Source organism: Physella acuta, unplaced genomic scaffold (genome assembly GCF_028476545.2).
Source record: "Physella acuta isolate Inbredline_101_S28 unplaced genomic scaffold, ASM2847654v3 ptg000484l, whole genome shotgun sequence".
Lineage (NCBI taxonomy): Eukaryota > Metazoa > Mollusca > Gastropoda > Physidae > Physella > Physella acuta.
In genome coordinates, this window is record NW_026732003.1 from 209,108 (window position 1) to 340,000 (window position 130,893).

The window sequence follows — 130,893 nt, forward strand, 5'->3', positions numbered from 1 at the left end:
TTGACAGAATGCAGAAAATTTGATCTCGAGACTTTCGGGTTAGCAGTCGACCACGCATTCACTAAATATAATTAATTAAAATAACATTTCTTTTTATTACAAGCTTTTATTTAACTCACTTCCTCTGTCGTCAGTCGTCAGTCGACAGTCTGTCGTCAGTCTAGACGGAAACGCAGGAGTGAAAATTCGGACAGTTCTACTTGACCGACACGATTCACAGTTGGCACGTGGGTCAAGACATGAAGACAATGCAATCTGAAACTAAATTTGACTTAATTGGATGCCTAATTGATTTTTTATGAATTAATTAAAATTTGGACCGAATTAGTAGGCATGTCTAGCCAACCACACCACACGCGTCATCAATAGCTGCGCCATCACGACCACGTAATGGCTGCGTTCAAAAACCATTGCGCGCCTACTGAACGTGATATTCAGTAGGCGCGCAATGGTTTTTAGTCATGTAACTCTATTGTAGATAAAACATGTAAAGTACTGAAAAAAAAATTCATAAAAAACGTTTTAATAACAAGCTTTTATGTAATGATGCACTAAAAAGTAGAAAATAAATTATAGACTACTATTTAAATAACTATAAAGAAAAGCGTGGGTGTCTTCCTTAACATTAGTAAAGGTATCCAATAGATACTAAAGTGACCCACGCTTTTCTTTATAGTTATTTAAATAGTAGTCTATAATTTATTTTCTACTTTTTAGTGCATCATTACATAAAAGCTTGTTATTAAAACGTTTTTTATGAATTTTTTACAAGCTTTTATTTAACTCACTTCCTCTGTCTGTCGTCAGTCTAGATGGAAACGCAGGAGTGAAAATTCGGACAGTTCTACTTGACCGATACGATTCACAGTTGGCACGTGGGTCAAGACATGAAGACAATGCAATATGAACTAAATTTGACTTAATTGGATGCCTAATTAATTTTTTATTAATTAATTAAAATTTGGACCGAATTAGTAGGCATGTCTAGCCAACCACACCACACGCGTCATCACCTTCAATAGCTGCGCCATCACGTAATGGCTGCGTTCAAAAACCATTGCGCGCCTACTGAACGTGATGTTCAGTAGGCGCGCAATGGTTTTTAGTCATGTAACTCTATTGTAAATAAAACATGTAAAGTACTGAAAAAAAAATTCATAAAAAAAAATTCATAAAAAACGTTTTAATAACAAGCTTTTATGTACTTATGCACTAAAAAGTAGAAAATAAATTATACACTACTATTTAAATTACTATAAAGAAAAGCGTGGGTCACTTTAGTACTTTACTACCTATTGGATACCTTTACTAATATTTGAGAAGAGACCCACGCTTTTCTTTATAGTAATTTAAATAGTAGTGTATAATTTATTTTCTACTTTTTAGTGCATAAGTACATAACAGCTTGTTATTAAAACGTTTTTTATGAATTTTTTTTCAGTACTTTACATGTTTTATTCACAATAGAGTTACATGACTAAAAACCATTGCGCCTATTGAACGTGATGGCGCGCCTACTGAACTTGATGGCGCAGCTATGGAACGTGATGACGCGTGTGGTGCGGTCGGCATAGACATGCCTATTGATTCGGTCCAAATTTTAATTAATTAATAAAAAATTAATTAGGCATCCAATTAAGTCAAATTTAGTTTCAGATTGCATTGTCTTCATGTCTTGACCCACGTGCCAACTGTGAATCGTATCGGTCAAGTAGAACTGTCCGAATTTTCACTCCTGCGTTTCCATCTAGACAGACAGACTGTCGACAGACTGTCGACAGAGGAAGTGAGTTAAATAAAAGCTTGTAAAAAACGTTTTAATAACAAGCTTTTATGTAATGATGCACTAAAAAGTAAAAAATAAATTATAGACTACTATTTAAATAACTATAAAGAAAAGCGTGGGTGTCTTCCTTAACATTAGTAAAGGTATCCAATAGATACTAAAGTGACCCACGCTTTTCTTTATAGTTATTTAAATAGTAGTCTATAATTTATTTTCTACTTTTTAGTGCAGTGGTTCCCAACCTTTTTCGAGTGGCGACCCCCTTTTATAAAAAGTAAGTGACCCGCGACCCCCATAGAATTAAAAAGCCGAAATTAGTATGGAAATTAACAAGCACTAAATTAAGATTTTCTAGTAGACTTTCAATGTTAACTACCCTTGATAACTGTTTTAATACCATGTGTAAAATTGCGTGTTATTTACTAAACATTCGCGGTTAAGTTTTTGTTAACGCCAACCTATTTCATTATCAACATTCAATTTATTCCTTAATTTTGTTTTTATTCGGAGAATAGTGTTGAAAAATCTATTCTCGAAAAGTCAATCAATATTACGTTTGGGTATGAATGGTGAATACTACACCAAAATTTGTGTGCAGTTTTTCATGTTGCGCGGAATCATTCTGCAAATCAAAGAATTCATCTTGTAATTCATCGAGAATGCTGGCAACATCAAGGGAAGAAGAGAATGGGTAATGCGTCAATGCAGATTCTTCTTTTTTCAGCGCAGAGAAATAGCGCTGCAGTTCGTTTTCAAGAGATTCAAAATGCCCAGAAATCGCTTCTTTCAAAATGTTAATTATCTCACAAACAGATTCATCTACTACATTGCAGAGTTCTCAAACATGGCAATATTTCCAAGATTTATTTTCTTCGCCGATTTTGCAGCTTGATAAAAAATGCCCCAAGGTTATCATGGAAAGTGATAATATGCGTTCATTTTCCCTGAAGCTTCAGGTTAAGCTTATGTTGATGTTCGAATACATCTGCTAGGTATGATACTCTCTCCAACCACTCTATGTCATTTTAAGTATACCAAAAGGGTCTTGTTTCATTTGTACTTCGAAGGACAACTTGATTTCAGCTTTCAATTTCACAACACGATTTACATTTCCTTTTGACAGCCAGCGTGATGTAGTGTAGAAAAGCAGAACCTCGTGATCTTTATTAATGTATTTGCACAGTTCTTTGAAAGCTCTAGATATAATATAAGTTACGACTTTTACTAGCAATGGAGTCTTGATGGCGAGGGCAGTGGTTAGGGAGCTAAATCTTTTCTGTTTTCTGAAAGCCCGATTTTGACCAAAACATAGATGGCGCACCATTTGTTCAAACAGCCGTTTTAACCCATTTTAATCATCCAGTTTTGAAAAAACGTATTTATTTTTTCCATGCTATCTTCAAAAAATAGCAACTCTTCTTTTATATCATCTGAATAAATATAGACAAAGACCAACAACTGCGATCACGAACTCAAGTCTGGTGATTTATCAACTTGAAAAGCAAACAATGGTGAAAGCTTGATTTCAATAAAAATGTGTTATTTAACATCTACGGACATGTCTGCTATAAGCCGCTGAATATTATTATTAGAGAGATATTTGTTGCATCTTTACTGCACTGGAATCCCCAAGAATTAACTTCACCATCTTCAACATGCAGCGTTTGATGAGATTTTCTCCTATTGTGTTTTTTATGCTTGACATTTTCTATCGTGACTTCATGTGATGCTTGCACTAATGCTGTGTTTCCTTGGTGAAAACTTCCAGTTCGATCAAGTCTCTGACACTTGCAACTAGCTTCATGTCGACGATAGAACTCTATATCTTTTTTGGTGTGTTCCAAATGACTCGTCTCAAATGACGTTTTAGTTTTGAAGAGTTCATAAACTCGTGACTGAGAACAACTTTGTACAGTATTGAGTAATAATTGATTCTTCTCTATTCCATTTCCAGTGATGTTAGTAAAGCCGAATTTCAGATATTCTTCTAAATATTTATTTTTTGTTTCTCATTACTAAGGTTTAATATACCAGTTGGCGACCCCCCAGAAAGCCCTTCGCGACCCCCAGGGGGGTCGCGACCCCCAGGTTGGGAACCCGTGTTTTAGTGCATCATTACATAAAAGCTTGATATTAAAACGTTTTTTATGAATGTTTTTTTTTCATGAATTATAGACCTACAATTCTAAAATACCGCTTATTTTAATAATGTGCCTTAAGTAAATTTTAATCTCAAGGCGACAAGTGCAGATATCAAATCTTGAGTTATAAAGTAATGGAAGTAAGTATATAATTATATTTCGTTGAATGTGACGGTAGACATGTTTTGGAGTGTGTGTGTGTGGGGGGGGGGGGGGGGGGGCAGGGGGGCAGGGGGGCTTCGCCCCCCTCCTCCCAAGTAGAGTTGCCTGAAAGAAACTATTAATGCGACTTTTGTCATGAATGAGATTAGGTGCATGTTTTAGGGATATGTCTATGACTATATTTTGAATAAATTAAAGTACCGAGAAAATAGACAGCACTATCAACCTAGCGCCCGTTGTATCCTTCCTCAACGGGCCATTTTTCTTGTTATAACTAATAGAGTAGAGTTTGTTTATATAACGACATAAGTTATTTTATAGTTGCCACTGTTTTTACTCTTTTACATAACGTAAAGAAAATATTAAATACACGCACATCGCTAAAACATATTAAAAAGATCAATGTCAAATATCATTTTCGTTTATATTCAACTAGTTCTTATATAACAGTGGGGGATGGCGATTTTTTTTAGTTTTTTAATACTTGCTTTTCTTGAACATAACTGAGTCACGTAGAAAAAAAAAGATTTTGCATTAAATAAACACAAACAGTGTGAGTTTAACAAAACGGAAAAGTTTTACTTTATAAAGAAAACATATTTTGCCTTTTGTTTGAGAAATAAATAAAAAACCCATTAAAAATACTACTTCCATTCACCGTGAACAAATCAAAACTTGGCAAATTACAATAAAAGATCATATTCCTATGTATGACATTTAATTTAGCAAAATCAAACAGCACTCAAGCTATTCTCAAACGTTTTAAGCTATCGTTTTGTTGATGATAAAAGACAAACCAGATTCTAAATCATAATTTTAATGTGCTTGTACTTTTTGTTTCGCTCTCATTAAGGTCAACATTTTCGTGTCTCGAGCAGAGGACAAACACAAACATACACATAATCGTGAATTAGTGAGCGATCTTTCTCATGCACACATTGTAACTCACATACCGGGTATTTTGGTTTTTACTACAACATACATTACATAGTCTATATTTTTTTTTACTGAAAATCTATGTGGAGCTATTCTTTATCGAATACATTTTGTTTTTGGTTATAAGTTTTCATGGAAATACTTTAATAAAAAATAACCTAGATAATAGACTCTTCATGTATAATTAGAATCACCCCTAATACTACATCACGGGCAAGTGTCCATTCGGGCATTTTTCGCATTCGGGCAAGTGACCATTCGGGCATTTGTCTCATTCGGGCAAGTTTCCTTTCGGGAAATCGGCCTTCGGGTAAACGGCATTCGGGCAAATGTTTTTCGGGAAAACGTCCGGCTCCCACCAAAAAGATATCCAACTTATAATAAATGATAAAAATGTAGAACCAATCATTCTTTGAAAAGAAAACCCTAATCACTGTCTATAGACCTACTAACATTACAAAGAAAAAAGAACATAAACGAAAAACAATACAAAACAGTCAATTTAGTAAAAAATTCTTTGCGCCTCCAAATGGCTACTATACAAGTTTTTCTATCACTTGTCTAACGTGAAAATGAATCACATCTCTTTGCACCTGAACCCAGTTTATTTATTTTCACTGTACACTTCAAAATACAGTACAGATAAACCGAGGCTAATCTCCTTTTAACTTTCACAAATATTCTCAAAAAACACTACGGTGGATGGCAAATCGGGATATAGGCAATATTTAAAATCCATTTTTAATAGTCCTTGCATATGACGTCATGTCAGTTCGTGAATGTAAACATCCGCCATTGCGGTGTACAGATCTACATTCAAAATGGTGATCAGTGCTGTGAAAGGTTGTGATACTCGAAATGGCAGATCTAAAGGGATTCCTTTATTTCGACTGTCAAGGGTTATATTAAACCAAGATGCTAGAGATCGACAGTTAACAGATCGTTGATGCCGTCAATTTTTAGCCAATATTTATCGCAGCGGTGTGAGTGAAGCAGCGGAAAATGACATGCGAATCTGTTCTCGACACTTTGTTTCAGGTAAGGACAGTAAAATAATAAACTTCATTTAAATTATAAAAGATAACTGCTAATAAAACAAATATGCTCGATTTCCATAAATACTAATAGTAATACTAGACAAAGCCTATAGTGATAATAAGAATAATAAGATTTAATTGTAATAATAGTGATTCAATATTTAGATCTAGAATCTAGCTCTAAACATGGCGTAAACAAAATTCGGACCACATATCTATATTCTAGATTTAGGGTGACTGGCTCCGCTGGGTAGACATAGAATCTGGAATCTACTTATTAAATTAAATTTAATTACACAATTTAGATCTATATTCGATTCAAAATACACCCATAATAAATCAAAAGTAATCATAATAATAAAGCATTTAATTGTCTCTGAGATCTAAAATCTAGCATTTTAATCTTATAATTTTTTTAGCTAACGAAATTATCTGAAATTGAAATAGATTGTATGACTAGACTTAAATCTAGAATCTGCTACTTAAATTAATTTTTTTAAAAGTTTTTACAAGCATGTAGTTGATGTTATTGTAGTAGAAGGCTTTAATAAATTACTAAGGCCTACCTACTATGTGTCTTTTTACAGTAATATGTATTACGTATCTGATACTGGACTGAGTTTAATTAAATTCAAAAGCATATCTAGTAATTAGTCTACTAAGTTTATGTAGCTTAGCAGTAGAATCTAGATCATACCAGCCAAAACAACAAATAACCACTTTATTATTAGGTTAATGATTAGGCTATTTTTTTTAAAAATCACACTGTTTAAAAAGAAACAAATCAAGCTAGAAATATTATAAGTGAAATGGTATAGAATAGTAACTAGGATTAGTGCTTTTCCCTGATAAGCCTTGTGTGCTGTAAATGACATAACATGACATAGAGGTGAGAAATGTTATGGGAAGAGCAGTGGGACGATTTCCCCTTTGTTCTCCCTGCTGGGCCCTGAGGGTCGTAAATTATATAAGAGATACTATTTCTGGTTGAATGAGATCTAAGAACAGTAATCCCTGTGGGGGCTGGGTATCATTGAGGTGAGAAATTTTCAGGGGAGGGCAGTGGTACTGACTCCTCTTTGGTCTCAACCCATACTATCTCCGTTGGGCTAGGTTCTAAGAACGGTAATCCAAGTTACCTACAAAGAGATGAAGTTTTATGGTTGGCTAGAAAGAGGCGCGGGCTGGCCATCATGGAGGTTACGAAATTTTGAGGGTTGAACTTCAGTATTAATGCGTCTGATCTCTTCCCTGCTGGATTATGAGGGTCTTAAATCATATAACATGCCACCCAGATTGGCTGAGTTCTAAGAACAGCAGTGTTTATTACCCATGAATTATATTAGCCGTTTTAGTGTGGGTTTTGTAGGAGATGTGGTCTCACGTTTGTTAAAGTAGTGTGGTTCTACTAGATCTATTGCTACTAAATCTTTTACTAGAGAATCTAGAATCTACACTAACCATATCTAGATAACCTATAATATATAACTGCATTTGATCAGATTCGTCTACTTAAACTCAAAACGCAAACAATATTACTAACAGTATTTTTTATTTTGTATTTTCGGCCACATATTTATATCATCCACAAAATTGTCAATAACAATATAAGGATCTTCAATTCCTAAAAGTTCAAGTTTTTTAACGTATTGTTCCTTTTCCGCGGGTGCGGTTATTTACATACAGTGAACGCGTCCAGCGCTGGCGAGCAGCTGATTGTGTTTACGTCTGGTGTACACCACCGTGGCGGCGGTATCACGTTATTTAGGTCACGTGTTTGCAAGGACTCCATTACCTCAACTTTTTAAAATAGAATAGAATCTCGTAGAAAAAAATAATTGCACACCATTTCAATGCCGAATAAAATTTGCATAATAGTGCGGAATATTATTTTTCATTAAAAATTTACATTTTGAGAAATCAGAAATAGCGTAATTACTACTTCCGGTCAACGGAAACATTTGATAGAAGGCAGAGAATTAGATATTTTACTTACTTGTAAAATTTCGTTTAACTATCTGAAATTAAACACAGGTTATAAGCTTTTGAAAAATTGAAAGTAGAAAAAGTTCCACTTCCCGTTATCGGAAATAGCTCAAAAGTTAATAAAGATCTACAAATTCGATATAATACTTATACATAAAATTTCTTCAATCTAGCTGTAACGGTACTCAAGTTATGGTGTTTAGACACACACACACACAGACAGACGGACATATGGACAATATTGCAAAATTATGTTTTTCCGACTTAGTGAGGTAAAAAAGGTCGAAATTTGCAAAAGTTTCGATTTCTTTTGGCACGATAATAAGGCTTTCTCTATGCGTGTCATTAAATAGCTTCGACGCACAATGCGTTGCATTTTTATCGATATGTTATTTCCCCCACAAACTGTTAAATTCGCTAACAAGTTGACTCGTATATCAAATTTTGCTCGATTGTCAAAGCAGGTTTTAGCTTCGAGGTATTTCGAGGTACCAATGTATGCATAATTTGGTTCTTTAGATTATTGTTTACATTAATTCAAAGTAGTCCTTGCCCTGACCTCTAAGCTAACTTAAACGTCATAGACGTTTTAATTTACCCAAGCGTATCCAAAAATTATATAACAAGTCACGTTTTCAACCCGTGATTTTTTTTTACCACCTGCTATGGCGTCTCTTGAAATAAATTATGGACAACTCGTGATGTAGTTAAAAATTGTACTGCTTTCTTTATTATGAAACGGAGACTACATTAAATTGTATTATAAAACATTTAAAGAAAATTATTTATATTCCCAAAATTTAATACATTATAACAAAAAAGCATGTTCTTAAAACATTTTTCTTCAGTACTTTGAAATTATTAATACAATAGAGGTGCACGACAAAAAAACTATTGCACACCAAATGTACATGATAACGCGCGTATAACAGTACGATATAACCTACCTACTAATTTCAGAGAATTGTATTAATTCATAAAAAAAATAGTCATCAAATTAAGTCAAAATTAATGTGAGAATGCATTGTATTTATGTCATGACCCAATGCCACCATTTAAGCGAGTGTGTCAGTTAGAAGTGTCTGAGATTTCGCTCGAGCGTTTCGATTTCTGACGACAGACAGACAGACTGACGACAGACTAGAGCAAGGAAGCAAGTTAAAAAACAGCTTGTAAAAAAATTCATAAAAAACATTTTAATAACAAGCTTTTTATGTTATAATGTTCTATAAAGTAGAAAACAAATGATTTTCTTTAAATGCATAATAAAACACTACTATTTAAATAACTATAAAGAAAAAGTTTGTTATTAAAACGTTTTTTATGAATTTTTTTTCAGTACCTTTAATTTCTTAAATGTACAATACTTTTGCATATCTAAAATCCTTTGAGCACCTAATGAACATTCTAACGCTCGTATAATAGTGTGGAATACTACCTACTAATTTCAGAATATATATATTAATTTATACAAGGTTAAATGGTCATCTAATTAGGAAAAAAAATATCATATTGCATTGTCCTCGGCTCTTGACCCACGTGTTGAAATTCAAAGAAATTGATAGGCAAGAAGTGCCCGAAATTTTGCTCTCCTTTTTCGATCTAGGATTAAGATAGACAGAGGAAGCAACGTCAATGAAAACTAGTGGAGCCCTGTTTTTTTTTCAGTACTTTACATTTTTTATTTTTTATAGACTTGCATGACTAAAACCATTGCGCGCATAATGAAAATCATAACGCGCGTAAAATAATGCGAAATCGATGTCTAAGACAGCCTACTAATTTAGACACAATTTTAATTAATTACAAAAATAGTAATTAGGCATCCAATTAAGTCAAATTTAATGTCAGATTGCATTGTCTTCAGTGCATGAACACTTGACAACTTTGAATCTGTCTGTCAGAAGTGCTCGAAATTTCGCTATAGAGTTTCGATCTATGAAGACAGACAGAATTTCGACAGACATACAGGTGAAGTAAGTTACATAAATGATTGTAAATAGAAAGGGTTGAGGTTTGTATGCATATATGTAAATGTAAATAATATGTATGAATGTGTGTATGTTTTGGTGTATGTATGTGAGAAGTATCAGTACATCAGAAAATTAAAATATAACCGTTAATTTTTTTATCTCATTCTAAGTAGACCTTGGCCTTAACTCTAAGATAACTGAAACGTCATAGATGCTGGGCTTTTAAATTACCCATGATGTTTCTTAAAATACATAATGATATGGTTAGAAAAATATATTGCTTTCTTTATTAGAAAAGAAGGCGAAATTAATTAGCATTTTTAAAATGTGATAATGCAGATTTTGATAGAGCTGCATACACTTAAACGCTGTAAGTTTGAAAACATGCGAAAATATATACACTTCATGAGCAAAAGAGTGGCACCTAAAGTACTCAATGATATAGTCCCTGAGATATTTGGTCTAGATAAAAAAAACTGTTGCGCAAAATAATTCATAAAAGAGAATACGATTTATAATGGTGGAGTAAAATACTCAAGTATAAGTATAGATAACGTGTTATGTACTATATCGTTTTTTTATTGGACCGAAAACTTAATTTTATTTAAGTAATTGTGAGGTTTTTGTAATGTGAGTATTTTTAAACGTGGAGTCCAATGACAGTATAATTATGAAATGCTCAGTGCACTAATGAGACAGTAATCTGACTTTGGTGATGACAAACCTGTAACAGAACTCCTATATATTACTATATAAGAAAAGGTACTTTATTTGAATATTAAGAACATCTTGAAGGTCGATTCGGTCGGTTTACAATAAACCGGTAGTACCGTAGACAAGGGCAAATAAGTAAATTAATGCATAGTAATACGAAAAACAAAACGTGACGTCACATAGGACATATAGTAGGAAATAGTGTAAAGCCGGAAAAGTACACACAATAATATGACGTCATTGATTCTCGAGTAAACAATGAATTAAAAAGCCAATATTGTCTAAATTTAAAAGTGGTTTACGTGCAGTTTCTTTAATGCATCTCTTCGGGTGGGGGCAAATCTCTTCTCTCACCCTTCTCGGTAGAACACTATCTCCATGAGTGAGGTTTAGCGGTATAAAGTAGGAAACGGATCTACATATAGAAGTAGGCTCTACCTTTAGTCTGTATGGTCTACAAATGCAACCAGTGTTTATTTCAGATTTTTTCGCCCCTGGAGGCGGGGTACTTGAAATTTTCTGGGGAGGAGTCGGACACTGGAAAAATTATAATTTCTATATAAATTCTATTTCGTTGAAGGGGATGGTAGTATCGGGGTGGGTGGTGTGGGCAGAGCCCACTTCCCAAAAACCCCTACTCTCACCAGTGTTAATGTGATCCACCCAAGGAAATTTTCTAATCTTAAAAGTGTTTTTTTGTGTGCAGAGTTTCTTTCATGCATTTCTCGGGTACAGGTGAGCCCCCCCCCCCCGCCCCATCCCCTCCTTTGTAGAATTTTATTCGCCTCTGCAAAAATTCAAGTGCCCCACCCCAGAAAAAAATCTGAAACCTTTTTAGTTAAGCAAATTTATTAATTTCTTGAATATTTTAAAATATTTTAAGTTAGAATAATGTGTTTAAATTGTATAGAAGATGAGATAGTGTGTAACTTGTGCTAATGATATAATTCTATACCGTATTAAAGTTAATTAGTTTAATTTTGGAATTGTAACGGTAGAAGAATCACACTTTCCTACCAGGAATAGGTTTGATAAAAAGCTAAATATACTAAAAAAATAATTTAAGTGTGTATATGCATACATGAAAATATACATAAAATGTATGAATGTGTGTATGTGCAGAGGCGTAGCGACCCCTCCCGGCGCCCGGGGACAAACTTTCGAATTGCAGCTCCCCCCCCCCCTCGAACTTTTCATTTGCACCCCTCCTCAAACTTTCGATTTGCACCCCCCCCCTCGAACTTTTCATTTGCACCCCCCTCAAACTTTCAATTTGGCGCCCCCCTAAGGTCGGCGCCAGGGGATATATGTCCCCCCCCCGCCCCCCTCCCATCGCTACGCCTCTGTGTATGTGTTTAAAAGATGCATCAAAAGTCCCTTTTAATAACTTCAGCCTGATTACAATCGTAAAATACGGGCCACAAAACAATGCATATCGTTACAGTGATTCGAAATTTAATTGATATATTCTTTGTAAACTTACCACTTGCTTTCTATATATAATGTGTATGGTAATGTGGCTAATTTTAATAAACATCTTAATTTCCAGCTTAATTGTGTCTAATTTACATCAACACACATATAAATCACTACCATATCCAAACTTCCAAATGGCACATTCTTTCCACTTACAGTTATTTGTTATATTTGCAGGAAAATCGCCGTTTTATTAGAAATCTGTATCATACACTTAAATAAAGGAAAGTATATAAACTATTCTACCACGACAACAGTCAATGGTTTTTATCGTCCTGCATCTTTACATAAACATAAGGTATAATCTCTACAATTTGTCATTTGAAATGCGGAACATAAGAAAAAGTCAAGTATTTATTTGTAAACCTGATAAACAGAAAAAAACAATCCCAAGTTTCTGATTGTAATTAAATTTAATTCGCTTTCATTTGCAAATGGTGTTGGTCGCCAAATAGGGATCCGTACGTTTTCCCGAAAGACACTTGCCGAATGTCGTTTGCCTGAAGACCGATTTCCCGAATTGACATTTGCCCGAATGATGAAACTGCCCTAACGGACACTTGCCCGAATGCAGTTTGCCCGAAAAAAAATGCTAAAATTAAATGATAAATTAAAATACCAAATAGACATTCTCAATCAATTCAAGTTTGAAGTTTTGATAATAAACACAATTATAAGAATAAAAATAAAGTTGTTTCTATTTTTACAAGCTTTAATTTAACTCACTTCTCCGTCAGTCGTCAGTCTGTCGTCAGTCTGTCGTTAGTCTGTCGTCATTCTGTCGTCAGTCCTTCGTCAATCTGTCTAGATCGAAACGCCCTAGCGAAGTATTTTATCAAAATCGTAGATCCGTATCAACTTATGAGCGATTTCCGATAACAGGAAGTGGTACTTTTTCTACTTTGAATTTTTCAAAAGCCTATAACTTGAGTACTATTTCAGATAGATAAATGAAATTTCACATGTAAGTAAAAGATCTAATTCTCTACCTTCTGTTAAATTTTGAATAATTTCCATTTACCGGAAGTAGTTATTTACGCTACTTTCGGTTTCTCCAAAAAACTAATGTAAATTTTTAAAGTACTAATAATATTGCGTACTATTATGCACTTTTTTATTTGGCGTTCAATTGGTGTGCAATTCTTTTGTCTACGAGATTTTATTCTATTTTTAAAACTTTAAGTATTTAAAATGGATCAAAATCATGTCTATAGCCCCTGTTGTTTATATAAGAATATTCGAGAAAGTTTAGTGGAGATCACTCCCGGTTTATTTGATCATTTTGTTCAGCCAACATGTTGCGGTGGTTATTTAGCGTTTATGACACGGTGTAGGCAAGCGGCGTCTCGCAACAATGAACAGAGGCGCGTTTGTATGATTAACCTTGTTACGCTTAACTTTTGTGGTGATTTCGCAAAAGAATGAGGTGCGGTCTAGGCGGCGTATTCAAAAACTTAAGGTAGTAAATTATATCAATTTTGAACTCCAATTAATGCACCTTGTTTAAACAAGTTGTCGAAGCGATTACTTAATAAGGAAAGTAAGATTTATTTTAAATACGCGAGATAAACGAAAACTGTATTTTTGTCGTGTTTCATAGATAGAAAGAAAATATGATTGCAAACTTTTTATATAGCAAATGCACATTAATTCATAATTTCTGCTTGGCAATATATATTATTATATTTTCCCGTTCAATTTGGTTAGATATTAATTGATTATCAAAATTTCAAAATTAAATTGATTAAGAATGACTATTTGGTAATCTATAATGTTAACATTTTTCAGGTCTAACGGCCTTTAGGCAAGAGGCTTTCGGGCATTCGGACAAATTTCGCATTCGGGCAAACGGCTTTCGGCCAAATGTCTTTCGGGAATTTGTCGTAGACCCCGCTAAAACGTTGAGTCACCAGTAGAGAAAAATTTCCTCGTAAAATAGGGGAGAAAAAAAAATTTCTCTAACTATTGGTAGCGTATATAGCTTGTAAAAACAAAGTGTTTATTATAGAATTTAGGCATATCGTTACTAAACAAAGTGTGGCACGTTCAAGGCTCTAGCTACAACTAGAAAAATAATATTACTGTAGTGTGGAAACTGTTCTTTTTAAACTGAACATGCTTTAAATAATTATGTCTCCACAAACAAAAACTTGACAGTGAACTCCTTGGACATCCCGTAGATGTATGTCACCGTTGAGGAAAAATTCCAAAATATCTATTTAAACAATGCCTCGCCGCGACAAATCATTTGATCGATTACATTTGCTTTTCTATAATTTTCTATTGAACGTGATGACGCGTGTGGTGTGGTTTGATAGACATGCCTACTAATTCGGTCCAAATTTTAATTAATTCATAAAAAATTAATTAGGCATACAATTAAGTCAAATTTAGTTTCAGATTGCATTGTCTTCATGTCTTGACCCACGTGTCAAATGTGAATAGTATCGGTCAAGTAGAAGTTTCCGAATTTTCACTCCTACGTTTCGGTCTAGACTGACGACAGACTGTCGACAGAGGTCGTGAGTTAAATAAAAGCTTGTAATAAAGCCACAAAGCGTTGTCGAACACAATAACCAAAAAATCACCCGTGGCAAACCACAAAACGGGAACAGAATGACAACGATATAAAAGCCCGCAAGTAGATGGAGATCGAGCATACCCTGAGAAAATTAAAGTTGGTCGACAAAAGCAATATTTGAGAATGGTCGTGAAAGGAGAAGCAAGGTCTTCTGTGCTTACGTGGGCTCAACTAAAGAGAGTTGGCCAAAATACCCGGGCGCGAGATTGAACTTTATATCCCAACTAGTAGTTGATCATAGTTATAATATAATATTTAATTTCAACGAAGTATAATTTTGTGGGAGATTAGGAGGGACCACGACCTGATTTAATTCGTGATTTAAGAAAAAAATTTTTTCCGTTGATATTTTGTGCTATATATAGTAAAAGTTTATATTTAGCACAGGAATTTAGAATTCAATGAAGCATAAATTTATATTAACATAGGTGCTTAAGGAAAAATGCAAACAATTAAAATATTTTTTTATTTTTGTTTGCGACGCAAAATAAGACACTTATTAAATCTCAAATGTGTTTTGAAAATATATAATATGTAATGCTAATTATAATTTAATTAAAGTCACAGCGTCGTGCAGATCACTTAATATTTGAAAATATAAAACATATTTTTAGTCTTATCTATTCCTTTTTTTTGAGCACATAATCCACTGTACTAGCTGTAGCGGCCATACAAATAGCACCTCCAATTGCACCCCCAATAGCACCAATGGGACCACCTAAAACTAAACCGAAAATAGCTCCCTCTACAGCTCCTCCAATTATAGCACAAGTTCCAATTTTCCCGAATACATCTGCTAAATACGATACAAAATCTGATAAACCTAAAAAATAATTTCCAGTTGCTTTCGTTTTTATTTCTCGATACGTCCTTTCTTGATTTTCTAGCTGACGATTAAGTTTGTCCATTTGTTCTTCTCGACGTTGTTTAGCATCGGCCCTTTCTTTTTCAATTTTATCTATGAAATATTCAAACTCTGCGCTCCTCTCATTTTCCAATTTTTCCTCAGTTGTTTTAATTGTTTCCCTCTCTCGAATCACATCCTCACAGGACTCGATAAGATCTTTAACAGTTGTTCTACACATCTGCACATTTTCCAATAAAAATATTAAAGCACCCGTTCCTTTATCCTTAGTTTCTATTTCTTGAATTAAGTTTTCAATGTGAGACAAAAGCTGCTTAAACAGGTCAATTTTCTTTTGTTCACCAGGTTCACTTTGAATAAGATTTATTCTGTAAAGGATTATTTTATGTTGCACTAGTGTTTCTTTTTCAATCATAGGGGCACTGGCCGTTACATACAATCGATTGCGTTCATTTTTAGCTGCTTTAAAATGTTCATTTGTGTATCTTTTACCTTTAGATGGAAGTTGATCCACCATTGTAACTAAATCTTTCACTTGTTGGTATTTTACAGCTTTATCTCTTGTTGTATTATTGAACAAGACAATTCTACCTTCGCATTCTATCAATAGATTTTTAAAAAATCCATCTTGTTGGGAGCAATAATCTTCAAATGTTAAATTTTCGTTTTCATTATCAAAATCAAATGTGTCTCCCCCGCACATAACTATTATTCCAAATTTTTAAAGAAATGATTGTCCTAATATTCCTTTTAAAATATTAATTGCTGTTTGCTCCTCTGCAGTGTGACGAACGCCGTATTTAACAACAAGCAAAAATGCATGAAATCCTTCGGGATTTAAGACTAAAGCTTTAACAATTGCATTTACAACCAATTCTATTGCCTTCATTTCTTTAGTATCTGTTTCATTAGTTCCTGGAGCATCAACGACATCTATTATTCTATCTTCAAATTGGCAAACTTCAAACTGGGCGTCCTTAGTTACTGAAGTCATGGAACCAGTTGATTTGAATACTTTACTTCCAATTATAGAGTTACCAGTTGAGCTTTTACCGTTTCCAGTTTTTCCAATTAAAACTAGGTCTGTTTTCTTTGATGTGTCCATTTTAACCTTAAAATAAAATAAAAAACAACAATTAGTGATTTACCCATTATTGTTCCATAAAACAACTCTAGAAGTAATTTTGTTTATGATGTCCACTATAATATAAATACATTTTTCTACTCCCAGTCACTCACAAACAGTATCGAATAATTCTTTATATACTACTTTAATTAAATTTGGTACTAATCCAGCGTTTTGATTGCAAACAACCGCACGGGCTATATAGTAACTTAGATTATCTGGATAAAAAAATGTGTTAAAATAATTCATAGATATATATATATATATATATATATATATATATATATATATATATATATATATATATATATATATATATATATATATATATATATATATATATATATATATACATATATACATAAATATGTGTGTGTGTGAGTGTGTGTATATCCTTATATTCTATAGCCCATCATATTCATTGAACATTATTACTAAAGTATAAATGGAAAAGCTCTATGCCTTGTACGCGCTTAATTACGCTTTATATACGTCATTTACATTCCTGTCTTCTAAATGTTTAAAATATAGCAGTTCAGAAACATATTCAAATGAAATGTTTCAAGCTTTACCATCGTCTAAGGAGGAATACGCATTTGTTTGACCGAAAATTATACAACAAATAATTTCATTACAGTAGGTGGGACTGAGAAAGATGACTGTTTTCTAGCAGATCTACAAGAATTAGTGCCAGGCATGTGAAAAAAATAACAAAATAAGACAACATCAAGAAATGGATTGGTATAAAACTGAGAGGCACCAACGTGGTAACCCAACGGTAAGCCTAGATAACGTGATAGAAGAAGAAGAAATGTCCCTGTTACAAGTTAAAAATTACTTCTAGTTTTGATTAATTAAGATTTCTTTTTGCGTTCCTCGTAATCCAAGCAAAACACATCAAATGCATTGTCTCCCGTTTCCCATAAGTTTAATATTTCAAATTAAAAATAGTTTAAATTTTGGCAATTTTTACCCTAATGACAGTTTTAAGGGTAAAACTATTTTTTAAATTGAAGAAAAAATTATTGCATTTGTATTAAAGCCATATGTTTCAATTTCTTTTTAAAAAGTAATTTAACTCTAACAATATGTAAAGTAGTGCTTACCTTTCCGCTATTTCAAAACTAAACGACGACCTTGGATTGTTTAGATACCAAGGAACTACTTTTCTAATATTTGAATGCAAATTCACAGAAAGTTATATTTTCCATGAAGCAGTCTGTTTCTTCGAAATAAAGTAATGAAAAAGTGATCTAAATATAACACAGGGTTTTACTGAGGTAGTGAGCATAACTTAAATGTAACAGATTGTGTCGCAGCTGTTGAACGCTCTTATAATGGTGATTACCTCTACATTCATACTTCGATTCTCTCCCTTTTCTCTCTCTCTCTCTCTCTCACTCTCTCTCTCTCTCCAGCCGATCAAACACTATTTTCTATGAAAGACTCAATGAAATTATCAATGACAGAGTCAATGATAACTACCGCTCTCCTGTATTTTTCTCTCGAGAAACTCAATGATAAAGCGTTTGTAGTTATAAAGAGAGAGAGTTTATCAAAACGGAAATAATTCAACTCGTTTAATTAATAAAGCGTTAAACGTAATTATTAATTTTAATTTCTCAGCGAATGATACAATTGTTTAGGGACAGTTAAACTATTAAAAGATCATGGATCTTCATTTATAATTTATTAATTAAAATAAGATTTTTAAAAAATAATTAAAACAGGTCTTTGTACTATATAATTAAAAAAAACCAACTAATGAATATAATAAATAATTTTGACTATTTCTCATTCTAAACCTATCGAATATCTTTTTTTTAAATGCAAGGTAATCTTTAATAGAACCTACAAGATTAACTTTTCTTCTAATAATAAAAAAAACTCTAAATAAAAACTAATATTCCTACAAATATTAGAGTAGTCTCCCTTCTCAGTTTCTATTCGAATGTATTTTGTGTTAATTTTCGTTATGAAATACAGTTGACTTTTTAAATTAATTATATAAGAAAACAATCTATCTCTGTGTATATTTATTTTAAAAAATATTATTACAATAATTAGAATAGATGTTTCTTGTAATAGATTGAAATAATTGTGAGGTCAAGGGAACTCACTCTTCTGTATTAGTTATATTTATAATATTGTTATCTTGAGTGATGTCCCTTGTGCACTTCCTTCGGTCCTCTCTGTGTGTTATCATCGTGGTAGTTAGACCCATTAAATGTGTTATATACAACCACAGGCTTCTGTCGTCAATCTATTATAACTGGCGACGAAGGATAAACATCTACTAGAAAGAGCACCTACTTACGCAAAAAAGAGGTTTGCTAGAGCTTATTAGCTAATTATTTCTAGAATTATGGCGCTGTATGGCCAAATAAAAGAATTTGATGCGAATGATGAAATCATTCAAGATTACCTAGAGAGGTTAAGCTTTTACCTAGAAGCTAACGACGTGACGATAGAAGCCAAAAAGAGAGCTGTTTTTGTTAACAGTCATAGGGCCTCAACAATTTAGGCTACTAAAAGACTTATCCGCGCCAGCTAGTCTAACTACCAAGAGCTTTAACGAGCTGAGCAAATTGCTAACAGACCACCATGCGCCTACCCCATCAAAGTTTCTATGTCGAGCTAGATTTGACAGTAGGACTCGTCAACCAAACGAGTCAATATCAGAATATGTTGCTGCTTTACGTCATTTAAGTAGATTTTGTGAATTCGGAGACACGCTGTCTGACAGATTATGTGAAAAGTTTGTGACAGGTGTAAACAGCCCTGATATTCAAAGAAAGTTGCTGCTCGAGTCAGATCTAAAATTGGAAAAAGCAATACAACTCGCAACTTCAATCCAGCAGTCATCAGATGCGGCGAGATCTTTAGCACCTTCAGAGATCCATGCAGTAAACAGCAGGTTAGTCAATAAACATCAACCCCAACAGAGCATTCCAACTTATGCTAAACAGCCTGCTCATTCAAATCCTAGATCTAAATCTAGTAATAATTATCAAAAATGTCATCGATGCAAAGGTCCCCATGCATCTCATCGGTGCAAGTTCAAGTCTGCAACTTGTTATAAGTGCAGTAAGCAAGGTCACATTGCCAAGGCCTGCTTCGCAAAGTCTTCGTCTGTTGCTAAATCTAGCCAGTCAAGACAGTACAGCAACCAAAAGCAGCACTATGTTAACTCTCACCAAGACTACCTAACCCAACCAATGAACCACTCTACCTGTGAAAATGCTTAAACTGATTCGCAGCCGGATTTCAACCTGTTCTCTGTGAAATCAATAAGTCATGCTCCCATCAATGTACAAGTTAATATCAACGGTAAGAGCATCAGCTTCCAACTTGACACTGGAGCATCACTAACAGTCATCACAAAGAAAGATTTTGTCGCTGTCACAGGAGGATCAGTGTCTCTACAGCCGTGTCACAAGTGTCTAACAACATACACTGGTGACAATGTTCCGGTAATAGGAGAGTGTATGGTTCATGTAAGTTATAATGGTCAAAGTGTTAAACTTCCTCTTCTTGTGGTTGAAGGAAATGGACCGCCATTACTAGGTAGGAACTGGTTAAGTGATCTTAAGTTAAATTGGGAGAGTATTTGTTCATTGAAGAATGTAAAAGAATCTAGTCTTACTTCACTAGATAAAGTTATATCTGAAAATAAATGTGTTTTTGGTAATTCAGGTTTACTAAATGATAGAACAGTGAAGTTAAGCATTAAAGATACAAATCCAAGATACTGCAAAGCTAGAGTTCCACCTTATGCAATGAGGAATAAAATTGAAAATGAGCTAAGTAGATTGGAATCTAATGGCATTATAAAGAAGGTAGACTATTCCGATTGGGCGACACCCATTGTGCCAGTGTTAAAGAAGGATGGTTCTATAAGAATTTGTGGAGATTATAAAACTACACTGAATAAGCAAATAGAGCTAAATAGGTACCCTATACCTAACATTGAGGAAATTTCTTTGAATTTGGCAGGAGGAGACAAATTCACTGAATTAGACTTTAGTCATGCTTACACTCAACTAGAACTGCATCCAGATTCAAAAGTCTATACGACAATAAACACACATAAAGGACTCTACCAATATGAAAGACTATGTTTTGGCATATCATCTAGCCCTGGAATTTTCCAAGCTGTCATGGACAGTATTTTTAAGGATATTCCAAATGTTTGTGTGTACTTTGACAATGTGTACATAACTGGTAAGAATGACACTGAACATCTTAAAACACTTGATAAAGTCTTGAAAATTGTTGGTGAAAAAGGTTTAAAGATAAACAAAGATAAATGTCAATTCATGCTGACAGAAATTAGTTTTCTTGGTTATATATTGAGCAAACAAGGCATCAGACCTCAACCTGAGAAAACAAAAGCCATTAAAGAAGCACCCAAACCTGAAAATACCCAACAACTAAGAGCTTTTTTGGGCTTGATAAATTACTATGCAAAGTTCATAGGGAATCTGTCTGGTAAACTATCACCACTGTACAAGCTGCTACAGAAAAATGCAACTTGGCACTGGGGTAAACAACAAGAAGCTGCTTTTAATACAGCAAAAGAGGCTTTGTCTGCTGACACCTTACTAACTCACTATGACCCAGGGAAAAGACTTATATTAACATGTGATGCTTCACCAGATGGTGTAGGAGCAGTCTTGTCCCACATGGATGAGAAGGGTGACAGACCCATTGCTTTTGCCAGTAGATCTTTGAACCAGGCTGAGAAAAATTATTCTCAGTTAGATAGGGAAGGCTTAGGCATCATTTTTGGTGTTAAGAAATTTCATAAGTTTCTGTTTGGTAGGAAGTTCACCATCTTTACAGATCATAAACCATTGCTAGGTTTATTTGGAGAAAACAAAACCCTACCTGAGCATGCCTCACCAAGAATTCAAAGATGGGCTATCACACTAACTGCATACAATTATGAATTGAAATACAAACCTGGATCTGAGAATAGTGCAGATAGTCTTAGTAGATTACCTTTAAAAAACCAAAGCCTGAGCTATGTACCAGAAGATGTATTTGTTCTCTTCACTATCATGGATAATTCTAATATAAATGTGAATGATATTAAAAGAGAAACACAAAAAGATGAGTGCTTAATAAAAGTATATGAGTACTGTGAGAATGGTTGGCCTGAAGAGTCTGTGAATGATGACTTAAAGCCATATTAAATAAGAAATAAAAACCTTTGTGAAGATAATATAAAAGATGGAGAAGATGCAGTCCATTATCAGTCAGAGTTGCCTAAACAAGGTATTTGTAACTTAATACATGATTGTGGTGATATGGCAATTTCAAATGTTTTAAAGAGAATACATTAGTAAGAAGGAATGTGATCATCAAACAACTTTGCTAACATCATTAGCACTTACAGAAACTAAAAGGGTAACATCAAAAGAAAAGAAAAAAAGATTTTTGCCATTTAATACACCCATTTCAAATACTGGATCACAGTTGCAAAGTGATATTGTCCAGGATATTACTTTTAAACAGTATTTTTGGTTACCAGGAAAGCACTATCAGATTACCTGAGAAAATTGATCAATCAAAGAAATCTATGTCAGTTAAGGATCTGAATAATAGCATAATACTTTCAGATGCCAATTCAAAAATAGTTCATTAAATCATGACAAACATTCATTGAAGAGAATTTGGTGTTAATAAGAATGTGTATCTAAGAAATTATGGGAAAAAGGAAAAATGGATACCAGGTCAAATTGTTCAATGTACAGGACCTGTGCCTTATAAAGTTAAAAATAACTTGTGCAGATAATAAGTGTGAATCTATCAATCCCACCAAATCTGAACAGTTCACACCAACTCAGTTTGTTCCACAACCAAGTTCTGTTGATATGAGTGAACCAAGTTGTCTGGAGTCAGAAAATGTAAATTCTGGAGTTAATGATTTAAATCCTAGACCTCCTGAGATAGAGAATCCAAATGGTCAGAATATTGAGTCACCAAATCAAAAGCTACTGAGAAGGTCAAGCAGGACAATCAAAGTCCAAAATAAGTTAGACCTATGATTTTAAAGGTCAAGAGGACTTTGACATTATTGTTTTGTATCTTGATTATGTTGTGGCATATTGTGCATTGTTTGTAAGGATGTAATCTACCATAGTGTTTATGTTACAATATAATTGGTGATTTTAGGATACTATCAATTGTTCTATTGAGAGATGTGTTATTGTGTTCTAAGGGTAAAGGGATGTAATAGATTGAAATAATTGTGAGGTCAAGGGAACTCACTCTTCTGTATTAGTTATATTTATAATATTGTTATCTTGAGTGATGTCCCTTGTGCACTTCCTTCGGTCCTCTCTGTGTGTTATCATCGTGGTAGTTAGACCCATTAAATGTGTTATATACAACCACAGGCTTCTGTCGTCAATCTATTATATTTCTGGTTAAATAGCAATTATTCTCATTCTAAATCTTTGGCTATCGAGTTTCATGGGTTTTTAAATTTAAGATTATGAACACATTGGCTTAACGAAAATGATTATATACACTTAAATATATACTAAAATTTACTTTTGTTAATGAACCTACACTATTTTATGCACACATACAAAAAAAGATTATTTTAGCGGCAGTTACAACGTCATAAAAAAAAAAAAACAACAACAAGGAAACTCCTTTATACTGAATAGTTCTACGTAACAACAAAAATGTAAAAATACATAGTCCTAGAGCACACTAACACATACATATATACATACGAAGATATGTGTGTGTAAGTAGGATGTGAGGTGAGCAGACAGGCGGGTGGAAGCAAAGCAGTTTGGCAGGAATAACGGTAGGTAGGAAAGTAGATAGGCAGGCATCAGCGCAGGCAGGTTAGTAGATAGGTAGGTACGTAGGCAGGGAGTTAGGTATGTAGGTAGGTGGGCCTAGGTAGGAAGGCGCCTCACTCGGTATAGTGAGCGATTATAGTAGCCCATCATATTCATAGCGTTTCGCAATTATTAAAACGAACAAAGGTACCATAGTACTCACGGGAAACCCCGGGGAGCTAAATGGAACCCTGCCAGGGCGCCACCAAATCGATTTTTTTTTCGCAGAAACCACTACAGGGGTATTAGCATTAGCTTCTCAAATTTGAATGACAAACGAATGAAATCTTTGGTAATGCTTAAACAAACAAACCCACATATTTGTTTTTGGGGCGCGGGTTTGTCCACACTGCCACCTAGACGCACCGAGGCTCACTGTATGAAAGCCTTGAGTGTACGTTAATCAACCTCTGTAATAGTGAGGTAGAACACACATTGGCGACCGCCCATGTGTTAGAGACGCGTCCCTTGGCGCTCCAGGGAGCCACTGGTTATACTTCCGCAGGGGCGTCCCTAATTCGGTTTAATTATAAAATGTCGTGTGCCACCGTGTCCCTATTGTAGGGTGCTCTTTAAAGAGGCATTCTCGGTAGAGCCCGGGGCGCTCGCTGTCGCCAACTGCCAGGGCGCCGGCGGGCGCTCATTATTCTACTTAGTGAACATTTATAGTAGCCCATCTAAACCGTAGTGTCGCCCGAGGCGGGTCTTGGCCGCTCTGGGCCACTCAACCGCCGGGGAGCTGGCGGATGAACCTGGTGTAGTTTTATCACTGAATCTCAGAGGCGTAGCACCATTCCTGGCGCCTGGGGACAGAATTTCAATTTGGCGCCCCCCCCCCCTCCCGCCGGAGACAAACTTTCAATTTGGCTTCCCCCCCCCCCCCCCGACCCCGTATTTTTAAATATTTATAATGCAAAACTGTAGCTAAAATAAGCTTTTAAATTTTTCCCACCCATTTTGGCGCCCCTATGGTTGGCGCCCGGGGACATATGTACCCCCCGCCCCCCTCGCTACGCCTCTGCTGAATCTAGTATTACCTATGACCGCATTTGATGAGATAGCCCCTCTGGATTCCCCTCTGGATTCTGGGCTCATAATCGTATAATGAGAAAAATCGAACGCTCCCAGGGCGCCACACTTAAGAATTTTTTTCTTTCTCAAAACCCTTTTCACCAACTCCCCAAAATTTATGACCCTCGTACGAACAGTGTCAATTTGCATCTGGCTTTTATTTTTATGGAGAAAAATTGCATTGCTTCCTGTCAGAGACCCCAGATCGAATGGGGCGCCAAAAGGGGTAGACAATTTTTAAAAAAATCCTCATTCTTCAGTAAAATTCAAGAAAACAAATTTATACATGACTGATATCCTCAGTTATTGTATATAGGGGAGTGTATGTAGGGATGGGCGCCTTTTTGTCAGCGTTTGAATAGGGTTGGCACAACATTGATAGTTCGCCCCGGGCGCCGAAATAGGTTGCTACGCCTCTGCTTCCTGCTAGGGCGCCGCCCTGGCGAAATCTTTCCGGGGGGGGGGGGGGCGTGCGGACACTTTTTCTATATAAATTCCGTTTCGTTCGGGGGTGGGGAAGGGGGTCTGCTTCTCCTCCCCCCCCCCCCCCCCCCCCCCGAATAGATTCCTGGAAAAAACTCTGTTCATCTGTTCACAAAGTTTTATGGCGATCCGATGAAAAAGATGTAATTCATATAGGACAAACAGATAAACATACTTTCATTTCTATAAATATAAATAGATATATACTTTAACTAGTGTCCGCATACCCGCACCCGGAAACTTAGTCACAATTTTCTTTGTTACATTTGAACCCTTTAGGTTAATCAATATTAACAAAATTGAACAAGATGCAACAAATACAGTTAACCAAGAAATTGAACAAGTCAAATTCACGTTATCTTTTTATTGTTTTTAGATATAGAGTAGTAACAGACTACCTAAAGGCCCTAACTCGCGACGAGGTACACATTTGTATTAAAACACAGATCTAAGACATTTTCCATTTAGGTGAGTTTTGCAGTACAGTGGTTTCTTAAGTCGTGGACAAGTGATTGCGCTTATCTCTGTTGAGTAGCTATGTATTCTGTCCTATATTAGACACATTTGTAAATATCTGTCACAATATGGGCATAGAGATGATATAACGATAGCTTATCTTTGCGGACGACGCTAAACTTTGGCATCGACACCACGGCCTAAAAGTTCAAATTCGGTCCTTCAGAAATGTTTGAAGTCTCTAGATTAAAACTACTTTTCTCTTTTATGTGCCTACTTACCACATCACATGTATTTGTTCTGAAAGTCTAAAAACAGAGGCACAAATATATCGTCTAGACTTGTGAGGTCTACAGATTAGGTATTTTGGCAGTTATCTAAGCCCTTGCCTGTTCTGACTCAAAGCCTTATTCTTTCTCTATCGACGCCTTGTGTAAAATGAGATTGGGGTTTTAAGGCGGCAAAAAGATTTATGTTGTTCCTTTTTGAGTATACTGGAAACATGTTGACATTATGTGGCTGTGTTCTGGGAACATGTTGACATTATGTGGCTGTGTTCTGGGAACATGTTTGTTTCATTTTTAAATATTATAATAAAACATTTTTAGAAATTCTATATTAGGAATTGTGTATATATATAAATTTATATATTTAATAAGACAATTTGATGAATTATAATAAAGAGCAAAAATGATTCAAATAAGTTTAGAAGTATTTGGCTTGATGTCCCAACAGTGAACTGTATTCCGAGCTTGTTTCCCTAGTGATAACCCATCTTTTTTGTGCCACCCTTCCAATCAAATATCCAGCTTTTTCTTGGCCTGTATCATAATGCTGGTCATAGACTTGCTTGATTTGTGTATCACAATATGATTTTGAATGTTCTTCTGTAAATGAAATAAAGACAAAATATTTTGATATATTCTTTTGTGGAACTAGCAAGAGAAATGCATTACAAATTTATATTACTATCTCTACTATTTCTTTACTATAAATAATTACTTTGAAAAGATAAAGCACTGAACATGATGAATAACAAGAAACAAACATTATCAGCAAAGATTATAGATTTAAAATTGTGTTCATTCATATTGAAGATTAATGAAGTAGACTATCAATATTTACCCTCTTGATGGCTGATACTTTGATTTGATGTCTTTACTTTAAGCTTACACATCAGTCTCTGTGTGGTAAAATATGAAATAATATGCTTCAATAAAACTGTTTCAGTATATTAATTACATTAGATAAGTACATAGTTTTGAGCTCTATAACAATATGTGTTTCAATTATCATTCAAATATAATACCCTCTATGTTGTACAACTCACTGATTTATTAGAATTTAAGAAAAGACAATAATTAATAAAATATGTTGGATTAAAATCCATTATATTTATTATAACATATAATGCTATCTCTTGCTATAATAATTAATTTAAAAAATGGGTTATGCCTATAGTACAGTTACCTGAGGATGAAACTATGCACAGTGTATAGTCCACCGAGACTGATTAATATTCCTTGTAATTGAACATCAGTTGTAGTTATGAAATCTGGATGGCCAAACACACACTCATAGGCCTGAAAAGCAATTTACACATAGATTAGCAAGAATATCTCACAAATTATTAAATTAAAGCTAACCCCTATTTAGTGCAATCCATCAAAGTAGTAGCATTTTTGTTAAGTTGTAGACATAATATAAAGTAATGTTTGTTCTGTGATTTACATACTTTTATAAAATAGCAATCAAATTATTTATATATATATATATATATATATATATATATATGTATATATATATATATATATATATATATATATATATATATATATATATATATATATATATATATATATATATATATATATATATATATATATATATATATATATATATATATATATATATATATATATATTCATTGTAAATTTTAGTTATGTCTTGCTATTAAATTTATTTACTCGACTGATCTAAACTCACTTTATTTAAACATAATATAGTGGATAAGTATAGTGATTTTATTATTTAGCAATAAATAGCAGGCCTAAAAAAATTTAAATAGTAACGTTTGCGAACGAACACATTAAATTCTATGTATTTCCATTTCTATGTCTTTCCCAACTTGATGCATATTACTAACCAAACATTAAACTATAATCCTAAACCTGACTCTAATTACCATTTATTGGACAACCTGAACCTTTGCGATACCATGTTATAATATATTATTTTTAAAAAGAGCTTACCACTAATTACTAAAATCAATTGTTTTTAGTATTAACTGAGCCGCATACTATCTGCTGCTATTGTCATCACCAGAAATCCAGTATGTTGGCAAAGATTAGTCTCTAAGTTCCCTACAACCTCTTTCCTCTCGAGTGCGGAAAACACTGAAATCATTAATCATTATTTCATTATGCCTAATAGTTTAAAGGTAGTATTAAAGTAGTACTAAATAGTACGAGTCTTAGTTACTATAGGTCTAGTGATAATTATTATTGTGTAAGCTTACATGCTTTAAGTTTTATGCACAATATTGGTATATAATATATAGTCTATAGTATATAGGCCTATAAGCCTAAATATAACAGCAGCTTGAATAATGCTAATTAGCATGCATTCACTATAAACTATAAAGATAAACAAATATTTCAATTTAATTTAATTATAACTAATAATAGTAAATAGGCTTTTTTCTTGTGGTAACAAATTTAAAGTATAGGGCAGTACAGTTATAGTATAGATAGGCCTACTAGATTCTATATTTAAGTATGTGGGCTTTTTATTCCAATGCACCACAATAGATACCACACATGATCAAGCTGGACCTCTGATCTAAAGATTTAATAATTGGGCTTTAATAACAAACAGTGAAACTACAATAAAAATCATGTAAATTACTAATTTAACCTTACCTCCGCTTCTCTAGATTCCTATTCTATTTCCTTCAAACTTTCTTTTTATGCAGCCGTATGATTAGATTCTAGACTATATTCTAATAAACATGAAATAACTACTAACCAGAACACTAGATCTAAATTTCTATATTCTATAGAATATGTATTAAACCTATAGGCCTAATATTTATTTTAAATTCCTATGCGATGTGTCGTGAACTGTAGGTTTCATGTTATTTTTTAATGGCGGAAATCAGTTTAAAATTTCGTTTCCTCCCTTTTGTTATTCTATTTATAGATTCAAAATGGTTAGAGTCGGAGCAATTATCATTGAGTTAGTCGGCTGATCCACACAGGAAGTGCTGGTATATCTATTACTTACTCAGTGATCAGATCATTGACAGAAACAGAGATAGCCATTCGCATGGGGTGCTCTCTCTCTCTCTCTCTCTCTCTCTCTCTCTCTCTCTCTCTCTCTCTCTCTCTCTCTCTCTCTCTCTCTCTATATATATATATATATATATATATATATATATATATATATATATATATATCCAAATACATATATACACACTCGAAGAAAAAAAAGAAATATAAAGTACTTATTGTCCCAAAAAGGCTATGCACTGCCTGTTTTAAAAAACATATCTATAAATGATTTTGACTTGTGTGTTCATTTAAGCATATGCTGTCAATATACTATGAAGTCCAACACCTTGACATAACTCATTTTATTAATGGGTCAATTTAAACCAAGTAGACTTTACTTATTTGTAATACTAACAAAATTACATAATTATATGGATCATACTGTTTTTTGTATTTGAAATATTTTGTCCAACGTGCACTGATAAATATTAAAATGTGTTGTCAAGCGCATTTGATTCTTTCGATTGGGAAATGTTGTAATTGGTTCACAAATAGTTAAACTTTAAAAAAACTATTTGTTTAAAAACATTAATTTACTTGCAACAATGTAAATAGCATACTTTTAGCAAGTTTAACCAAGTAATAGTATATTTTAAACTTTATAAGAAATGGCGTATTTATTTTAGTTCATGGTGCAGTGTTGTGAATAGATTCTTATAAAAAAGATTTGGTTGGTGGATTACGCAAAAGTTTTTTTTAAATGGTAGGGGACTATTTCTTTTAAGAAATGTCTTCAGAGAAAAGTCATTATTTTTATCAGATACATTTAGAGCAGTTGATTTTCCAAAAATAGACTCAACATCTGAATCATGTTTTAAATATGTGGCCGTGTAACATGTGTTTGTGAGTCATGATCATGCGACTGTTAAACATAGAAAGCGTGGGTTGTGTATAGATCGATTTTGTGAGTCGTGTCGGTCTACATCTCTAGCAAACTGTATAGAACAATTAAGGATTTGTTTATTTGCACAAGGCTGAGCTGATCAACTAAGGTCATATTCAACAGTGACAACATTTTTCTCCGATGAGGGGGGGGGGGGGCTGAAAATGGGAAAATAATATATTTTCTATAGAAATTGTATTTCGTAAAGGGGGGGGGGATGAACGACTTCAGTTGCCCTTCAGATGTGTTATGTTGTATTGCTACACATACTGGCAGTGAGACTTGTGGAAAAAAAACACATTTTCTCTATGCTATTCTTTTGTTGATTTAAATTCTTTAAAAAATCTAGATGAAGTAGAGTTCGCCCGTTTCTGTGACCTCGGCACTTAAAGGTGTCAGGTGGTAGTTCTAGAGTTATTTGTGATTATAATTTCATACTCATTACATTTAAATGTTTAAACACTACTCATATTATGTAAGCCATATGCATGCATATTATTCAAAACTACAAATATAGATGGCGCACGACTAACCAGACATTATATTTAATAATTTTTTTTAATTAGTGCCACAAATATGGCGAGCACCTACATTTATATGCACTTCGAATATATATATATATATATATATATATATATATATATATATATATATATATATATATATATATATATATATATATATATATATATATATATAGCAACGCCATTGTTACTAAGCATAATGAAGCGCATTCATTCAAGCATAGTTTTAACTGACATGGACACAGTGTTTCTTCCAGACTTTTCTTCTCCGGGGTGGGGGTGTTGGGGTGCACTCCGGGGGGACTAAAATTTCCGGTATAATTTTGTTTTCAGCATAACAAGAAATTAAAAAAAATTGTTATACATCACGTGTAACACGGAAGGGGCCTTAATGAGGTCTGACAGGACTAAACACAAAGAAGATGATAATCCTAGCCACCAGTTTTTATACCTTCACCAAAGTGGCATGGCATAGCAACTGATATTTAGCCATTTTTCAACATGGTTTCTATATTATGAGCTTCGGTGAGAATATATATCTCTTAATGTTCTTTGATAAGTTACCAATACAATAAAAAATATATTTTACTTGGAATTCAACATCTTTTTTCAACAAACGTTAAAAGCAAAATGCAAATAATGTAAATACTATGTTGAAGTACACATGTTTCTTTAATCCATTCAAATTAAACTGGATTAAAACAAGTGACAAAATCGTAGTCTTTTGGTTTTGTGTTATTTTGTTTGCGTCACAGAAAAAAGACTATTGTTTTGTATTTGAAATATATAATTTTCAATATACAATCATTAATGTTGATGATGTTTTAACTAAAAGTCACGCAAACTAAAATTTACACAATATTTGAGAAGATAAAAATTAGGTTTAGGCTTACCTACGATTGTTTAGGCTTATTGAAAAGGGTACTATAAAAAGCCCCTCCAACAGACCCTCCAACAGCCCCTACAGGAGCACCAAAGGGACCAGCAACCGCTACACTAGCTAATACTCCCACTGTAGCTCCAATTAAAGCATTACTTGCAGTTTCGCGTGATAGTATTTTTAAATCCGATGTAAATCCTCCGACCGCGGAAAAATAGTTGTTTGTTGCTTTCTTTTTTATTTCTTGATAAGTCGTTTCTTGAATTTCTAGCTGACAATTAAGTTTTTTCATTTGTTCTTCTCGACATTTTTTAGCAGCAGCGCTTTCCTTTTCAAGTTTGTCTATGAACCTTTCTAGCTCTGCGCTTCTCTCTTAGTTAAATTTTTCCTCAGTTGTTTTAATCTGTTCCCTCTCTCGAATCACATCTTGACACGAAACAATCAGATCATTAACGGCTGTTTTACTGTTTTGCACATTTTCCCATATAAATTTTAAAGCACCCGTTCCTTTATCCTTAGTTTCTATTTCTTGAATTAAGTTTTCAATGTGAGACAAAAGCTGCTTAAACGAGTCAATTTTCTTTTGTTCACCAGGTTCACTTTGAATAAGATTTATTCTGTAAAGGATTATTTTATGTTGCACTAGTGTTTCTTTTTCAATCATTGGGACACTGGCAGTTACATACAATAGATTACGTTCTTTTTCAGCTTTTTTAAAATGTTCATTTGTGTATCTTTCACCTTTAGATGGAAGTTGATCCACCATTGTAACCAAATCTTTCACTTGTTGGTATTTTACAGCTTCATCTGTTGCTCTATTATTGAATAAAATTATTCTACCATTGCATTCTTCCAAAAGCGTTTTAAATGATCCTACTTGTCCTGAGCAATAATCTTTACATGAAACTTTTTTATCGCAATGATCATGTAGAAAATCATCTCCACCGCACATTATAACGATGCCATATGTTTTAAGAAATGATTGCCCTAATATTCCTTTTAAAATATTAATCGCTTTCTCCTCCTCATTTGTGTGACGGAGGCCATACCTAAGAACAAGCAAAAATGCATGAAATCCCTCAGGATTTATTTCTAAAGCTTTAACTATTGCATTTACAACTAAATCTATTGCTTTCGTTTCCTCAACACCCGTTTCATTAGTTCCTGGAGCATCAACGACCTCTATTATTCTATCTTCAAATTGGCAAACTTCAAACTGGGCGTCTTTAGTTATTGAAGTCATGGAACCAGTTGATTCGAACATTTTACTTCTAAGTATAGAGTTTCCAGTTAAGCTTTTACTATTTCCAGTTTTACCAATTAAAACTAGGTCTGTTTTCTTTGATGTGTCCATTTTGACCTGAAATATAAAACAAAAATCGGTTATTGATTCACACATAAGTAATTTTTACAAACTCTATTTCAAATGATGATGTTAATTTAATTAATCTAAATTTGTAACTGAGGCAGCATTCGGATTGCGAACAGCCACATGGGCCATAGAGACATAAAGATAATCTTGATTACAATTATGTGTTGCAATTATTTCAAATAAATATATTCTAATATTATATAGTCCATCATCGTCGTCCAACACAATTACTTAAGTGTAAATGGAAAACCCTTATGCCGTATACACGCTTATTTATGATTAATATACACCATTCATAGTCCTGTCCTCTTAAAGTTCAAAGTTTGTCAGTTTCAAATTTAATGTTTATTGTACAGAATCTCACAACCGGCTTAGTAAGCCTATATTTTACCCAAAATTACAACAACAAAAAAATGTTTCATGATAGTAGGCGCAGCTGGAAAAGATGGTTATTGTCAAGCAGGACTACGAGAAACAGTGTCAGCCAAGCACGAATAAGGAGGACTAAATATTACTAAATAAGAAAAGTGATAGACAACATGAAGACATTGATGGGTTTAACACTGGGAGCTGCACTGAGGAGTGAGGAAGACAGAGCAGAATAGAAGAATACTACCACAAGACAAATAAACCGGGATTGATCCCCCCTAAACTTTCTCGAATATTCTTATATAACACTACGTGGGATTGCAACTCGGAATATAGACATGATTTTTAATTACTTAAACTTTTAAAAATAGAATAGAATCTCGTAGAAAAAAGAATTGCGCACCAAGCGAACGCCAAAACAAAATATGCAAAATAGTGCGGAATATATGTTTAGTGCTTTATAAATTTATATGCGTTTTTTTGAGAAATCGGAAATAGCGTAAATTACTACTTTCGGTAAACGGAATTTACTCAAAATTTGATCGAAAGTAGAGGATTAGATCTTTTACTTACGTGTGAAATTTCATTTATCTATCTGAAATAGTACTCAAGTTATAGGCTTTTAAAAAATTCAAAGTAGAAAAAGTTGATACAGATCTACGATTTTGATAAAATACTATATATGAAATTTCATCAACCTAGCTATAACGGTACTCAGGTTATCGTGTTTACAGACACAGACACACACATATACACACATATACACACACAGACATACGAACAAGATTGCAAAATTATGTTTTACCGACTCATGGAAGTGTAAAACGTCGAGATTTGTAAAAATCTCGATTTTTTTTTGCACGATTACAATACTTTCTCTATACTTCGTATATACGAGACAGTAAAAAGATGGTCCAAAACTCAACCTAGAAGAAAAGATACGATACATTTCAGTGGTACGTAAACTCCCATTTTTTGTTTTCTTTCGTTAATAAGTTTTAAGACTGTCTTAAGATGTGTAAAAATAAATAATCAATGTCGAAACCCATTAGCTCAGGATTTCCTAATATGCCAAACACATTCTAAGGTTTTCATAAATAGATACAAAATTACAAGAGGCTTTGATTAAATCAGAATTTCTTGCATTCTAACTAAGCCAAGTAGCCCTAATCAAATGCATTGCATTACCGTTGTCATTACGTTGAATAATTTAAAAACAAAAATAGATCAAATCTAGGTAATGTTCCCCAAATGACAGTAGCTGGTGTAGATCTATTTTTGGAATTAAAAATAAAAGTATTGCATATGTATTGATTCTGTAACTTTGTATTAATTGCATATATTACTGATTTTTTTTTTGAAACTAACTATAACAATACCTGCCCGCGTTTCAGTGGAAAATGATGGACTTCGACGGTTTGGATATCAAGGTAAAACTTTTATAATATCTCATGACACATTCTGTGAAAGTTTCATTTTCGTTGAAACAGTCGTTTTCTTCGAATTTAAACATTGAAAAATCGATCTTAAAACATACAGGACTGTGTAGATGTGTTCAGCACAACTCAAGTGTAACAGATGTGTCTCATTATTCATACAGTGGATAACATAGCAGACATCTATCTCTTGCTCTCTGTCTCTGTCTGTCTCTCGCTCGCTTTATATATATATATATATATATATATATATATATATATATATATATATATATATATATATTAGTTGGAAAAGTAAATTGACGGGGGGGGGGGGGGGGGGTGCAAATCGAAAGTTTGAGGGGGGGGGGGTGCAAATCGAAAAGTTTGTCCCCGGGCGCCGGGAAGGGTCGCTACGCCTCTGGATTATGCAGAAAACTAAATGGAAAGGGACTATTTATTTTGAAAAATATCTTAAAAGAAAAGTCATTTTTATCAGGGTTGGAACTATAATGCCGCCAGTCCCCCTAATGAGGAGGGGGGATGGGGGTGGGGGGCAGGTCGTTTAAGGAGCCTGCAATCCGAACAAAAAGCAATTTCTTTGTATTCCAAAATTACGTAATCGAGCACCTTGATAGGTTTTGTAAAAAACAAACACATCTACAACAGTAGTGATGCTCTACAGTAGCTAACAAAAATTGTCGTGTAGAAGAGAAAAATTATACATGCGCTGTAGTGTAAAGGATAGGCAAACGTTTAAACCACTTATTTCCCTTTTTTTTAATAGTGAAATAGTATTGACCATAAGCTTCTTTTAATAGTTTTGTAGTAAGCAAATTAAAAAGGAATTACTTTACTTAATTATTATTTAAAAATATATACCAAAGAATGACATAGCTGCAAAAAGGAATTTAAATAATAATAATAATATAAATAAGAAAAAAAACATACAAATATACACAAGAGAAACCATTACACATAAAAAGTTTTCATGTTACATATACCTGAGACCGATTGTTTTCAGGAAGCATTACAGCAGACTTAAATTGAGAGGCAAAGATATTAAATTAAATTTAGTTGGCGTAGTTCACTTGATTCACGCCTGTCCACCCCTACCCATACTCAACTATCACACACCATATGTACGTTGTAATGAAACGAATCACTGAACCTGAACCCACACATACCCACCTCCACTTCAATGATTTTGCCCAATGGCTCCTCCTCTCGCTCGACTTTGAAGTTTTTCATTAGCTCGTACTTACTATTTAATACCCCCCGTATACACATTGTATAGGCTATATATGTTGTTAAAATAGTCTAAACAGCATATTTGTTTTTTTTTGAATGCATATAGGCCTACTTGTAATAACCTTTTTAGATTATTTATTAGGAGTCGGCGTGTTCGAGTCGGTAAAGCTGATGGTTGGTAAACCGAAAAGTCTCGAGTTCGAACCCTCGGGCAGATGAGGCTCGTTAGCTGGGGACAGCCACTCTTCTAGGAGAGACAACTCTAAAATCAAACAACTGCTACCTTATAGTTTGTTCTTGGATGGACAAAGGCTATGGAAGCAAATCCAAAAAGAAAAGCAGGCTGAAATCGCAGTCAATGGCCTCAATGGCGCATAACTAGTTGACATGTATGCTTAATTGTGTTGGAGGTGTGGCCCTATTTTCTAGTTCCGCCACATATTTTTATCTGTTACATTTAACAGGAACGTTGGTTTTCCTAAAAATCGTCTCAAACTCTGAATCATGTTTTAAAATAGATGGCTTTGCAGCATGTGTTGGCGAGTCATGATCGCGCGACTTTTAAACATAGAAGGTGTGGCTTGTGTATAGATTGGTTTTGTGAGTGGTGACGATCTACTTCTGTAGCAAACTGTATTATTAGAATTATTCTCTTTGCACACAGCTAGAATAGTTGATCTACTAAGTTCATATTAAAAAGTATTAATAAGTTTTCTTCTCCGAGTCTACTTTTACTGGGCCTAATTTGCACAAGACAGAGTTGATCAACTAAGGTCATAGTCAACAGTGACAACATTTCTCTCCAAGTCTATTTTTTATAAAGCATTTTGATTCTTTAGTTGCCCTTCAGATGTGTTATGTTGTATTACTTTATTATTTTCAGTCACAGTATTGGTAGTGTTGAATTCACAAATTATGAATTACTGAAAAATAGAAAATAAAACAACCAAATATCGGCGTATGTAACAACACGGGTCAGCTCGTATCTGTGTAATTTATAAAGCTGATTGTAAATTTTGGGTATTTCAGAGATGATGGAAAATACGATTATCAAATACATGAGAAATCCAGCTTTCCAATGATGCCATATACAATATGATGACTGATATAAAACTTGTCGTAGAAAGCTTGTAAGATGGGTAGAAATTGATTATTTTTTCTATTAATAGGGTCATAAAAATGGTATTTTAAACACATCATTTTTTCATTAAAGTTATTATTTTTTAATACAAATTTGGACAAAGTATCCAAAAGTGCAAGAAACACATTATGACGGAAAATCAGGATTTTCGTGGTTTTTTTTAATGAGCTTTTCCCCTTCAAAGTCTAATAAGATATAATAAAGTTATACATTTAATTGAATCAAAAGTTTACTAAATCCTATTTTAAAGGGGAGATAACAAGATTAAATACACGGATGATTGGATTCACGCCCGAGAGCCGAACAAATACTTAGAAGGGTCAGATAGTTGTCTTTAAGAAATCGCTGATCATGCATTAAAGGTTGATGTCGTGTTCTAATTTAACTCCTCCGTTTTTTAATGAAGAAAAGTTAAAAACAAATTTTGCTCACTTTAGTTTGATACTAATTTCAGTTATGAAAGAAAATCGTAAGTTTATGAAATGCTTGTTTTTTTTTATTAAATATTTAATAATAAAATGCTTACGATATAAAAAAGTGTTCTTTGCTACAATACAAGTCTAATTAGAGTACATCGAGCTAAGACCTTTTTTATACATTGTTTTTAAAAAAACATATGTGTTTAATTATTTTGTTTTTAATTCCGACTGGCGGTTTAAATAAATGTATAAGAAGGGGAAGTAACTCAACTCAATTATAAATAATGACAATTTAAAATACTTCTTTCCCTTTCTATATGTCTTAGTAATTTTAGTAATTTGATTTCTGAACTAAACAAACCAGTATTATTTCTATTTTATGATTTAAAAAAATAATTATATTAACAAGATAAAAAAATCGGTGTCGGTCTTATATACCGGGTGTCGTTTATAGGTCTCGTTTATCCTGTATTCTTTAGCTTAATTAACCGGAAAGAATAGGGGTAGTCTTATACGACCAGTTTTGCCTTACACTTGAGAATGTTTACTTAAAAATGCAGGCCTACACTATTAATTCCGTTTAAAAAACTATCTTTCGTTTGAATAACTGCCTAACTCCACCTACTTGGTCTACCAGCTGTACCGGTACTTTTAAAAAATTAACATATTAAAATTGTAATCAACATGATTATATAAGATGGGATGGAGTGGCCGAAGAGTAGAGCTTTTCATTACTAGCCCATAAGTTCTAAGTTGTGACTGAAGGACGTTCCAGAGGCGACTGGGCAGAGTTCTGACCACACTATACCTTCATATGCCGAAGACAAGAAACATATGAACTCTGCTTCATCTGCCCAATGGATCGCAGATGTAAAGAGGAACATTACTTTTAAGTATATATCAATATTACCTACGAGTCGACCCGTGGCATATCATACGCCTCTATTTAGTTGTTGTTTTTTCTACTTTTCAGTTATTCATAATTTGTGAATTCGACACTACCAACGCTGCCACTGAAACTATTTCTTTAAAACACTATAAGTAGCTCGTTAAGGACGATAACCCCCCTCCTTCCACCCCACCTCCTCCCCCCCCCCCCCTCCGTTAAAATAAACTCCACTTAGTTACCCCCCCTACGTTTAAAATCGTTTCAAACTAAATTATCTGCCCCTAATAGCCGTCACTAAACCCGGCTCTGTTTGTAAACATTTAGAGTGAACCACAGCAGCTCACCAGACCATGTGGGGGTGGTAGGGAGCGCGTTTACAGCTTGTTTTCTAGCGTCTACCAGAAGAGAATTATATATATAGATAACATAATACGTCATAAGGAGACATAAAGTAGTGTGTTCTCAAGGGCGTCCTTTGTCACGCCTCGGCGGAATCGCAGGATTTTTACAACCACCCGCCGTTGTTGATTGTTATTTGACGTCATTTGACACAGCCCAGCGCGAATCTCATTTTGTGATCTATGTATCAGGCCTCTATGAGAATGTATAATCATCATGTTGCAACTCGTCAGAGTTTCTTCAAAGTGAGCCAGCTGTGTATATTGTATTACAGTCTTTTGTGAAGTTTTAATTAAAGACGCTCTTGGTTTAATGGTCTGATAATTATAATACGTGTTCAAGCATACCATACCTGTGGTTAGTTTTGAAATATATTGTAAATGAACCATACGCCTTGTCAAATTATTCTTTATATATAAGACTTAATCGACATTAATTGTTAAAGAATGTCAATATCCAGGATATACACAGGGTAGAAAAGATTTAAGAATCACTGATCTAGGTTAGTATATTTTCCTGAGAAATATTATGAATAGGTTTTGTAACCGCTGCTCTATACATGTCATAGCGTGCGTATCGGGTGAACGTTCTAAACGTGTTGTGGCGGTTCCGTTCAAGTTGAAGCCGGAAAAGTTTGTTTGGCAAAAATATATTCAGCAATAAGAATTTCATTCACATTATATTTAAACGTATAAAATACTATCATTATGTAAAACATATAGGCACTGCATGCAAATGACTCAACAATACATAGATAAACGGCGCAACAATTAACCAGATATGATTGTTATTGAATTGTTTGTATTAGTGTTCCTAATATAGTGAGCTAGTACATTTGTCTGTATTTCAAAAAATATATATGGGTATTTCCGTACATTCATGTAAAATGATTACTGCGAATTACATACAAAAATTATGTATTTATATTAGTTGTCGCTAAAAATATTAGATTGGACTTAAACATTTTTTTTCGAAAAACTAGCTTTCTAGTCAAGTTTAAATTTACTCGGTAAAAGTAAAATTTTGAAGCGACGTGTCTCAACCAGTGTTCTTTAAAAGGTTTCTCGAGCAAAGAAGTACATTTTTAACGTGTAAATGCGTCCCAACTTATTTATCGTCGTAATACATGTCAACGTCTTACTGTTATGTCCACATTACTTGTGGTAACACGAAAGTTCCTGACATAAAATCGCGTTTAAATAAAATCACAAATTCAAACCTAAATAATAAAGACATTAACATTTGGCTCTTTCACCACAGCATATGTATTTCTTTTACACAAAAGGGCCCAAGTTCACACATCTAATGTCAACTGATGATATTTGTAAAAAAGAAATGACTGTAGAAAATGGAAATAAATCGGGCACGCCATGAGAAGGTACGAGGTCAAACGTTGTAATGAAACTCCAGGGAATAAGAAAGGCTGGCCGACCTAAGCAATCCTGGAGAAGATGTGACTGCAACCGTCGGTAGCTTCAATGTTACAAAGTTTTGTAATTGTAGGTAAACCCCTAATACCACAACATGGTAGTTGATTATATATTATTATTGTATCCATCAACAAAGTTTTCCGAGTACAGTACTTTTTATTTAATATTTAGTTTGGACTAAGTAGATTTTAAAAAATCACAGTTGAATCCTTTTCAGCACAAATAAAAACCCTTAAGAAATTGACAGCGTTGCGTGTAACATGTAACAAACCTTTTTAAAAATAGATCTAGCAGGACAAAACGCAAAGGAGAACAATATTCCTGACCAGCAGTTTTTATACTCACACCAAAGATTGAAGCCATAGGGAAATTTAGCTAACTGAGATTTAGCCATTTTTACATATTTTTTGTGTGTAACCGAACAAGACTATTATTACATCTCAAATATATTAATTGACAATATACAATGTTTAATGCGTATATTATTTTAATGGATGTCACGCTGACCTGCAAGAAACAAAACACTTGCGAATTTTTAAAAATATTTAGAACTAATATTTATGAAAGTTTAAAGCTAATAATCAAGTGCTTTATCTAAAATGGCACTACAAACAGCCCCTGCAACAGTTCCACCAACAGCGCCTAGAATAGGACCAAAGAGACCACCAATTACTCAACCCGCTACAGCTCACAGCCTCCCTCCTTCAACTCGCAATGTTTTAGTATAGTCCTTTTTTCAAGTTCTTTTATGAGTCAATTTTCTGTATTTCACATTGTTCACTTTAGCTTGATTCTCTCAATGATTTATTTGTGCCTCACAAGTTTTTCTGTTCCAATGACGAGGAAACTAGGTATTACATCTAATCGATTGCGTTCAGTTTCAGCTTTGTTAAATTGTTCATTTGTGTCTCTTTGACCATTTAATAGAAGTTTATCCACAATAGTTACCTATGTCTTTTACTCACTGGTACATCACATCTGCATCTTTAATTGTATTGTATTATTCAAGACAATTATTTAACCATTGCATTTCTCTGCAATTTTCTACTGCTCTAGGTGCAAAACTCTTAAAAGTTAAGTTGTGTTTCCTCATGATCATACATTATATCTATACAAATTTTTATAGACGTGATTGTCTTAACATTACTTTTGAAATAGTAATTGTCTTTGTTTTATAAATAAAACAAGATTGGTTTTCTTCGATGTAACCACTCTCTCGCAATGTCAACTCGAAATCTACTTTACTATTTTAACCACTAACTCTCAACCATCCCATTTCCTGCTTTGTAAAAACAATCTTACATTTTTAAATGCACCTTGTCACTAATTACGTCAATGTCCCCAATGAATACAATGTTGAAGCAATATGGTAATTGGTATAAAAACGAAAAACGCACATTAAAATAAAAATTCAAATTTATTATGTTACTAGTTTTACCAGCCAGGTCCTGAACATTTGAGGTAAAACGTTATTGTAAAGGGCCTTGACTTATGGGTTCATTTAAAAATCATACATTCTGAGCTCCCCGGTGTTTGAGAAATTATTTTTAAAAATTTGAATTAAAGGTACATATGTAAATATGGATGTTTGTAAAAATATAAGCACAAACGCAAACACACAAAAAAACGCTCACGTAAATACAAACGTAAATACAAACATAATTCCAAACGCAATCATAAACGCAAACGTAACGCAAACATAAACAAAAATTGCATACATAAACACTAACGTGAACACATACTCAAACATAATCCATAAGACCTTTATATATTTGAAGCCACACAGCCAAATCAACATACAGGAAATTTTTCTAAATGTAAAAAAAAAAAGAAAAAAGAAAACAACACTCATTTTCGACTGTTCCGTCTTGGGAAAGACTATTTATTATATTACTAAGTAGTAGAGGTGTTTTTTAAATGTAAACAATTAAAAACAAAATAGTATGCTTCCTTTTTGAAAATGTAAGGAATATAATGGAAAATGAAGTAATTTAACTAACACAATTAAAAACAAAATGTAAAAATAGATTTAAAATAAACAAGCAAGAATATGCAAGGTATGATAATTTTTTTTTTTACTTTTTTTTGCATACATCAACAAAATAATGTAGAGAAAATATTAAATACACGCACATTGCTAAGACATATTAAACGGATCCATGGCAAATAATATTTTCGCTCAGATCCCTAGAAAAAAAAATGGATTCATTTTAAAAACAGTAGTGTAAAATAAAACTTATCAATTAAAATGTTTAATAATTATGCCTGGGGAGGTAATTTTTTAAGATGAAAGTCAAATCACTCTAAATATTCTATTTAAGTAATTCTTTTTTTAAAATTCTAACTGCATTTATTACGTAAGGACTCATATTTATAATAGATTAATGTTAAAATTGTTTATATTATTTTTTGATTAGTCGGTACGGAGTTTTTGTAGTGTTTTTTATTTCTCTGTGACCTATTTTAAACATTATATTTTTAATGCTGTTTTTGTTATGGGATGGTTAAATTAGAGAATGTGGGAAAGGCTCTCTCTAGGTACTGACATCAAGGAAAGCGTAATTGCAAAAGGTGTTTGCGTTTGTCTTTGAATTTGAGTTTGTGTTTGTTTGCATGTGTGTTGTTTTTTATATGTGTGTTTGCGTTTGTGTGTTGCGTTTGTGTTAGGGTTTACGTCTGTGTTTATGTTTGTGTTTGAGTTTTTATGTTTTCTTTTGTGTTTTTGTTCGTGATTGAGTTTGCGTTGTGTTTGCATTTATATTTGAGTTTGCATTTGTTGGTTGCGTTTGTGTTTTCTTTTTTGTTTGTGTTTATTATTGCGTTTGTATTTGCATGTTGCATTTGTGTTTTGTTTGTGCTTGCGTTTGTGTTAGTTTTTGTGTTCGTGTTCGTATTCGTGTTTGCGTTTGCGTTTGCGTTGGCTGTTATGTTTGTGGTTTTTGTGTGTTTGCGACTGCGTTGTGTTTGCGTTTTTCTTTGAGTTTGCGTTTGTTCTTGTTAGTGTTTTCTTTTGTGTTTGTAGTTGTGTTTGTGTTTGCTTTTGTGTTTGCGAGTTGTGTTTGCGTTGTGTTTGTGTTTGGTTTGGTTTTGTTCACAAGTTGGAACATTTAAAACAGATTCACCGTGTCGAAGCACGAGTATGCAGCTAGTATATATATGTGTGTATAGGACTATATATATATATATATATATATATATATATATATATATGAGTGTGTGTGTGTGTTTTGTTTAACATTTTTACATTATTTCTAATTTAACACAAAGATTTTAAATATAAAAATAAAACTTTAATAATTAAAAGAATTTAATAATTAAAAGAAAATGATTTTCTTCCTTTCACTAACAATGATTACTAAATTACTAAATGTCGGTGGGATATCGTGGTCGGAAATCGGAGCTGTTTGATTGGGGACGAGGGAGGAAGCAAGATTACTATCCCGAAAGTCTTCAGTTTAGATCCCGGATCCAAGTGTATTGGACGTCCAATATCCCACCCAGCTCCGATGGTTGCATAAGTTAAGGAAAGCAAAGATGGGCATAGAGGTTGTAGTGCTTTTTACACTATACCCACAAATGACTAAGTCACTGAAAGAAATAAAATCTACTTCACCTGCTCTATAGACTGCAAGGTCTAAAGCAATAACAATATACACTAAAAACGCGTGAAATAATATGTTTATATGTAGATACCAAGTAAGGCAGGATATTTTCGCTAATAGTTCGTAAAAAGCTATACTAAAACACGGATCTTGTAATAGCTGTTTACTTTATTCTCTAATCCAACAGTCTAAATGACTTTTATATTTAAGACATTCTGAAAATTTGCTTACTTGTAAAAGGATTAACATTTTTTGTACAAATATATTTACATACATATCACACTGTTTTGAAATTTCAATATTTTAACGTAAAAAAATCAACTCTTAAATTATGTATAATGTTAACATTCCATAATTAGATGGGCGGTCGAAAAATGTGTGCTAAAAAAAGCCAACAAATCTTTCCCAATAGTACTTGCATTTTAAAAGGAAAGTTACGTCGAGTTCATCTTTGATTTCCCTAAAAATTTTTTCAATTTGTTCTCTTTCTGCTGTCATTATGGTGCAAGGGTTACTTAACTGAGCTTCAATAAGCTGACGTGTTTCCATAATATTTTTATGCAACGAATCACTATTACTTGTCCTCATCCGCGCTTGCAACACATTAACTAGCTTTAAAACCTGACGAAGCGATTCTGTTTTCTTTTCGACGGATGTTATATTTTGAGCTTTTCTTACTTTTTCTAAAATCCAGCTCTGTGCATTTATAAACTCTTTTCCAATGACTGTTGTCTCAGCTCCTATCATTTTTCTGTAAGCATCATTGGCTTTTTCAAAATGTTTGTTTGTATATCGCCTTCTGTCATTGTTAAGTTCAAAAATAATTCTCAGTAATTCATCACGCTGCTTTATTTGTGTAGCTTCGTCTTTTGTGATGTTATCGAAAACAACGATTCTGTTTTGGCAATCTGTTAGTAAGTTTTTGAACCCACCTGTTTGGCTTCTACAGAAGCTGTACAGATTGAAATCCCGATCATTTAAACATTCATTTTCAAAATCCCCTCCATTTGTCAGTATTACTATACCAAATCTATTCAAAAATTCATCACCTAAAATCCCTTTTAGAATGCCGATTGAGTTTGATTCTTCAGCTGTGAAACGTGATCCAAACTTACAAACCAAAAGAAAGGCACTATAGCCCTGTGTGTTGTGCATTATTGCTTTTTGTAACTCATTGTAAACCAGTTTAATTTGATCAGCGGGATTTGTATATTCTGTGTCCATGGTTCCAGGGCAGTCAACTACTTGTATATTAAAACCCTTATATTCGCACACATCATAAGCAAACTTTCTTGTTACTGAGTTATGGCTGTAGCTAACTGTAAAATTACCCTTTTTCCCTAGAATTGAATTACCAGTTGCACTCTTTCCGTTTCCAGTTTTACCAATCAACAAAACATCTAAATCTGTCGAAAATTCCTGAAATGATGATCAATATGAAATAAAATACTTAAAAAAAACTTTAAAAAAAACACGTTTTTCTTGTAGACTAAAAAGTAGAAAATAAATTTTTCTTTTCTACTTCCTCGAGCTGTGCAGATTCTTGTGATGACTGACAAAAAACGTGGGTACGTTCACCATCAAATTTCCCGACCCATCTGCCCGACCCACGTTTTTTGTCAGTCATCACAAGAATCTGCACAGCTCGAGGAAGTAGAAAAGAAAAATTTATTTTCTACTTTTTAGTCTACAAGAAAAACGTGTTTTTTTAAAAGTTTTTTTTAAGTATTTTATTTTCTCCTTTTTAGTCCGTTGCTACACATGAAAAACGTGTTTTTTAAAAAAGTTTTTTATATAGTTTATTTTCTACTTTATCTAATGACTTGATTAAGTATGAATTGACTAAGTGTTTATAAATACACGGACTAAAAAAATCTTGAGCGACCAGGATTCGAACCTGGGTTGTCGCGAAGTACTAACCACTATACGATCACGGCCAGCGCGCTCACATCGATTGGGGCCGAAGTAACTGTGTCAACAAGCCTCCAGTCTTGTCGGTAACTTTAGAAATCATGTCCTCAATTTTATGGTCCTTTGGGCGTAATTAAATTAAGCTAATTACGGTCTCTAATTGCTAGTTTTTATGATTGCATCTGAAATTGTTAGGCGAAAGTAACCTGCATGCCAAATTTCAGATCTATAGAGCAATCAGAAGTGGGCTAATTTTCGATGTCAATTTTAACAACAAACACATCCACGCGAAGCTGAGTTAATAAAAACGTGTTAAAATACACAAGACTATTAAGATGAAAGATAATTTTTAAAAAAATATAAATGAACAGTATATTTGAGATCAAACTTTTCAGCCTTTTATTATAAAGTTCATAAAACTTATCCCATATTTGTAGATTTCATAGGAACTTGTAGATATTAAGTGTTAATTTAAGGTTCAGAGTTGGTTTAAATAATTTCACATTGATGTGTTTCAATAAACAATTTCAAATCTATATTATTTTAGCTTGCGTGCCGGCGCGTGTTGCTGTAATCTAGTAAAAAAAAAACACGCAACTTTATATAAGGGTTTCATCAATGGTGTTTATCAGTTTATAACTAGACGTGTTAGAACTAAGTAATTGAAATGTAAATGAGTTGGCAATGTATATATTGGGTCCTTAATAATGAAGTAGGATAGCCCTAGCGAACGCTTGGGAAGTCGCGTGGCGCTCTCGCGAGTCACCGGTTACTCTACTGCAGGGGCGCCTACTGCGACCTCTGGTTCCCTAGTAAATGGTGCTATTTTTTAACGACTGTATATGCCATACTTATCATGGGGAGGGGGCGGAAGAGACTGGATGCAGTTTGACAGTTGAGTCATGTAGTAACACAGACCTCCGGCGTAGGACGCCATATTAGCAGCCTCAGGTGCTAAGATAGCCACACACTACCGACGAGGCGTCTCTTTTTCAAATATTTAAATTTTGATTTTGGCAAAAATATTCTTTGGTGTGTACTTCATAACATGCTCGCACGCACACACACACACAAAGGCACATACACAGACATACTTTCGTATTTATATATGTAGATAATTTTGTTCTAAAGTTACTTACCTAATACCTCTCCTTTTCAGACTATAGATAAGTATTGATATAATGGGGACAAATTTGACGTTTGAAAACAGAAACTTACTTTATTAAGTAAGTATACTTACTTTATTAAGTATATCAATGGACTCTATTACCTGAAATACAAAAATGATCACATTTTAATTTTACGAGTTCTATCTTTGGTCGCAATGTTTATCTATATAACAATTTGCAGTAGGTTAGTTTTTGTAGCCTGCAACATAAATTTTGACCCACTGCTAATAGTTGTGTGGAGCCATATTTATAGTGGAACAATAACGTTAGTAAACAGATCGCGATTACGGCCATCACTTTAGTTAGTGTACTATTTGAAAGAATAAAGAAACATAAAAATCATTTATTTTGCAAGCCATTTGTGTCAAATTGTAGGTCATCCATAAATGACGTCACGCTTTTTGACGATTTTTACCTCCCCTCCTCCCCTCCGTCACACGTCGTACACGTCGTCACAAAAAGCCAGAGCCCCCACCTAAAATGACGTCACATCTCAGCCTACGACCCCCCTCAAAATTGCTGTTGAATTTTTCTTAAAACAGCGATTTGTTTCCAAAATCTTGTCAGAACTCTGTCAACATAGAGTATTTTGATCAATTCCTATTACGATTCATTAAAACCGTTTTCTAAAACGCGAAATAACGGCTAAAATTCGTTTTCTAACATTGCTTTTTATAGTGCAAAAAAGTGACGTCACACCATCTGACCCCCCTCCCCCTCATCACACACCGTCACAATATAACGGACCCCCCCTCCCCCCTACGTGTGTGACGTCATTTACAAATAAGAATTCAGAAGCAGGGGAGTACTTTTCTAATTCTATTTAAAAAAATAACACGATGTAGAATAGCTTATTATTCAATAGATTCCATAGGCAATGTATGTAATCAAATGATTTATTTGCTCACAGGCATAAACATAGACATGCACATCGATATAGGCATAGGCATTGGTATAATCGTAAACGTAGGTGTAATAGCAAACGTAAACGTGAATAAACACTTGAACGTATACGCAAACATGAACTTGACCGTACACGTAATATAAATTAGTGTACAATAAAAATGTTTATTTAAACTTACTCGTCTTTCTTGTGGCGTTGTTTCTATTTCACCTCTGCTAACCACCTAAGAGATATAATTTGAAAATGTGATGTTATTATCTCTACGTTCTTTTATGTTCAATATGAACATGAGTGATTTAGATAACAACCAATCCAAAACGCATTACTATAATAAAAATAGCTAGAATCTATTTGATTTATTGTAAAAAAAAATCTTTACGTCCAGGCACCACATTTAAAACCTTTTTTATGTTTAAGGGCATTCAATTAATCATATGAAGACCATAGGGGATAAACCACAGTTTTCTACTTTTGAGAAAACTAGATTTTTGTGCTTGACCTCCTTTGCTGTTTCATTGTGGCATCATTTTAAAATCCTAAATATTGAGGGGATCAAGGTGGTTATACGCTTTCATAGTATTATTCGTGATAGATATACACTACTATAACATGAATATGGCACTTACTCCAAAAAAGTAAAAAATGGACATGTGTGGTTTATTCCGTGTAGTCTTTATATGTTAATGGTCTTTAATTTATAGAAAAAATAGTTCAAATTTGAAACTAGTAGTTCTGATTTCCATTTTCCAACCTCAAGTTTGTTCACTCTAAAGGTAAATATCAAATAAGATAAGTTATTTAAATTTAAAGCCGTTTATTCTTTCATCCATTAATTCGTATGTTTTATTTGTACATTTGTTTATTTATTTGTTTCTATATCTAGTCACCTGCTCCGTGGATCCTTGTGCACCCATGCTGTACTTTCTTCGTAGGCCGTAAACTTGATGGTTTTGATACACTTAAAATGCTGGTTAAATTTAAAAAAATGCATGCACTAAAATATTGAATAATATAAAAAATTAGTTGCTTTATAACCACTTTAAAACAGTATTATGTGAGTTAAGTTTCCCTGTGATTTTGATATTTTTTTTTCACCCGATCAGATAACGGATGATGTGAGAGATATAAAAGACGAGTACAAATGCTGTTAGGAGATTTGTAAATCTCGTCCACTTACTGGCCTGTGACTTTTTAGATGGCATGTTGTTAAAAGTTTGCCAAAAAACAGCTGATTTGTCCGTGACAGTCAGCTTTGCATGTTATACAGGGATTGAATTTTTTTCAACACTAATGCTAGGAAATAAAATGAGTTTAGATTCGTATTTTTATTTCTTATTTTAGACACAGCAAAATTGTAGAAATGGTATTCCCTTTAATATTCTTTTGTTCTCGATTAGCCTATTAAATTCTTCGTTTAACGTTATAGAGGCCTATAACAATTGCTTCGAAATACAAATAGACAAATACCACATCCTGTTCTCATTGTTGGAATTTGAAAGTAAGAAATTAGTAAACTTACTCTTTTTGAAAGACGTAGGAGGGGGGGGGGGGTCGAAGATACAATGCAATCGGACAGTGACTGCCTTTGAGTTTGTTATTTGCTGCTTATAACACCTGCTCAACATAGAGGGAGTTATTACATACAGTAGTAACGACTGTTTAGCGATAATTGGAAACTAACATGTGTGTGGATTTTTTTATTTCTTTAAAAGGTCTGACTGCTTTATTGTCGGTTGGCCCTTTACAAACTAACATACAAATACATACACACACACATAAACACTCCTCTTTCTCTCTCTCTCTCTCTCTCTCTCTCTCTCTCTCTCTCTCTTTGACACATGTAACATAAGTATATTTAAGGAGGGGAAGTGTTAACTGACAGAGGGGTAATATCAAAGACTCTTTTTATCATGAAAACTTTTTAAAATATAAACCTAGAAATCAACTTTTAATAACGAAACCGCATGCAGAATAATTAAAACACCATCATCCCGTAAAATAACATGGCACATTGGCCTGGAAATACCGGCTTGTTCGAGCTTTGGCCGGCCAATGTAACAAACTGCTGTACTGTTACACGTGTTGATGTAACACGTCTAAGCAAAATTTCTAGTACATAGCGATCAACCGTATATAATTAAGTATGTCTATGCTACATATTTAAAAGCTTTAATTCAGAAACTAAAACACAATTTTGAATGTTACACTTTTTTGTTATGAAAATCATTTATAAAACAAAAGCATTGGGTGTGCTTAATTCAATTAAATGGAAAAGTAGTGAAATTCAAAATAAATTTAGAAAGTTTTTGATTACTCACAGCGTTATGGGTGATATTGTTATCTTTCAGATTGAAGAGTGACGCTAAATAGCATAAACATTGTTAACTGTATTCTGATAACACTAGTTGACAAACTCATTTTATAGCTGTTTCTTTATAATGCAGTTGCACTTAGTTACGTAAATAAACATTTACGTTCTGGTCCGTACAAACATTTATAGATCAGTGGTTGTGTAAGTAATGTATAAAACGGAAGTGAAATTATACCATAATGAGGAGTATATTGATTATATCGATCGCTTGTTTGGAGTAGAGACAAGTCATGATTGGTTTAGCAAGCCGTTGCCAATGGTGTACTTTGCGAATTCATTAGGAACAGTGGGCTTGCCTAGTCTTGTTCAAGCTCTTTTTGAGGGTGGGAAAATTTCAATATGTTTGATTTTCTAGAAAAGTAAAGAATGATATAATTGAAAACTAGATCAGGCGGTGGGTAAAATAAAAACATACACCGGGCTTCAAAAGCCGTAGTGAAAAAAATAATCATTCATGTGTAACATTTAAGATCGGCCTGTCTTAACACATACTGACAGCATTTTTCCTGCTATGTTTTTTGGCAACTAGATTTGAAATAAAATATGATTTGTGTTGATTATAGCAACTATAAGGCCACACCATTCCACGCAATTGTTTAGATTCATGCTCATGCTTGAACTATAAACTGTTCTTATGAACAAAGTTATTGCTAACCAAGCACTACATGTATTAAATAACAGCAATAAAAATATTGAAATATTTAATTAAAGAACAAGCTAAAACGCAACATATTCTGTGGACATAACCCATACGTTCCCTCTATGAATGTATGACAACATTTCTTTGTGATGAACGAAACAGCGCCAGTTATGCAATTCAAAATCTAAAGCGATATGTTTTAACCTGTATAAATTGCTTAACTGTAATGCAGTTAGATGTCTAGAATATTTGAAAACGATTTTTTTTAGTTTTCTACAAGACCCAACCAGTTTTTCTAACAATCTATGATTTAGGGATCTCGTATAAGCTTTTTCAGTAGCATTTGCATGATAATATGTACCACGTAAGAAATAGTGCACATTAATAAAAATTATGTTTGAAAGATACTTTTCATTATCGTCTTTCAATGTTTTCGAAAGGGTATGTTCAAAACATATTTTTTTTTGGATCTAAGTAATACAAGTTTTAAAAGTGAATAGCAATGTCAATGTGTGTGTGTATGTGTGTGTGTGTATGTGTGTGTGTGTGTGTGTCACAAACATGTATGTAATTATATTCAAAATGTTTATTTATTTTGTCCGAAGAAAAAAATGCAGGCATTAGCATTAGGTAATGATAAATCAATATAGTCTATTATTTAGTCTTGCAACACACGCTAAAGATGTTAGGCAGAAATAGACGCTGCAAAAAAAAAAAATAACCCTCGGGCGCTTAAGAATCTTCTTTAGACTTAGTGATCCATTGGGCTGATGAAGTAGAATTCATATCTTTCTTGATGTCGGCATATGAAAGGATGGTGTGGCCAGCACTATTTTCAGTCGCCTTTGTTTTCCCCAACTTAAGTCAGGTACCCATCAGAGCTGGGTTGACTCAGAGACGAATTACAGTCACAAGTTCGACCTGAGTCAAGAAATTGAGACCTTCGGCCTCAGAGGCGTAGCGACCCTTCCCGGCGCCCGGGGGCAAACGTTCAATTAGTCGCCCATCTCGGGCGCCCCCCCCCCCCCCAAACTTTCGATTTGCACCCCACCCCCTTAAACTATTTATAATGCAAAAATGCAGCTAAAATGACATTTTAATTTGTTTTCACAACCCATTTTGGTTAAGGTCGGCGCCCGGGGACATATGTACTTCCCTGCCCCCCATCGCTACGCCTCTGTTCGGCCTAGCAGCGAAACACTCTACCATTAGATCTACTCTACCATTACCGTACTCAACGTTATTAGTTATAAGTTGTATTTACAAATGCTTACATTGCAGGCTAATTGTTTATATCTAAATTAGATGCCGTCGGAAGGAATAAGTGAAACAAGAAATTTTTAAACTCAAGTTTCAACATGCTAGTCGCATACAAGTTTAAAAACTGCACAGAACAAGTTAAAATTCGAAGAGACGTGTCTGAACCACATTTGCAAAGTCTGAAGCATTAGTGCAGTTCTTTAAATGTAAAAAAAAAGTCCGAGTGCATACGTGATGGCAACGCTTGGCAACGTATAAACGTTATGCCAACAACACTCAGTTTTGTTGGAACATGTTATTATAACAGTTTGTTACGCCTGGGAATGTTGGGTTTAATAATTGAACAGAATTGGTACAGCACAGTGATATTTTTTGCATCTCTCAAGACACTCTTTGTAAAAAAAAAAAAAGGCGAGAACTAGCAGTAGAGCTCTAGAGTGCTAAACTGAAAGTCTCGTTTTCGAATCCGGGTTCTAGTCAGTAGAACGCCTTCAATTCTACTCAGTGGCGTAGCGAGGTCGGGTGTCACCCGGTGCGGCACTTAATGGTGTCACCCCCCCCCCCCCCCCAGAGGCTTAGCGACTCTTCCGGATGGAGCGGCTTTAAATTTAAATCTCTAATCTTATTTGATATTTACTTTTAAAGTGAACAAAGCTATTGAGGATGAAAAATGGAAATCAGAACTACTAGTTTCAAATTTGAACTTTTTTTTTTCTATAAATTAAAGACTATTATGTATTAACTTACATTTTTAATATATAATTTTACAATGTATATTTTGAAATACAAACATTTAAAAAAATAAAAGACTAAAAGTGCTGAGCTTGTTACAACAAATAATATAATAATAATAAATATATAATAGCCGTGCGCATTTGTCTTAGCATGTCAACACTTTCGCGGTTCATAACAAAATACTAGAGCGATGTTCATTGAACCCGACACTCCAGTTCTATGGGTGATTAAAATTGCAGTCTAAGCGTTTTTAAATTGCTGACAACGAACAAGCACAAAACTTTGACCTTGTTACAGATGAATGCTTTTTTTCCCACCGCGTCCTCTCCAAGAGTGTGAACGCAATTATTTATGCGATCGCTCGAACTTGTTTTATAAAAATTATTTTTCTGGAAAAATTATTCAAATTTTCCCCCTCGTTAGCTACCAAATTAAGACACGACAAACAAAAGACTCTACAAGTATACGAGGAGTATGGCCACATGTTTGAAAACATACTAAAACTAGACTGTACTTGACTGTATGACATTGAGATTAGATTAGATTTTTTTTATGTCTATATTAGTTCATCAAAAGCATAACTTTATTTTTTTTTTCATTCATTACTTTTATTCGTAGCTTAAAACATAACACACACACACACAAATTGCGGGAGCGAACGCACGAACACACACACACACATACTCAACATAAGAAAAGATAAACAGTTAAATAATAGAAGTAATAATGTTAAGTTGACAGTAACTGTTGTATTATTGTAAATGAATCTTTAGATCTTTTCTAATGCAATTTATTAACAACTGTTAATTTAGCACACACGACGTGCTGTAGTTGAAAAAAGTTCAAAGGAAAATTTTGGGTCGTTTTACCAATGTCACCCTGATCAAAACTTCGGTCTACTTTTTTTCTACAAACTCCATGCCCTGTCAATGGTATTTAGAACATGAATATCGGTAATATAATAGTAATAAGCTCCAGCTTGGGCTTGAGCCAAACTATTTATTTACGTTACTAATAGCAACTCTCCAGTGTAAAAGAAATGAAAATAAAACGAGTTCCAGAATTGTGAGAAGGTGTTTTTATGGTGGCTCTTTGCATTAGATTCCTTTGGTACAACATTTAAAGCTGTGAGTAACCCAAATAGTTTTTCTATTGTTATTTAGCTGGATGTGTGTGTGTTTGCGTGTGGGTGCGTTTGTGTTAAGATATAGCCGTTGATTTATTTTTAATTTGCAAATTTCTATTGTTTGTCTCAGCTTTGAGTTTTGGTTTTAACTTCTGTTTGTAATATTTACATTCAATAAAGTTTTAACTTATGTTTAGGTTCCACTTATTATTACACATTGAGATTGATAAATTACTCAGGGAATTTTAATAATATATTCGTAATTTATACATAGTCTTAAGATTCAGCAGCTTTTTTCACAACTTTATGCTTTTAATTCTGTAAATGTGCGTCTAACGCTGCTTTATAAATATGTTAAAATCAATTGCTTACAAAGTTCCAGAATCAAAACAGAATAATTCTGAAGAGTAGCATGAATGATGACAAATAATTTCTAAAACATGTCAATCTTGTAATACTGCGTCAAAACAAAAGTCAATGTGTAAAATGACCACTTTTTAAATTATATATAACGATGCGATAAAACATATTTAATAATTCCTGGATAGTAGAAAAAAATGTACGAAACGTATAATTGTGGCATAGCGCCGATTGTATTTCATTTTCTTAAAGATTGAATATAAACATTCATTGACAGTGTAAAATATGGCACTATCACAAGAGAATAGCGTAGCGTTACGCTTCGGACACCTGGGCTGTCGCCGAGTCATTTTCTACCTCACTATTACGGCGGGTGATTAACGTTCACTCAAGGCTTTTATACAGCAGAAAAATAGTGCTGATATTTTTTACATATAAATAACTCAATTTTAGAAATCAAGGTAACGCGTTGATGAAAATCTTATACAAATTTGAGTCAAAAATTTGGCGTGAAGGATTAGATTTGAGTCCGTGCACCTCACATCGACAACTGAAAGTGGTCAGTTCAGGCTTTGGAATGACTCTTCATTTATTTATGTATCAGACAAAAAAAATATTGTATTTAATTAAATTAAATTAACAAGTACACTTAAGTTAAAAGGCACTTTGCGATGTATTCCATAATAAATTTAATAATGAATTTGAATAAAAATGACTCAAATTTTTTTTTGGATATCATAACGAGTATCCTTCAATCTCCTCCTTTCGTTGATTGCATTGCAGTAACACTTGAAGGGAAAACTAGTGATAATTTTTGTTGAGGAGGGCTTGTATGAATGTAAATAAACAAAAACTATTTGGTGTTTTTATTTTCAGCGGCAAAATGCTTCACTGTCTTCACCAAGATCAAGATCAAATCCTAGATGTGATTTTAATCGGTAAAACAGGAAGTGGGAAAAGTTCCACCGGAAATTCGATTTTAAGAGAGGGTAAAACATTTAAAACAAGCTACAATACTATTTCAGCAACAAAAATACCTCAGTACGAATGGAGCCAATTTGAGGGGAGAAAACTCCAAGTAGTTGACTCCCCAGGTGTTATTGATACATGCCAGGGCGAAATAGGGGGGATAACCTTGGTCAAAACTGCTTTACAAAACGCTATGTTGGCTAATCCAAAAGGCTACCACGCGTTTTTGGTTGTTTTAAAGTTTGCCACCCGCTTTACAGGAGAGGAGCAGAAAACTGTTGAAATATTGAAAGGAATTTTAGGGAAAGATTTTCTGAAGGAGTATGGTATTATTGTCATGACGAACGGAGACACGTTCGAACACCACTGTCAGATCGATAAGAAGTTAAACCTTCAAACATTTTGTGCCGACGAGAAAGGTCCCTTTAAACAGATATTAGAAGAATGTAACAACAGAATTGTTGTCTTTGATAATTTAACCAAGGACGAAGCTGTAAAGCAAAAGCAGGTGAAACAGCTAGTTGATATGATCGACAAGCTCGGAAACGGCGGTAAAAGATACACCAACGAGAACTTCAAAAGAGCTGATGAATTCTATCAGCTTTTTCTAGCTGAATCTAGCACACCTATGGTTAGCAAATACGTTTTGGAACAACATAGTCTAATTATGAGTGACATAAAGAACGCTGATTTATTGAAAAACGATCAAGAAAAAATCAACGTACTAACAAATTTATTGCCAAAAATTAGTAATATAATTGAAGTAATTATCAATAAAGACAAAGGTACAGGAATGTTAAAAGATTTTATCGAAAATGTTCAAAATACACAGCAGCTGATTATTGACAGAATACAATTCCTTTCGATTATACTAAAGCAACGAGAGGAAATAAAACAAAAGAACGAAGAATTTAAACTCGAAATACAAAAACTAAAAGAGAAAAAGGAATCAAATATCATAAGTGAAGAGGAATTTAAAAAGAGCAACAGTAATCTTGAAACTAAAAAGCAAAAATTTGAGTTAGGAGAAAAGGAAAAAGAACAAAAATATTCTGAAAAAGCCAAAATATTGGCAGAGTCAATGCGAAAAATTGAAGATAAACGAAGAAAACTGAAGGAAGATGCAAATGATGACTTTTTCTTAAAAATGAAAAATGTAATTAAAAAGTGGGGGACATTTATAATAGACAAAGCAATAGATGGAGTGAAATATGTAGGGGATATGCTAAAGCAAAAAATAAATGAACTGCTTGCATAATATAGCTGAATACGCAGATGAAAATGAATGGCATCCCTCCCTCCCCCAACAATAACTGTGTTATACATGTTAATACTATTGTTGCATGCTTAAAGCAAAACTATAATTAACATTAATTCAATTTTATAAGCTGTTGAGCTTAGAAATTATAGGAACGAAATTTTTAACAGCTCTTACGTGATAAAATCTTAGTCTTAGAATAGTTCCAGAATTTGCCATGGATTTTTAATTAGTTAAAGCAATGATCTTAATTTTGCCAGTTAGAAATCAGGTGAACAGAATTCACTATCCAATTTATATTATGATGTATTTTTTTATAATAACCCATGCATGGAAAAAAATTAAAATGTAATAAATATGAATTTAGCGTTTATATTTGCGTTCAAGTTTGTGTTGACGTTTGCGTTTATGTTTGCATTTATGTTTCGATTTTCAAAACGTCCATATTTACATATAGAATTTTAATTAAACATTATTATTTTATTAAACATCCTATTGTACAAGACCCGGACATCACAGTGTATATCCTTCTTACTTAGTAAACAAGTCACGGCCCTATAAAAATTTAGTTTATCCAAAAGTTCAATGCAGGGCCATGGCCGGTACGGCTAGTCTGTAAAGTTAAAATGGACTTAGTTAATCTGTAGCAGAATTATTTATAGCAGAATAGTGTGAATGTTTGTGCAAAATTCTTATGGTTTTTCATTTTTGTACTTAAACTGAATTGATGCCCCAACATCTATGATCGAAAAAAATATAGCGCCGGCTTTGTTAATATTTGAATGACTCCGTTTTAGAAAACTCTTCTAGTACAGCTAAAAAGTACCAAAAGGTATAAAGATAATTTATTCTGCACTGTTTTGATTTGCATATAGACATTGGTTCTTGTGTAAGCCTGCTTGTGACAAAATGTGTCGTTCTACAGACACAGTTGTCGAGTTAACCCTTCCAACCCGCGATACTACTGTGTCGACAGTCCATACTTAAATGCGGAAATAAAAATAAATGTGTAATACTATTTACTCGTGTTAAGTTAATGCAATGGCTCCACCAAAAACCACATTTTTTCCTTGTGTTTGTCAATTGCCTGATTGTTGTTTTTTCCCCGGCAAACTGAAAAGGTTTAACTATCAGATACTGTTTTTTTTTATTATGACCACAAACACAATCATTTATACGACTAGGGGTCATCCATAAATGACGTCACGCTTTTTTGGACGATTTTTACCCCCCATCTCCCCTCCGTCACACGTCGTCACAAAAAGCCAGACCCCCCCCCCTAAAATGACGTCACACCTCAACCTACAACCCCCCTCAAAATTGCAGTTGAATTTTTTTAAACATCGATATTTTTCTAAAATCTTGTCTAAACTATTACAATTTATTAAAACAGTTATCTAAAAATTGAAATAACGTCTAAAATTCGTTTTCTAACATTGCTTTTTTATAATGCAAAAGTGTGGCGTCGCAACATCTGAACCCTCCCCCCTCCCCCTCATCACACATCGTCACAAAATTACGGACCTCCCCTCCCCCCTACGAGTGTGACGTCATTTATGGATGACCCCTAGAGTGCTTTTTTAGAACTTGAAATTTAAAATCTTCCAAACAAAACGTTTGTATTAACGAAGTAGTGTGATTTTGTCAGCATTATAGAACGTTTAAAACAAGATTTGCGTATAAAGCCTAACATTACATCGAACAGTGACATAAAACAGAAACTGATATTTCACTTTTATGTTCCGATCAATTCCTCTATTTTATTGTCATCAAAAAAATTTTCATTACCTAGAATGATTTCGACGCGATTTTCTATCGATCAGTTTAAGCAATATAATAGTGGTAAGAATTGCAAACCTTAAATGAAAAGTAACTGTGCACTTTTAATGCAAGTTGACTCAGGGCATAGGTAAAGAAGTCAAAAGTTACCACAGTCCATACAAGTGATACAATTTTAAATAACTGAAAAGTATTAGTATTAATGCCGTGTTTTATATTAGCAATAGCTAAAGCCATCTTTTACTTGTATAATGAAACGAAAAGCAACGTTCCTAATGATGACAAAAAAAAATTCTTTGGTACTACAGATACATTTAAACACAATGCAAAATTAACTACAACATTAAAAATAATCTGAGAAAGATCTCCCCTAAACTTTCTCGAATATTCTTATATAACACTGCGGGGGATGGCAACTCGGGATATAGACATGATTTTTATCCATCTTTAATTACTTAAACTTTTTAAAATAGAATGGAATCTCGTAGAAAAAAAAATTGCCAAACAAAGATGTATAAATTAGTGCGGAATAATATTAGTACTTTATACATTCACATTAGTTTTTCGAGAAATCGAAAATAGCGTAAATTACTATTTCCGGTCAACGGAAATTACTCAAGATTTGATAGAGGGCAGAGAATTAGATTTTTTACTTCTATATGAAATGTCATTTATCTATAAGAAATACTACTCAAGCTAAAGGCTTTTGAAAAATTAAAAGTAGAATAAGTTCCACTGCCGGTTATCGGAAATCGCTCAAAAATGGATACATATCTACGATTTTGATAAAATACTTATATTTGAAATTGTATCAACCTAGCTTTAACGGTTACTCAAGTTATCGTGTTTAAAGGCACACATACACCGATACACACACAGACAACGGAAAAAACTGCAAAACTATTTTTTTTTTACTCAGGAGGTGTAAAACGTCGAGATTTGTAAAAATCTCAACTTTTTTGCACGATTACGATACTTTCTATATAGATCTACTTCGTATACGAGAAAGTAATAACGCGGGAGGAAATAAGTAGTAAAGTACCCCTTCCAACCTGACGTCTATGGGGCAAACGAAGTAGAGTTCACTTGTTTCTATCAACTCGGCATATGAAGGGATATGAACCTAACGTGAGTTAGGTTCCCATCAGAGCTGGTTGGACAGCAAGTGAACAGCAAACAAAGTGTGTATAATAGAGCGGAACATTAATAATAAAAATGCATATTCTTTATTTAAGAAATCTGAAATAGCATAAAGTCAACGGAAATAAATCAAAATTTGACAAAAAAATATATAATTAGATCTTTTATTTATATGTGAAATTTCACCTATCTAACAGAAATAGTACTCAAGTATAGGCTTTTAAAAACCAAAAGCAGAATAAATTCCACTTCCGGTTATCGAAAATCGCTGAAATGTTTTTAAAGTACAAAAAATGTGATGTAATACTTACATATGCACTTTATCAAGCTAACTGTATAGGTATTTAGGTTATCGTGTTCAAACACACACACACAGACACACACAAACAAACACAAACATACCCGAAAGAACAAACGAACGAACGAACGAACAAACGAACGAACAAACGAACGAACGAACGAACGAACGAACGAACGAACGAACGAACGAACGAACGAACGAACGAACGAACGAACGAACGAACGAACGAACGAACGAACGAACGAACGAACGAACGAACGAACGAACGAACGAACGAACGAACGAACGAACGAACGAACGAACGAACGAACGAACGAACGAACGAACGAACGAACGAACGAACGAACGAACGAACGAACGAACAAACGAACTAACGAACGAACGAACGAACGAACGAACGCACGCACGCACGCACGCACGCACGAACGGACGGACAGACGGGACGGACGGACAGACGAAAGAAAGGTCAAATTACATTTACCATCTGGGCGCTGGCGGTTTTACTATTTTATGGGTGACTATAGAAGTAACGCTGACTTGCTCTGCGGTGCGCCCAATTAATTGATACCAAATGCTAAGATAGTCGTTCCGGAAATATGGGCGTAAAACCGTATATTGAGAAAATTCGTACCCAACTGGGGTGCAGACCTTAAGAATACAAAAAATTTCAGAGAATTTCATAGCAGGGACGCCGCTGGTTCCATTTCGACAACTATTATTGTTGCCTGTCGTGTCACTAGTGTGTAGACTTTTTTAAACGAACGTAGGCGCCATAATGCTCGCAGTGGAGCTCTTGGCGCTTCGGGTCGCGCAATCGGGTTGGCGCTGGTTGTTGTGTTTCATGAAGTTTTAACGCTGAATATAGTAGTACCCCTTAGCCGCTATGCATGACGCCTGATTAACGGATGCTAAGTGCTAACATAGCCGCTCTGGAATTCTGGGCGCCCAATCATGTATCGACGAACATCGCATCCTGCTGGGCGCCGTCCATAATAAATTTTAATTGTTTTGTTCACAGAAATCTTTCATGGCACTCGGATGAACGGTGTCGAACTGCATCCGACTTTTATTTTTCTGTATGCCGTACATAGAGAAAAATCGCACCTTCCCTTGCGAAATTAGAAAAAAGTTTTTTTTTTTGCAGAACCCTTCCCTCTAGTGTTCTAATCAACTCCCCAAAGCTTAATGAAGATCGGATGCACGGTGTAAACCGCAATCGACTTTTTAATATACCCTATATAGAGAAGAATCTAATCGCACATTGTCGGGGCGCCACATCTGCGAAATATAAAACCCAAAGATTCATGGCGATGTAACGAGAGGTGTAATAATGCATAAACGACAAACAAAAAGACAGAGAGACAGACAGACATTGCTTTATATAAATATCATGTATTTTGATCAGTGTCGACTTGAAAAGAACTTTGGTACAATTTTTTTTATATTACACGGCGGGTTTGTTGCATTCAATAATCTATAATTCACTTAATCTAGAATCGCAAGTTTGCGCATGAACAACCATGTTTATTTTCGTAACTAATAACAACTGCCCTGCGCAAAAAATATATTATAAAATCTTGAGTTCACTATGCGTTTTCAACACTCAGCAAACAGTTTGTAAGCTGCCTGTCTTAACTCTTCTGACTGAGATCTTTCCATCAAATACTTCAAAGCTGTGAGTACATGGTTCTGGGTTGTTTTTTTTAATTACGGCATTTTTTCTTAAATGTTTTTCTTTCTCTCTTTCTCTCTTTCTTTTTTTAATCCTCCTTTATTCCACTCTCTGCGTCTCTCACATACAAATAAAAGATGATTTCGATTTCATATACGTAATTTTCATTATGTTAAATAGTTTATTGTAAATATATCATTACTTTTATTTTAAATTAAAACTGTCAAGTATCAAATATTTTTATTTTCTTGTTCTTAAGAAATAAAATGTAATCGTATTTCTCATTGAAGAAAAATGAACATCATTTTTAATTTTCCTCAAAACCGAATGTGTTTTTTTCCAAATATATATATATATATATATATATATATATATATATATATATATATATATATATATATATATATATATATATATATATATATATATTTCAAAATGTATACGTTTCATAATTTAAGTTTTTAAAACATTACAGCATTATTTCCGAGCTTCTACATTGGAAAACAGTTCGGTTAATTACACTGTTTATCATCTACTCTATACATAATGGGTGCAAACTCAAGCACTGACCAGGTAAGATATATACATTACTAGGCTTAATACGACTCCAAACGCAATGATTATCTAATAGATTGATACAGAATATTCAATAATTAGTTCTGTTATGCTGCGTTGAGCAAAATATATTTTGTCTCCTTTTATACTTTCTCGTATATACGAAGTATAGAGAAAATCTTGTAATCGTGCAAAAAAAAATCGAGATTTTTGCAAATCTCGACGTTTTAGGGCTCCCTGATTCGGAAAAACATAGTTTTGCAATCTTGTCCGTATGTCTCTGTGTATGTGTGTCTGTGTGTCTGTGTGTGTGTGTGTGTAAACACGATAACTTGAGTACCTTTACAGCTAGGTTGATGAAATTTCATATATAAGTATTATATCAAAATCGTAGATACGTATCAACTTTTAAGCGATTTCCGATAACCGGAAGTGATAGTTTTCCTACTTTGAATTGCTCAAAAGGCATATAGCTTGAGTACTATTTCACATAGATAAATGAAATTTCACATGCAATTACAAGATCTAATTCTCTACATTCTTTTAAATTTTGAGTAATTTCCGTTGACCGAAAGTAGTAATTTACGCTATTTCCGATTTAAAAAAAAACTAATGTAAATTTATAAAGTACTAATAATATTGCACACTAGTATGCACATTTTATTTGGCGTTCACTTGGTGTGCAATTATTATTTTTTACAAGATTTTATTCTATTTTAAAGAGTTTAAGTATTTAAAATGTATTAAAAATCATGTTTATATCCCGAGTTCCCATCCCCTGTTGGTTTATATAAGAATATTCGAGAAACATATATTATCAGAGTAAGTAAACACTATATAACGGTATCTTTAAAAAGGTAGTATAACGCAGTGAGAGGGGGTACAATTTTTTAAATTTTAATACTTAATGGAAGAGAAATTATTAAAATAAAGGGAAACTTAAAACGAGAAATTTGATTTTAAATTTTCAGTAAACTTTTAGAATTGTAGTTAAATATTCATTTTGAAGACTATTATTTAAATTAACTTTTATCCATTTGAAGTAAAGCTCACTTTAACACATATACAAATGAGTGTGTATTGTGGTTAGGTTAATTGTAATGTCAACTAATGTCTACAAGCCGATGTACACTCGCGGTCAGCTTTCCGCCCTCGGCTAAATAGTTTAGCCCTAACATTAATTGTCTATTGAGTTGAGCTCGTAGTTTATGGCTCTGCAGATAATCCGCTACTGATTTAACTTGAAGAACACTTTGCCAGCATATATATCTAACTCAGTTTTACTGGAGAATTAAATTATATTCTTTTTAAAGAGCTATCTACGCTAGCGACGCGGTGGACCATTACATTAATTAACGACTAAACTGAACCAGGGGTCCCGACTTGATCCTCTGGGGTACTGTAACTGGTGGCTCAAGAGAGCGCATCGCCCCTGAGCGGTCGGCGAGGTGTGTTCTTCCTTACTATTTAAGTGGGTGATTAATGCAAATTCAAGGCTTTCAGACAGAAATCCCATGGGCTTCCGGGTGGTAGCTTGGAAAAACCCGGGCCCCAAACAACTACGATCAAAATAATATATCTTCCGCTTTGTTTACATTTAAAAACTCAGTTTTAAAAAAAAAAGTTCTTTTATCTAAAGTGTTCACGAAACCTTAAAAAATATTTCGCCTTTCTGGTGTTTCATTTGATAGCAGAAACGTGTAACGCCATTTGTTAGTTATTAATATTATTATACAGTATGGTAAACTTAAAATCCTAGCTCTTTAATTTATTGAATTATATGTAATCGATGATCCATACATTTTTCCCTGTTCTCTGATCCGATATATAGTGACTATTACAAAATTGTCTTATTACTTTGTTTCAGGGATCATCAAATAGACTTGATATTTTATTAATAGGAAAAACTGGAAATGGAAAAAGTACTACTGGTAACAGTATACTAGATAAACATCCTGGACCTTTTAAACAAAGTTATAATAGTAATTCAGAAACTCAAAAAACAGCTTATGACTCTTGCTCATTTATGAATTACGAAATACAAGTGGTTGACTGCCCCGGTGTTATGGATACTGAAAAGACCACAACAGGTGGAATAAACTTAGTACACGAAGCATTAAAGAAAGCAATGATAACCAACCCTATTGGTTATCATGCCTTTATTGTTGTAGTGAAATTTGCAACCCGTTTTACAGCCGAAGATAGCTGCGCGATCGGTATGTTGAAAGGGATTTTAGGATATGATTTCCTAAAAAATTATGGTATAATTGTAATGACGAATGGCGATACCTTTGAGCACGCATGTGAGGAAGATGATACATTAAATCTTAGCACCTTTTGTAAGAGCCAAAATGGTAATTTTCAAGAACTTCTTCAAGAATGCAACAGTAGAATTGTTGTGTTCAATAACCAAACAAAAAACGAAGATACAAAGAACGAACAGAGAAAACAATTGCTTGAACTAATTTTAAGTTTGAATAATAATGGAAAAAGATACACAAATAGCCAATTTGAAAGCGCACAAAAGGAATACGCCAAGCTAATGGGCAGTGAAACTTCAGTTGTTGACAAAGAAGGTATAATTGAGCAGCGTTGTATTTTAGACAATATTAGGAAAAGCGTAAATATACTAGATCAAATGGCAAAAAATAAAATTCTTCAAGACACATTAAAAAGGGTTGATCTCTTGCAAAACAGAATAGCCAGGGGTGACAAAGGAGGAACATTGGAACCTTTGCAAAAACATTTAACCAAAACACGTAATCTTGTTTGTACGCTAATTAGTAGCTCTGGATTAAATGAGGAAGACACCAAAGATCTAGAGGTCATTGAGACAGAATTTAAAGAACTTAAAAAGAAGTTGGACACAAGTTTTTTCAAATCTATCTCATATTATATCCAGAAATGGTTTCCTTTTAAACTTAAGTAGATTATATTGATGCCCAGATTCGGTCTCACAGTGGGACAAGTTTATTCAAATAAACACTTTAACTATATTCTATAAATCAACTTTATGGCTGCTATTATTATTAGCTGATATCGGCTGTCAATTAACTTGATATATCCATAGAAAGTATTTGGTTGGGACTTTTTTATTAAAGAAAATGTGTTATTTTCATTCCTTTTAAATAGTGTTTTCCATTACTTGCTAACACTTTCTATAAGTAAAAGTTATTGTAGAAGTAGTGATTTAAAAGAATTGTGGTGCCTGTATCAGCTATCAAAATATTAAAGCTTATGTTAAGTCTAAAACACTTACATTGTGTTTGATACTTAAGATTTTTGCAAAAGTACAGTGCTACAGTTACGTTACGTCACGAGGTATGTATACAAGAATATCGATTTTAAAAAATATTATGTTATGTTTGTATGCTGTTCTATTGTGATGATTCAAGTTATTCAAAATTTTAAGATCGACTGGTGAAGCAAACTGTCCATCTTCTAATGATACACACAACATTTTACATTTCTCCGGGTGTTTATTAAATCTACATGTTACTATTTTTAAAACTATAAATAAAAATGGATTTAAAAACCATTCATGCAGTTCGAAAAAAGTATAATCGATTTATATTTTAATATTTTTAAATGACTTATATTTATGAATTCAATTTGTTTTCTTTTTCTTTTTGATAGCTAGTATGCTTATACAATAGAGGGACAGTGTGGACAAGTGTAGAGTGTTCAACTGCTAACGCAATTTTTTTTATTTCGGATAAGGGGGCTCTAGTTAGTACGACTTCTCCGTCTGCACCCAACACTGCTAGATATCTGCCTCAAATCGGGGAAAGTTTAGGGCAGGTGGGTATAGTGCTTACGACACTATCCTCTCGTATATTGAGCAGTGTTTCTTCCAGACTTTTTTCTCAGGGGGGGGAGGACGGGACTATTAAAAGCATATGTTTTCTATATAAATTCCATCACGTTCGGGGGAGGGGGGAGGCTCAATATATATATATATATATATATATATATATATATATATATATATATATATATATATATATATATATATATATATATATATATATATATATATATATATATATATATATATTGATTGTTTAAATTTCAAATTCTACTGTTGTTTTATAATTTTGTTACAAGAAAAATTATTAGATGTATTTTGCTTATACAGCAATCACTTAAATGATTTTAATTTTTTTTTAACATTGTTTTAATTGTAGAAGTGCGTTTTATATTATACTTTTAAAATACTTTTAAATTTAATAAATACAATCTTTTATTTCATATTCAACGCACACATAAAAGCACATAAAACCCACTCACGCACGCGCATACATACAAAATTATTGCGCGCTGTTATATAGCTGAATGGCAAGGTGGGGGGGGGGGAGGGTTAGACCACTCCTCATACAGTCATCCCCCATAACAAAAGTTGTCTCCTGTTTTTATAGCTATTGGCAACAGCTCGCTCGTGTCTAAATTTGCTCTGATCTTGTTTTGATTGCTTGAACTAAATGCATAACATTTTTTATTTCCGTACACTCATTTGTTAATGATAATCAAAAGTGAATCAGCAGACAAACAGACAGACAGAGAGGCAGGCAGGCAGATACGCACACATACATATTCATACATACTTCACAACCACACTACATAAGTTTTGTATTAACTGTATAATTTAGCAAATAAAATTCATTTTATATAAAAAAATTTTAGTATAGTTACTTCATTGAATTTGAATGTGAGAATTTATATTTTTGATGTTCTGAGGTCTACATAATATATGACATCGTTCTCTTCTCGATATATTTGAGTGCATCAATTGTATTTTTTTATTTTTGAAAATGAATCAATAAAATTCTTAATAACTAACGAACACGTTTATTTCAATTTCCTTCAATCACGGTTTCATTTACTTGAATTTGTAACGTTTATCTCTTTCCCGAAAATTAACATCTTTAATTTTAACATTTCTACAATTAAAAGATAATAAATTTTAAAACAAAATCCAACTCTATTGTGAATGTGAATGTGAATGTGAATGTGAATGTGAATGTGAATGTGAATGTGAATGTGAATGTGAATGTGAATGTGAATGTGAATGTGAATGTGAATGTGAATGTGAATGTGAATGTGAATGTGAATGTGAATGTGAATGTGAATGTGAATGTGAATGTGAATGTGAATGTGAATGTGAATGTGAATGTGAATGTGAATGTGAATGTGAATGTGAATGTGAATGTGAATGTGAATGTGAATGTGAATGTGAATGTGAATGTGAATGTGAATGTGAATGTGAATGTGAATGTGAATGTGAATGTGAATGTGTATGGGAATGGGAATGGGAAAGTGAATGGGAATGGTAATGGGAATGGGAATGGGAATGGGAACGGGAACGGGAACGTGAATATGAACGTGAACGTGAACGTGAACGTGAAAGGGAACATATTTTAAATGAATATAGAAGCTAGTAGCGCGTATTATCAGTAGCATAGAGAAATTAGAAAAAAGTCTGACAGGAATCCTGGCAGGCACACAGACAGACAGAGAGACAGAGAGACAGACAGAGAGACAGAGAGACCGAGAGACAGAGAGACAGAGAGACAGAGAGACAGAGAGACAGAGAGACAGAGAGACAGAGAGACAGAGAGACAGAGAGACAGAGAGACAGAGAGACAGAGAGACAGAGAGACAGAGAGACAGAGAGACAGAGAGACAGAGAGACAGAGAGACAGAGAGACAGAGAGAATGAGAGAGAGAGAGACAGAGAGACAGAGAGACAGAGAGACAGACAGACAGACAGACAGACAGACAGACAGACAGACAGACAGACAGACAGACAGACAGACAGACAGACAGACAGACAGACAGACAGACAGACAGACAGACAGACAGACAGACAGACAGACAGACAGACAGACAGACAGAGAGACAGAGAGACAGAGAGACAGAGAGACAGAGAGACAGAGAGACAGACAGACAGACAGAGAGACAGAGAGACAGAGAGACAGAGAGACAGAGAGACAGAGAGACAGAGAGACAGAGAGACAGAGAGACAGAGAGACAGACAGACAGACAGACAGACAGACAGACAGACAGACAGACAGACAGACAGACAGACAGACAGACAGACAGACAGACAGACAGACAGACAGACAGACAGACAGACAGACAGACAGACAGACAGACAGACAGACAGACAGACAGACAGACAGACAGACAGACAGACAGACAGACAGACAGACAGACAGACAGACAGACAGACAGACAGACAGACAGACAGACAGACAGACAGACAGACAGACAGACAGACAGACAGACAGACAGACAGACAGACAGACAGACAGACAGACAGACAGACAGACAGACAGACAGACAGACAGACAGACAGACAGACAGACAGACAGACAGACAGACAGACAGACAGACAGACAGACAGACAGACAGACAGACAGACAGACAGACAGACAGACAGACAGACAGACAGACAGACAGACAGACAGACAGACAGACAGACAGACAGACAGACAGACAGACAGACAGACAGACAGACAGACAGACAGACAGACAGACAGACAGACAGACAGACAGACAGACAGACAGACAGACAGACAGACAGACAGACAGACAGACAGACAGACAGACAGACAGACAGACGGGAGTAAGTGGTTAGCACGTTGCTTTTATTTTCCCTAACTTAAGTACCCACCAAAGCTGGGTGAACGCAGGGGCGTTCTACTAACGTAGACCCGGATTCGAACTCGAGTCTTTTGGGTCAGGTAGTTAATATTCTAATTTTTAAAAGACGTGTCGTCTACACAATCAAGAATATTAACATAAGATAAAACAAAACAAGACATAATATACAGTTCGTTACGTCATTGAACTTGCAATACTAGAATTATAAGATTGCCATAGTAATTATTTAAACAGGACAAGAGCAATGTATCGAAAATGAGTTTTAGATTCAGATTGTTTTTTTACACGACATGCAAGTGTGATCTTGTACCAACGAACGAATGAACTAGTTGTTAATCTATTTCATGTCAAGAATTTATTTTTGAGTCATGATGCTGCATGATTAGTGAAAGAAGCCAACTCATTTTTTTTACTTCTTTTTACGAATAAATGCACGTTGATTATACTATAAAATGGGACACCATAGTATATGTGCAACCGCTTGATCTAATACGATTTTCAGGGCAGTGAATACTTTGTCGGAAATCAATCCAACTTAAAATTTACAGCAAACTTTTCTCAGTCACTTTTTTAAACAATTTACAGACAATGGTATATACTACAACTAGCGTGCCCGTCCCCTTCTTATCCATATTCTATCAAGCTCTCTAAAACGAATGTATGCGCTACTGGTATGATCGGGACGCTAACACGTCTGATTCAATTTAGTGAAAGCCCCATCTTATTCATAGCCTTTCGCACTGTTTAAAATGTACGTAGGCACCATAGCGCCCATGGGATAGCTCGGGGCGCCAAATTGCACCCTGCACTACTTTCATTTTTATATACCGTATATATAAAAATCGTACCCTCCCGGGGCGCCGTCCTTAAGAAATTGAAAAAGATTTTTTTACAGATACCTTCCCTGGAGTGTCTTAACCAACTCCGCAAAGTTTGATGGCGATCGGATAAACGGAGTCAAACAGCAATCGACTTTTATTTTTATATACCGTATATAGAGAATCAAAAATAATCGCGCCGTATCGGGTCGCCACCCCTGCAAATTTTAAGATTTATTATTCGCTGAAACCTCCCCAGGAGTATTCTCAACAACTTTCCAAAGTTTCATGACAATCGGATGAAAGGAGTATTAATGCATAAAAGACAGACAAACAAACAAACAAATATATATATATATATATATATATATATATATATATATATATATATATATATATATATATATATATATATATATATATATATCCTAATATATAATTCCCCATGTGCGCACTTCTCTCTCTCTGTCCGCAAAATATTTTCGCCGGACATCACGTCAGAATCGGCAGCGATATATCGAGAACTTTTTACGGACTTTTGTTGAAAATAATATGTTAGATGTTTTAAATGTATAACCACAATTTTATTTAAAGAAAAAAAAAATAAAGGCGTATTCTAATATAGAGAAACAGTATTATTTATGCAACCGGAAAATGTATAAACTTGGGACAAGAACGCATTTAACAATGACGTCGCTTATTGTTTACACTAAAACACTAAAACAAGAGCACGAAACTGATGACGTCATCTTCCGAGTTTAGAATTTTAAAAATTGAACTATTTCATTCAAATATGATTTAGAGTTATGTACGCTATGAAATGTAGACTACACAATACGATATTCTCGGCCTAAACTTAAGAAAAATATTTTATCTATTTGGATTCTAGATCTAGAGATTCTAGATCTAGACTAGATCTAAATCTACGCAAAAACTACACTTAAACGCTACGTCGCTAAGATCTATTCTAGATCTAGATTTAGACTCTATCTACTGTAGAATCTATTCCAAAAATAAATTTCTATAATAAACTTTTTCAGGACTTAAATATTTTATAGAAATCTGTGTTTGTTTAGCAATGAAACTGGCTAATTTTGGGTAAAAAAAATAATTTGAAAAAATAGGCATATTCGTGTAAGTTATTTTTTTAAACACTTCTTTTACTCTCCATATTTTAAAAGGTACCTAATTAGCTGAGATGATAGTGTACTTGATACCAGACAGGTGGTGCTGGATCGAGACACACCAAGTCAACCCTAATTTTTTTTTTATATGTGAATCTTCCTATTTTAGACTATAAAGAAAGTAACTACTTTGGAAATCTTTGTTTATCTATGCAATTTGCAGGCGCTTCACATTTGGCAGGAATTTTGCCTTGGGGCGACAGAACACGGGGGACGGTGCCGGTTGGCCTAAAGGTCTACGATGAGGGGGTCAAAACAGACCTCGATTGACCGGCGACTTATATGAGCTATAAATCGAAAAAAAACTTGTCCACGTAGGAACCTCTTCATAACTCCTGAGGTCGTAGACCGACCCTCGGGCGAATTAATTAAGCATTTAAATTCTCAATGTTTTTGAAAGCCTAAGCGAAGCTGGGCAGCATGCCTAGTATATATATATATATATATATGACTCAACAAATCTACATTTTCTATCTCTCCATAAAAGAATATTATTTGAAATATAACTTTGGTCAACACTCGACAGTTAAAGTGGCAAAATATGGCACAAACAGAACATTGAAAAGACGGAAAATTTCAATAATTTTCAGGCAGCTATGTCGTATTGAAAATGCAATTTATTAAAATAAAATACATTGACATTACCAGTAAATTAATAATTGTTGTACACAATTTAACACAAGCAATTTATGTAGCTATATATATAATTTGTTTAAAATATAAAATATAATAACTTTATTTTTAATGAAATTTACTATATACAAAATGTATAAATCATAACTTAATGTCGATCACATTTAGAAGAAATTTTAATGTAATAATTTGTTCAAATCCTTATTAACTACTATATTTCAGAAGGCCTATATTTCATTTTAAAAATTGAAATTGTGAAAAACGCAAGTCTTACTTTCTGGTATATAAGAAGTATATAGAAAGTCTAGTAATCGCGCAAAAAAAATCGAGATTTTTCCAAATCTCGTCGTTTTAGGGCTCATTGAGTCGGAAAAACATAGTTTTGCAATCTTGTCCGTATTTCTGTGTGTGTGTATGTGTGTCTGTGTGTGTGTGTTTGTGTGTGTAAACACGATAACTTAAGTACTGTTACAGCTAAGTTGCTGAAATTTCATTTATAAGTATTATATCAAAATCGTAGATCAACTTTTGAGCAATTTCCGCTAACCGGAAGTAGAACTTTTTCGACTTTGAATGTTTCAAAAGCCTATAACTTGAGTACTATTTCAGATAAATAAATGAAATTTCACACGTAAGTAAAAGATTCTTAGCTCTGTCTTTTATCAAATTTTGAGTAATTTCCGTTGACCGGAAGTATTAATTTACGCTATTTCCGATTTCTAAAATAACGCATGTGAATTTATAAAGTACTAATAATATCCCGCACCATTATGCACATTTTATTTGGCGTTTACTTGGTGTGCAATTTTTTTACGATATTGTATTCTATAATAAAAAGTTTAAGTAATTAAAAATGGATTAAAAATAGTGTTTTATTAGAATATTCAAGAAAGTTTAAGGGAGATCACTCCCGGTTTATTTTTTTATCTATGCATTAGATTAAGAGTTTTAAGATTATGGAAGTAGTATCTAGTGAATTAAGAACGCTAGATAAATTACCCTTTTATCTATTATATAGCTAGTTTCATACAACATGGTAATAGTTAACCCTAAGTGCATTGGGGCGAGGGGGGGGAAGTGGAAAGGAATTCGCAGGACATGACAAAACAAGTCTCGGACTACTTTTAATAAAAGGCTAGCATTTTTTATTAAATTGCGTTCCTAATTGTATGGTAGTAATTCATACCAAGTACGAGGCTAATTTTTGTTCGTTTCATTTCTTTTCTTTTAATATCACATACAGCCATTTTCTAAGAAAAATCATTCAATAGGAATGAAAATTAATTCAAACACAAGCTCAAACAGGTTCAATGTACCTTTTCAGGTTACAAAAGTATTCAGTACGTGCCCTAGCACTATTTTTTTTCTACCGTATTTCGACAACTACTTTTAAAAGTATACAATACATTTTAATATAAGATATGTTTCTTTAAATGCACAATCATAGGACTGTACTTTTTTGCACAAATAAGCTTTGTTAATTTTTACACAATGTGGTACTTCAAAGCTTTTTTTTTTAAATGTGGCTGTGCATAGTCCTGACCACACTTTCCATTCTCATGCCGTAGTCACTAAAAGAAGCAGGTTCTACTTCACCCGAATAGCAGGATGATTCTTCTAGATCAAACTTGTCGAGTGTAATTCACTTTCCCTATAGTTTTAAAACTGATGTAGTTGTTCAGCCTCTAAACAAATTTTACTACACTGATAAAACAAGACGATATAATCGTGCAGTTACCACACCGAGTGACACACGACCTAGTAATGACCTTGAGAACATGACTGAGCGTTAGATTCTGTAATAAGTTAATTCCGATTCAGTGTATCAATATTACCCCCCTAGACGTCTTTATGTCTCTGCACAAAAAGGTTAAAAATCAAGTTAGGAACTGACTTGTCATAACATACAGCGGGTTCAAAATGTCCCGCACTGTAGAGTCCGAATTTTACCATAATATACAAGTTTGGGCACCTGCCCTTCGCCCGGGAAGGGTTGGGTGATTGTAACCAGTTTCTTAATTAATTCAACGGGCGACATCGTACGCTCTGTTTAAAATTTAAAATTATATCAGCCCAGAAACAAATCTAAATAAAATATACGGCTATAAAACCATTTGTATTTTGTATTTAAGTAATGTCTGTCTGTCTCTTTTGTCAATGAATAAATGATAAATAACAAAACGTTAAAACCTTCATAAGAACAAGATTTTAAATACACTGAAAATACGAAAAGAAAACAAACTTGCTTTTTTTAATAAAAGATTTGGTAGTTTTGGTAATGAAGTTCACATTACATAGACTACAACACAAATATCTCCGTTTATCAACGGAAAAATGGGATCTCTTAAAAGACAGTTATTTGCACCTAATTGGTGTGTGGTCGAAGTTCAGGTGAGAAAACAGCCAACAGTGACACTAGCACACCATTGACAGTTAGCTGAGCGAGTGATCGCCATGTATAAATCTTAAGCGCCATTAGTTTCGAAATCGTTTGATTAATTTTTAATAATTAATTTAACACATAATTATTTTTTTTAAATCGCTGCAATAGAAATCGGTGAAACATTAGTGACAACATCTGACACAGACCAATATAAGGACGTTGTAAAGAAAGTAAAAGCTTGTAATTCATTTCTTTTAAACTATACCCATATTTTTCTTACAGAAGCTGGAGAAATGCAGATATAAAAAGCTCAATATTCATCTATATTTTAAAAAATCAATCCATCAACCCACCCAACTCCTACACACACCCATTAGATCCCTGACGCTAAAAACTGTAAACAATGTAAAATTAAAACCTATGAGTATTATATTATTATATATTTAATAATAATAATATAATATTATAAAAAATCGGCTGTGAGATATCAATCTGCCTAAACAAACTATTTGAATATTTTTTACTTATTCGTATATTTAAAAAAATAATTTCAATTTTTTTTTACTTTCTCGTATATACAAAGTATAAAGTCTTGTAAGCGTGCAAAAACAAAAATCGAGATTTTTCCAAATCTCGACGTTTTACACCTTCCTGAGTCGGAAAAACATAGTTTTGCAAGCTTGTCCGTATGTCTGTGTGTCTGTCTATGTGTCTGAGTGTCTGTGTGTGTGTGTAAACACGATAACTTGAGTACCGTTACAGCAAGGTTTAAAAAATTTCATATATAAGTATTTTATCAAAATCGTAGATCAGTATCAACTTTTGAGCGATTTCCGATAACCGGAAGTGGTAATATTTCTACTTTGAATTTTTCAAAAGCCTGTGACTTGAGTACTATTTCAGATAGATAAATGAAATTTCACATGTAAGTAAAAGATCTAATTCTCTGCCTTCGGTCAAATTTTGAGTAATTTCCGTTGACCGGAAGTAGTAATTTATTTTCGATTTCTGAAAAAACTAGTGTAAATTTATAAAGTACTAATAATATTGCGCACTATTATACACATTTTATTTGGCGTTCACTTGGTGTGCAATTCTTTTTCCACGAGATTTTATTCTATTTTAAAAAGTTTAAGTATTTAAAATGGATTAAAAATCATGTCTATATCCCGAGTTCCCATCCCCTGTTGTTTTATATAAGAATATTCGAGAAAGTTTAGGGGAGATCACTCCCGGTTTATTACATGAAAGAACAAGAAATGTTATTTGTGTTGTATTATTTTCCTGTAAAACGACTGTCAAACGTTTTTTCGAACATCTCTTAATGTTAAAGCATAAATGAAATCAGAGGAAAAAAAAACTTGACTGCCTTTCGATCAATGTCAACTTGATTAGAACTTTGGTACACATTTTTTTTATGTCACGGCGAGTCTGTTGCATTCAATGAATCTAAAAACGCAAGTTCGTGCATGAACACCCATGTTTATTGACGTAACTAATAACGACTGCCCTGCATAAAATGAAATAAAGCTATAAAAACTTAGGTTTCACCTTCTGTTTTCACCACACAGCAAACAGTTTGTAAGCTGCCTGTCTTAATTATTCTCACTGAGATCTTTTCGTCAAATCCTTCAAAACTGTGAGTCCATTTTTCTGTTGTTGTTTTTTAAATTATATTACTTTTTTCTTAAATGTTTCTCTCTCTTTGTTCTTGTCTCTTTCTCACTATGTGTCTGTCTGTCTTTCACATACACATAAAAGAGGCTTTTGATGTCATGTACATAATTTACATTACGTTCAATAAAACAGGAGTGATCTCCTCGTACGTTCTCATTTATTCTTATATATAATAGTTATGGTGTTGACAGTTCCAGTACTATCGGGCTAAATAAATATTCGTCATTAATTTTTAAATGTTTAAATTCTTGTAAAATTGAATCGAATCGCGTTAAAATAATGTTTGCAAGCCCAATGAACAGTAGAACTGTGTGTATAATATAGCGGAAAATAAGTACCTGCTCAAACATTCGTTGAATATTTTTTAATAATTTTATTAAACAACTAATTGAGTCAAGTTTTATGCCATCAAGTCACGACCTACGTGAAATGATTGAAAAAAGTCGGACTTGAAGGTGGTAGAAATTTTGTTCACAATTTATCACCAATGACGGGCGATGGACAGAGGAATCAAGTTAAATTAAAAAGATGTGTTTAAAACCTTTTTGATAGCAAGCTTGTATGTAGTAATGCACTAAAACGGAGAAAGTAAATAATTTACTTTAAAGGTATATTAATGAACTCCTATTTAATTAAATAAAAATAAAAGCGTGTGGCATTTTAATTCTAGTAATCGTTCAAAAGCTTCCACAAATATGTGCATAGGATGAAACAAATTTATATTAAATTTCATCACCCTTGCTCAAGTTATCGTTTTTACAAACAGACAGACTGAACAAACATAGACTGAAACAGGCAGACTAAAAAACTCATTGATGTGTAAAATGTCGATACAATGAAGAAAAGATGTAAACATTTTACATATTTTATTTCAAATTAAACTAGTGAAGTATCAAAAACAGCTTACTATCTTCATCTTAGATTCATTCTGAATTTATAATTTACGTTGTTTATTTGAACTAAACATACACACACACACATCACGTTAGTTTTGAAATTAATAAGAACTTCCTGAATATTTATATTTATATAAATATATTTGTTATTTATTTTATCATATTAGATCCAGTTTTGAAAAAAAAAATATATTATAAACATTGACTTATAACATACGATAAATATTAAATACATATTAAATAAATATAAGATAAATATAAGGTATATGTAAGATAATTATGAGATAACTATAAAGTAGAGATAAGATGAAATGGATATGGACATTGACATTGACATTGACATTGACACGGACACGGACACGGACACGGACACGGACATTGACAATAACAATAACAATAACAATAACAATGACAATGACAATGACAATAACAATGACAATGACAATGACAATGACAATGACAATGACAATGACAACGACAACGGCAACGACAATGACAATGACAATGACAATGACAATGGCAATGACAATGACAATGACAATGACAATGACAATGACAATGACAATGACAATGACAATGGCAATGACAATGACAATGACAATGACAATGACAATGACAATGACAATGACAATGACAATGACCTTCATTTTGACATTGACATTGACATTGACATTGACTTTGACGTTGACGTTGACATTGACATTGACATTGACATTGACATTGACATTGACATTGACATTGACATTGACATTGACATTGACATTGACATTGACATTGACATTGACATTGACATTGAGACGGATTAGAGAAATAGGTACGATAGTCATAACAGTCTATACAATACAGATGTTGCCAGTCGGATTAGAGTTCTAAAAGATTCAAATAATTTTTTAAATATTCATTTCAGCTCAAAATGGATTGCACTCCAGACTTGGATCTTATCTTAATTGGTAAAACCGGTAACGGAAAAAGCGCAACAGGAAATTCTATTCTTAAACGTCGCGGCGTATTTAAAAGCAACTATAATACAACATCCATTACAAAATTTCCGCAATACGAAGTGACCAAATTTAATGGCAGGGTCATCCAAGTTGTTGATTGTCCCGGAGTTCTTGACACAGATATCGACCAGACCGGAGGGATCGACTTAGTTAAGCGGGCTTTACAAAACGCTGTCATAGCCAATCCGCAAGGCTATCACGCTTTTCTAATCGTGGTGAAGTTTGCACAACGGTTTACGAAAGAAGAGCAGGACTCAATTAGAATTCTGAAAGAAATCTTGGGAAAAGACGTCCTTAAAACACATGGCATTATCGTCATGTGTAACGGTGACACGTTTGAAAACAATTGCACAGAGAACGGTATCACTCTTGAGCAATTTTGCAAAGAGCAGACTGGTGCATTTAAAGAGCTTCTCAAGGAATGCAATTACAGAATAGTTGTTTTCAGTAATATCACAACGGATGAAACTGTAAAAAATAAACAGTTGAATGAGCTTATTAAACACATCGATCAACTTGGTAATAATGATCTAAGATACACAAATGAGCACTTCTTGCGTGCAAGTAAAAAATACAAGCAGTTGGCAGGACAATCTGATACGCCATTTATAGAGAAAAATATGTTAATTGCTCAAAGCTTAATCCTACTTGAATTGAAAGGGTACACCACTTTTAAAACGACGGAAGAAAAAATTAAATGTTTAACCATGCTTCATGCAAGCAGCACCAAGTTATATCAAGACATTAAAGAAAAAGACAAAGGCACGGGTATCTTACAGAAGTTAATTGATCATGTAAAACTTACACAAACAACTATTAGCAAAAAATTAAATGCTTTAAATGCATTTGATGTCAAAGCTGCCGAACCATTGAGACAAAACTACCCACCTAAATCAACATTGGAAAACAAAGCTGATACGCTTCACCAGTTTAATGAAGACGAAAAAACATGGAATGAAAAAAAGACACACTTTAGCCAAACAAACGCATCAGGAAATCCCGCAAGACAAAGCAAATCAATTGATAATGGTTGTGAAGGGGGAATCACAGAGCTAGATCCGGAAATAGAAGAATTATGTAAGCAGTTTGAAGAAATAAAAAGAGAAGCTGATACAAGCATGTTTGGTATGCTGCTTAACTTCATTAAAAAGAAAGCTGCTACAATTTTTGATATTGTCAAAAAAGGTTTTCAGACCAGTGGCGGAACTGCAGTGCCGCAAACTCCAATCAGGCGGGGGTCCCAGGGAGTTCATGTGAAATGAATTTGAAAATAAAATTCAGTATAATGTTTTTTATCGTGCGCCTTGATAGTATTTTTTCTCAAACATATTGTACAGTTTGATAGTTATTCTAATTTTACACGAATTGTGGGTGAGAAAGAGGCAAACATTAAATGTACTTGAACGACATATTGCTCTTTATTAAATACTTTAATATATGAGTTCTAAACACTAGTTTAAATTGTCATATAGCGGCCCATAACGATCCTTTAAAAAGCTGGATGGGTTGCATTACACTCTATCAAATAATTGTAATTTTTTAATTGAATAATTGAATTTTAAAAATTATAAACATGTTATTATTTATAGTAATTTCGCTAAAACAATATTGTAAACATACTTTCATTTGTGTTTTGTTTTCCTTTGTTTTAGTGTGTGCATTGTAAATAAATGTAGTATTATTTTAATAAACATCTTATTATCTACTAAACATATTTGAATTTTAGTATACTTTCATTATGATAATTCAGGGTTGCAGTTCGTTAATCTGTTTTACAAATTGTTTGTTGTTTATTTTAAATTAAATCTGAATAGGCAAATTTACACTTCCGTTAATGTACATTTAATAGAAAACATTCTTTGATGTTTTATATTTTTCAAGTAGCATGATAATCATTTATACACTTTTAAAATATAAACACTCATTTCATTTTTGTACCGTTTGCCTTTTATTATATTTTTTCAAACTTTTTAAATTTTGTAAGCTTTATTACCAACTCAGAATGAAAAATAATCTTTCTATGAGCAATACTTTTTGTGTCTACTTTGATTAATTAATAAAAATAAACTCAAAAAAGTTATAATAAAAATTGTTTGCTTTTGTATAATCCATTCAAGGGAACTGTATAATTAGTTCAAAATCTAAACGACTGAACTTTATTTTAAACCGACTTGGTGTTTAAAAATTGGTCTATACATTTTGAATCTTTGTTGACATGATTGTGACAATAAGGGACATAACGTAAAGAAACACAACATGTAAGTTATAAGTTATGCATATTTATAATGCTAGATTTCTATCGAGTGTTTGAAACCACTGTATAAAAAAAAATACGCCTTTGGGCTTAAAATAAATTTTGCTCAAGCTATTTATTTTGTGATGTTAATGCATATATTCTATAAAATTATACTGTTTATACTTTAAAGATTAAATAGAATTTTATAAAACATTTGGAAATCTTCTTTTCTTTTGGAAAAAAAATAGATAAAGATCATTTAAACATTTATATATTTATACATATGCTTTAGTATTCGCGTTTAAACATTTTGCGGTTTCAAAATTAAATTAAGTTAATCAAGACTCTCGCAATGCAGTATCGTTTGAAAGATAAACATTTTACCTATAATAACTAATTAAATTTTAATAAATATTAAAACCAACAAATAAAATAATAAAGTTGATGATCTAGTTCTTTTTTCTGTTTAGTATCAGCATTGCATCACATTTAGTTTACACATTGTTTTTCAGAAAGTTGTACCGGTTTCCACTCTAAAACCGTGTTAAAGGGTAGTGAGTAGAAAAAGTTTTAGGCCCTACAATGCCCATAATGTTTGGGCTTTTGTGAGCTAATATGTGGGTCCCAAAAAAACATCGCTGTCGAGAAAACGTGCTTGTACATGGTTATTTTGTGTAATCGTGTGAATGCGTACGTGCATGTGTGTGTGCGGGTGGTCGTGTGTAAGTATATGTGTGACCATGTGTGACCCTGTGTGTGGCTTTCCGTGTATGTATCTGTGCTCGTAGCTGAGTCTGTGCCTGCAATGGTGTGTGCATGTGTGTGTATCCGCGTGTTCATGAGACCTGTGTACGTGTAAGCGTGTGTGTGTGTGTGTGTGTTCGTGTATCGGTGCGTCCGCGGCCGTGTGTGTGTGTGTGTTTATCAGTCTTTGCGTGCGATATTTGTTGTTTGTGTGGTCGTATGTATATGAAGACGTTGCTTTGGGCGAATGTGTCTATGCGTATGTGTGTGCGTGACGTGAGCGTGAGCGTGTTTCTGTGTGTGCATGTTTGACCCTACCCAACTTAACCCCAGCAACATAACCTTGAACATTTATGCTACTTCTACATTTACATTGTCACTTTTTTTTAAACTGCCAAATGAAAAAAATAATAATTAAACACTGCAAAAAGCCTAATCTTACAAACACAAACAAAGAACTTGGTTCTTAATATATATACACGTGTCTCTGTCTTTCTCTCTGAAAAGAACTATCTGACGTCATATGAAACAATACAAAATCAAATTTATTTAAACTAGTATGTTAGTTCGACGGTTATAGTAAATGACTGTCAATTCCACTATATGTTAAATTCGAATCACAGGTTTGGATTCTACAGGACGCCCCCCAGTGTTTCTTCCAGACTTTTTTCTCGGAGGGGGGGGGGTGGATTCTATGGCTATGGCTATGGCTATGGCTATGGCTATGGCTATGGCTATGGCTATGGCTATGGCTATGGCTATGGCTATGGCTATGGCTATGGCTATGGCTATGGCTATGGCTATGGCTATGGCTATGGCTATGGCTATGGCTATGGCTATGGCTATGGCTATGGCTATGGCTATGGCTATGGCTATGGCTATGGCTATGGCTATGGCTATGGCTATGGCTATGGCTATGGCTATGGCTATGGCTATGGCTATGGCTATGGCTATGGCTATGGCTATGGCTATGGCTATGGCTATGGCTATGGCTATGGCTATGGCTATGGCTATGGCTATGGCTATGGCTATGGCTATGGCTATGGCTATGGCTATGGCTATGGCTATGGCTATGGCTATGGCTATGGCTATGGCTATGGCTATGGCTATGGCTATGGCTATGGCTATGGCTATGGCTATGGCTATGGCTATGGCTATGGCTATGGCTATGGCTATGGCTATGGCTATGGCTATGGCTATGGCTATGGCTATGGCTATGGCTATGGCTATGGCTATGGCTATGGCTATGGCTATGGCTATGGCTATGGCTATGGCTATGGCTATGGCTATGGCTATGGCTATGGCTATGGCTATGGCTATGGCTATGGCTATGGCTATGGCTATGGCTATGGCTATGGCTATGGCTATGGCTATGGCTATGGCTATGGCTATGGCTATGGCTATGGCTATGGCTATGGCTATGGCTATGGCTATGGCTATGGCTATGGCTATGGCTATGGATGTGGCTGTGGTTGTGGCTGTGGCTGTGGCTGTGGCTGTGGCTACATCTACATCTACATCTACATCTACATCTACATCTACATCTACATCTACATCTACATCTACATCTACATCTACATCTACATCTACATCTACATCTACATCTACATCTACATCTACATCTACATCTACATCTACATCTACATCTACATCTACATCTACATCTACATCTACATCTACATCTACATCTACATCTACATCTACATCTACATCTACATCTACATCTACATCTACATCTACATCTACATCTGCATATGCATCTGCATCTGCATCTGCATCTGCATCTGCATCTGCATCTGCATCTGCATCTGCATCTACATCTACATCTACATCTACATCTACATCTACATCTACATCTACATCTACATCTACATCTACATCTACATCTACATCTGCATCTGCATCTGCATCTGCATCTACATCTTCATCTGCATCTGCATCTGCATCTGCATCTGCATCTGCATCTGCATCTACATCTGCATCTACATCTACATCTGCATCTACATCTACATCTACATCTACATCTACATCTACATCTACATCTACATCTACATCTACATCTACATCTACATCTACATCTACAACTTCATCTACATCTACATCTACATCTACATCTACATCTACATCTACATCTACATCTACATCTACATCTACATCTACATCTACATCTACATCTACATCTACATCTACATCTACATCTACATCTACATCTACATCTACATCTACATCTACATCTACATCTACATCTACATCTACATCTACATCTACATCTACATCTACATCTACATCTACATCTACATCTACATCTACATCTACATCTACATCTACATCTACATCTACATCTACATCTACATCTACATCTACATCTACATCTACATCTACATCTACATCTACATCTACATCTACATCTACATCTACATCTACATCTACATCTACATCTACATCTACATCTACATCTACATCTACATCTACATCTACATCTACATCTACATCTACATCTACATCTACATCTACATCTACATCTACATCTACATCTACATCTACATCTACATCTACATCTACATCTACATCTACATCTACATCTACATTTACATCTACATCTGCATCTGCATCTGCATCTGCATCTGCATCTACATCTACATTTACATCTACATGACGTTATTGATTTTAGAGTAAATAAAAATTAATGTTCTAGAAAATAGTGTCTACCTTTAGTTTAACAGTGCGGAAGAGCTGGGTTAGACAGCCTACTAGTTTGGACATAATTTTAAGTAATTTGTAAAATAAATAATTAGATATCTGTCAGTTAGCAGTGCCCAAACATTTGCCCAGGCGTTTCGATCTAGACGGACAGACTGACGACAGACAAAAGAAGCAAGTTAAATTAAAGTTTGTAAAACAAATTCATAAGAAATATTCTAATATCAAGCATTTATGTAATAATGCACTAAAAAAAAATTAATTTCTTTAAAGATAATACTTTACTATTTAAAAAACTACAAAGAAAAACATGGGTCACTTTATTATCTATTTGATACTTTTTCTAATTTCTAAATTTAGTAAGTGACCCACGCTGTTATTTATAGTTATCTATATAGTAGAGTATAATAATACATTTAAATAAAATCATTTATTTTCTACTTTTTAGTGCATTATTACATAAAATCTTGTTATCAAAACATTTTACTCTTTCGTATAGAGGAAGTTTTGTAATCTTGCACAAAAATCACATGAAATTTTGACAGTTTTAACCGTTTACACATCAGTACTTCATCATATACTAAGTATAGGGGACTTATTTTAATCGAGCAAAAATAATAAATCCAGATTTATCAAAATTTCGGCGTTGTATGCGCAATCAAGTCGGAGAAACTGGGTTTTGCAATTCTGTCCTTATGTCTGTGTGTATGTGTGTCTGTAAACACGATAACTTGAGTACCGTTACAGCTAGTTGATGAAATTTCATATATAAGTATTATATCAAATTTGTTGTTCTATGTCAACTTTTCAGCGATTTCAGATAAACTGAAGTGGAAATTATTCTACTTTCAAAAAGCCTATAACTCGAGTACTGTTTCAGATAGATAAACGAATGTTCACATATAAAGGATGTAATTCTCTGCCTTCTATCAAATTTACGGAAGTAGCAATTTACGCTTTTTCCGTTTTCTCAAAAAGGGTGCCATGATTACAATACCGCATAGGCGTAGCGTACGGCCCCTGGTTCCTTAAAACTAACAGGCGCCATCGTGCTCATAGGATAACCCAGAGTGCCAATCCTGTTAACAATGATGCAGATTTCGTCATTCGCTAAAGTGACACAAATGAATAGGATTTTTTTTTCTTTATCACGTAAAAAATTATTTGACGTGTTTTAAACATCAGTGTGACTTATGCAATATGCTAGCGTTACTAATAGTCTATTCTTAGATGCTCGATCTCAATTTATGATTGGATTATCTAAAAATAGATGCTTATTGCATTATTCGCAAAGTGACGAAACTGTTTGGATTTTTTTTTTACGGACTAAAAGAAACATCCCAGTTAATAATCTAACCTTGATTAATTTATCTGATTATTAAAATAAAACATATTACATGGCCCTCAGCGGCCCATGTGAGCCTTTGGGGGCCGAAACAGACATTATTATTTGCAGCCTAATCGCACCCTACCAGGGCGCCAGAGGACACGCCTGATTCAATTTAGTAAACTTTTGTAACGCTGCATCCTATTTATTGTCTATCACACTGTTTAGACTGAACATAGTCACCATAGCGCTCACGAGAAAGAACAGGGCGCCAAATCGCATCCTGCCGGGGGGCCGCCCATGCAAAATTAAATCCCCCCTTCCCCACCACCCACCCACCCCTATTCCCCCCTCCCACCCAGAAACTTTCTCGGGAGTATTCGTCCCTAAAGTTTTATGGCACCGGGATAAACTGTGTCGAGCCGCAATAGTTTTTATTTTTATATACCTAATATATAGAAGAATCCCACCAGATATTTTTTTTACGGAAACCTTTCCTGGAGTGTTCTAATCAACTCCCAAAAGTTTGATGGCGATCGGAATAACGCCGTGAAACCGCAATCGACCTTTTTTTTATACTGTATGTCGAGAAAATCGTACCCTCCTGTGGTGCCGCCCTTGCGAGAATAAAAATGATTTTGTTACAGAACCCTTCCCTATAGTGTTCTTATCAAGTCCCTGAAGTTTGATGGCTATCGAATGAACGTTGTAAGACCGCAATCGACTTTAATTTGTATATACCATAAAGAGAGAGAAAACAAATCGCGCCCTGCCGGGGCGCCACCCCTGCTAATTTGAAAAAATTTTAGCGCAAAAACCTCTCCAGGAATATTCTCAACATCTTCCAAAGTTTCATGGCGATCGTGTGAACGGTATCTTGTTAATTCACTTTTATTATTTTTATATACAGTATATTGAGAAAAATTGCACTCTCCTGTGGCACGGCCCTTGCGAAATTAAATATTTTTTTTACAGAATCCTTCCCCAGAGTGTCCTAATCAACTCCCCAAAAATCTCATGGCTATCGGATGAACGGTGTCAAACCAAAATCGACTTTTTAATATATACCGTATATGGAGAAAAATCGCATCCTCTCGTGGCGCCGCCCTTGCGAAATTAAAAACGATTTTTTTTACAAAACCCTTCCCTACAGTTTTATAATGAACTCCCTCAAGTTTCATGCCTATCGTATGAACGGTGTCACTGCAATTCACTTTTATTATTTTTATATACCGTAAATAGAGAAAAAGGCGCCCTCCTTTGGCGCCGCCCTTGTGAAAATAAAATATTTTTTTTTTACAGAACTCTTCCCTGGAGTGTTATAATGAACTCCCCATAGTCTCATGGCTGCCGGATGAACGATGACAAACTAAAATTGACTTTAATTTGTGTATGCCGCATATAGAGAAAAAACAAATTGCGCCCTACCGGGGAGCTAACTCTGCGAATTTGAATTTTTTTTGCCACAGAAACCTCCCCAGAAATATTCACAGCAACTTCCCAAAGTTTCACGACGATGTGATGAGAGGTGTAGTAATGCATAAAAGACAAACACACACACACACACAGACACACTGACATATATATATACATATATATATATATATATATATATATATATATATATATATATATATATATATATATATACATGTATATGTATATGTCAGTGACCCCCAAAAATTCTCAACCCAAGGCCCTGCTCAACTTTAATCCGAACCTTCGACTGACTGCAAGGTAAATAAATTAAACGATTTTTTACAAATAGATCAGGCCTTTTTTTCAAAGTGTCGTGGTAGAATTATCAGATAGGCCTATAAAATATATTGTATAATATATCATTGTGTTATCGGCTCCACGGCTCTAACGTTAAAGCGAAGATCTTGAAAATCCTTCACAAAAACCTGTTTTTTAAAAAGATTGGGTCCAATTGAAATATTTAAAGAACACCCATCCTCCCCCCCCCCCCCTATCCGGCTAAAGGTCTCTTTTCCTACTATTAGGTGTAGATGTAGATGTAGATGTAGGTGTAGGTGTAGGTGTAGGTGTAGGTGTAGGTGTAGGTGTAGGTGTAGGTGTAGGTGTAGGTGTAGGTGTAGGTGTAGCGGTAGGTGTAGGTGTAGGTGTAGGTGTAGCGGTAGGTGTAGGTGTAGGTGTAGGTGTAGCGGTAGGTGTAGGTGTAGGTGTAGGTGTAGGTGTAGGTGTAGGTGTAGGTGTAGGTGTAGGTGTAGGTGTAGGTGTAGGTGTAGGTGTAGGTGTAGGTGTAGGTGTAGGTGTAGGTGTAGGTGTAGGTGTAGGTGTAGGTGTAGGTGTAGGTGTAGGTGTAGGTGTAGGTGTAGGTGTAGGTGTAGGTGTAGGTGTAGGTGTAGGTGTAGGTGTAGGTGTAGGTGTAGGTGTAGGTGTAGGTGTAGGTGTAGGTGTAGGTGTAGGTGTAGGTGTAGGTGTAGGTGTCGGTGTAGGTGTAGGTGTAGGTGTAGGTGTAGGTGTAGGTGTAGGTGTAGGTGTAGGTGTAGGTGTAGGTGTAGGTGTAGGTGTAGGTGTAGGTGTAGGTGTAGGTGTAGGTGTAGGTGTAGGTGTAGGTGAAGGTGTAGGTTTAGGTGTAGGTGTAGGTGTAGGTGTAGGTGTAGGTGTAGGTGTAGGTGTAGGTGTAGGTGTAGGTGTAGGTGTAGGTGTAGGTGTAGGTGTAGGTGTAGGTGTAGGTGTAGGTGTAGGTGTAGGTGTAGGTGTAGGTGTAGGTGTAGGTGTAGGTGTAGCGGTAGGTGTAGGTGTAGCGGTAGGTGTGGGTGTGGGTGTGGGTGTAGGTGTAGGTGTAGGTGTAGGTGTAGGTGTAGGTGTAGCTGTAGCTGTAGCTGTAGCTGTAGCTGTAGCTGTAGCTGTAGCTGTAGCTCTAGCGGTAGGTGTGGGTGAAGGTGTAGGTTTAGGTGTAGGTGTAGGTGTAGGTGTAGGTGTGGGTGTAGGTGTAGGTGTAGGTGTAGGTGTAGGTGTAGGTGTAGGTGTAGGTGTAGGTGTAGGTGTAGGTGTAGGTGTAGGTGTAGGTGTAGGTGTAGGTGTAGGTGTAGGTGTAGGTGTAGGTGTAGGTGTAGGTGTAGGTGTAGGTGTAGGTGTAGGTGTAGGTGTAGGTGTAGGTGTAGGTGTAGGTGTAGGTGTAGGTGTAGGTGTAGGTGTAGGTGTAGGTGTAGGTATAGGTGTAGGTGTAGGTGTAGGTGTAGGTGTAGGTGTAGGTGTAGGTGTAGGTGTAGGTGTAGGTGTAGGTGTAGGTGTAGGTGTAGGTGTAGGTGTAGGTGTAGGTGTAGGTGTAGGTGTAGGTGTAGGTGTAGGTGTAGGTGTAGGTGTAGGTGTAGGTGTAGGTGTAGGTTCCCTATCGGGTACCCGATCACTTTGATAAATATATATAGATTTTTTCATCTATAAGGTGTTGTCTTTCAGTTGTTATTGGTTTTTGTACGATTCCTTAAAGTTGTAAGGACATATGAACAGGGTCGCCTAAATCAAGTGTTTTTGACTAATTTCAGCCAGTTTAGTCCATGTTAGTTTTTTGTAGAGTTTATGTGTTACGGTAGATGCGTTGTAAACTACTGCTTTTGTATCGATGTTATAGAGTAGAGTTCTACAGAATAGTTAGAATAATTTTTTTTTAGTTTTTGTGAAGGTTATTTAAATAATTAAATTGTGTAATTGTTTACTTATATCGAGTATTTGTTTTTCCCAAGTCATGTCTGCGTTACCAGTTTGAAGTTGTGATTATACATCATGTTAGTCACTTGACTGCACATAATCTGATTCAGCAAGTTCAAATAAAAATGTCAAGTTTATTACTTCTTTAATGCGTTTACATAACAGCATCAATTTACATAAAAATGTAACAAAAATTAATTATTATGAGTATGTAAAACGAATGATGAAATTGTTTTTTACTATCTGGCGTTTTTCAATGGAAAACAACTCAAACTAATCAAGCTCCAATTAAGTTAGGTATAAAACAAGAGTAAATGAACTGGCGAAAAAAGTTAAAAATGAAAAACATGCACGTGTGATCATGTGGCCTGTTTTTAACACTACACTTTAGTACATTTTTGAGCAAACACAACTACATTGTTCTACATTATCCATATATATATATATATATATATATATATATATATATATATATATATATCTGCAATCCGTAGCTAATACAATTATACGTAAATGGACAAAAATCATGCACATTGATTTTTAGGGCTCTTTTGCTAAAACTTTTATAAAAAAATTTACATCGAAACATCAACATTGCATCATGTTTTAACTTGTCTAAAATTGATTTAAAATTCATATTTGAACTCCTATTTTGTATTACATTTTTTAAAAATTCTTTTTTAATTAACAGTACTTTTTGGACGGTATTGATGATTTGTACAAAAAAAATTAAAACAAAAAAAACTTCTCTATTCTTGAAATAAACGAAAACATTGGCATAGATATGACCAAAAAATACCCCAACAGCCCTTTCGTCTTTCCCTAATCTCAGGTCTTTCATACGCCGAATCTTTGTATGGACGTTTGACCGACGGCAACTTTTTAATCAATTTGAAGAGCTGATTGACTGATTGACTGTCGTTCTCAAAAGTGTCAATTTGTTGATAACTCATTATTTTTTTGTTATTAAAAAGCACACACCTGTAATTCACCTCTTCACACAAACTCTGAAAGCATCCTGTTTGCATTCGGCACCATTTCTCAAATGTTAAGCCCTCAGATTTATAGTCATTAGCAAAATCATCCCCACAAGTCATCAGAACTATGCCAAATTCTTTCAGAACTCTCTCACCAAAGACCATCTTTACCATTTTTACAGCTTGTAATTCTTGTCTTGTAAATCTTACGCCATACTTTAATACAAAAACAAATGCTGTGATTTCCTTACATATTTCTAAAACGTCATCACGAATTGTTTTCAAAGTATTAACTGGTACTTTCAAATCTTCTTCCGCATCGCCAACATTTTCGCACTCTATCAAAATGACCTTTTTATCATTTCTAGAGACACGATAAACCAAAACACCGTTCTTGTTTATCTGGGGTTTTATATCTTGAGCTCCAATGAGTGATTTGATTGTTGAAGTTTTCCCATTTCCTGTTCTTCCTACAAAAACGATGTTTTCCATTTTCCTGAATTATAGTAAAGTAAAGCTTTAAATTATAAACTCAAAATCACACACACACACACACACACACACACATATATATATATATATATATATATATATATATATATATATATATATATATATATATATATATATATTCGTATGTGCTAATGAAAACATATTACCTTAAATTCAGATATCAAAATAGGTCATCGACTTGAAAAACGTTCCCAGCGTAGACACAGCGTTTGAATAGACTCTGTGTAGGTAATGCTACAAAAAAAGATACTCTAAAAATATATTTGGTAATTTATTTTTCTAATACACACGCTTATTAGGTAAAAACAAATAAAATATTTTGACTTTAAACACAATAAATACTAAGTACATTCACATAACACGTACAGATACAACACCTTAAGTGGAGCGTGGTAGGTCTGTAGGGAAAGGAAATGATTATGAAGAATGCGACAGCCGGCAATTTTATAGTCCGCCAGCGCGTGTTACCTATTGGCGCTTGGTTTTTCATACGTGTGTACATGTATTAATCAATCTTGAATGGAGCCACAGACACAATTTTTCCCGCCTCCTGAATCGTTGACAGGTATGGACAAGCTCAAACCAATTAGAAACACAAGGATTAAATCGACTTTTGTAACGCTTTAAAACATGCGTAGCGACGGTGGTGGGGTGGGGAGGGGGTCGAGTAGGTACATTTGTCCCCGGGCGCCGACCCTAGGGGCGCCAACATGATTTGGAAAAAGACAATTTTTAAAAATCATTTTAGCTGCTAATTTTGAACTATAAGTATAAAAAATGTAGGGGGGGGGGGGGGGGCAACGCCAAATCTAAAGTTTGTCCCCGGGCACCGGGAGGGTCGCTAAGCCTGTCATTTAAAATATTCTTTAAATTAACAATTTTGTTACAATCCTCACCATCTACCCTTTCTCTTTATACCCTGGTCAGCTCTAGGGCTCATCGCCATGACCTCTGACCCGCTGTTAGACTGCCCAGCCGGGTTAGCGAAATGTTTGCGACCGATTCCTGAGTCTGAAAAACTTATGGGACGGCACCTCGCGTAGATAAGTTCTTGTCTAGGTATTATACACAGTGCCAAACAGGGTTAATGATGTGATTGAAAACAATTTAGATACGGCCCATATTTTTATTAAATGTAATAATTTTAAAATTATTTTTAATGTCTATTCTAATAAATAAATAGACTGAAAATAATTATGTTTTGCGCTATTATCAAAAATGAACATATACGGAACGTTTCATAGAAATAGCAACACTAGAAATTTGTCTAGAATGAATTACAAGATTTTAACAAAAACAATCATAAAGACAAAAAAATGGTGAACGAAATCTTTCTTTTACATTTATCACAGATTCAAATAACTTAGACAATGAAATTTAAATTTTATAAAGAATTGTTTTTTTTTCTATTTTCAAATTGGCATAGGCCAACACCATGAAGAAGTAAGAAATTTCATAAACCTTCTGGTGTGTGATATGAACAAGTTATGTCAATCTATTTCATGTCCAGATTTCCTGTAAAATCTTGTTTGGACATATTTTTCAGTCATATTTCTTTTTTAAATTGCTACAACGGAATAAAAGAATCGAAATCGTTTTCGCGGACTTATTTTCACGAAAAACCGGCACGTTGATTCTAGTATAAACTCGCTTTCTTAAGGTTTATACGTGCGAATCATAATCAAAGGGGAAGCTATGGATACGTTCGTATGTTAAGAGCAGCTTGTACTAGTGCTATTAATAAGAGATGTTTAGAAATAAGATGTTTGACACACGCAGATACAATTTATTTTTGTTTACATCATCACGAAACAATCAAACGATTAGAATAATAATAAATTTTAAGCTAAAGCAAAACGCTAAGTAAACATGTTAAATTTAGTTAAAAACAAGAAAAAATTAGAAGATCCCACTAATATTAGTATAGATTTAAAAAAAATTAAATCCTTTATGTGAAACAGATTGGAACGTTAATACGTGAATATCTTATCGTTGAACCGGCAATTATTTAATTTGCCGTGTTTAGTCATGAACATAAGCTCTGTTTTATACTTCTCAAAATATCACACCTATTATATAGCTCGATCATATGATTTATGAATTATTTGGTTTCCTAATTTATTTTATTTATAAAAGATAACAGACTGAAAGAATAACACTTGTTATCTATAGCCTTAATAGCGTGTTATTTTGTTTTTTTTTTCTAAATAAGAAACGTGTATTTACTTAACAAGAAAATAAGTTATTATTGTGATTCCACACAAATATGGTCCTATATGTAATTTTAAGTATTAAGACTGTTTTAATATTGATAACTATTTCAAAACGCTTTGTTTTTTTTTGTTTTTTTAAATTTTAATTTGTTTAAGCAAATAGATAGTGGTTTTTGGACTTTGGCATCGAATATATTAAACAACCCAGTCTTAATGAGCCCCCATGTGTTTCGGTTAGGGGTGGGGTGGAGAGATTAAAATAAAAGGGAGTGTAAAGTACATGTGAAAACGTGTTTACGATCTACAATGATGCATGGATATCGATTTAAATGAACCTTATCCGTTACTAGTTGTATAGGATTACTTCAAACCAAGCAAGTGACCTATCCGTCATCTGACCTTTTTGCTTTATATATATATATATATATATATATATATATATATATACATAACACATAATTCTTGTGGGGGAGGAAACTCTTTTTTTAGATTCTCGGTGTAGCCAGACATGGGAATAAATTTAAGAAAATATAACAATATGAATTATTAAAAATATTATCCGAAATACTCTGGTAATACTTATCAAGATTGAACAAATACTTGTGACACATTGGCGCCAAGCGCTTCTGCTTGTTGCAGCTCGTGCTGGTTCCTTCGATTTGTATTTATTGGATTTCTTTTGTAGGAACATTTTTTTGCAATAATCTTGATTGCACTTGCGTGTTAAATATTGTTTATGTAAAACCAACGGTTACCACACCACAGTATATATATAAATATGTATATATATAAGAGGAACGTGATGTGTGAAGTTAGATTTTGAAAAAAAAAGTTACATTGAATTACATTTCTGAACTGTGAGTATATTACGTGCTAATGTGTAATTAATGAAAACAAAATTTTTGTAAGACTAACACTTATACGAATACCTTTGCAAAGATAGGTGATGTAATTGTTTATTATTTATTGTTAGAAAGTCTTAATGGGTTTAGCGAAGCGATTCTTCTTTGAAGCGAAAATTCGAAATTACTGTGCCAGGGAGAATCGTTAGACTGTTTAAAAAATGATTCCTCTTTAGACCTAACGATCCATTGGGCAGATGACGTGGAGTTCATAATAATATGTTTCTTGATCTGGGCATATAAAGGATAGTGTGGTCAGTATTACGACCAGCCGCCTTTACTTTCCCTAACACAAGTTAGGTACCCATTAGAGTTGGGTGGACTCAGGGACGTACCACTAACTTGAACCCTGATTCGAACTCGAAAATATCGGGTTAGCTGTCTGGCGCTTCACCGCAAGGTCCACAGCGTCCCATGTTAGACTGTTTAAGAATATGTATATCGGATAATTAAAAACAAAAACAAATTAGCTTCCAAATGTAATTTTGATGCATTATTCACATAGATACTCGAATTATCTTTTCTCTACAGCTACTAGCTCCAAGCTGTAGCATAAATATATAATGACAAACTGACTTCGGAAATAAAAGCTCCGGAAAATTTAACAGCATAATATGGGTGTAACATAATTTAACTCGAAATTCAGACAAATGCATAAGAGCTTAAAACAAGGGAATAAAAGCGAAAACACATGTGTGGAAAGGTTAAATAGTGGTGGAGCTTAAATTTCAGATGTAGGAGAAATTTCAGCGGTATTTAATACTTGCAGGGAACTTATTGAACAGTCAGTGCATGATGTTCCATGAGCGTTTAATGGGTAGCACTTAGTAAATGGTAACAGCTTAGTATATTTCATTGGTGTATTTTGAACAGAGGCCTTAGTCGAGTGCCATTATGACCAGGCTTTTATCACGGGGTTTAATCAGAGGACATGATATCGAGAATCATATTGGTGATAACCATTTGTCTGAGGTCCTATGTCGCCAGAGAGAGCTTTAACGATGCAGTCATTTTGTTGAATAAACCCTCTGAGTAGGTCAATTTCATGCGGTTTATTGGACAGTACCGTTTTATCACGGATTGTTCTGACGTAGCACTAATATTTACTTACATTACTCTTTTCCCGAGGCTTCTTTCAGCAAATAATAGATAATTAAACCATAAAAAAATCAGTGGGTAATAAAATAACGATAACAATGTAGATAATTTCAAACGTTTTGAAAACATTGCGTGAGGAAGCGCATTTTTACTTGGCTCGCCAATAGTGATGATGTCTGAATTTATTAGTTCAAGCATACATTTTATAAATTTTCAATCTTTTTCTGACTGATTAATCTCTTTTTTAAATAAATATGACATATCTTTCTCATTGCGTAGGGCATAATGGATTCATCTTCTCAGATTGATCTAGTTTTGATTGGCAAAGTCGGACAAGGGAAAAGCGCTACAGGCAATTCAATTTTAAGAGAAAACAAATTTTCCAGCAAAAGCCATATGGAACGGGTTACAACAGAAGCCCAGTATGAACATTGCAGATTTAATGGAAGAGTAATACAGGTGGTTGACGCACCAGGTGTTATAGACAATAGCGATGACGACTATAAAACGGCATCTACTGCCGTAGCCAAAAGCCAAAAATTAGTGCATGCAGCTTTGGAGCATGCTATGAAAACAAACCCCAAAGGTTATCATGCGTTTTTAGTTGTTACTAAATTTGGAGAACGCTACACTAGTGAAGACAGAGAAGCAATACTGAATTTAAAAAAAATATTGGGAAACGATTTTCTGAAATCGTTTGGAATTATTGTTATGACATGTGGGGACAAGTTTTCTTCAGAAGCTAAAAAAAGTTTCCAAGAATATATCAAGGAACTGAGGGGAGAGTTCAGAACACTTTTGTCAGAATGCGAAAATAGAATTCTACTATTTGACAACAAAACAACCGATTACAATGTAAAAAACAACCAAATAAAAAATCTTGTTGAAATGGTGGATCGGCTGCCCAACAGAGGAATAAGATACACCAACAGGCATTTTAAAGAAGCCGGAAAAATGGTTAAATACATCCCGGAAAAAGAAGCTTTGAAAAAGCAATTTTTTGTTTTAAATGATATACAAAATGCTCACTTACTCCCTTCGGGGGAGAAACGAAAGCAAGCTCTTATAGAATGTCAAAGTGAAATTGGCAGGTTTTTAGATGAAAAAAAGAAAAAAGAAAAATATTCAGATAACATGAAAAAGTTGTTTGAAAATGCTAAGGACATACTAATTGTTGTATCAGATGAAATCATAAATGCAGAGTCTGGTAGAGATTATTCCAGGATTGAAAGAAATTCTAGAAAAATTGCGGAAATCAAAGAGAACCTCGATGATATAAAAAATAATATTGAAACAGCGATTTCGACCACAAAATGTGTTATTTTATAGTTGTACGAACAAATCATAATAAATGTTAGTGTTTTACACTAGCTGTGATTAGTAAAAAGATATATTTTATCCATCTGAAAAGTTAAAACTGAAATTGGACATGTATAAGTATAAAATTCTTCCCCATAATGACACTATATTATAATTCCTGTACGTAAACATTAATTTATAAACTGCTGTTTTGATATGTTAGTGCAAATTACTTATATCTTTCTTGGATGTGAAAAACCCACAAAAGGCTACCTTCAATTAATTTATTACAGCTTGATACTTTAGACGTATGTATTTACACTTAGCTGTATTTAGATAATAATTTACTTTGAATATTATTTTATTTCTTAAAATTTATCCAACTTTCATAATAATCAACACTGTTCGAATTCACGTAGACTTACTTATTGTTGTGTGTGTTTTATTTCATAGTAAGTGGCTTTTAATTGTTTGTTATGCCGTATAAGGTGTGCATGTAATTTTTTAAAATAAAAACAAAATACACCAACACGTTGTTTTGGCAAAGCTTTATTTTACGTTTCACTAAGTTTTGTAATAAAACCTACGAAGATAGCTATTAATTATCTTAGTTCCAGTTAAAACATATTTCTTATGGGACGGCATGATCAGTAAGGAGAGCGCGGTTGCTTATTCCAGAAGTCACGAGTTCAAACTGGGCAGATGAGGCTCGTTGGTTTTGCACAGCATCCCATCAGGGTGAGACAACCCCGAAATCAAACGACTGCGCCTGTAATTTGTTCTTGGATTGACAAAAGCTATGGAAGACAATCTAGAAAAAAAAAACCAGTCTGAAATAGGTGTACACAGGCCATGTTGTGAATAACATAAAGATACTTAATATTTGATTGTGTTGGAGGAAATCCAATCCAACATTACAATTTAAGAGTAAAAAAAGAAGACTACTTCGTAGTTGCCAAGCCAGATTTATGTTTGTTTGCCTAGTCCTAGATGAACGGATCACGAGTAAATTTTATTTTATATCCTGATACACTCAGTGTTTCTATCAGACCCCCCCCCTCCACCCCCACCCCAGGAGAGAGTCTACCCCCCCCCCCCCCACCGAACGAAAAGGAATTTATATAGAAAATATATACTTCTAACAGTGTCCGCCCCCCTCCCCCCTCGAAAATTTCAAGTGCCCCCCACCCCCCGAAATACAGTCTGGAAGAAACACTGGATACATTGAACAACGTTAGGGAAATAACGAAATAACTTTTAGCAAGTTTAACATCAACTATTCATGTTTAGCATAGTAATCATGCTATTTTATTGAAAACGCAAGAGTAGGTAATTCAGGACAGCAGCCAGTAACAGTGCAAGGTCATCTCTAACCCCAGCCCTGGCCCTGACCTCAGCCCTACGGGTACTTCGACCAATCGAATATGTATATATATATATATATATATATATATATATATATATATATATATATATATATATATATATATATATATATATATATATATATATATATATATATATATATATATATATATATATATATATATATATATATATATATATATATATATATATATATATATATATATATATATATATATATATATATATATATATATATATATATATATATATATAAATATATATATATATATATATATACTAGCGTACCCGTCCTCGGGGATATAAGAAAGTCTGATGAAATATATAAGAAAGGTTTCATCCATGCGTTACCAATCCTTTGTTCTAAGACGCCTGACCTTGTTTTCTAAAACTGAGTTATTTAAATGTTAACAATGCCTGCGCTTGGATCATAAATATCGGGACACGGGTTTACCTACAATTACTACATGAAAACCTTGAGTGTACATTAATCACTCACCGAAATAATGAGGTAGAACACACTTTGGTGACCGCCCATTTGTCAGGGACGTCGAGGGGCGCTCTTACATTTTTGTTTGCAGCCAAATCACACCGTACTAGTGCGCGTTTGTAACGCCCCATCCTATTCATTGTCTATCACACTGTTTGGACCAAACGTAGTCACCATAGCGCTCACGGGAAAGATCAGGGCGCCAAATCACATCCTGCCGGGGGCCGCCCATGCAAAATTAAATCCCACCACCACCCATCCACCTACACCCCCTCTCCCACCCCAGAAACCTTCTCGGGAGTATTCATAAACTGAATCGTCTTTTATTTTTATGTACCGTATATAGAGAAATATCCAACCATTTCGTGGCGCCGCTCTTGCAAAATAAAAAAAAAACGATGTCAAACCACAATCGACTTTTATTTTTATATAGCGTATATAGAGAAAAAAACTAATTACGCCCTGCCGGGGCGACACCTCTGCGAATTTGAAAAATGTTTTTTTTGCGTAGAAACCTACCCAGGAGTTGTTTTACAGAACCCATTCCTAGAGTATTCTAATTAACTCACCAAAGTTTCATGCCAATTGGATGAACGGTGTCAAACCGAAATCGGGGCCACCCCTGCGAATTTGAATATTTTTTTTGCAGAAAGCTCCCCAGAAATATTCACAACAACTTCCCAAAGTTTCACGACGATGTGATGAGAGGTGTAGTAGTGCATACAAGACAGACACACAGACACACAGACAGAAAGACAGACATACATTGCTTTTTATATATATATATAGACATATGGTTCCATGAGAAATAATCTCAGGACAAATTATCTTAGGACAAATGAGCTCAAGAACAAATAATCTCAAAGACAAAGACACCAGGACAAAATATATCAGTATAAATGATTTCATGGACACATTCTGATATCAGATAAAATACCTCAGACTAAATAATATACTATTAAAAGTCTGCTATAAAAATTTACTTGATTTGAACATTTTCTTATATTCAGTAGCGTCTCTAGGTCGGGTGTCACCCGGTGCAGCACTTTATGGTAACCCCCCCCGCTACACACAGCAACGGAAAATTAAATAGTATATATATATATATATATATATATATATATATATATATATATATATATATATATATATATATATATATATATATATATATATATATATATATATATGTGTGTGTGTATTGTCGAGATGGTCAATGTGTACAATGTAATAAGACTTTTAAACTCTAATTATTCATTATCTGAACTGGCAAAAGTCATTTTTCTTCTATATATGTTGCAATTTTTCATCTTGGTGTCACCCCCCCCCCCCCTTATATGGTTTATCACGGTGAGGTCCGCACCCACCGCCCCCACCTCACGACGCCTCTGCTTATATTGACTGTTGTATGGTTTTGTTTATTTTTCTACACATAATAATTGTGAATAAAATGAATTCGTTAAACTTAACAAAACATCACAAGATTTATTATAGATGTAATGAATGAGGCGATAGCTGAGTAATCACCACATTACTGCTATTTTTGCTTGCACACTACGACAAACTTTGCTTCGCGATGACCGCTGTCGTTTAAATAAGCATTGGTCACTGATCACTAAGGCGTGACCGACGTATAACTTTTGACTTTAGATACTAGTTGTATTGTCCATGGAGGGCGGTTGTCTTTCCCTAAAGGCATGTCTATGCCATCAAAGCAGGCGGCCACCTTGATACGAAGGTGTGTTTTTATTGTTATTTCATCCCTTTTCATCTAGTTTCGTCCACCTGACGTGGTAGGATTGTCTCATTTTGGCAAGCTAACCTATGCTGTCTATCGAAAAAAAATGTAATAATCGCATTCTATATTAGTTATCTTAATTTTAGAATTTTTAATGCAATTTGAAAAATTTATACCGCAAACATTTTTACAATTATTATATAGGACTAAAAAACATTAAATATAATAAACAGTTTTTAAAACTGTTAAAACGAACTAAAAATATCGCATATGCTATCAAAATTTTGATGTGAGATATTTTGTCCTGGTATCTTTTGTCTGTTAGATCAATTTGTCCTTGAGATCATTTGTCCTGAGGTAATTTGTCCTGAGATCATTTGTCCTGAGGTAATTTGTCCTGAGATAATTTGTCCTTGTGATATTTTGTCTGAGGGATATATATTGTCTGAGATCATTTATTTATCCTGAGATCATTTGTTCTATCACCATATATATATATATATATATATATATATATATATATATATATATATATATATATATATATATATGAGCAGAAATTAAAGTATATTGTTAATGTTATACATTTTCGTTCAGGTGAACATTTTTGCTATTACACCAATTTTTCCAATATTGAAATACCACTATCTGTGAAATGCTTAATATAAATGATTATTCTAATGATTTTAAGGAAAGAATATCATGGCATTCCCTACCGTGAGAAAACCTCGCTACACCTTTATTCATTTTCAAAATCAAGGCTGAAGTTCGCCTGTTTAGAGCAGTGACGGGTCTAGTTTAGTTTCAGCAAGCAGTTAAAGTTCTCATGCACTGCCAGGTCTTGAACTGTCTTGTACTAGTCTTGTCTGGATATCGCACCGAACGAGGTCGGGTAATTGTCAATAGCTTTCATTTTCGTGAAAATTTACGAATGCTAACTTTTCTAAACGTCTCTAGTTGCTACAGCTGAAATCAAAAGCCTACAATGTTTTGACGGCGAGCTGAGTTGAAATCCATTCATGCGTAACATTTTTAATTTCAAATACCTGATCGTGGGAAAAAACTGGTTATTAGGTATGTTTTGCTTGCATTAAAAAAACATTATTGTGTGTGTGTGTGTGTGTGTATGTGTGTGTGCGTGTGGGTGTGTGTATTTGCAAGTGTTTGTGTATGCATGACACCACATTTTCATGAACTGTTTGGGCAATTTATCTAGGGACTGGAATTAATTTGAGTAAAATAATGTTATAGTGATGGGACAGGTGGGTGAAGATAATAGAGAAACACTAAGAAAAAAAATTAGAAAATCGAATTAAAAATCCCTGTCGAAACACTCATAAACACGCATCGACCTGTGTGTGTCAGATCTAATGAATAGTTTTTACAGAAAATTATATTCACATTTTTCCGGGGAAGAAAATTTAAACTAGACCAGAGGTTCCCAAAATATTTAAAATTTTATTATTGAACATTTATTTTGAACGCAAAACACGTTTGAGAAAAACTTAATCTTACCAGAAATATTAACGGAATATGAAAAAAAAAACCCACTTTATTCTTGCAAATCTGTAGCCTAGTTGCTCTAAAATCAAATCTCTTTGTTAAGGTAAATCCGTTAATTTACACGTATTGAACCCAAGTGAAAAATCACACTATCCCATTATACGCCATGCTCTTAGAAACAAGTGATCTCTACTACACCTGCCTCATTGACTATAAAGTTCAACGGGTACTTTATTACGTGAACAATCTGACAACTTTATTTTATTTTTACATTTTATCAAAGTTGTTGTCAAAAGCTTATATACGACGTTTAAATTAAAATCGGAATGTTAAGTAGAAAAATAGAATGGCTATTCACAGCTGCAGGAAAATAAAGTGTGTTTTTGTTTTATTGTACGGGAAAGGGGAGATCATCATGCAGCAACATGAGAACCACTGTCCCTAGTAACCTTAATCAGGCAAGTTTCCACACCTTAATAAACTTCCGCGATCTCTCTGGGTTTTTTTTTCCAGAAATCTTTTAACACTTCGGCACACCAAAACATTTTGATGTTACCTAAAAAAAAACAAAAAAAACAACGCTGTTGGTAATAGATAGGCTAACGTTCAAAACGTTCAAGACTTATTTACCTTTTCTAAATAGTAAAATAGGGGTGCTCATAAGCTCCATTAAATAGATTTGTACTAAACAAATTAAAAAGCAATTACTTCTCTTAATTATTATTTAAAAAAAATACATACTAAAGAATGACATAGTATAAAAAGGAAATGTAGGCCTATTTAAAATTAATAATATAAATACCAAAAAACATTAATAAACAAACCATTACACATACAAAGCTTTCAAGTGTTATATTCTTTTGATAGAAAATATTACGGCGAACATAAAAAATATAACAGATTTTCAAAACAGAAACTATAAATGTGCTGACGTTTTGTATTATATCTATGTATAAGTAAACCATCTTAAATGAATGAAAGCAGCTACAAGTAAGAAAGAAATATTACTAATGTGAATCTGTATAAGTCCTCACAAGCCGATGATGAAAACTGTAATACTAGAGCGAACACACAACTGACGCTATAAATTACATGTCTGAGACGGAAAAAAATGTATTAAGGCAAACATATTGAATAAACTAGTTCTAAATCTAAAAAAAAAAAAACTATAAATGTCATCCGTTTATAATAAAAAAAAACATTAACATTTATTTTGTATTTGTATAGCGTGGAAACAGACAATAATAACCGAAATTACATGACACTTTATACAATATATATTAGATCTCATTTATTCCTTGCAAATTTTATAAACGAGTTCAAGGGAGACAATCTAATTTTTATAACTCTATTGTGCTTAAATAAAAACATTATTTTCTAAATAACGGAACAAGTGTTTTTTATCTGTTAATTGGTGGTAAATAAATATGATGCATAGTAAACAATTAAAAGAAAATTATCTGTTGATTAATTTGAGCAGCTTTTATAAACATATTTCTACTAAAAAAACGTAGTTTTAGTTCAATTCTTTTTTAAAGATATTCGACAACTTTAAGTTTCTGTGTATTCGACCGAGCACATGTTTGAATACATGTGGGTGTTAAATTTATTTTTATTTTTAATAACGTCTAAATAGAAGTTCTAGAGAAGTGCCCCACCTCATCCCTATCCCCCTGCAAGGTCAGTTGGTCGCGGATTATATTTCGCCACGACTGTAGCATTGGTCTGAGCCGAAAGGGCTTACCACTTGTGTTTGTTTCTCAAAATTTTAATTTACCCTTGATGCACTTTGGGTTTTAGGGTATAGTTTTAATTAGATTTTAGTTATTTGAGCGGCGGTCGGATTAATTAAGTGTAGGAAAATGTGGTTTTTAGTCAAATAATATAACTCTTAATATAAATAGTCTTCTCTTTGATGAATAAAAATAACTTCATTGAATGGTGATCGAGTAATAACAAAGGATAACATATTTTATATATCAAGTATAATTACCATTGAATGAACACTATAGCAAGGGAAACAACATTCAGTTTAATTATCAAAGTTGTCGCATAAAAAACACAACATTATAATACTTCTATTTATTTCTTTATAATCAATATGTTAAATATTTTTTTTTGATATACGAAAAATGCTTTTTAGTAATTTGAATTCATTTCTGAATTATAATTGGGCTGTATTAAAAATTTAAAAAAAAATTCAAAACAGACTAATGCACTCACACACATGTTGTTGTAATTTGTCTTAATTGAAGAAAAACACCCCAAAACAATGACATTTTTTTTCAAAATCCGATCAGGCCAGAAATGAGTATCCTACGTTCGTATTCTGTGTTGGTATATATATATATATATATATATATATATATATATATATATATATATATATATATATATATATATATATATATATATATATATATATATATATTCTGGGGGCCCAGAAATTGTTTTTGCGGGGTGGCCCTTTTTTCTAGTTCCGCCACTGCTCTATCTGGGAATATATATAACTAAATCTTTGATTGTTATGATCCCAATAGTAAAGTTCCCCGTACAAACCACATGGCAGATGAAGTAAAGATTATGTTTAGTTAAGGTTATGTTTCTTCTTCTCGGCATATGAAGTGTATATGGTGTGATCAGCCCAGCCCAGTCGCCTTTACATTTCCTAGTCAGAAACCTATAAGAGTTCGGAGCGAGATCCGACCTCAAGACCGTTGGGCTAGCTGTCAACGCTCTACACCCAACCACGGCGTTCCAAGATTAGAGTAACGAAAAAAGTATTTGAAAAAGAAAACAAGTTAATAAAAAGTCTAGTGACAATTTAAGCGCAATTTCCTTATGTTATCCATAACAATTTTTAATTTTTTGTGACCGAACGAAAGGATATTTTTTTGCGCTAAAAACCTACACGATGCTCAGTTTCAATTAAAAATATCATCATAGACCTACAGTTTAAAAATTCTTAATTAATTTTTTGTGACCGAACGAAAGGATATTTTTGAAAAATTTCTTCGGCAATATTGTTCTAAATTATGGCAGGAATCGATTGGTAAATGTTTCAAGTCGCTAAATGGTCTGGTTGCCGAGATATGGGCCAAAAACTGCATTTTTTAAAGGTTTTTTGGCTTTTGTGGGAAATCCAGGAGGAATTCCGGGAATTTTTTTGGCCCACAATCATCCTCGGAACTTGCTTAACATATTTGCTTTGGAACTAGTCCTCGATATTGCTTCGCTGAGGAGGAGATACGACTTAAAGCTGCGGACACACATCCATCCATCCATTCATTCATTCATCCATCCAGAAATGACGAGTTAATAATCGCAATGGTCCGTATGGAAATTGCGCTAAAAACTCTTGTATCAATCCAAGGGAGTTAACAAGCTAAATGCCGAAAGATAACACATTTACATGTTTCATTCCCCTTATGGGTATGCTTTAAATATTTAAAAAAATACGACGTTTGTGTGATAATGTAACCTTACCAGAGGCGTAGCGAGGGGGAAAATTTTGAGGGGGGTGCAAACCGAAAGTTTGAAGGGGGGGGGTGCAAATCGAAAATTTAAAAGTTTGTCCCCGGGAAGGGTCGCTACGCCCCTAGGGGGGGGGGGGGGGTGACACCATTAAGTGCCGCACCGGGTGACACCCGACATCGCTACGCAACTGAACCTTACGTAAACAAAAAATTAGAAAAATAATTTATGTTAATACTAGTTGCAAAGATTGTCTGATCTCAGACAAAACCTTTTATTTTAATCTTATGTTTCGTAAGATTCCCCTGTTGTCTAGGTTAAGTCCTAAGGATAACGTTTCATGGAAACAACATGGAATGAAAACTTGAACTAATATTTCATACATGTAACAGGCTGTATTCTTGGATATGGTTTATTATATTGTACTAGCCGGCCCGCGGCATAACATACGCCGCTATTTAGTTGTTGTTTTTTCATAATTTGTGAATTCGACAGTACCAACGCTGAAACTGAAAATATTTCTTTAAAACACTATAAGTAGCTCGTTAAGGACCATAACCCCCCAACCCCCCCTCTTCCTCCCCATCCCCCCCCCCCCCCAACGTTTAAAATCGTTTCAAACTAAATTATCTGCCCCTAATAGCCGTCACTAAACCCGACTCCACGAAGGTAAACATAGCGTGAACCACAGCTCACTAAGACCATGTAGGGGTGGGGATGGTGGGGAGCGCGTTTACAGCTTGTTTTCTTGCGTATCCCAGAAGAGAATTATATATAGAGATTTAACATGAGGTTGTATGAATGTAGAGTACCTGGCGAACGGAAGGACTAGGTGAGCGACTAGTCATGTTTTTCCATGCTTTTGTGAGATCGCTCACTGGCGTTAGGGGAGAGAATGAAGGATATAAAAGGGGAGCGCAGGGGGACTAAGTGCCTGTGTAGAAGAATGTTGTAAGCTGTCACCACGTCACTGGATTATATTTTGATTGCGGTTATTTCACTATGGATTGTCATTATTAATTTCTATGGATTTATTTTATCAATGTGAATTAATTTTGTAAGCTGGAAGAACTGTCGTTCGTATTCATTAAAGAACTCACAATAACACACTATTGTCTCATCTACAAATACGCGTTGTTACAATACACATTTAGGAATATTAAAGTTTTAAGTTTCTCTTTCGGTGGGTGGTGGGGGTAAATCGGGGGGCGGACTTAAATTTCTAGGGGAGAGGAGGCGGACACTGGCTCAAGAGCATATTTTGTATATAAATGTTATCTTTCAGTTTCTTCCAGGCATCTCTTCGGTGGAGGGGCGGCAGAGCCCCCCCCCCCCCTCGATGAAAGTCTACCGCCCCCCGAACGAGATGGATTTTATATAATAAACATACACTTTTACTAGTGTCCGCCCCCCCCCCGAAAAATGTTGACCGCCCCCCCCCCCAAAAAAAATTTTTCAAGGCCCCACCCCCCCCCCCCCCCACCCCCCCATCCGAGAAAAGTCTGGAAGAAACACTGAATGTTATTTTGTTCGAGCGGTGGGGCGGGGTTGGGTGAGGAGCTGTAATTCCACTTACCTACGTTTCAGTTAGGTTGAAGAAATTTTATATATAAGTATAATATCAAATTTGCAGTTTTCTTTCAACTTTTGGGCAAGTCCATTAACACTAAGTTGTAGACCTACTTGCTCCCATTCCGGTTTCTCAAAAGTTCAAATGTTGAATTGTCAAAATAGTCAGTACATGTGTTAGGCTATGTTGTCACAAAGTTGGTCAGTGTAAGTGAATTGTCACAAGATTGGTCAGTTCAAACGATGCCTTTTGACAAAGTTGGTTAGTACAGATGTTTTCACAATGTTGATCAGTACAAATTTTGACTTATCACAACATATTCAGTACAAGTTTTGCGTTGTTACAAAGCTGATCACTTCATGTTTTGAATTGTCACAAAGCTGGCCACTTAAAGAGTTGTCACAAATCTGATCTGCAGATGTGTTGCGTTGCTACATAATTAGTTAATACAAATGTTTTCATAACGGCAGACAGTACCAATGTTGAGGTGGCACAAAGTTGGTCAGTACAAGGGAGTTATGACAAAGTTGGTCAGTACAAGTGAGTTATAACAAAGTTGGTCAGCACAAGGGAGTTATGACAAATCCTTTCAGTACAAAGGTTTAGTTTTCACGAATATGTTCAGTACAAAGATTTAGGTTTTCACGAATATGTTCAGTACAAAGGTTGACGTTTTCACGAATGTTTTCAGTGCAAGTGTTGAATTTTCACAAATATTTTCAGTACAAGTATTTATATTTCACAAAATGTAATCGCACAGCCAATAATGACAGGATACAACCTATTTTTTTAAAATACTTTAATTTCAAATTTTTCGTGTTAAATTAATACAAATTGTACAATCAATTAAAAATCATTAAAAGTGTATACAAAGTATACAACATGCTGTAACTAATTAGCCCTGAGGCAACAGAAAAACAGTTTGCATCCTAATGCTAATTTCACTATCCCTACATGCATTTAATTCGTAACTTGTATACAAATTTCATGACGACATAATCTAAAAATGTTTTTGTAAGTGCTACTTATTAATTACGTGGCTCAACGTGTGAGTATGTTATATGTGTGTGTCCGTTTGTCTGTGCGTTCGTGGGAGGTGGGGGCAGATTTACTGGCTTATCCCAAGTTATCGCTGCTATTTTTCCAATATCATGTTTTTTTTAAAGCTGGATAGATTCATGCATATACAATGGACATATTCAAAAAAAAAAAGAAAGATAAAATAAACCTAAAAAACGCAAGCATAGTTCTAATGTACGCACAACAGTAATGGCTCCATTTCACCTTTTCAACCATCTCACAGCAGTAAACTGTCTTGTCCGTTTGTTTGTGAGCCTAGGAAGATCTAGAGAAACACAACTAGTTTAGACCTTCTGGGAAAAACATTTTCAAATACAATTCAGCAAAGTAAACTAGTTATTATAACATGTGAACCTCCGCGTTTTAACAAATAGAAAACCTAGGACGATGTGGTGAATTTTTACGGTATTCAAAATAGAATTTTGTCTTGAGAGTATGAATTAAGTATCACAACAATTCATCAACAGACTTTACAATGTACGAGGGTTTTTCAACCGATAGTCGGTCAACCAGATTTTGGTGTCTCTATTTTGTCGGTAGACTAAATATTGTGACAGGACAAATATTAGTATACCCCAAACGTCATCGTAGAAAAAATGTCGTGGTAGACCAAATGTTGGTAGACAAAATGTCGTAGTAGACAAAATTTCATGTCAGGCCAAATGTCGATTTACTGAATGTCGGGTTAGACCAAAATGTCGCGGCAGGCATTTTTTAGATATTGCAGTATTTTGACAAGACCTGTTTCCACGTCTAGAATTATGTCACTGTTTATCTTTTGTCTAGTCTTTAAACACACTGTTGTTGGCTGACGAAGACCTTGGGCCGTAACGTCCATTATACCAGTAATTGTGTTTAATTTGTGAGTATACTAACACTACCTGTTTTATTACTATTTACATAAACCTCATTTCCAAATGCTTGTAGACCAAATGTTTACAGATCAAATGTATTTTGGTAGACAAAATGTTTGTTTGTAGACCAAATGTTTGTAGACCAAATATTTTAGGCAAAATTACATAGACAAAATGTCTGTAGACGGATTGACATGGAATTTTTTTCTTTTAAAGATAAAATTTACAATCTGATTGTGAATAAATTGTGTTTTATCAGTGTAAATTTTTAATCGTTGTCTTATCCGCTAGAAAAGGGAGAACATCACGTTAAAAAAATGTCTTAAGCCTGGGTGTAGTACTCGAGTCTTTCAGGTTAGTAATCGTGAGCTCTACTCCCATCAAGCCTGGGTGTAGTACTCGAGTCTCTCAGGTGAGTAATCATGAGCTCTACTCCCGCTCACGTCAATCCCAGGTGTGGTACTCGAGTCTCTCAGGTGAGTAATCGTAAGCTCTACTCACGTCAAGCCTGGGTGTGGTACTTGAGTCTCTCAGGTGAGTAATAGTGAGCTCTACTCACCGCTCACGTCAAGCCTGGGTGTGGTACTCGAGTCTCTCAGGTGAGTAATCGTGAGCTCTACTCCCGCTCACGTCAAACCCAGGTGTGGTACTCGAGTCTCTCAGGTGAGTAATCGTGAGCTCTACTCCCCCAACACGTCAAGCCTGGGTGTGGTACTCGAGTCTCTCAGGTGAGTAATCGTGAGCTCTACTCCCCGCTCACGTCAAGCCTGGGTGTGGTACTCGAGTCTCTCAGGTGAGTAATCGTGAGCTCTACTCACGTCAAGCCTGGGTGTGGTACTCGCGTCTCTCAGGTGAGTAATCGTGAGCTCTACTCACGTCAAGCCTGGGTGTGGTACTCGAGTCTCTCAGGTGAGTAATCGTGAGCTCTACTCACCGCTCACGTCAAACCTGGGTGTGGTACTCGAGTCTCTCAGGTGAGTAATCGTAAGCTCTACTCACGTCAAGCCTGGGTGTGGTACTCGAGTCTCTCAGGTGAGTAATCGTAAGCTCTACTCACGTCAAGCCTGGGTGTGGTACTCGAGTCTCTCAGGTGAGTAATCGTGAGCTCTACTCCCCCAACACGTCAAGCCTGGGTGTGGTACTCGAGTCTCTCAGGTGAGTAATCGTGAGCTCTACTCATCGCTCACGTCAAACCTGGGTGTGGTACTCGAGTCTCTCAGGTGAGTAATCGTGAGCTCTACTCCCCGCTCACGTCAAGTCTGGGTGTGGTACTCGAGTCTCTCAGGTGAGTAATCGTGAGCTATACTCACGTCAAGCCTGGGTGTGGTACTCGAGTCTCTCAGGTGAGTAATCGTGAGCTCTACTCCCCGCTCACGTCAAGTCTGGGTGTGGTACTCGAGTCTCTCAGGTGAGTAATCGTGAGCTCTACTCCCATCAAGCCTGGGTGTGGTACTCGAGTCTCTCAGGTGAGTAATCGTGAGCTCTACTCACGTCAAGCCTGGGTGTGGTACTCGAGTCTCTCAGGTGAGTAATCGTGAGCTATACTCACGTCAAGCCTGGGTGTGGTACTCGAGTCTCTCAGGTGAGTAATCGTGAGCTCTACTCCCGCTCACGTCAATCCCAGGTGTGGTACTCGAGTCTCTCAGGTGAGTAATCGTGAGCTCTACTCCCCGCTCACGTCAAGCCTGGGTGTGGTACTCGAGTCTCTCAGGTGAGTAATCGTGAGCTATACTCCCCTCTCACATCAAGCCTGGGTGTGGTACTCGAGTCTCTCAGGTGAGTAATCGTGAGCTATACTCACGTCAAGTCTGGGTGTGGTACTCGAGTCTCTCAGGTGAGTAATCGTGAGCTATACTCACGTCAAGCCTGGGTGTGGTACTCGAGTCTCTCAGGTGAGTAATCGTGAGCTCTACTCCCCGCTCACGTCAAGCCTGGGTGTGGTACTCGAGTCTCTCAGGTGAGTAATCGTGAGCTCTACTCACGTCAAGCCTGGGTGTGGTACTTGAGTCTCTCAGGTGAGTAATAGTGAGCTCTACTCACCGCTCACGTCAAGCCTGGGTGTGGTACTCGAGTCTCTCAGGTGAGTAATCGTGAGCTCTACTCCCCGCTCACGTCAAGCCTGGGTGTGGTACTCGAGTCACTCAGGTGAGTAATCGTGAGCTCTACTCCCCCAACACGTCAAGCCTGGGTGTGGTACTCGAGTCTCTCAGGTGAGTAATCGTGAGCTCTACTCCCCTCTCACATCAAGCCTGGGTGTGGTACTCGAGTCTCTCAGGTGAGTAATCGTGTGCTCTACTCACGTCAAGCCTGGGTGTGGTACTCGAGTCTCTCAGGTGAGTAATCGTGAGCTATACTCACGTCAAGCCTGGGTGTGGTACTCGAGTCTCTCAGGTGAGTAATCGTGAGCTATACTCACGTCAAGTCTGGGTGTGGTACTCGAGTCACTCAGGTGAGTAATCGTGAGCTCTACTCCCCGCTCACGTCAAGCCTGGGTGTGGTACTCGAGTCTCTCAGGTGAGTAATCGTGAGCTCTACTCACGTCAAGCCTGGGTGTGGTACTCGAGTCTCTCAGGTGAGTAATCGTGAGCTCTACTCACCGCTCACGTCAAGTCTGGGTGTGGTACTCGAGTCTCTCAGGTGAGTAATCGTGAGCTCTACTCCCCGCTCACGTCAAGCCTGGGTGTGGTACTCGAGTCTCTCAGAAAAGTAATCGTGAACTCTACTCACGCCAAGCCTGGGTGTGGTACTCGAGTCTCTCAGGTGAGTAATCGTGAGCTCTACTCACGTCAAGCCTGGGTGTGGTACTCGGGTCTCTCAGGTGAGTAATCGTGAGCTCTACTCACGCCAAGCCTGGGTGTGGTACTTGAGTCTCTCAGGTGAGTAATCGTGAGCTCTACTCCCGCTAACGTCAATCCCAGGTGTGGTACTCGAGTCTCTCAGGTGAGTAATCGTGAGCTATACTCCCCTCTCACATCAAGCCTGGGTGTGGTACTCGAGTCTCTCAGGTGAGTAATCGTGAGAACTACTCACGTCAAACCTGGGTGTGGTACTCGAGTCTCTCAGGTGAGTAATCGTGAGCTATACTCACGTCAAGCATGGGTGTGGTACTCGAGTCTCTCAGGTGAGTAATCGTGAGCTCTACTCCCCGCTCACGTCAAGCCTGGGTGTGGTACTCGAGTCTCTCAGGTGAGTAATCGTGAGCTCAACTCACGTCAAGCCTGGGTGTGGTACTCGAGTCTCTCAGGTGAGTAATCGTGAGCTCTACTCCCCGCTCACGTCAAGCCTGGGTGTGGTACTCGAGTCTCTCAGGTGAGTAATCGTGAGCTATACTCACGTCAAGCCTGGGTGTGGTACTCGAGTCTCTCAGGTGAGTAATCGTGAGCTATACTCACGTCAAGTCTGGGTGTGGTACTCGAGTCTCTCAGGTGAGTAATCGTGAGCTATACTCACGTCAAGCCTGGGTGTGGTACTCGAGTCTCTCAGGTGAGTAATCGTGAGCTCTACTCCCCGCTCACGTCAAGCCTGGGTGTGGTACTCGAGTCACTCAGGTGAGTAATCGTGAGCTCTACTCACGTCAAGCCTGGGTGTGGTACTTGAGTCTCTCAGGTGAGTAATCGTGAGAACTACTCACGTCAAACCTGGGTGTGGTACTCGAGTCTCTCAGGTGAGTAATCGTGAGCTCTACTCATGTCAAGCATGGGTGTGGTACTCGAGTCTCTCAGGTGAGTAATCGTGAGCTCTACTCCCCGCTCACGTCAAGCCTGGGTGTGGTACTCGAGTCTCTCAGGTGAGTAATCGTGAGCTCAACTCACGTCAAGCCTGGGTGTGGTACTCGAGTCTCTCAGGTGAGTAATCGTGAGCTCTACTCCCCGCTCACGTCAAGCCTGGGTGTGGTACTCGAGTCTCTCAGGTGAGTAATCGTGAGCTCAACTCACGTCAAGCCTGGGTGTGGTACTCGAGTCTCTCAGGTGAGTAATCGTGAGCTCTACTCCCCGCTCACGTCAAGCCTGGGTGTGGTACTCGAGTCTCTCAGGTGAGTAATCGTGAGCTCTACTCCCCGCTCACGTCAAGCCTGGGTGTGGTACTCGAGTCTCACAGGTGAGTAATCGTGAACTCTACTCACGTCAAGCCTGGGTGTGGTACTCGAGTCTCTCAGGTGAGTAATCGTGAACTCTACTCACGTCAAGCCTGGGTGTGGTACTCGAGTCTCTCAGGTGAGTAATCGTGAGCTCTACTCTCTACTCACGTCAAGCCTGGGTGTGGTACTCGAGTCTCTCAGGTGAGTAATCGTGAACTCTACTCACGTCAAGCCTGGGTGTGGTACTTGAGTCTCTCAGGTGAGTAATCGTGAACTCTACTCACGTCAAGCCTGGGTGTGGTACTCGAGTCTCTCAGGTGAGTAATCGTGAGCTCTACTCACGTCAAGCCTGGGTGTGGTACTCGAGTCTCTCAGGTGAGTAATCGTGAGCTATACTCACGTCAAGCCTGGGTGTGGTACTCGAGTCTCTCAGGTGAGTAATCGTGAGCTCTACTCCCCGCTCACGTCAAGTCTGGGTGTGGTACTCGAGTCTCTCAGGTGAGTAATCGTGAGCTCTACTCACGTCAAGCCTGAGTGTGGTACTCGAGTCTCTCAGGTGAGTAATCGTGAGCTCTACTCCCATCAAGCCTGGGTGTGGTACTCGAGTCTCTCAGGTGAGTAATCGTGAGCTCTACTCCCCCAACACGTCAAGCCTGGGTGTGGTACTCGAGTCTCTCAGGTGAGTAATAGTGAGCTCTACTCACGTCAAGCCTGGGTGTGGTACTTGAGTCTCTCAGGTGAGTAATAGTGAGCTCTACTCCCATCAAGCCTGGGTGTGGTACTCGAGTCTCTCAGGTGAGTAATCGTGAGCTCTACTCCCATCAAGCCTGGGTGTGGTACTCGAGTCTCTCAGGTGAGTAATCGTGAGCTCTACTCCCCCAACACGTCAAGCCTGGGTGTGGTACTCGAGTCTCTCAGGTGAGTAATAGTGAGCTCTACTCACGTCAAGCCTGGGTGTGGTACTTGAGTCTCTCAGGTGAGTAATAGTGAGCTCTACTCATCGCTCACGTCAAGCCTGGGTGTGGTACTCGAGTCTCTCAGGTGAGTAATCGTGAGCTCTACTCACGTCAAGCCTGGGTGTGGTACTTGAGTCTCTCAGGTGAGTAATAGTGAGCTCTACTCACCGCTCACGTCAAGCCTGGGTGTGGTACTCGAGTCTCTCAGGTGAGTAATCGTGAGCTCTACTCACCGCTCACGTCAAGCCTGGGTGTGGTACTCGAGTCTCTCAGGTGAGTAATCGTGAGCTCTACTCACGTCAAGCCTGGGTGTGGTACTCGAGTCTCTCAGGTGAGTAATCGTAAGCTCTACTCACGTCAAGCCTGGGTGTGGTACTTGAGTCTCTCAGGTGAGTAATAGTGAGCTCTACTCACCGCTCACGTCAAGCCTGGGTGTGGTACTCGAGTCTCTCAGGTGAGTAATCATGAGCTCTACTCCCCTCTCACATCAAGCCTGGGTGTGGTACTCGAGTCTCTCAGGTGAGTAATCGTGAGCCCTACTCACGTCAAGCCTGGGTGTGGTACTCGAGTCTCTCAGGTGAGTAATCGTGATCTCTACTCACGTCAAGCCTGAGTGTGGTTCTCGGGTCTCTCAGGTGAGTAATCGTGATCTCTACTCACGTCAAGCCTGAGTGTGGTACTCGGGTCTCTCAGGTGAGTAATCGTGAGCTCTACTCACGTCAAGCCTGGGTGTGGTACTCGGGTCTCTCAGGTGAGTAATCGTGAGCTCTACTCCCCGCTCACGTCAAGCCTGGGTGTGGTACTCGGGTCTCTCAGGTGAGTAATCGTGATCTCTACTCACGTCAAGCCTGAGTGTGGTACTCGGGTCTCTCAGGTGAGTAATCGTGAGCTCTACTCCCCGCTCACGTCAAGCCTGGGTGTGGTACTCGGGTCTCTCAGGTGAGTAATCGTGAGCTCTACTCACGTCAAGCCTGGGTGTAGTACTCGAGTCTCTCAGGTGAGTAATCGTGAGCTCTACTCCCCGCTCACGTCAACGATACCACCTATATCGGTGCTAGTTAAGTATGGTACATTCATTGAAAAATAATATAAATAATTTAATTTAGAAACAAACTTTTAAATAATATTAAATAACCATCCAATATTTCTGTAAAAAATATGGCTATTTCTACGATCATGGTGTATATAGTTTTTATTTACAAAATACAACGGTTATTGAAGCGCGCGCAAAAATGCAATGTGCTATCCTTTTCTGTTCAGTTTATATTTTCTAAAAAAGCATTAATTGAATCAACAAATAGCGAATACTGCTGTTATTAGCACTTTAAATACTTTCACTGTAATAATTCCAATGTTTGTAGGTTAACCCAGTACATTTCAAAATACTTCTCATTTACTACAGTAAGGTATTATATGATGAGTTATGGGACTGCGTGGTCAAGTTGTACAGAGCTCGACTGCTAACACGAAAGGTTCGAGTTCGGTTCCCGTATTGGATCAAACGGACGTCCCTGAGCTTACTCATGTCTAAAGAGTACCTGATAAATTAAGAAAGTAAAAACAAGTTGGGAATAGAACTGTATAGCATTCACTTGCCATCGTCGCAGATACAATTGAACTCTACTTGACCCATAGTGCAGCATTACATGGTTGTATGAAGTATTACATAGCACGAAATCTTTGACTAATGACTTTAGTGATATATCTTTTGCCTATCTAACAGCAATAGAGCTATTCACAATATCTATAATATAATGGTAGATATTAGCCAGCAAGCAGACGGAAAAACTAGTGTACACAACTCTTATAAATACATACATTCTTCTAGTGTACTCACGGCTGGTACATACCTTCTAGTGTACTCACGACTGATACATACCTTCTTCTAGTGTACACACGGCTGATACATACCTTCTAGTGTACACATGGCTGATACATACCTTCTAGTGTACACACGACTGATACATACCTTCTAGTGTACACACGGCTGATACATACCTTCTAGTGTACACATGGCTGATACATACCTTCTAGTGTACACACGACTGATACATACCTTCTAGTGTACACATGACTGATACATACCTTCTAGTGTACTCACGGCTGATACATACCTTCTAGTGTACACACGGCTGCTACATACCTTCTAGTGTACACATGACTGATACATACCTTTTAGTGTACACATGACTGATACATACCTTCTAGTGTACTCGCGGCTGATACATACCTTCTAGTGTTCACACGGTTGTTACGTACCTTCTTCTAGTGTACACACTACTGATACATACCTTCTAGTGTACACAAGACTGATACATACCTTTTTCTAGAAACTGTCTGATGATCGTTTGGGGAAGGACATAGTAATCACCCCAATCGACGTTGATGGATTCAAACTCCTCATATTCTCAGACTTTATCCTCTTTCTACTCCTCGTCGCCCCCCTCTTCCTCATCTTCTCATTCTTTTTCTTACCCGCATCACATTCTTGTCCTTCATTAACCTTATCATCTTTTTCCTTCTCTTCTATATTTTCTTCTTTCTTCTCCTTTAACTGTTCATTCTTCTCTCCAACCTCTTTCAGTTCTTCGAAGGTTTCCCCCACACTGTTCCCCTCAATCGCCAACATGCTTGCATGTCGCTTATCTTCTACCGTACGGGCTCTTCCTTCTTTTGCTCTTTCCATTGTCTCAGCTCGCAAACGCTGAACCCTCTCCACCGCTCGATCTGTTAACCTTTTAGTAGACTGATGAAATTTACTGAGTGCACAATTGTCAGTGTTAAGCACCGTGGACATCGCACGCTGGTTGCCTTCAATCGCCAGCATCGCCCTGGGGTTAAAGTTAAAATAATTATTTCATGTGTTAAATACTTTTAAACAATATTAGGTATAAAGGACATCCATACATTTTTAAATGTCTTTTTCTCAATGATTAGTTACGTAACTTTTTCACTGTTACGTGAGGTTATTTAGGTGGATGATTTAATGTTAAACTGTCACATAACTACTAGAGCTGAGCTAATTTACACACGCAAAAATTTCTAAACTTTCAGTCATCTGGCGAAGAATATACCGATTAGCGACATGCGTACACATTTACATACATACATACAACCACCGCGACACGCATCGATGCATACATTCAACAATGTGACGCGGATTGTCTACAACGAAAATGTGTAGGCACGGAGAGATTGTGTGTGTGAGTAGTCTCCCCTTGACAGTGGTGTGCTAGCGGCACAAAGTGTGTGAACGAGGCAGTGTGTGAAAATTATGGTGTGGCGTCAACATCCTGTACCTAATCGTCAGTTTTTCTTCTTGTCGTGTGTTCTTGTGATTGGTGAAAATTATACCTCAATGATACAGATTCTCGCAGAGGCGTAGCGACCCTTCCCGGCGCCCGGGGGCAAACTTTCAATTTGCACCCCCCTCAAACTTTCAACTTGTTTTTCCAACCCATTTTGGCGCCCCCTAAGGTCGGCGCCCGGGGACATATGTCGCCCCCGCCCCCCCCCCCTCGCTACGCCTCTGGATTCTCGTTGTGGATTGTATTTATTTATAATTGTACCACCTATCCCAAACGAGCCAAAAATATAAAAGAAGTCGAGTGTAACATGTAACAATCACAAACACAGACATACATACTTACATACATATAAATTTACAGACACGGGAGTTTTATAATATAGGGTATTAAAACAGTATGTATATTACCTAAAGGAAAATTCTTAAATAGGGTAGCATCAAAGATGTTGTGCTATTAAGGGAAGATGTTAACTCAATCACGCTGACCAACACTAGCTACTTACGTTTTCTTGCTATGTGTGTCAGTTGCGTTGTTTAAGGCGGAGTTGGGAATATTGGCAGCACTTCCATGGTTATTACTTGCATTGGGCATAAGTGCACTGGGCAAAACTCCACTGGGCAAAAGTCCACTGGGAAAAAGTCCACTGGGCAAAACTCCACTGGGCATATTTCCACTAGGCAAAAGTCCACTGGGCACAAATCCACTGGGCAAAAGTCCACAGGGCATACGTCCACTGGGCATAAGTCCACAGGGCATAAGTTCACTGGGCACAACACCATTGGCCACATTGTTCACAACACAGTTAAAGTAACTGTTCTTTATGTTCTTATTGGTGTCCGGGACTCCACCCACGTGACTGTTCCCACCCCCGCTGTACTGACCCAAGTTGTTAACGACGCAGTTCTCGAACGTGCTGCTGACCAATCCTGCGGCCCCATCATTTGGTGAGTAGCTTTCATGGGGAACAGCTGGGTTTTCAAACATTTCGGGGAAATTGTATCCGGCGGGGGTGTTGTCCACTGTACGGCACACAGAATTCTGTGCTGGCGTAGGGGTTGCTGATACCGCGCTACGAAGTTCCATGTAAGAAGCGGACGAAAACTGGTATACAACGGCTAAATCTAGATATCAAAGTATATGTATTTATATAAACATAAATATATGTATGTGTAGTCCTATGTGTGCATATATGTATACATATATAATTATATATATATATATATATATATATATATATATATATATATATATATATATATATATATATATATATATATATATATATATATATATATATATATATATATATTGTGTTTACAAAATCGAGCTTTATTTCAGATGGTTTGTCCATAAGAAAGTCACAATGTAAATAGTAAACCAATTTTCAAACATACAATTTTTCAAAACGATTCATTTTGATATCTTTGAAAGCTTACATTTTATTTTTTTTATTTTAAAAGTCAAAGGTATATGCTCAATTACACTCTCGAATGGAATAATGTTTACAGTTTTTACAAGCTTTTATTTAACTCACTTCCTCTGTCTGTCGTCATTCTGTCTAGGGTGAATATCAGTATAACAGATCATGTAAGTAAATATATGTACAACAGATCGTGTAAACGAATATCTGTTTAAAAGATCATGTAAGTGAATATCTGTATAACAGATCATGTAAGTGAATATCTGTATACAGATATAACAGATCATGTAAGTGTAGGTCTGTATAACAGATCAGCAGTAGCCACGCTTCAGGCCTGCATTATGCATACATCAAGCTTTCCTGGCACCCATTTCTGAAGGCTGATCAATCAAATGTTCTAGGTATTTTTACTACTTTATTGCACATAATTCTAATTACAAATCATGTTTTACAAATTATTGCTTACTTTATGCACATTTTAAAAAATACTACTGTGTTTTGTATATGTCCATTAAACATAACCACTATTCACTGCACACAACTTTTTTTATTGTTCAACGGTGTAATAAACTATAGTTTACAAGTCCGCCATAGTGGTTTCGGAATAAATGCTGGCGATTTATTGTCGTTTTTAATAGTCTACTTCAAAGACGAAATAATTGTTAACACTAATGTTTCCTCCATATAGCTTGATAATAAAATCGAAAGAGGATTTTTAACAGTTGTTCAAATTTATTTTGCTAAAACTTTTAACGGAAATTGCATGTCATATAATGGTTTAAACAGTTGGTCTTTACACATTTACACTACAAAAAAACAAAACAAAACAACAAACAAAAGAATATTTATTAATTACCTTTAAAAAAAGCCTTGTTGATAGATCTAATCTATGTCACGTCATCATTTTGTACGTAGGTTTAAAAAAGTGCATTGCGCATTTTCGGTGCGCTTTTCTCCTATACTATTCTACTCTTAATTATTACACAGCTAGGTACATTTAATCTAATATATAAAGCTCAGTTCTGTATGTAATGCATATGTTTGTCGTTGGAATTGGATGAATTTAAGTGTTAGAAAATTATCGTGCGCATTTGTCTAAATTTATGAGCTAAAAAATTACTATTGAAAGTGTTGGGAAATAATTTTCATTTTTCAAATTATAGTAATAATTGTCGGCATGTTCATTAAACACAAGTTTTAAAAAAAATATCATCTTTTACAAAAATTCTAATTATGTCTTTATTTAGTCCTATAGCACTTACTTCCCTTTGATAAATTAGGAAAACAAAATTACTTCCCTTTATAAAACCATTGCATTTTGTGGAAAATAATTTACTTTTTAATTACTTTGTTTTGGTGTTGGGAAAAAAATAATAATTACATAATCAGCGGGGATTGATCAAGTGCAAATGTTGTAGGTATTTTACGGATAAGCTTGGAGTATTAAAATTGTTCATTAAATTGAAACAGGCGCGTTCGTTTAAGTGAGTGCAAAAGACTATGAATAAGTTGGGGTACTATAGTCGTTCATTAAGCTAAAACAGGTGATTCCGCCCCGGGCGTTTATGTTCGCGTTAGTGTTTTCTTTGTGTTTAGGTGGGTTTGCGTTAGTGGTTGCGTTTTGATTTGGTTCGTTTTTGTTCTTTCTTTTTCGTTTTTGTTTGTGTTTTTTTTCTTTGGGTTTGTATGTGTGTTTTTGGTTGGTTTTGCGTTTGTATTTGGTTTGTTTTCGTTTGCTTTTTCGTTGTTTTTTTTTGTTGGTACTGGTGTTTGTGGTTGGGTTTGTTGTTAGGTTTTTGTTTTCGTTTGCTTTTTTGTTTGTTTTTTCTTTGTGTTTGTATTGGTGTTTGTGGTTGTGGTTGGGTTTGTTGTTAGGTTTTTGTTTTCGTTTGTATTTGTAATTGTGTTAGCGTTATTTTGCGTTTTACTGTTTTGGTTGGTTGTGGTTTGGGTGGGCAATGCCGGGTTTATGATGATTACTAAACACACAGGCAATGGTCTTTAACAGAAAGGTTTTTTCACAGAAGCCAGAGCAGGGCCTGGCCGGGACGGCTAGTTTTAAATATTTATTGGATACTTAAGTATGTACATTGAAGAGCAATACACACAAAATAAACCGTGAGTGAACTCCCCTAAACTTTCTCGAATATTCTTATATAACACTACGGGGGATGGCACCTCGGGAAATAGACACTATTTTTAAACCATTTTTAATCACTTAAACTTTATTAAAATAGAATAGAATCGCGTAAAAAAAAAAGAATTGCGCACCATGTCAACGCCAAACAATATGTGTATAATAGTGCGAAATATGATTCGTACTTTATAAATTTATTTTTTGAGAAATCTGAAATAGCGTAAATTACTACTTCCAGTCAACGCAAATTACTCAAAATTTGACGGAAAGCAGGGAATTAGATCTTTTACTTAGGAAAGTAGAAAAAGTTCCACTTCCGGTTATCGGAAATTGATACAGATCTACAAATTCGATGTTATACATATATATGAAATTTTATCAACCTAGCTGTAACTGTACTCAGGTTATCGTATTTACGCACACACACACGCACACACGCACAGACATACGACAAGATTGCAAAACTATGTTTTTCCGACTCAGGGAGGTGTAAATCGTCGAGATTTTTTTTTTTGCACGATTGCAATACTTTCTCTGTACTGCGTATACGAGAAAATAAAAATAACTACAAAACAGTTTCTTTACAAAAATGCTGGGATTACAAACAACATGGTCTTTCTCTATTTATCTTTCTGACTTAATTGATATATGGAAAGATTTTGTGATGAGAGGTGAATTTATCTTCGCACCCATTGGTTTGGTTATCGTGGTGGAGAAGAGCTTAGTTTCTTCCAGGCATCTCTTCGGGGGGGGGGCGGAAATTTTTTTTATCGCCCCCCACCCCCCCGAACGAAATGAAATTTATATAATTTGTATAGAAAATATATACTTTTAACAGTGTCCGCCCCCCCCCCCCCCCACCGAAGAAAGTTTAGCGCCTCCCGCCTCCCCGGAATTTTCAAGTGCCGCCCCCCCCCCCCCCCGGAGAAAAAAGTCTGGAAGAAACACTGTAGGAGGGGTAGTGAGAAGTACTTTATGTAGCAATTATTTATTAATATTTTCAAATTGATTGTACATACAATAAAGTTTAATTTATTTTTTTTTGTTGCCGTTGTTGTTGTTTTTGAGATTAGCAAGTGTGAGGTTTAGAGTTAGGTTTAGGAATATATATAAATATATATATTTTTACAAATTTGGTTTGGCTGTGATTATTACATTAATAGTGGCTACAGAAGTAGAGCCAAAATTGGTAGACCGTATAGATGTAGGGGCTACAGTGGTAGGGGCTACAGTGGTAGGGGTTAGAGTGGTAGGGGTTAGAGTGGTAGGGCTACAGTGGTAGGGGCTACAGTGGTATGGGCTACAGTGGTAGGGGTTAGAGTGGTAGGGCTACATTGAAAGGGGCTACAGTGGTAGAGCTTACAGTGGTAGGGGCTACAGTGGTAGTGGCTACAGTGGTAGTGGCTACAGTGGTAGTGGCTACGGCGGTAGGGGCTACAGTGGTAGGTGCTTCATTGGTAGAGCTTACAATAGTTGGGGCTACGGCGGTAGGGCCTACAGTGGTATGCAGTGTTAAAGGCCACAGCAGCAGGACGAAAAAGATAGGGGCTACAATTATACAGCCCAGTGTAGAGATAATTATCTAGTTTTGTATTGAATTTTAGCTCTTGAATACGTTATATGACGTCATCACTTAACAGCTGGTAGGCTTTACGTTATGCAATGAGTCACGGTCAAATTTACATTTTCTAATTCAATATTCTTTTTTAGAAACAAAAATATTTAAAACAAAACAACAACAATATATTATTCTTAAATCTTTTTTGGTGCCCCTAAACACTTATCTTAACTCGAACCTTTAAAGTAAACAAATAAAAGTAAACATAAACTGTTTACCGTACGACTTTTAATACACATATAAGGTATGCAAACGATAACGCTATTTTCAACTGCAACACCCATCCCTAACCAATGTTATGTGCAGTGCCAGCGCCAGGTTATTTAGCGTCCTAGGCAAAACTTATTAAAAGCGCCCCACCCACCCCCCCCCCCCCCGCAATTTATTTCGTGCCCTAGTATTATCAGAGGCGTAGCGACCCTTCCCGGCGTCCGGGGACAAACTTTCAATTTGCACCCCCCCCCCCCCAAACTTTCAATTTGTTTTTCCAACTTATTTTGGCGCCCCCCTTCAGACAGCGCCCTAGGTGACCGCCTGGTTCGTCTTATAGGTAGCGCCGGCCCTGAGTATGTGGTGAGGTTTCCCAGTCGGGAACAGCTAGAGTCGGCAAGGCGTTATCTTGGCTAATCAGATTCTGTTGACACCTAAATGTTTACCTCGTACTACGTAAACAGTAGTACAAGCAAGCGACGATTTAAACAGATTGTAAAATACTTTTGAAGTAACAAACCATCTGACAAAACCACAAGACCTCTGATGCTCACATGTTGCTGGCAAAACCGTTTAACTGTAACGACAAAACAAACATTCTCAACTATGACACGGATTGTGAACCCGCAACTGACTGGATCAAAGCCATGCTATTGACTCGACACGGCGTCACATGTACCCTAATATAGACGTTTAAAAATATTTCATCGTCTTTTCCTTTTGTTGTGCCTAATACATATGGGGCAGCCACAGAAAACTCCGTCCACGTTTGACGGTCACTGGCAATTTTCCTTGACAGTCCCCTATGACAGTATTGCCTCTGCCAGCTGCTTCCCTGTTGGGCACCCCCATATCTCCCTTGGCCTTACTTGCTTTCTTTTACCTTGAGTTAAAATATATTTAAAGTGTAAAGTATTGCAATGGTTTCTAATAGTTTCTTGTTTTAAGTTAAAGATGACAATTATATATATACTTTATTAGGCTAACAGTTATAATAAACATGTAGAAACTTAGCATGTAATTTAGCACACGGTACAACATAGCTGTAACACTGTAACAGGCACATCAGCCTGTAGCAAAGCGATGCTTGGGACGAGGTAGGTCCCGAGATAACATGACATACCAAGTAGGCCTAGCTCCCTTAGTAAAGAAACACGAGACGCATATTTCACCGATCATATAAGAATGACATTTTGTAATTTGGTACTTATATTTTATGATTCGAAAGGTAAAATATTCATACCATTCGCCAAAGACATTGCACATGTCAAAACGTAGTACTAAACTATATTAAATATTAATTGCAATAGAAAACATTTATATATATATATATATATATATATATATATATATATATATATATATATATATATATATATATATGATCCTGTTTTTATTCAAATAAACTAGCTATTTCCTCCTTAATCTAGGGATAGCGTTAATAAATCCAACGACAAAGGGTTCGACAGGGTTCTCGGCGCTAGGTTAGCAGACTATTTGAGACAAATGCCGGTTATAGGGTTTAATTCAGGAAAATATGATATTAAAATCGTTAAACCGTATTTCATACAGTACTTTTTAGCTTATTCAAAAACAGAGGAAGGGGTAAAAAGAGACCTATTTTTAACGAAGAAGAAGACAAACAAACACCCTTTAAATATGTAGTGAAAAGAAAAAATAATTTCATGTGCATTTCAACAACCTAGTTAAAGTTCTTAGATATTGTTAATTATCTATCACCCGGGTTCAACCTGGCCGCGCATAACGTTAAAGAGACCAAAGTTTTTTTCCGTATGAATATGTATTACAAAAATGTATCCGTCTTAGACGAAACAAGTTTACCTCCGCATTCGGCCTTCTTTTCAAAATAAAAAAAATGTAACATTTCGGACGAGGAGTACGCAACCTTTAGGCAAATTTGGGTTGATAACGGGATGGAAACCTTTAGAGATTTTCTCATACGGTATAATAATATTGACGTGAAACCGTTTATGGAGGCGCGCAAGCGCCAAACTAGTTTTTACAAAGAATTAGGCCTTGATATTTTCAAAGACGTGATTTCTGTCCCCGAGGTAACCTTAAAATACCTATTTAAAACACTTCCCGAAGAAGTTTCTTTTTCTTTGTATTCCTAACGCGAATAGGACTTACATAAAACAATAAGAAATAATATCGTAGGGCGCCCCTTCATAATTTTTCATAGACATCACGAAAAGAGTGAGACTTTCATTAGGGGGAATAGCAATTACAGGTGGTACAGGCAATTAAGGGTTACGACGCGAATGCGCTTTACTTATGGTCTCTCATGCAAAAAATGCCGACAGGATTTCCAATTATTAGAAATAGTGAGGATGGGTTTAGACCTCGTAGAACCAATCATTATGGGGAACAGGCATGGCAGTGGTAAACACGGGTTTCAAAAACAAAGGACGTGACTTTAACAACAGCGTTTAATGGGGGCGAAGTTCGTTTGGGATCAGACATACAAGAGTAGACGGGTGGGACGCAAAGTTTCGAACCGTTTATCAATTCCATGGCTGCCTCTTTCACGGACACCCTGACTGCCCCTGAACTAAAGGAAGAACCGTAAACCCTCATTAGTGACAGACCCTTAAAAAAGACAGCTGAAATTACTAGGTACGATAGTGTTGATGAAAAGGTAATAGAAATGTGGAAATGCGAGTGGGGTAAACTTAAAAAGACCAACCCGGCTATAAAAGAATATTTAAACTTCTTCATCGTTCTTAATTTTTAAGTGTTGGGGAGGATCGAGCCTTATCTGCCAGAGGGTTTGAGCTCGAGACTTTTTTCGAATTTATCAACCATGAGCTTTGCCGACTCGACCATGCTTCCATCACAATTAAGGATACGTGTCAACTGGTTATGCGCCATTGAGGCCATTTACTCCGATTTCAGCCTGCTTTTCTTTTTGGATTTGCTTCCATAGCCTTTGTCCAACCAAGAACAAAACTACAAGGCAGCAGTTGTTTGATTTTGGAGTTGTCTCTCCTAGAAGAGTGGCTGTCCCCAGCTAACGAGCCTCATCTGCCTGAGAATATTTAAACAATATAGACAAATCTCAAAAGACACCGACACCGTTCTACGGCAAAAAATGGTCCATGAATGAAAAACAGATCATCGATTCTGTTTTAGACGACTCGTGTTTTTGTCTGATAGAATGTGACATTCAACTACCCGCTAGCTTTAGAGAGCATTTTAGTGAGATGACGCCCATTTTTTAAAATATAAACGTTACACGTGACGACATCGGACCCTTTATGAGACAGTATGCGATCGACAACAAATTATTTACTAGCGGTAGACGCACATTAATGAGTAGTTTTGAAGGTGAGAAATATTTATTAGCGACCCCTCTTTTAAAGTGGTATTTAAATCATGGGTGAGTGGCGACTAAAATGTATCAAGTGGTAGAATACAACCCGGTTTCCTGTTTCAAGACATTTGGGGATACGGTTTCAGACGCACGAAGAAAAGGTGACATAAACGAAATTTACGCGATAACGAGCGAAACGATGAAATTGTTAGGAAACGCGACGTACGGTAAAACTTTGACGAACAAAGCACTACATGCGGACAAGTCTTACTGTAGTGATAGTGATGTCGGGAGTTGTATTAAAACCCGCGTTTTAAAAAAATTACACAACTTTCCGAGGATGTTTACAATGACAAGGTAAAAATGTTAATTTTTTTTCCATAAAAAACGTTTTAATAACAAGCTTTTATGTACTAATGCACTAAAAAGCAGAAAATAAATTATAAACTACAATTTAAATAACTATAAAGAAAAGCGTGGGTCACTTTACTATCTATTGGATACCTTTACTAATGTTTAGGAAGAGACACCCGCTTTTTTATAGTTATTTACATAGTAGTCTATAATTTATTTTCTACTTTTTAGTGCATTAGTGCATAAAAGCTTGTTATTAAAACGTTTTTTATGAATTTGTTTTTTAGTATTTAACATGTTTTTATTTGCAATAGAGTTTCATGACTAAAAACCATTACGCGTCAATTGAACGTGGTGACGCGCTATTGAACGTGATGACGCGTGTGGTGTGGTTGGGTAGAAATGCCTACTAATTCGGTGAAAATTGTAATTAATTCATAAAAAATTAATTAGGCATCCAATTAAGTCAAATTTAATTTCAGATTGCATTGTGTTCATGTCTTGACCCACGTGCCAACTGTGAACTGTATCTGTCAAGTACAAATGTCCGAATTTTCGCTCCAGCGTTTCGATCTAGACAGACTGACGACAGACAGACTGTCGACAGAGGAAGTGAGTTAAATAAAAGCTTGTAATATCTGTCAGGTAGAAGTGCCTGCAATTTTATTCCGGCGTTTCGATCTAGACAGACTGACGACATAGGAAGTGAGTTAAATAAAAGTTTGTAAAAAGAAGATAGATTGGGATCTCCCACTACAGATAGGTTTTTTTTTCGTTTACCAATACGCCAAACTTCGAATGTTAGAGTTTTATTATGACCTTACAGATAGATATATAGATAGGACCGACTTTCCGCTCTGCGAGATGGACACCGATAGCCTATACTTAGCGTTAAGCATCGATGACTTGTTCAAAGCCGTTAGACTAGGACTACAACACGATTTTTTGACGTGTACGACAAACGGTTCCCCTCCAAAGTATGTGACTCCCATAGACCCTATTTTATTATCGGCAAAGGCACGGTAGCTATACAGCAAAACTTGATGCAGCAAAACTTACCAGTGTTTCGGCGACTATAGTAAAATCTCGACCAAGGGCTTATCCAAAAACCACAACACACTAGGCAAAGATTCATTTATGCAGGTCCTCACGACAAAAGAACCGGGTGGTGGAACTAATACGGTTTTCAGGGCATTTAATAAATACACGCAACACAGAAACGCACTTTCTTACTTTTACATTAAAAGACAAGTACGGTCAGACTGACAATATCTCCCATAATCATAATGCTTTTTTATAGTTATAAATTTAACCATCGCCATGACTTTAATGGCAATGTATGCTAATGTAAATTTTATGTATGATTCATCGCCGTGACACTTAATGCTAATGTAAATATGTATATAAGACATATCCATGACTGTATGACCGTATATGTTTAAGACGTATGCTGATGGGGTTGTTTTAAGTAAATACAATGTTATATACATGTAAATAGTCTTTTGTGATTTATTGTGATATCTGACCAAAAGGCGTGACAGCTTTCCAATCCGAGTGATCAAAGTGTGATCAAAACTTTGGATTCTGTTACACACCCAAATCAAAAACCTTCCACGTACAAATCAAAAACCTTCCACGCCCATATAAAAATTCTTCCACATTCAACTCAAAAACCTTCCACACCAAAATCAAAAACCTTCCACATACAAATCAAAAACATTCCACACCCAAATAAAAAATCTTCCATATACAAATCAAAAATCTTCCAAACCCAAATAAAAAAAAAACGTCCACTCCCAAATCAAATACCTTCCACATAAAAATAAAAAAAACTTTCACACCCAAATCAAAAACCTTCCACATAAAAATCAAAAACCTTCGAAATTCAAATAAAAAACCTTCAACACCCAAATTTGTCAAAAATCTTCCACATTCAACTCAAAATCCTTTTCAAGGATAAGTTGGTGTTTGTTCTTTGTAGTGTTGTTAATTGTGTAAACAGATGGTGATTGTCTGTTTTGTTAATTGAGCATAAAAGTTATGTATTTGGGTATCCTATATAAGAGGTATTACTAGAATAAAAAAACAACCGTTTAATACAATGGGTCTGAAACACCCCTTTACGGCTCTCATTGCTGGACCAACCGAGAGTGGTAAAACAGTTTTTGTCAACACGTTTTTATCCCAGGTGTCAGAGATGATGGCTCCTGCACCTGGGGAAAATTTTATTACTGCTATGGTGAATGGCTATCCATGTACGATACTATGAAAGACGTTCAATTTGTGGAAGGTCTTCCTGACACAGAAAACGGATCAGTGGGGAATGGAAAACGTCGTCGTCTAGTTTTCATAGATGATTTGATGGTGGAAACAGATGACCGGATTACAAAATTGTTTACAAAAGGTATTCACCATCGTAATATTAGTGTCATACATATTGTCCAAAACCTATTCGGATAAAATAAAGAACAAAGAACCATCAGTCTCAATTCGTGCTGTTCAAGAACCCCGGGACGGCTCACAGATTACAAGGTTGGCAAAACAAATGTACCCAGGTGGCGTTTTGTATGTCCCGGAAAGTTTTAAGAACGCAACATCGACCCCTCATGGTTATTTGTTGATCGACCTTCGACAGGAAACACCGGATAATCTGAGATTACGTAGTTGTATCTTTTCTCACGAGCAACAAGTTGTTTACGTGCCAAAATAAAAAGCAACCATGTCTGAGTCGGTAAAACGACAAGGTGAAATGTTAAGGTTATTGGCTCGGGCAAAACCACCCGTCGTGAAAGCATTTGTCAAAAATGCCTCGCCACAACTCGTAAAAACGTTATGTGAGTGTTGTCACAATGTCTTAAAAGGCAACGTTCCCCTCACATCAGTTCAGTGGAGATTTTTGCGTCGTCACAAAGTGAGTTTGAGACATCTTACCAAAAAGGAATTGTCTGTCAAAAGACGAAAGAAACTTTTGCAGATCAGAGGTTTCATAGGTGCTATACTCGGACCAGTCATTGGCGTGCTTAAAGGTGTCTTGGGATTTTAAGGATGGTCAGGAAAATGATTTTAAAGGATGCTCGTAATATACGACTCTAAAGCTCGCCCCTCGAAGAAACAGGAGACACTAAGAAAACACAACACCCTCGAAACGTACCAGAAGTAAGAAAATTACAACAAGCACTACCAAATGGGACGATTGGGAACAAACCAAACACTAATAAGACATTACTATGATCCTAGTAGACCAGGTTCCTACGGAGGTGTGTTTAAGCACCATCAAAATAGAACTAAAAAATTAAAGAATGGTTAAGTCATCAGGATACCTATAAATTACATAAATCCATTGGGCGACGCTTTCAAAGGCGCGCCGCCATCACCGGTGGGATAAACTAATGTTTCAAGCGGATCCCATAGATATGCGAATGCTACAAAAGGACAATGACGGCGTTTCTTTCCTAGTGACCTGTATCGATGTGTTTAGCAAATTCGCGTGGGCGATTCCGATAAAGAAAAAAATGGGTAAAGCCTTATGGAGGCTGTGCGTAAAATATTTATCATTAGCAAACCTATAAATTCTCCAAACAGACAAAGGTGGTGAATTTGTCAACAAGACATTTTTAAAATTTCTTAAAGCGGAGGGCCTCCATTTCTTTACCAATGAGAATGAACATATTAAGGCGGCTATAGTTCAAAGATTTAATCGCACATTAAAAGAAATAAACCGGGAGTGATCTCCCCTAAACTTTCTTGACTATTTTAATATAACACTATAACACTATGGGGGATGGCAACTCGGGACATAGACAATATTTTAAATTAATTTTTAATTATTTAAAATTTTATAATAGAATAGAATCTCGTATCAAAAAGAATAGCACATCAAGTGAACGCCAAATAAAATGTGCATAAAAGTGCGGGATATTACAAGTACTTTATAAATTCACATGCGTTTGTTTTAGAAATCGGAAATAGCGTAACTTACTACTTCTGCTTAACGGAAATTACACAAAATTTGATAGAAGGCAGAGAGATAGATCTTTTACTTATCTATGAAATTTCATTTATCTATCTGAAATAGTACTCAAGTTATAGGCTTTTGAAAAAAATCAAAAAAGAAAAAGTTCCACTTCCGGTTATCGGAAATCACTCAAAAGTTCACAAGGATGTACGATTTTGATATAATACTTATATATGATATTTAATCAACCTAGCTGTAACGGTACTCAAGTTATCGCGTTTACACACAGACAGACAGACACACATACACACACAGACATACGGACAAGATTGCAAAACTATGTTTTTCCGACTCAGGGAGCCCTAAAACGTCGAGATTTGTAAAAATCTCGATTTTTTTTTCACGATTTAATTACTTTCTCAATACTTCGTATATACGAGAAAGTAAAAATGCGGCGGTACTATACAAAAACAAATCGTCTTCGTTTCATCGAAGTGGTAGACGATTTGATCAACAATTATAATCATTCGTACCACCGGAGTATTCGTATGGCCTCGAGAATGTTAATTTGGGCAATCAAGAAAGCGTGTGTAATACTTTATATGCAGCCGTGGACATTACCTATCGACAAGTTTTTTAACGAAGGAGACCGTGTACGGATCGGACAAAGCAGACACACTTTTAAAAAGCGTTATACGTCTTCGTGGACGGAAGAACAGTTTACGGTTAGCCGAGTTAACGCAACAAAACCCGTAACGTACGTCTTGAAAGATGATTCGGGTGAAGAATTGTTTTACAAAGATGGGCTTCAGAAAGTTGGAGACAAAAATGTGTACCGAATCGAACGAATTATACAAGAAAGAAAGGGTGTCGGGGGGTAAAGAGTATTTACTCAAGTGGTTCGGTTATAATCCCTCATTCAACAGTTGGATTATTTTGAAATATAAATACTAATGATTGATGATACAGTGAAAAGCCTAAGCATGAATGCAGTAACGAAAGAAACTCTCAGACTTTTCGGTGGGAGTGAGATGAGACCCAGATCCACCACGTCCTCTTTTGGTTCGACCATTTCGAGCTGGCTTGGTAGACACAGGACACGCCCGGAAATCGTTTTCGTGTCTCAAATGTTAGTTATATTTGTCGTAATAGCTTTTTCAATATTTAATCTGACTCGTGAAACGGTCGACGACAAACAGGGAAAACTCTGGGTCGTGATGTAATCCAGCTGTCTCGGGTAGATTTCACCTAACCCAACAATTGTAAGGACCAAAATTTTCAGACTGTCCATCCTCTTCAAGCTTCAGAAGAAAATTTAAGATCTATTGTTTAAAGCTTTAATTAATTTAATATAACTATAATTATATGGATTTTTTTGTTGCTATGTATCCATTCACCACTTAAACTTCAAATGGAGCGCTACTTAGCTTCAATGGTAAATGTGTAGTGTTAGTCTGCATCAGTGCACATATGTTGTGTTTGACTCAGTATTCAAACTACAACTTTTTTAAGTGGCAAAATGTTCTTGTTTATTTTAGATGCAGCGACTACCTTGTCTGCACAGCTAAAAAATCTTGATGGATGGTTTAACAGGAGCTTAAATATAAGACTAGCATAGAAGTTGCCCCTATACGTTTTTGTTTGATTGATTCAGTTTAATTTACAGACCCTGCTGACAGTGAGGTAATGGGACAACCACATGCAATGATGGAAAGGCGTTTAGGATTATTGTAATTATCACTTACACAGCCCATTTTTTAATGAATAACCCAAAAAATGAAACAACTTTATGCTATTTCCTTATTGAATGTGGTCGCATGCGATGCATATATTCCTAAATTCAATGCTGGTCAACAAATCTACTATTCAAAAAAAGAAACAAAGCAATGCAGAAACATTCCCAAACTGAATAGAGATTCAAGCCAAGTTCTCCGAGGCACATTCTCTTGTCTTGAAAGTGGAGAGAAAAGAACAACATCAACAACTAAAATTTGCTAGTAAAGCTTTACACTCCAAGAAACTTCAAATGTTTCTATTAAGGCTGGGTTTAAGCTATTTAAATCTAGCTTCACACATTAGCAGTCAAATAAATAAATTAATAAAATTTAAGAAGACGTTTGTTGTAATTTCATTTTATATTAGCTTCAGTTGTGTGTGTGTGTGTGAGAGAGAGAGAGAGAGTGTCAGTGCCGGCGACAGGTTATTTAGAGCCCTAGACAAAACTTCTTAAAACGCAACTCCCCGCATTTTCTTTCAGGCCCCTTTTATATATATATATATATATATATATATATATATATATATATATATATATATATATATATATATATATATATATATATATATATATATATATATATATATATATATATATATATATATATATATATATATATATATATATATTAGAAGATTGTCTAACTAAATTTTAAATTAAATCATTTCATTGCAAATTATATCCATCATGAGACAACAAACCACACAGTGATAGGCTTGAAGTCATTTCTGGCTTGAAATAATCAAGTTTTAACATTTCTTTTTTAAGCCCAACGAAAATTATGAATAGTGTTCCTTCTTATTTGGCAAGTCGGTCAAAGACTATGAATCACGGAAACTTGATAAGTGTAATGGTTTCCCGCGTTCTTTATTCTATTTATTTGGAATTAGTTTCGTTTTATAGCTTATTATTTTAAGTTTTAATGCGCTTAGTAAAAAACTATTTTAATTAGTTTTATCGGCACCCCGATTCGACTGATTAAAGGAGAGAATACTGA

The 130,893-nt window shown here is 35.3% G+C and overlaps 9 protein-coding genes and 1 long non-coding RNA gene across 12 annotated transcripts; 4 read left to right on the forward strand and 6 right to left on the reverse strand.

Annotated features, from left to right (window-relative positions):
• Nucleotides 1–14,222: 14,222 nt before the first annotated feature.
• Nucleotides 14,223–31,376, reverse strand: LOC131944179 (uncharacterized). 2 transcript variants are annotated; one of them, XM_059304708.1, is made up of 2 exons: nt 31,289–31,376; nt 14,223–16,768 (listed from the first exon to the last, which is right to left on the reverse strand). In XM_059304708.1, exon 2 carries the CDS (start codon nt 16,358–16,360, stop codon nt 15,413–15,415), a length of 948 nt encoding a protein of 315 aa, XP_059160691.1. In that variant the 5' UTR covers nt 16,361–16,768; nt 31,289–31,376; the 3' UTR covers nt 14,223–15,412. The 2 variants fall into 2 exon arrangements, with proteins under 2 accessions (XP_059160691.1, XP_059160690.1); XM_059304707.1 differs by lacking the exon at nt 31,289–31,376 and adding an exon at nt 17,890–18,013.
• LOC131944161 (uncharacterized) lies at nt 16,379–16,762 on the reverse strand. Its single transcript, XM_059304681.1, has one exon. It carries the CDS (start codon nt 16,760–16,762, stop codon nt 16,379–16,381), a length of 384 nt encoding a protein of 127 aa, XP_059160664.1.
• A 272-nt stretch (nt 31,377–31,648) lies between the features above and the next one.
• LOC131944162 (uncharacterized) lies at nt 31,649–32,539 on the reverse strand. Its single transcript, XM_059304682.1, has one exon. The coding sequence runs from the start codon at nt 32,537–32,539 to the stop codon at nt 31,649–31,651; it is 891 nt and encodes a 296-aa protein (XP_059160665.1).
• Nucleotides 32,540–43,943: 11,404 nt separating this feature from the next.
• Nucleotides 43,944–46,410, reverse strand: LOC131944163 (GTPase IMAP family member 9-like). Its single transcript, XM_059304683.1, has 2 exons — nt 46,392–46,410; nt 43,944–44,968 (listed from the first exon to the last, which is right to left on the reverse strand). Exons 1-2 carry the CDS (start codon nt 46,408–46,410, stop codon nt 43,944–43,946), a joined length of 1,044 nt encoding a protein of 347 aa, XP_059160666.1.
• Nucleotides 46,411–46,712: 302 nt separating this feature from the next.
• Nucleotides 46,713–48,512, reverse strand: LOC131944158 (uncharacterized). Its single transcript, XR_009386997.1, has 3 exons — nt 48,434–48,512; nt 47,725–47,769; nt 46,713–46,743 (listed from the first exon to the last, which is right to left on the reverse strand). It is a non-coding gene; the product is annotated as an uncharacterized LOC131944158 (long non-coding RNA).
• Nucleotides 48,513–53,657: 5,145 nt separating this feature from the next.
• LOC131944182 (uncharacterized) lies at nt 53,658–56,419 on the forward strand. Its single transcript, XM_059304710.1, has 2 exons — nt 53,658–53,679; nt 54,915–56,419. The coding sequence occupies exon 2, from the start codon at nt 54,922–54,924 to the stop codon at nt 56,263–56,265; it is 1,344 nt and encodes a 447-aa protein (XP_059160693.1). The 5' UTR covers nt 53,658–53,679; nt 54,915–54,921; the 3' UTR covers nt 56,266–56,419.
• A 4,657-nt stretch (nt 56,420–61,076) lies between these two features.
• Nucleotides 61,077–64,641, forward strand: LOC131944164 (uncharacterized). Its single transcript, XM_059304684.1, has 3 exons — nt 61,077–61,160; nt 61,633–61,730; nt 63,580–64,641. The coding sequence occupies exons 2-3, from the start codon at nt 61,704–61,706 to the stop codon at nt 64,639–64,641; spliced, it is 1,089 nt and encodes a 362-aa protein (XP_059160667.1). The 5' UTR covers nt 61,077–61,160; nt 61,633–61,703.
• A 10,309-nt stretch (nt 64,642–74,950) lies between these two features.
• On the forward strand, nt 74,951–78,829 carry LOC131944155 (uncharacterized). The gene is made up of 2 exons (XM_059304676.1): nt 74,951–75,035; nt 76,877–78,829. Exon 2 carries the CDS (start codon nt 76,883–76,885, stop codon nt 78,230–78,232), a length of 1,350 nt encoding a protein of 449 aa, XP_059160659.1. The 5' UTR covers nt 74,951–75,035; nt 76,877–76,882; the 3' UTR covers nt 78,233–78,829.
• Nucleotides 78,830–93,640: 14,811 nt separating this feature from the next.
• On the forward strand, nt 93,641–94,684 carry LOC131944165 (GTPase IMAP family member 7-like). The gene has a single exon (XM_059304685.1). It carries the CDS (start codon nt 93,641–93,643, stop codon nt 94,682–94,684), a length of 1,044 nt encoding a protein of 347 aa, XP_059160668.1.
• Nucleotides 94,685–105,638: 10,954 nt separating this feature from the next.
• Nucleotides 105,639–114,597, reverse strand: LOC131944183 (uncharacterized). 2 transcript variants are annotated; one of them, XM_059304713.1, is made up of 2 exons: nt 114,259–114,597; nt 105,639–106,160 (listed from the first exon to the last, which is right to left on the reverse strand). In XM_059304713.1, the coding sequence occupies exons 1-2, from the start codon at nt 114,578–114,580 to the stop codon at nt 106,096–106,098; spliced, it is 387 nt and encodes a 128-aa protein (XP_059160696.1). In that variant the 5' UTR covers nt 114,581–114,597; the 3' UTR covers nt 105,639–106,095. The 2 variants fall into 2 exon arrangements, with proteins under 2 accessions (XP_059160696.1, XP_059160695.1); XM_059304712.1 differs by having other exon boundaries at nt 114,104–114,597.
• Between the last annotated feature and the right edge of the window lie 16,296 nt (nt 114,598–130,893).

What these genes read in the sequence shown, in the direction of transcription:
- LOC131944155 (XM_059304676.1), top strand. Translation starts at nt 76,883, where the DNA reads ATGGATTGCACTCCAGACTTGGATCTTATCTTAATTGGTAAAACCGGT.
- LOC131944164 (XM_059304684.1), top strand. Translation starts at nt 61,704, where the DNA reads ATGGGTGCAAACTCAAGCACTGACCAG. An exon ending in CAAACTCAAGCACTGACCAG is followed by an intron (nt 61,731 to 63,579) that starts GTAAGATATATA and finishes ACTTTGTTTCAG; the next exon opens with GGATCATCAAATAGACTTGA.
- LOC131944165 (XM_059304685.1), top strand. Translation starts at nt 93,641, where the DNA reads ATGGATTCATCTTCTCAGATTGATCTAGTTTTGATTGGCAAAGTCGGA.
- LOC131944162 (XM_059304682.1), bottom strand. Translation starts at nt 32,539, where the DNA reads ATGTTCGAATCAACTGGTTCCATGACTTCAATAACTAAAGACGCCCAG.
- LOC131944183 (XM_059304712.1), bottom strand. Translation starts at nt 114,580, where the DNA reads ATGTCCACGGTGCTTAACACTGACAATTGTGCACTCAGTAAATTTCAT.
- LOC131944161 (XM_059304681.1), bottom strand. Translation starts at nt 16,762, where the DNA reads ATGGACACATCAAAGAAAACAGACCTAGTTTTAATTGGAAAAACTGGA.
- LOC131944179 (XM_059304708.1), bottom strand. Translation starts at nt 16,360, where the DNA reads ATGTGCGGGGGAGACACATTTGATTTTGATAATGAAAACGAAAATTTA.
- LOC131944182 (XM_059304710.1), top strand. Translation starts at nt 54,922, where the DNA reads ATGCTTCACTGTCTTCACCAAGATCAAGATCAAATCCTAGATGTGATT.